We start from the raw sequence: 144,179 nt of genomic DNA on the forward strand, positions 1-144,179 counted from the left end.
TTCATGTAGACCGCACTACGTCAAAAATGTTTGGTTTTATTAAATCCGCTGTTGCCAGCCAGTCATCATACTCGCCCTGAAGTACGACAGTTGATTGACATGCAGAACTGCCAATTGAACATCCTCTTATGTGTACAACCCTGCATATGCATGTTCCAGCTAAACTGAGCGCTCCGCTAGCAAATATAGCATTTTTCTTCCCCCTAAACTTCAGAAAGGTGTGAGCGTTCAGTGTCAGATTTCTAACCAGGAATATTTGTTAAAATGCCTTGTTTTGTTTTTTTCTCAACTGGCCCTAGGTCAGTCACTTAAAGTCCCCCTCCAATCATCTTGTGATCTTTTGTAAAAGAGATCCCAGTGCTCTTAATTTTGATTATACCGTTTTAGCCAAAAATTATTTTAAAAAAAAAGGTGGTTTCTTAGACATAGTTTCTGCAGAGCAGCAGGAGTTCATCAGAAACTCAACCACTGCAGTTGTAGGTTCTACGCCACACCTACAAACTTTTTCTGACGATACTTTTGCACCTGCTCCTCAGTCGTGGTTGTGCAGTTAGTCATGAGTTTAAGTTCTGTTTTGTTTGTTAAGATTTTTCACCAAACGTTTTTGCACGGAGCTTTAAACTAGCCTGATTTGTTCCTTATAATGTATTAACAATGTGTTTGTTTTTAATTTTTTAATGGGGTGATCTCATAATAGTAAAATAGAATAGTTTTTAACCAGTCCTGATATGCCACTAAATTAAGAGTTCTTGTGTTATAAAGTTTAAAACATAGCCTTATATTCTGCTGCACAGCAGTAGTTTCTGTTCAGAAGCAAAGTTCTTCAATGCCAGAATTGCATAATTAGAATTGCATTAACTGCTTTTGGAGGATCATTTTTGACACTGAATTTTATTTTGAAAGGAACTTGAATGTGCTGCTGTCAGAGTAAAATAAATCAATATTTTTATATAGCCTATTGAAAAATCTAACACTGTATAGTTGCAGTATTGTGAATATTCTTAAGTTACATGTTGTAACCACATGGCCTAATGGCTGCAAAAAAAGTGTATTAGCTATAAACGGAGTAGTGAGATTTTGTCATTAAGAAACTGAACCAAATTGTTCTTTTAGAGGTTGCAGACCCCTGGTTTAGCTGTTGTATTAACTTAATTCAAAGTACATATACACACTCTTTATTAGGCCTGCACAATATATCACAAATCTAACGTTATAGCGAGATCAAGCTGTGCAATGAAAAATAAAAGGCGAAAATTGCAATAAATGGTAACCAATGTCCTAAAACGATCTTATAGCAACTTGAAGTATTTAACGAATCAAAGAAATTCATTTATGCATTTGACCAATCAAACGCACCCATTCACGTTGTTGACCAATGGGATGGAGCCCCTTTATGTTAGATGTTCGCCTCCTATGTAGACGAAGGTCATTTGGAGTCGCGGTGAAATGGAATAATGTCTTTGTTTTTTTGTTCATAGACTGTAAGTTATGTCTTCATGGCAGTATTGATCAATAAGATCACATATCGCGAGTTTCCTCATATTGTGCAGCCCTACTGCTTCTACATTCACTGTATATGCTGGCAGTAGAATATTTTACAATTAATTCAAATCAGACTCTTGTTTAAATGTCAGAAACTATCATTTATATTTCAAAAATAATTTAAACTGCTCCCCAGAACAAGTCATGAATCTTATCACTAGTTGTTTTTTTTTTGATCAGTGGATTTCCCCTCTTTGTCACATCATGACCGTCTTTCTGTTCCTCTCCCTCCCTCCCCAGCTCCTGTGCTTAGTTGGCGAAGCGTTCGATGACTACAGCGACGATGTTTGTGGAGCCGTGGTCAACGTTCGCAACAAAGGAGATAAAATAGCTGTCTGGACATCAAACTACGAGAACAGGGAGGCTGTAACTCATATAGGGTGAGTCTGAACTCTGTTGATCTCAACATCTGATGATCTTTTCTTGCTTTACTTATGCTCGTACATTTCCTCAACAGGAGGGTTTACAAGGAGCGCCTGGGACTTCCCATGAACATGACGATCGGCTACCAGTCTCACGCAGACACCGCCACCAAAAGCGGCTCAACCACAAAGAACAAATTTGTTGTTTGAGACATGCTCTTTGTGCCTCGTTTCATTTTCTTGTCTTATTTGTTGTTGGCGCATACATTTCCTTTGCTGCAGAGTTGGCTGGATGCAATCTGGAGGAAAGAGAATAGATAAAAGATTAAATGTCACTATTTCCTACACCAAACCTGTATAAACAAATGGGAAGAATACACAAGAAATAGATCAAATAAATTTTTCATGACACTAACAGTAACAACTTTTGATTTTTGGATTACATTTAGCGCTGAAAAGTCAAATTTATGTTGTTTTATTTTTTTTAATGGGAGAAAAACTCTTAATGCAAAGCCTTTATTTGTACGGGACTTTTTGCTGTACTTTTTTTTTTTTTTCATAACCGGACACATTTAATTTATTATAATTTCCCACCATTATTTCACATTTGCAACTTTGGTATATGCCTTTTTTTTGCCTTGAACTGTTACGTGTAATCCTTCTTTGTAAAGTATTTTATGACTTTTATTCATTTGGGTGTTAATATAATTAAAACACAGGTTTTGCAATTGTTAGCTACAGTTGTTTGGCTTTTCTTTCCCCCAACTTTTGTATCCTGGGCATTTTTAGTGTGGAAAAACCCAAAGTAAATTATTATTCTTTTATTTTTAAATAAGAGGAACTTGATGTAGTCCACATTTAGGCACATCCCGTCAGGTGGCCACAGCGCACAGTGCAAGCGGCCTCTATCACTGTTAGATGTCCATATATATTTCTATGACCGTTTGCAGGCTCTACTGGACGTACGTTTAAATTTAAACCAAGTCAAACGTTTAGTAGTGAGGTATGGATGGTATCGCTTTCTTGGAAGTACAAACTTTTCCAACTTCCCTTGGCAACGGCGTTCTGGCGGCTTCTTAAATTAAAAAGTCTACGCAAACGCACGTCCCCATTTAAGTCTGGCATAGCTACGCAGGTTTCTATGACCTTTTTCCGGCTCTACTTACAGACTCGTTCAATGGCTCGAGTTACAATTTGAACCATTCAGGGACTTGGATTTGGTAATGACGGGTGGATGAGGTTTCTTTTAATTCACACAATTGGCATCAAAATGGATAATAGAGGACAAACGGGTTTGTGCCCAGCCAAAATTATGTGACCAATTACTGGATTAGAGCTGTAAAAGAAAAGTCGGGAGCAAGATTCATGAGATTTACACCACTTTGACATTTCACACCAAGCCTTTTCCAACGGAACGGGGTGGACATGCGCTAGTAAGCAGTAACAAGAAAAAGAACCCCCTCCCCGATTGTTTAGTGTGAACACCATGGGCTAAATGCGCATTCAAGACCTGCGTTTAGTGCTTTGTTAAACACGTGTCACAACACAAGCCCATTGTGTCTGTAGCCTTATGCAAAAATAGGTTGTCTTGTAGGAGTGAAAAAACAACAAAGTATAAATACAAGTTTGAAACTGCCCTAAGAAGAGAATAAACTCAAATTTCTCTCTCCAAACTGAGAACAACAAAAAGACAATCATTTTGAGAAAAAATAATGAAATAGCGAAACAGAAACACACTTAAGTCTTAGCCAGCATCCTATCACCTTCAAGATTCTTCCAAAAGACTGTTGTGAGTTTCCAAAGTAGAGCTTATACTGAGTATCTCAGTCCACTGGAACAGAATGGCAGAACAGTGTGACAAATGTCACCGTGTTCTCAGGGTTTGCCAATGTCAGACCTCAGTTGACAGCATATAGTCAACCAGGTCCTCCTTAATGCACTGGAGCATTAACCGCATGTCATTGGTGGTCGTTGTATGACATTATCTTTATTATACTTAAAAATAACAGCAGATGTGTCTTGTTAGACACTTAATTGAAAGTGTCATTTGGGTTCTGCCCCAAGTTATGTTGAAATTAATTTAAAGAAATGACAATTAAAACTATACTTTTAAAGTGAAGCTTTTATTGTTTCAAAAATTCAACTTTATCAATCGCCGAAGGGAAATTTGGTTGTAGTAGCAACACCACGTAAATGAGATAAGAGATAAAAAATAAACACAAGGCAGAAAAAATACAGGGAAGAAAACTTTAGAACTCTCAAAAACCTTATGTACATCCAAGTCTTTCAGATGAATTGTGAAGTCTAATGGCTGATGCCAGGAATGACTTCCTGTGTCGTTCTCTAGCACAGCGGGGGTGTATAAGTCTGCCGCTAAAGCTGCTTCTCAGTTTGTCCACCTCTTCGAAGACGATGGTTCCCAGTTTAGCCAGCAGTCTGTGCCCCCCCCCCCCCCCCCCCCCCAGAATGGCAAGCTTGGAGCCAATAACAGACCCAGCTTTTTTGATGAGTTCATTCCGTCTGTTGGCGTCCTTTGCTTTGATGCCAGCACCCCAGCACAGTGCAGCACAGAAGATGACAGACTGGTAAAACATGTGGAGCATCCTTCTGCAGACACATGAAGGACCTGAGTCTCCTCAAGAAGTAAAGTCTGCTCATGTAGACCTTCTTGTAGACCGCCTCAGTGTTTGTGGACCACTCTAGTTTATTGTCCAAATGGACGCCCAGGAACTTGTAGGGCGAGATAATTTCTACACCCGTCCCACCGATACAGACTAGGAAGGGTGGAAACTTTCTCTTACTAAAGTCAATCACCATCTCTTCTGTCTTGGCCACGTTCAGCTGCAGGTAATTTTCCCAGACCCCTGACGAAACGCTCCACGAGGCTCCTGTACTCCTCTTCCTGTCCTTTTTGCACACACCCAACTGTAGCTGTGTCGTCAGAGTACTTCTGGAGGTGACAAAGCTCAGAGTGGTACTGGAAGTCACCTGTGTCGGTGGTGAATAGGAAGGGGGACAGCACGGTTCCCTGAGGGGCTCCTGTGTTGCTTATCAGGGTGTCAGACACACAGCTCTGCGGTCTCACAAACTATGGTCGACCTGTCAGGTAGTCCTCAATCCACGAGACCAGGGGGGCATCCACCTGCATCTTCTCATCAGTCTCGGCTGGATGGTGTTGAAGGCTGAAGAGAAGTCAAAGAACATGATCCTCACTGTGGTGTTCGGCTTTTTCAGGGAGGGGTATGCCCTCTGCGGCAAGTATCAGCAAGTATCAGTGCATCATCGACTCCAGCCTTGGGTTTGCAAACTGCAAAGGGTCTTGGAAGGGGCTCACCAGGGGTCTGAGGTGCGACAGCACCAGCCGCTCCATGGCCTTCATAACATGGGAGGTCAGTGCTATAGGCCTGTAATCACTAGGGGCCTCAGGGTGGTTCTTCTTTGGCACTGGGACGAGGCAGGAAGTCTTCCATAGCACTGGGATCCTCTGAAGGTGAAGGCTCAGGTTGTACAGGTGCTGGAGTATACCACATAGCTGGCTAGAACAGTTTCGTTGAATTTGATTGAACATGTTACTGTACTGTAAGAAAAATAAAAAGTTGAGTTAAACTTAAATTACAGTTTTAAAATGATTAAAAGCTGAATTTCCAACCAGGAATCTCCAATTTTACGGATAGTTTTTAGTCTTCAAAGAAAAGAAAGCCAAGGTTGCCACACAAGTCAGCTCACCTTACTCTGAAGGGGAGCCACGCTTTTCTGATGATGGTTCATTTCAGAAACTCAGGTCACATGGTCATCTAAAGACACAGCAAAAAGAGTTCAAGAAAACAAATTAAATCACATTGAATTAAATTAAATTTCTAATAAATGAAATTCTGGTTTTACAAATCATGGTTTATGAGTGGGACTGACGGATTAGATTGAATATTTTTGCTTGGATCCCCTGTACTGAGCAAGCATTTAGATAACCATTTATCATCTCTGGACTCCATGCTACAGCGACAAAGAGAACAATCAAACACAAAAAACAAGAATATTGGTTTTGGTTTGTTAATGATGTGCCTTTGATGTGCTGTCACGGCAACCGTATCTCACCCACAAAAGGAAGCCGAGCGGTCATGAACACGGTGTCCTCTCAACTCCAGTCAGTTCAAATTGTGTTATTGCAAGTAATTACAGAACAAAATATAATTACTAATTGTTTCTTAATTGAATTCCTTTTGCACATCATTTAAAAATAGTTTATGCTCACTTCTTTGTGATTACTGGAGCTGTGTGGGTCCACTTCACCAGTCAACCATGAGGCTCCCATTCACTCCTGAGGGCTATATACAGTTCTGCACAGTTTTGGAAGCTAGAAGCTAGGAAAATTTCAGATCCATGGTTAGAAGTTACGATCCAGTTGTCCTAGCTTCCCTGAATACATCATGATTAATGGTCTGGCTCTGCTCACCTGTGGTCTGTGCTATTTATACTTCCCTGTTTCCTCAGTTCTCTGCCAGATTGTCTGTTGTCATCTTGTCACAGCAGTCCAGCCTTTGTAACGCATTCTCAGTTTGGACTTTTGGACCAGTTTTTTTTTTTTTTCAGGATTTATTCTGCCTTCTTCCTGGTTCTGTCTGCCGAGTTATCCCCTGTCTGAGCCTCTGTCAATTACCGGCCCTGATTTGTTGTTTGGGTCTGCTCCTCAACCTGCTTTTTCTGCAGTTTCTCTGCAATTTTGTGGCTCCTCGTTGCCAGAACTTCCACACTATGGAATACAGAAAATGAAATCCTTAGTGAGCGTTGAATGTACATTCAGATTTTCTGACACATGGTGGGTCTGTACATAATCACAGTGCAATTTGTTGGATCAACAAACTTTCGATGATTAATTATGCTGTCATTTAATGATGACACACTTGTGCTTTTATAGTCACGTTTTGCAGACTCATTTAGTACCAAATAGAAATTGTAAGTCAGAGCTACAGCTGACAGCGTGATGCCTCGCATAGACGTCGTCGCTGTGCTTGTGATTAAGCAGCAGGGATGGTGCAAAAGCTGATGCAAGCAGGTTTATTTTTAGATGGTACATATTTTCTATGTCATGCACAGAGGAAGTGGATGAGAATTTTATTTATCGCATAAAATAGAATGTTTTTTTATGTATGTGTGTGTGTTTTAGTAAAATAACATTTCAAAGTCAGTTGGCAGGCACTTTTTTAAAGTGGTTTTCAACCAAAAGTTGGGTGATTGGTTACAAATTTGCAGGTATAATAGAATTGAAAAACGTGGTTGCCTGCAGATCGAGGCCTACAAAGTAACTTCGACAGCAAAGAACACGGTCAAAGTGGAGAATTAAATTGGACAGTTCTTTGCAGGTTTTTTTTCCCATGTCTCCGATCCCAGACATTTATCGAAATCCCAGGATGCTCAATGAGAAACAGCCTGTCGCACCAGTCAGAAGGACGCATCCAGCTGGGGAAATTCTGGAAATAAAAACCGGGAGGCATCGCCTCTGTCTGACCTGCTTATTTACTGCTTATCCCAAAGCAACAAAAGATGGGAAGACTGAGTCTATTCCCAGAACACAACAGTTAATGAAACTCTAATAACAGTTTTCATTTCATTTTTTTTTCTTTTTTAACAAATCCAGTTCATTTATGTCAGCAAAGTGCGCTAAGAGTATTCAGAAGGGGGAAAAAAATCTGTTGAATTAGTTGTAATCCAGCCACTAGCGGAGTTAGAACGTTTTATATGAGGGAGTAAAAGGGGGGCAGAAGACTTTGGAAGGGGTGAAAAATGACAACAGGAGAGCGAAGGGCCATTACAAGTTCTTATGGATGAAAATAAGTATTTCTTTTTGCCATAGCAAGGAAAGAGCGTTGATTTTGGCTAAGCCGTGGTGCTGACGGCCCAGATGGGGCCGACATGCACAATACCGGGGTGAAGCAAATAATATAAGGGAGGGTGGGGTCAAGATTTTATGTTCGATAACATTTCTTGCTACTTAACATTTTTTTTAAATGAAATTTCATCATAAATTACAGTTTTTGTTATCCGGACCAAACTTAACAGCCATCTTAACTATTTAGTTAGTCTTTGTGATTTATGTTGATTTGATTAATGTGGGGATTCACCAGCAGCCAAAAACTCGCTTAAGACAGCAATTTTTTTTCAACTTTTGTTCAATTACTTGTTTAATTTATGGCATAGCAAGCACTGCACCATTTCTAATTTGATTCTTAGGTAGTCCTAAATAGGATTCTGTAGTTAAAAAAACGTTATTTCTTATAATTATTATGTGTCTGTCTTTTCCACCTCTGATCCATCTTCGTTGTGCCCCTCTATAATGAAAGTCTGATTCCACAACTGCATAATGTGTCGTTCGGTTTTTTACGCGCCTCCAGAGTGGGTCTCAAAGGTGGAGTAACAATGGCTGCACCATGGAAGAGGAAAGATCATAACGCCACCCTGCAGAGAAAGATATTTCTGCAACCAGTTTTTGTTAGAAAATGCTGTGTGTTTAAATGTAATTGACTTTATTTTCTGCTTGGTTTCCTTCTATGCTGTGATTTCTGTGTTATTTATTCTTTCACAACGAAAAACGATTTGAACCAAAAATACTGTTTATGTAGCATTAATTATGAGTTAATAAACTAAACTAAAGCTATAAACACCTTAATAACTCCTAATGCACTCATGTGAACACTTTGATGTGCCGACTTTGCTGTTTTAGTGTCATGGTCCCTCCAGGAGTCCTCCCCCCTCCCGTCGCTGCTGTGCTTCTCAGATTGGATCCAGCTGTTGGCACTCACCTCATCATCCAGCCTGCTACTTAAGAGAAACCTCTACCAGCATTCTTTGCCAGTTCGTTGCCCCTCTATGGTGCTTTACCTGGTCACTAAGTAACGCTATCTAGTTTACGCAATCCTTGCTATCTCGCAAATTCCAGTTTTGTACCTCGTCTACAGGACAGATTCCACGTGTGCCAACCTGGGTCCTACCTCCACACGAGCCTGCTGAAAATCCTCAGAGATCCAAAACTTCCAGCCAAGGCACGACTCCGAGCCACGGCAAGACTCCACACCACGCAACTTCTCTCAACCTCTCCTCAAGAGTTGCTATGCCGTTGGATATACATCATCCATACCTACCCAATGGTCTTCATCCGATTACCATCTACAGACTGGGACAATATGTCATTAAATCCAGTTCGATCTCCTGTTGTCCTGTTGACATTTAGACTTTTAAAACAAATTGACGCACACACAAAAAAGAAACAAAATCAGTTTCCTGCTTGGCAAGTTTCAGTTTGTTTCCAATTTTTCTTCATAATAATCTTAGTTCCAGAAATGTGCGCTCAGTTTTGAAATTGTCTTGAAATAATCCAGACTGATCACAGGTATTAATATGGTTCAATTTTGTGTTTGCAGTGATGAGAAAATTATAAATATAAGTTTTGAAATCATTGTTGCGCAAAGCATCTGACTGATCACGTGATATGGATTGAACAGCTGAGCGTGCTGCGTCATTTATTTAATGGCGACGCACGCACTTCATTCAGGAAAAGCATCGGCGAGACACAAGCCTTGTCAGTCCGTGCATAAAGCTTGTTTCGTACCTGTGTGCAATTGAGTGGTCCATATTAATTTGTTGAAGAGGCAGCCGGTAAGAAAAGACTTTATCCAAGCGCTAAGATTGCGCGATCACTTGTTTCCTTGTTTGTTTGGTGTGTTGTGGGACCGGAGTGTGCGCTCCGCAAATGTTTGTGTGTACTTCAGGTACCAGTGGGAATTTTCTGCATTAAGGATTAGATGTTTATTTCGTCGGTGTGCTTTGTAACTTTTGTAAATTTACACTGGGAAGTTCTTTATGAATGTGAATTTTTGCTAAATAATGAGATTTTAAAGTAATTCTTGAATAAATTTGGAATTAATACATGAACTTAAATAAGAATGTTATTAAAGTAAATGAGTAATGTTGCTAATTAACTGAGGCACTTTAAATTGCATAAATGTTTGTTGTTAATGTGTATGTTGAATTTTGTAATATTTATTACTGTTATTGTGTGTGTTTAAGGTTTTTACCTATTGATTGCTGCCAGATCAAATGGAAATAAATTAAAGTTTGGAAATTGATCTCAAGTGGCAGTCTGAGTAAATCGATCTTCAACGTTGGACACTCAGCCCTTTTCAAGTGTGGGAAAAGTACACAAAAAAGTATAAACACTTGACAATCATTATGGGATGGCAACGCGACCTGCGGTTTGGCGGCCATTTTGTGCCAAAATGTGAGCCAATTTTAAACTCCTCCAATTTTTCACCTATTTTAACCATTCTACTATTACAATGTTCAGTCTTACAGCTTATTCCAGCTATAACTTTTGTCCTTGAACTTTTTGAGATATTCCAGGATTTACCATGATTTTTGCTCCATTGGGCACACCTTTTCTGTGTGGACAGGGCTCGACATAGCCATTTGTCCGCTGGCCCGGTCCTGTTTTTCGAGCAGTGCGGACCACAAGACTTTACTTTTCACTTGTCCGCTCGGGCCACTAAAATATCTAACGGTTTATACATTCTTCACCTTTTTCAATAAAGTAAATTTTGCGAAAACGTGTAGATTTACCTCGTCTTCATAATTTAGTTTTTCTGCTAGTCCTGTGTTCAGACTTCAAGGGTTTCTATGGGAAACCTTTGATCACTTCTCCTTCTCTCCCGCCTGCGCGCGCGCGGCTTTCACTTCCGAGCACCACGCGGCACGCGCTAAACTACTTTTTTTTTTCAAACTTTATTGAATGTAACAATTCAATACAAAACAATGTTAAACAGCAACAACGAAGGAACAAGCCAGTGGGTTATTATTACATTTGATTATAAATCCGACACCGTCACTGAAGAGAGACTGAAGCATGTCAGAGATGTGGAAGACATGGCAGGAATAGAAAGGAATATGTTAGATGGAGTAGTGGGTATAATTAGTTGTATGGACAGCAAGATATTTAATGAATGCATTGAAGATGAAACTGTATCCACTAAGCTTTAAGCTGAATGTCAAAGAATTAAAGGCAACTCCAAATACCTGAATCTCAGACTCAAATGCAGTAGAATGTTAAACTACTTAATTTTGTTTTTCTTTACAACACTGTAAGCAGTAAGTATTTCTAGTTAGCTGAATGATCTCAGTTAGACCTGCACAATATGAGGAAAACTCGCGATATGCGATATCAGAGATTAAAATTGCGATAACGATATAATTTGCGGTATATAAACAAACAGCAAAATAACCAAATAACCATTCCCAGTTTAAAAATTATACTCCAAATGACCCACGTTGACATAGGTTACAAACATCTAACATAACAGGGCTCCATCTGATTGGTCAACAATGTGAAGGCGTCCATCCGATTGGTCAAATGCATTAAAGGATTTATTTGATTCGTTAAATGGTTCAAGCTGCCATTAGATTGTTTTAACACATTTAAGGTTTATGATTTATTGCGATATTTGCCGTTAGAAGCACCATGAAAACTTCTGAACTAGTGTTACCTACTACACTGCAGTGCTCTCTTCAAAACATCTGAAACAGACTAGAGCAGATTTAAGTTTAATATGGTCTATTTTCAGTCATTGAAAAGTGTAGAAATAAGTGATGTCACCAGAATGCACCAAATTGCACCATATTAAAAGTTTCCGGGGGGGCATGCCCCCGGACCCCCCTAAAGTTGCAAGCACCTGCGGAGCGGCGGGTCCCGCTATGCGCGGTGTCGGGCCAGTAACTTTCAGGCAGGGCCAGTAAGTTTCAAAAACTACTGGCCCTGTGGGCCAGTGCAAATTTCTGGGCTATGTCAACCCCTGGTGGAGTTTGCATGTTCTCCCCGTGCATGCGTGGATTTTCTCCGGGATCTCCGGCTTCCTCCCACCGTCCAAAAACGCGCTTCATAGGTTAATTGGCAACTCTAAATTGTCCATAGGTGTGAGTGTGAGAGTGAATGGGTGTGTGATTGCGGACATTCTACCCTTCGCCAGACTGGCAACCTTTCCCCTGCCTTCGCCCACAAGTGGCCGGGATAGGCTCCGGCAGCCCAGTGACCCCGAAAGGGACAAAACGGAATAAAAAAAGAAAGAAAAATGGAGGATGAATGGTTGAATGGGCACACCTTTAAAACCTTTGTTTCTTTCAACCATTATAACTTCAACATACTTTTAGCCAGAAACACCATTCAAACATTTTAATGCTTACAAGGCTTTGGACCAGGGGTCGGGAACCTATGGCTCACGAACCATTTATAGCTCTTTTGATGGTCACATGTGGCTCGAAGACAAATCTTTAATTATACTTTTTTTTTTAATTACACCAGTCCTTCTCGGACTCCGCATATGTGAGCAGTCTTTCTCACATCTACAGAACATTCAGACCAACCTACGATCACGTTTAAAGTCTCAACGTCTGCATGAAGCTTAAACTAACCACGTATCAACCAGACTAGACCATCAGCAAAACCATGCAGCACCAGAAGTCGTAATAATGGTAAGAAATCCTCATCATTTATTAGCAACAGCAGAGCAACGTTATTAAAAAAGAATCCACAGACTTATTGTACTTTAAAAGTGTTGAAATTACATAAAATGCACACATTCACTTGTATATTTAGTTTTAAACATGTTTTTGCGGACTGAATTGGATGGGTTGGCTGTTGTTGGGTCGCGTTCTAAATTCTGGAGTTCATTGAACGCATCAAGCAGAGATGCTGATTGGCTCTCAGTTCTGTCACTCAGCCTGTTGTTAGGTAGTTATGACCAAAGGGGTTGAGCCATGGGCCGAATAAGGGAAATGGGAGGGCTGCTGCGCAGGGAGCGAATAAAAAGTTGGGAGAAGCGCTCTCGTCTCGGTGGAGAGATTGAGGAGTTGCTGAATTAATTGTACGGCGTTGGTTACGGCCTGCAGTAACCGGAATCAAGAACCTTAAAAGAGGTTAACTCACCGTGCCTCAGTGTTGGAAAGGGACACTTCAATATTGTATGGCTCTTTCGAAATTACATTTAAAAATATGTGGCGTTTATGGCTCTCACGGCCAAAAAGGTTCCCGACCCCTGCTTTGGACTATAACATGAGTTTTGATATCATTATGGGATGGCAACATCACTTACAGTTTGGCGACCATTTTGTGCCAAAATGTGAAGCAATTTTAAACTTCTTCAATTTTTCACCTATTTTAACCATTCTACTATTACAGTGTTCAGCTCTTTCAGTTTATTCCTTTCAGCTATGACTTTTGGTCCTTCTAATCCTTGACCCTTCAAGATATTCCAGGATATTCCAGGATTTTTGCTCCATTTGAATACATGGAGAATCCTTGAAAACCTTTGTTTCTTTCAACCATTATAACTTCAACATACTTTTAGCTAGGGACACATTGAAATGCTCAAAGGCTTTTGACGACAACATACGTTTTGGGATGGCAACACCACCTACGGTTTGCGGCCATTTTATGACAAACCCGAGGTGAATATTGCGTTTAACTGCATACGTGGCTGGAACTGAACATATTGAAATACATGGGATATGGACATATGAGGAATGTGGTCGTGGTTAACAAACAACCTCCGTTGCTAAGGATGTCCAAAAGTTATTTTTTTCAGATTCATCTGAAACTGATGTTGATTTGTTTATTATCCCTAGGCGACCCAAACATAAACTGGTTGCTATGGAGATAAAATCACTAGAAAAGCCGCCATTTTAAAAGAAAAGTGGATTTTCTCTCAACTTTTCACATGTAGCTCATACCATTGTGATACTTTTAAGCAATGTGTTTTTCCGATTGCGTTGATGATGCTGATCGCAATGCTAGCGCTTTTAACACATTAACATAACTAGCATAGTTAGCATATTTAGCATCTTAAGCTACGTTTTGAAAATTCTAACACTTTTAGCCATTTTAGCAACATTTTCACATTTTCTGCGCTACTGCCATTTCTTCTGCAAATTAGGCTTTCATTCAGCTTATTCCAGCTATGACATTTTGTTTTTTAAATCCTTGAACTTTTCAAGATATTCCAGGATTTGCAAGACTTTTTGCTCCATTGAAATACATGGGGAAACCTTGCGCTGAACTCCTTCTACAATTTTTCAAGCAACGTTTTTTTCTAAGTCATTATAGTATGCTGATCACAATGCTAGCACTTTTAGCCACTTTAGCAACATCTTCAAATTTTTAACATTTCAGCCATTTCTTCAGCAAATGCAGCTTTCATTCAGTAATACAGCATTCAATCCTGGATTTTCTTCTGGAAATGCAGCTCCTTCTAGGTAGTATTTACTATTGTGTGCCTTTCCCTTAATACAGAGTAAAAAAAAACAATAATAAAATTACTAAACCCAGTTTCTTTTCATGCGAGGTACTAGTTTAGCTCCTTCCCAAACTGGGCTTTGAATCCCAGGCAAGCCCAGAATTTTTCATGACTGCCAGACAAAGAAAGGAGCAAATGCAAAAACAAAAGCATCAAACTCACTTTTACCTGAACCCTTTTGAAGTTATAAAAATGTAATGAATTATTTAATAGTAGACATTTTTATAATTTGATATCTTGCAAAGTTGTCAGTTTAAAAATTGTTATTCTTTTTTTTTAAAGCTCCATGAGTTAAATGACAAATGCTGAATTTAAAATATCTATTCATCATACTGTAGTTTAAGGGATGCAGAGGCTAAGGTCTGTGATGCTTACAGTGTAAGTCAGTGTTAATATAATTATTTTCACATGACCTCTCACTGGAGGGAGCTGCAATCCCATTTAACTTTAAACGTGTCTGTTCAGAGACAGTAGGCAGCACAAGGATGGATTTGTTTACAGCTTTGAATTTGCATCCTGCCAGCGTTCATCATAAAAGGTAGTGATTTAAGAGCTCAGTGCTGGGTGTATCGCACACATCTCGCTGCTGTCTGTCTGGATTATTTCCCAACTCGAGCTTTGATGGTGGCAGCTCCCAATTCACAGGAAAAAGGAAATGAAGTTAGGCAGGCTGAAAGTTTATTGTGTTTGTGCAGAGGCAAAGAGGGAAATTCAAGGACTCAGCAAAAGAATTAAAGACAACAAAAACAAAGACGACCGTTTTTATGTTTTGGTATTGAAGTAAAAGCTTCTGCAATAAAGTTTTTCTTTGTGTGGGCGAGAAGCGACAGTGCAGCAGGTGGAAAGATCAGATTCAAAGCAACAACATGCTGTGTATACACTGCCATTAACTAGGTAATGAAACTATAATCTCCTTTGGGGTTTGGATCTAAGCTTCAGCCATTTGTAAAATTAAATGGTTCATGACTTTCATCATGTTGATGTCTAATCAGTTCAGGTGCTAGTAAGTGACATAATCAATGTAAAACAAACATGTTATGTCAAAATACATGAATAATATACACAGAGGCAGTTGTGTTTGCTGATGTGGAATACCCAGAATTCCTGCTCAATGGTTTGTAATTGTGTTATCGTTTGCTTTAATTATGGACTGTATGGAGGAAATGTTTGCTGGCAGAGTTCTCTCTCGACCCATTACTTCAGTACTTAGTTTCATTAATGGAATAACAGAGTCTAATGCACCTAAATGCCTAAGTGAAATGTTCATTCTCTGCTCATGAAAAAACAGCTGTATTATCTTAAAAAGAAAATGTATTTGTATTTTCCTTCACTGTATTTTAAGTTCCACTCTGATCATCTTTTGATCTTTTGTAAAAGTGTTCTCAGTGGGCTTTTGATTATGAATATGCCCTTTTTAGGCAAAATCCCATATCCTGTGTTGTTTTTTAGGACAATAATTTCTGCAGGGCTGCAGGAATTCATTGGAATTTTGCCTCTGAGTTGGAGGCGGTACGTTGGCATGGAGTGAGCCTTTCTTCATTTTTCCATTGTCCATCTGTATGGACGCTCTCCTGCTAGCTTACTGCCCCTCACACTGCCAACCAAATATTACCAGTGCGACAAAATTGGTGATTAGTTCAGGAGCAATCCAGTTTTGAGCCAGATGCCAGGTCTGATGAGAAAAATGAAGGCGTACATGGATCTAGTCATCTATAGGTGGATGCATCAGAATGGAACAAAGCACGGAGATTGCCCCGCCTATTGCATTTTCTATGCAACAAATACGATCTTTTTAAACGAAATTCTAATTTGCCACAATTTAAATAAAGAAATATTCAGAATTGCCGTTTTAATCTTACGTTTTTTTTATATGTTTTCCATTATAAGAAAAACGCTACAAGAACAAGTTCAAAACACGAAAAACACAGTGAGTCATTTGTCTAAGAGTTTTTCTTTGACAAGCTGGACTGCTACCTTAAAACGGCCTAAAACATACTGTACTTGTGTTTCTCCTGGTAAGTTTTGGTCAAGAGTTATCCTGGGTTTTTGTTTCTCCCATAGTCACACTGATCCTTGCATTTATCATCAAGAGGATCCTCTTTTCTTGCAACTCTTTTTCCCTTTGTAACCCACTTAGAAAAAGCATTTAATTTTCCTACTGGCAATTAAAGGGTTAATTTTTCATTTGCGGTAGAGATGGTTTGGCCCTCCAGGCATACCATGCAGGGCTCTGTGGAGGGTGCCATCTTGTGTCTGCGTGTTTTTTTTTCTTGCAAGCACGAGGCAGAGAAGGAGCTGCGTGACCAGCAGAGAAAGATCGGCAGTGTTATAGACGGAAGCAGAAAAATAATTTAAAGAGTTAAAATAAGCTACTTTTTGTTTTTTGAGATCGGTTACGTTGTGTGCCGAAAGAACATTTTCAGAGCGGCTACGTTGTGAACGCGTGTCGTGTATAAGAATTCTTGGAAACTCCGGTGAGTAGGAAAGAGTTGTATGTGGAGTTGACGGTTATGTTTTAAATTAAATTTTGTTAAAAAGGGGAACAAAACAATTCGGAGTATGTAGAAAATGTTAAGTTGTGTATTAACTGTGTTATAAATGTTTACTTTATTTGATCTCTTTCTGGTATACATATGCGTGAATATGTACTTTTGAAAAGTTAATTGAAAAGGTGGTTGAAGTATTAATTGTTTAAAAAGAATTGTATTATACCATGGTTATAATAATTTTATTTGTTAAAACTTTATTCATACAGTTATTTTTTTCAGATTTGTGGAAAGGGAAATTCCTTTTACTAATAGTAAATACTTGTTAAAAGGATTACTGAATTTTCTGTTCGTAAATTGGTTTTGGTGAACTACTAAAAAAAGAAAACCATAAAAACAATTTCCAAATTACAGGGAAAAGATATTGAGTCTATTGGAAGATGAGATCTCACTTGAAATATAGATTATAATGTGTCTGATTTATTCTGTACTATGTGCAGAATTGTTTTTGATGACCCTCAATTGTAGCTCGGACTACAATTCTTCGTTGGAAGTGGATGGCGAGCCAGGCGTAGAACGAGAGTATCCTGTTGAAGATTGACGTACAGTGTGGCCAGCTGTTACTGATTCCCATCAACAGGATTGAACCCAATCTGACAGGACAAGAGATAAGGAACATTCCCATACACATTAATTTATCCTACCCGGGTAGAGAACAAATTGAGTGCACAAACGAGACAAAGGACAATTTATTTTATACTATTTTTTTATAAAGCTGATTTATTTTGTAAAAGAATTCAGTTTTAGGAACAAATTATTGTTTATGTTGTTTTTCTATTTTGTGTTGTGAAAGGTAATGTAATAAACCTGCCCTCTGTTATTTAAACACATTGTTGTTTTTTCTTCTCTTCGTAAATAGAACCTAGTAACTTTGTGTAGCTTTTGCTGGTTAAGTTTGACACAAGTGCTACACCTTCAAGTTGGTTTTCTTTCTTGAATGTATTGCAGGACTCATACATTCGTTTTTCACATATACTTTGCACTACTTTGCAGGGTTTTTCTAAAACAAATAAAAAAAAAAGTATTACCTTGTTTTTCCAACAAAGAAAAAAAAGATTTCAAATACCAACTGGCCAGGGTAAAGGGAGGACTGGGGGCCTCATTTATAAAACTTTGCGTAGGATTTGCGTCAGAAATGGCGTACGGATGAAACATAGGACGTGCGTACGCAAAGAAATATTTGGATTTAGAAAACCGTGCGCACGCACATCCTGCGCATCTTTCCCTTAATAAATCACAACCGATTCTAAATGCAGCGCAGTTTTTTGCGGCTTCATGACACGCCCATATTTGTCCATAAATAGTCTGTGAAACGCCCACAAATGAATATTCATTGATTGCGGAACCATGGCAAACACACGACGCTGAAGTTGGCTTCCGATTCACAGCTTCCGATTCGCGAAGGCACAAAATAAACATTCCGCTGCATTTTTCGCATTAAGATCACCCAAAACCGGGTCCTGTTCAAAAACCGCTGGACCTGGACTGCTCAAACCTGGATAAATTATACATTAGATACTAAAGAACACATTAAATATAGTTTCTGATTTGTGAAACCTTCCTCTGATTTGTGAAAATCTGAAATAGGTTGATTTTTATCCCATTTTACACACTTAGTCCACTTCAGACCAGGTCCTGTTCAAAAACCGCAGGACCTGGACTGCTCAAACCTGGATTAAATTATAATTAAGATAGTAAAGAACACTTAAACACAGTTTCTGATTTGTGAAACCTTCCTCTGATTTGTGAAAATGTGAAATAGGTTGATTTTTTATCCCATTTTACGCACTGAGTCCACCTTAGACCAGGTCCTGTTCAAAAACCGCAGGACCTGGACTGCTCAAACCTGGATTAAATTATACATTAGATACTAAAGAACACATTAAATATAGTTTCTGATTTGTGAAACCTTCCTCTGATTTGTGAAAATCTGAAATAGATTGATTTTTATCGCATTTTACGCACTGAGTCCACCTTAGACCAGGTCCTGTTCAAAAACCGCAGGACCTGGACTGCTCAAACCTGGATTAAATAATAATTTAGATAGTAAAGAACACGTTAAACCCAGTTTCTGATTTGTGAAACCTTCCTCTGATTTGTGAAAATGTGAAATAGGTTGATTTTTATCCCATTTTACGCACTGAGTCCACCTTAGACCAGGTCCTGTTCAAAAACCGCAGGACCTGGACTGCTCAAACCTGGATTAAATTATACATTAGATACTAAAGAACACATTAAATATAGTTTCTGATTTGTGAAACCTTCCTCTGATTTGTGAAAATGTGAAATAGGTTGATTTTTATCCCATTTTACGCACTGAGTCCACCTTAGACCAGGTCCTGTTCAAAAACCGCAGGACCTGGACTGCTCAAACCTGGATTAAATTATGCATTAGATACTAAAGAATACATTAAATATAGTTTTTGATTTGTGAAACCTTCCTCTGATTTGTGAAAATGTCAAATAGGTTGATTTTTATCCCATTTTACGCACTGAGTCCACTTCAGACCGGGTCCTGTTCAAAAACCGCTGGACCTGGACTGCTCAAACCTGGATTAAATTATGCATTAGATACTAAAGAACACATTAAATACAGTTTCTGATTTGTGAAACCTTTCTCTGATTTGTGAAAATGTGAAATAGATTGATTTTTATCGCATTTTACGCCCAGAGTCCACCTTAGACCAGGTCCTGTTCAAAAACCGCAGGACCTGGACTGCTCAAACCTGGATTAAATTATAATTAAGATAGTAAAGAACACAATAAACCCAGTTTCTGATTTGTGAAACCTTCCTCTGATTTGTAAAAAATCTAAAATAGATTGATGTTTATCGCATTTTACGCACTGAGTCCACCTTAGACTAGGTCCTGTCCAAAACCGCAGGACCTGGACTGCTCAAACCTGGATTAAATAATAATTTAGATACTAAAGAACACAATAAATGCTGTTTCTGATTTGTGAAACCTTCCTCTGATTTGTGAAAATGTGAAATAAGTTGATTTTTAATCACATTTTACGCACTAAGTCCACTTCAGACCGGGTCCTGTTCAAACACCACTGTGGGAAAAAGTATCATTTCATCGAATTTTATGCAATTTAAGGATAATGGGGACAAGGGAAGGACAACTTTAAGGAAAACACCATAACAGGGACTTTAAAGTAAATCAGAAAACAAACCAAGAAATATTGAACAGAAAAACAAAACTTAAGTCAGTGGTACATGCTAACCATGACCATAACTATTTGTCCAATCTGACATCTGTTTCCCAGTTTCTTTTGTATGTTGAGATTTTGAGACTCAGTGCGTAAAATGCTATAAAAATCAACCTATTTCACATTTTCACAAATCAGAGGAAGGTTTCACGAATCAGAAACAGTGTTTAATGTGTTCTTTACTATCTTAATTATAATTTAATCCAGGTTTGAGCAGTCCAGGTCCAGCGGTTTTTGAACAGGACCCGGTCTGAAGTGGACTCAGTGCGTAAAATGGGATAAAAATCAACCTATTTGACATTTTCACAAATCAGAGGAAGGTTTCACAAATCAGAAACTGTGTTTATTGTGTTCTTTACTATTTTAATTATAATTTAATCCAGGTTTGAGCAGTCCAGGTCCAGCGGTTTTCAAACAGGACCTAGTCTAAGGTGGACTCTGGGCGTAAAATGCTGTAAAAATCAATCTATTTCAGATTTTCACAAATCAGAGGAAGGTTTCACAAATCAAAAACTATATTTAATGTATTCTTTAGTATCTAATGCATAATTTAATCCAGGTTTGAGCAGTCCAGGTCCTGCGGTTTTGGAACAGGACCTGGTCTAAGGTGGACTCAGTGCGTAAAATGCGATAAAAATCAATCTATTTCAGATTTTCACAAATCAGAGGAAGGTTTCACAAATCAGAAACTGTGTGTAAGTGTTCTTTACCATCTTAATTATAATTTAATCCAGGTTTGAGCAGTCCAGGTCCTGCGGTTTTTGAACAGGACCTGGTCTGAAGTGGACTAAGTGTGTAAAATGGGATAAAAAATCAACCTATTTCACATTTTCACAAATCAGAGGAAGGTTTCACAAATCAGAAACTGGGTTTAACGTGTTCTTTACTATCTAAATTATTATTTAATCCAGGTTTGAGCAGTCCAGGTCCTGCGGTTTTTGAACAGGACCTGGTCTAAGGTGGACTCAGTGCGTAAAATGCGATAAACATCAATCTATTTCAGATTTTCACAAATCAGAGGAAGGTTTCACAAATCAGAAACTATATTTAATGTGTTCTTTAGTATCTAATGTATAATTTAATCCAGGTTTGAGCAGTCCAGGTCCTGCGGTTTTTGAACAGGACCTGGTCTAAGGTGGACTCAGTGCGTAAAATGGGATAAAAAATCAACCTATTTCACATTTTCACAAATCAGAGGAAGGTTTCACAAATCAGAAACTGGGTTTAACGTGTTCTTTACTATCTAAATTATTATTTAATCCAGGTTTGAGCAGTCCAGGTCCTGCGGTTTTTGAACAGGACCTGGTCTAAGGTGGACTCAGTGCGTAAAATGCGATAAACATCAATCTATTTCAGATTTTCACAAATCAGAGGAAGGTTTCACAAATCAGAAACTATATTTAATGTGTTCTTTAGTATCTAATGTATAATTTAATCCAGGTTTGAGCAGTCCAGGTCCTGCGGTTTTTGAACAGGACCTGGTCTAAGGTGGACTCAGTGCGTAAAATGGGATAAAAAATCAACCTATTTCACATTTTCACAAATCAGAGGAAGGTTTCACAAATCAGAAACTGGGTTTAACGTGTTCTTTACTATCTAAATTATTATTTAATCCAGGTTTGAGCAGTCCAGGTCCTGCGGTTTTTGAACAGGACCTGGTCTAAGGTGGACTCAGTGCGTAAAATGCGATAAACATCAATCTATTTCAGATTTTCACAAATCAGAGGAAGGTTTCACAAATCAGAAACTATATTTAATGTGTTCTTTAGTATCTAATGTATAATTTAATCCAGGTTTGAGCAGTCCAGGTCCTGCGGTTTTTGAACAGGACCCGGTTTTGGGTGATCTTAATGCGAAAAATGCAGCGGAATGTTTATTTTGTGCCTTCGCGAATCGGAAGCTGTGAATCGGAAGCCAACTTCAGCGTCGTGGCAAACACCGAGAGGAAATCAAAAAAACGTAACTTCACTCAATGTGAAGTAGAAGTTATCGTTGGCGAGGTGGAAAAGAGGAGAAAAGTGTTGTTTGGAGGGCACAGTGTGGGCATTACTAATGCCAAAAAGGCACGTGAGCGGCAGACGCCGTAAATGCTGTAGCCTCACAACCATTCGAGGTTGTGAGGCTACAGCGGGGGGGGGGGGGGGACACCGGAGCGCCAGATGCATGCGCCGGGGGGGACCGGAGGGCCAGATGCACCGGGTGACACGCGTGGTTCCTCCGAGTGCTCCTCTGTAACGCCGGGCCCAAAAGCCCGCAGAGGTCCAACAGGACGGCTCGAGGAAGTGGGAACCGGCTCATAAGCCACTCGTCCTCGTTTGCCAACAAGTCTTCTTGCTGTCTACAGATGCGTTCACTCTGAATTCTTCCATTTGCCACATCTTCTTAGAGCGCAAGATCAGCCATTGTGCGTCATTACGCATTGTGATGGGGCATTTATTTCCCTCCATTTAATTACATCTGACAAGCTACAGATGTCTGTAATAATCGACGTGGAAATGGGAAATTGTTCCGCGCAAATGTAATTTCTTGTTGCTTTCTGAATGGTTGAGACATACGCCATACATTGTTTTATCAAAAATAAAACAAACTAAAGGCATATGCATGAATATCATAATTCTGTAGCTTATGAAGAAATGTTTTACTATGAAAACAACTTTCCCTAGTGGACAATTAGTACGTCTGTCCGTCCGTCCGCACGCCCGCACTGATATCTGCTCCGCCAGACAGACACACTGACGAGAATATCAGTTTTGTACATTATTTCGTTCTGTTAACTAAATTATTTATGAGGATGAATTGCACTACATGCCAATATTGCAGAACATATTTCACCTTACTTTTTCCAAATAAGTGTTCATTTGAATTTCTGTTGTAATTTTCGTTTGATTTTTTTTGTTTGTTTCACTGCTGATCGATCAAACGGGTGTTCGTGTAGGCTGTTAATTGTAAGACTTGCTTTGTGAAGTCTTCATGTTATTTATGAGAGGCAGTATTGTCATTTTCACTTTCACGTGTTTCTTCCATCTGCCGACGGCGTCGCCGTTTCTCATTTCACCCGTTTTTGTGCGTACGCCTGGGTCAGAGCTTGCGTGAAGGACCGCGCATTTTCCCGTCAAGTTTGCTTTTTATAAATCTCAGCTATTGCGTAGAGAGTGGCGTACGCCTTCTTTTGTGCGTACGCAACGTTTATAAATGAGGCCCTGGGTGTCCATACTGCGCCATGACCCAAACCTGGATGGATTGGTTAATATGGGTAATTTTAATTTATTATCATTTTCTTAATTGACTGATATACAGTACAGACCAAAATTTAGGACACACCTTCTTATTCAAAGAGTTTTCTTTATTTTCATGACTAAGAAAATTGTACATTCACACTAAAGGCATCAATACTATGACTTAACACATGTGGAATTATATACATACCAAAAAGTGTGAAACAACTGAAAACATTTCATATTCTAGGTTCTTCATAGTAGCCACCTTTTGCTTTGATTCCTGCTTTGCACTGTACCTACTTACTCTTTTTATATTTAAGCAACTGGGTGCATGAAACTGTAATTGTTAAATGATGTAGTTTTTGCAGAATTTTTTTTATATTCCTTTTGCATCTTGTGTAGGACTTGTGTGAATATTTAATTACTTAAGGAGCCTCTGCGGTGAAATAGCGAGCCCATATCATTACCCTCCATCCCCATGCTAGAGAGTTTGAAGATATTCATGTTATGGATCATCAACAAGATTGTTTTAAAACTTACTAAGTTCTTTTTAGGGAGGAGAGGGTCTTCTGACCAGCCAATTCAACAATCCATTAACTTGCTGCTAACATGCTAACTGAACATTTTTGGACATTTAGACCTAAAGCTAAAGATTTTTTTTTTAGTGTAAAGTCCACTACAACAAAAAAAAGAAAAGGCTAAATGTTATTTTCCATTAACTGTATGAATACTAGTGAGAAGATGCCTTTCATGGCTCTAATGTTTTACATAACACTGGAAACAAAGCAGCTTTTTCCAGTAATTTCTTGTAATCAGGCTCTTTCCTGCCATATTACAATATCTTTTAAAATCACATTTAACAAGAACATCAACTTTCCCATCAAAGAACACAACCAAGCTGGAAAAACGTCTTTGAGGTTTTTCTGTATTGATCAAAATTCCCCGAATAGCTTTTCAAGTTCGCCTCTTTGGAGTTAGAATAGGCCAGCTCCAAACATATAGGACTAGATATGACTTAAAGACATATTGATCTCTTTGAAGCCAAAGTCAAAGAACCGGGGTTTTACTTTCCACTGTATGAGAGAACTTGTGGATTTGAAGCGCTGTGATCCCATCCGAGTGATGCTTCTTTAACTTGGGTTAAAGGAAAAATACCATGTGTATGTACCAAAAAAACCCCAAAACAAATCAACAAGCTAATAGTGTCCTGACCTCCTCTGCCTCCATTTAATTCATTTCCTCTTTTCTTTGCTAATTAAGAACCTGACATTTAGTTTGTGTCACCTTAATTGACAATGACCCCTGGCTCTCAACAGTGGTTCTATAACCTGTCCTCGGGACCCACATGCTGCTAGTCATCTATCTCACTGGGGTCTTAATGGCAGGTAATTACATTCACCTGGTATCGCAGGTGTCAATTAGTCCCAACTGATACAACCTGAGTAAAGAGCAGCAGGCTTTTGAAGCCACAGCCAGTGAGGCGCTTGTTATAGGAAAAATAAAAACAGATCAAGTTATTTCCCAATTAGGAAGTCAGTGAGTGAACACTTTTCAAACTCTTTCAAAATGCCCAATCAATAGCTTCTCATTAATTTGAGCCTTGCGTTCATCCAACTTTTCAAAGGCGAGGTCACAACTGGCAGCGTTCACATAAACCAGAGGTAATTAGTGCCGCCTTTGGTGAAGTTTCCTGGTGCTTGCTCCAGCAGCTATGCATTCAATTGGTTGGTAACAACGTCCCAATACGCGCCCCTCCATTATTCATCAGGCGGCTTTATACATTGTGTATTTTTCCCAATTAGGGTTGATTTGTTAACATTTTGTTGTATCTCAACAAAGCTGTATTACATTCTCATGTAAAGGGGTTTTTGCGTGCTCTAGAATGAGTTCAAATAAAGCCAACAAGTCTGTTTGGTGACATAAAAATGCACACAATTGCTCATAAAGACTGCCATCAAATTTTTTAGGCTTCGAGTTCATCAAAATCTAAGAGATTAAAGGAAAGCAAATAAATTACAAGCAGCAAAGCCAAACAAAGAGTCGAAAGATGCTGACATGCTTCATAGAATCGCAAACAAATGATTGTGTACAAAGTTAAATGGGATATTTCAGCTAAAAATTCAAGATTCAACTATCTGGTAGAAATGTAACTATGGTTTGTTTGGTTTTTAAGCCAAGGAATCTTTGTGCGTATGGAACCATTACACATACGGACAATTGTTGTTTGCCTTCTAGCATATCCCTTCAGGGGTCGCCACAGCAAATCAGCTTTTACTGATTTGCACTGGTGGTTTGGCAGAGAATTTTTTACACCGGATGCCCGTCCTGACACAATCCTGTATTTTATCCGTGCTGGGGGCCGGCACAGGGGGACCCAGACTTAGGCCTCCTTGTAGAGTCTTGCCCAAAGACCCACACTCAATTAAGCTCATCGAGCCCCCTGGGAATATAACCCTGATTTCCTGTGTGTTGTTGGGCCTTGTTACTTTTGTCTATTTCTAAATCTATTAAATTAGTGATGTGCTCCTTTAATCAGGGTGGATTCTTATTTTCTTTGTTTATTTCAGGGGAAACAGGCCAGCCTTCATTTTCCACATTAGTCCACACCAAGTGTGCAGATGTGAATCAGTCTCACTCTGCTTCCAAACAGACTGCTGTGGTTTTCAGAAATATGCACCTGTTGCAAAAAGATAGTCTCGTACCAAGAAGTGCAGCCCACAAGATTGTTTACAGATTTTTGTCTACTTGTAAAGGGAGCACAAAACGAACAAAACAAATTTAAAAAACAATGTCTGCGCATGCACCAAAGAAGCGGACCAACTGACTTTCCTGGTGTGAATAAGCCCTCAGATTTAGAGCCAGCAAAAAGATGATGATAGAGGAATTAGATAAAGTTTCTAAATAAAAAGCTACATCTATTAGCCCACATCACCTTCAGGTGGTTCTTTTGCTTCTGTCCTCAGCAATTTTCAGGTGCTGCACTTCCAAAACACACTCAGTGAAAGTCCAGGTTGAAAAAAGCCACCCAGTGTCTGCTAAGCAACGGCAGAGCAATGAGGGAGGGGAGGGGTCGCGATGGGACACTTGTCTCTCCAATAAAAAGCCCCCCCCCCCATTTTTGAGTCAATATTAGTTTTACTATTGACAAAAATCATACAATAATCCCTTTTCAAAAAAACTGTCGTTTTCTATATAGTTTCCTGTGGCGGTGGGAGTTCATCATAAATTTGCCTCTGAGTTGTGAGTGCAGAGCGCAAAAATTCATCTCTCTTTCATGATGATGTCAAAGGTGGACCGGAATGTGTGTAATATTTGTGCTGATCCTTAGTATTTTTTTTGGTGTTGGGTGGTTTTGTATGTTGAGCTGTTTTTTTTTTTTTTTTAACTCTTGCATGCATTTTAAATTGTGTTGGATAATGGACCTGATTACACACACTTGGACCTCATTGGGCAGAACTCCTCACCGCCGCTTAAATGGAACTCTGAGCAGTTGCCCGGGGGGGAAATGAACAAGCACCTGAGGCAGACGCACAAAGTGCAGCGCAAGCAAGCAAGCAAGCAAGCAGGCACAGCTGATCGCCAGTTCGACGCCGACATTGAAGACGCAGCGGGAGCCTTGTGAGACGGGGGGCGTCGACTGTGCGGAGGAACACCGAGGCTGACCGGGAAGTTGCGCGTGGGACCTGAAGGCCTGACAATCGGTGCATAAAGGAAAGTCTGCCCTCGGCCGGTTGGCCTCCTCGGTCCCGTCAAGGCCTGACCAGAGCTCCTCTAGGGCCGGCGTCTGGGGGTGGGGGCCTGGGCTTGCTCCGGGGGGGGTGACGCTTTCTGGCTCCTCTCTCTCTGTGTGGGGCGGGTGGTGCCGGGCCTGGGGTGTCAGCGCCTCCGGGGGTGGGCCCCCTGGGCTGGGTGGCCCTGGCCCCTTTGCTGGGCGTGGGGGCTGGGGGACAGCTGTTTGACCACCAGGGGACAGTCTACCAGCTGTCCCCAACTTACCCCCTTCCTCATATAACCTCATATTAGGGTGAGGGGGTGGGGGGTCTAGCCTGCGATGCGCCTTGGGGGGGAGCTACTTGGCAGTGGCCCCCCTCCTATGGTTGCCATATGGAGTGGGCCCCCCCTCTATCGGCTTTATTTGCACCTTAGACATGTAGGGTCCTTGGTAGGGGGGTGCTTGGACATCACTGCAAGCAAGCAGCAGATGTCCTCCTGGGACCCTACCCGCCAATTTTAACCGCACCTTAGACATTTAGGGCCCCTTGGTGGGGAGGGTGAGGGGACATCACTGTGAGTAATCAGGAGATGTCCCCTTAGTGCCCTACTCTCCAATTTTAACTGCACCCCCCTTAGTACACACACCCCTCCCCCTTCAATATATACATTCCAACATAAACACACACACATGCACACACACACACCCTCAAACACACATACACACACACACATTTTGCAAGGAAGGTGGGACCTGGGTCCATCTGTCCCCTACCCCTTCCCTGGTGGGGGGTGCGGGCCCCTTGGCGACGGCGGCCGTGTCCCCTGGGTGCCGGCTCCCTGGGCCCGGCGGTGCTCTCTCCGCACGGTGGGGGGGTTCACATTACACCTGAGCCGGGGGTGTTCGTGTCCCTGGGTGGTGGGTCCTGGTCCTTGCCCCTGAGCGCTGGGCCCCGCCAAACTTCCAACAGTGGCCGAGCCTGGTCGGGCCATATTTACAACACCCCTTGTGGGCCACCCTTTTTTTCCCCGGGGTTCCCCCCTCCTGGGCGGGGGCGGCGGGCCCCTGCCTTGCTCCTCCCTGGACCAACCGTGGGCCGGGTGGGTGGCTGCCTGGGGTGCGGAGCGGGTCTCCCTTGGGGGGTCCTGGCTCGTACCTGGGGTTGGGGCGGGGGGATGCCCGGAACTCCTGGGTGGTGGTGGCGTGCTCGTCTGGGGCTGTGGGCGTCCTTCTCCGGTGGGGCCTTGCGTTGGGCTCTTCCGGCGCGGCGGGGGGGCTGCTTTCCTGGCTGGGCTGGGGCGGCGCTCTCTTTCCCTTCGCGCCTCCCTGCTCTCTGGCTCTGGGGGCCTCGCGGCGGTCCTGCTGGCCCTGGCCTGGGTGGCAGTCTTGGTCGCCCGGGGGGCGGTTGTGCCCTGCCTGTTCCCGTGTGGCGTTGGGGGAATTCCGGCTGCCGCTGCTGCTGCGGCGGGGGTCTGGGTGTGGGGGTGGCTGGGCGCTCCTCCTCCTTCTTTTCACATTCCACCATCCATTTTAGAAGAACATAAACACTCACCTGAGCACAGGTGTTAGCTCACCTTTGTACTAATAGTTTGCATGATTGAATGAATGAAAGATTTCACACTAGTTGGTTTAAAGGCGTAGGTATGCGTTCGTGAACACTATCTGTTTTGTGTACATGTTGACATGTGGACATTTTTTGCAGCTAGCAGGTGTGTTGATAACATTTGAGTGTGTGCGGACAGGCCCCGCCCTTTTTGTACTACATTTGAACCGTACCGTAATGATAAACAACCAGTAAACCTTTCTGCTCAATGCTGCTTCATGGTCTTACCCCTCCCTCTCACTATCACCCCCCCCCCCCTCTCTAACATCTCTCTCTCTTCTTCCCTTCTTTCCTTGTCCGTCCGGTCCAACACCAAAGATTTTCAAACATGGTTGAAATTAATAAAGTTTGGCCTCAATTACAAAAGGGGTTTATTCAGTCATGCCTTTGGTTTGTCTGAAGATTAATAACCCTTCTTGTTAAAGTAAAATATGTCCAACACAAGAGGCCCTCAGCTCTCATCTGCCTGCCTAGCTGTTGGACAGGACAAGTTAAAAAAATAAATAAAAAAAAAGGAAAGTCTGCTCTCCTTACCTGCCTTGATGCGTGTGGCTGACGTTAGTGTAACACCCTGAAGTTTCCCCGTTTTGTCTGTGTTCGTTTCAGCCGCACAGACGCTGGTTTTTCCCCCTTCACGGCCGGTTCCAACGGTGGACTTTCGGGGGGGCGGCTTTGGGACTGGACTTTTTATTAGCTGGGACTTTTAATCAAATTTTTATGTCTTTTATTTTTTTACCTGTTGCAACTGTTTTTAGATCACTATTTATTAAATTCTTTGTACATTTTTAATTGTTTTTAGTCATTTTTGTACAGTATTTTATTGAGCTGATTCAATCACCAGTGTGACAATGCCTTTTCAACATGGTTGGCTCTTCCATAGTTTGAAGAGGTCACTACTCATACATCAGTACCAAATCTTACTCCCTGAATGTTTAAAGTTCAGCTGTTTGGCATTCAAGCAGTCGAAAGTTCAACTGATTGAGGTTTCAGCGCACATTCAATGATTGCCCGGTTTTTTATTACATACAGCCCGAAAACTGGCTTGAAAATTGCACATTGACACATGGTTGAGAAAATTTTGAATACGGTAGCCTGAAACCTGGGTTCACAGGCGTTTAAACAGACTTTCACTGAAAATGGTCGCTCCATTGCCAGTTGCCGATGTCTGTGTGAATGTAGCTTTAATGACTGTGTGTTATTGAGATGTTGGTGACGTCTTGGGTGTTAAGGAGTTACAAACTTTGCTTCTTTTTTTTTACTTGAAATTATTCACATTTTTTTTCTAAATACTTGGTTTGATTGGTAGGTATACCAGACCTTTTTGGATTATGAAATCTGACATTTTAAACCACTTGCTTAAAAAAAAAAAAAAAGTTTTTGTTTAGAACTTTAAGTTAACCTGCAGCTTTGTCATGCATAATGAGAAGTAGCATAGAAATCCGCTTAAAGAAGTATTTCTTCTTCATTGCATCTGTATCACACCGCAGCTTTAGCTCAAGCTTTTACAATCTTTTGACCATCTCAACTCTGTAATCGTGTACCCAATTAACGACATTCCAACGGATTCTGAAGCGTAGAAAAGCAACCTTGTGCTGAAAACATTTTACAATAGTAAAGTTTTACACTATCCACTAAAATCAGCTGATTTACGGCATCTTTATGCTGTTATGCAACACATTACCAACATTAAGTGTTGCATTACGAAGCAAAGCTGCTTTTCTCTGCGTCAGAATCAGGTGATTCACATTGGATGCATGAACAGTCGACGAGCTACAGTATCCCAAAAGAGCATGTGTTATTTTAGTGTGGCTGGTGACATTTCTGCTGTTAACCCTTGTGCTATCCTGTGATCCCACTCTTACATTGACCTGTTATCCCTACCATGACAAAGGTGGATAACGGTGAAGAGGATTTCATGTAATCCATGGACACCAATGAAGATCACAAACCATTGAAGTAAAAAAGGTTCAGAGCACTGTCTAGTGGGGTCCAGATGACACCACTCCCAATGTTAAAGTGCCTAGGATAGCACAAGGGTTACAGGTTTAGCATACACATTTGCTGTAAACAAAAAGTTACTTTAGAATTTGGTGTTATTTTTTTTTTTTTTAGGCACTGAGTTTGACCGGCATGAAGGAAAGGAGTAGAAAATATAAGTGGCCATGAAGAGGCAGCTTTGGGAGTTGATACAGCCTACAAGTGAATACTGCCCTTACATCATGTGACAAGCATTATTACTGTCCAGGAAGGGAAGGAAGCAAACACCTTCAATGCATTGGCACCTGTCAAAAAGATTAGGATACACTTTGCAGAAATGTAACTGAAATGTGACTGATGAAGCAGGAAAATTAGTATGATGATGATTTTCAAAGCAATTCGTGCAGTTGGTTTTAGCAAGATGTTCTCTGTCAACCAAGCTATGAGAAATGTTACTATAGATTATGATAAAAAAGAAGACATAACAGAACTGCAGAAGCATAAACCAGTCGAGGATTCAAAGTAGGGAATAAAAAATGGCTTTGCGTGATTGATCAGATTATTTTTATCCTGTACAGCAGGTGAAAGCCTGGCAGATGAATATGTTATGGTAAAAAGTCAGCAGGACGTCTATTTATTTCAACATTATTCTGGGAAACTTCGGTCCTGGCAGTCATGGAGATGTAACAATGACAAGAAACGCCCACATACTTCATGTTTCAGAACACAAACACCTCACTGTATATCTGGATTATTTGGGCTTTTTCAGCATGATCATGTCGAGGAACACAAGAAAGAAGTAATTTAGCTTCTAGGCTTTCTTGATTTTAGTTTGATGGAACAGACACGTTTTGCTAGCAGACAAACCCATAGCTGGACTAGTCAGGATTGATCTTTTGGTGTAAAAAAGGTTTTGAGAATATCCAAAAGGTGTTTGCACTGTAGATTTGATATCTGCAACATCTTCTCATAGCCTGCTGCAGTTTCATGCCCTGGCATGACTTGGAGCTCCACTGAATGAAAAAGCACCCCATACCATGATGGTTCCCCCTCCAGGGTGGCATCTCTTTGACATGCCAGTACCATTATAAGCCATCAGGACCATCAAGGTTACATATTTTTCTCATCACAAAAGAGAACTTTCTGTCACTTTTGAATGTCCCATGCTGGGTGTTCCCTTGCAAAGTCCTAACTAAACAATGTGAAGATGTGGCTTTTAAAGATGCTTTTTGACGCCCTTCTCTTGCAGGCAGGTTGGCTGGAAAACATGAAAACCAGCCCTCGTGGCCTTGATTCTGACACCCCTGCTTCAGACCCCCTGACTATTTGCCGCTGAATTTTTTTTGGGTCTGTCCCTTTGCATTTTTGTTCCATAACCCTTTGAATCTATAAAAAAAAAATTCTAAACTAGCGTCTTACTGTGTCCAGCCTCAGCAGCAATGGCATAATGTGAGAGCCCTTGTTTGTGCAGCTTAAAAATCCTACCACAAATTGATGATTATTTGCCTTTGCCTTCTAGAGGCATTGACAGGACAATTAAAATTGAATGCAATTTCTGGTGCCAACTTTAGCTTAAAAGGTTGTGGTCTTAAACTTTTATCAGCTAATTATTCATTTAATTGTTATTTTCAATAAAATAGCAACTAAAGATATTTTTCATCTTGCCACTCTTTCTTCTTTTTTGCATTTTGAAGCTTTATTTAGAACCTTATCAAGGTCCAGCTGTGACAAATTCTTGCAATTTCTTAACTGGTCTGGAGATGTGTGTACTAGCTGAAATTTTTAAATGTATATATTCCTTGTTTTTTTGTAGACATATCTGCTCATTTTAATGGCTACACACTGCATATTTATGCATTAGGAGGTGCATTAACAACACTATTTCATCACAAAAAAAGGAAGGAAACAAAAAGGGAAAAAAATCAAGTTGTAGTCAGTCACTGGCTCAGTGTGCTTGGCTCGCTGATGCAGCCTTCAGCTCTTCAACACCCACCTTCGCACCACTTGTCACTTTTTCATGGTTATTATCTCTCCACATTACCCAAACGAGAGATTTCGTGGAACACTGAGCAACAGATCAGACTGTGTGAATTGGAAACGCACAATAAAAAGAGCTTTGTGTTTTGTTTAATTGCTCCTGTGAGGTGTTCAAAGCACACAATAGTCGTCGAGTTGCCCCCCCTGGCTTCTAAAGTTATAAACAATTTGAGGGATAATTCAGAATAGTCAATGCAGGTCATAATTAGAAACACTGAAATGACTTTGTGTAATTAGACTTTTTACAGAGCAGGCAGTTTTCCTCATGCGTTAATCAAAGAATTAGCTTGTTACTTTGTGTCAGCTCCCATATGTTAGATTTAACTGCCTGTTTATCGCTGTGTTAGAAAGTGGATTCTGTGTTGCCAGATTCAAACCAAAGACAAAATAAGTTTTAAATTGAAGCAAACCTTTATTTTTTAATCAACAGAAACGTCTTCAAACAGCATAAATATAAAACAATAAATTCACCAATTTTGGTAATAAAAAATGAAGATGGTTATAAACACAGAGATACCTAAAACTGCCAAATGCTTTTTGTGTGTAGTAGAAGGGTTTTCAACCGTTTCATCATCTGAAAGGTGTTGCTAATGAGGCAGTGTTTGCACTCTAGCTTTTTAGGTGACAGCGGGTGACCATTTTCTTGGTTTTGTGCAAATTAAAGAAATTTATTCAGGCAGTCTGTTTACCAAGTGAAGTAGAGATTTAGTTTGGATTTGTTTTTTACTCTATAGTTGACTCCATACCAGTGACTTTTAGCAGTCCTAAACTGATTTTTCTTCCTTCGCATTTAAGCTAAAATTTCACCACCGCCACATACTCAGAAACTCGCCAATATATTTCCACCTCTAGTACCTGTTAAAAAGGAATTTTTGGGGGCCTGGCCAAAAGGGCGGGGCCTGAACAGGCCCCGCCCTTTTTGTACTACAGTTGAACCGTACCGTAACGATAAACAACCAGTAAGTCTGTCTGCTCTATGCTGCTTCATGGTCTTACCCCCTTTCCCCTCCGATTATCACCCTCCTACCCCCCCCTCTCTCTAACGTCCCTCTCTCTTCTTCCCCTCTTTCCTTTTCCGTCCGGTCCAACACCAAAGATTTTCAAACCTGATTGAAATTAATAAAGTTTGGCCTCAATTACAAAAGGGGTTTATTCAGACATACCTTTGGTTTGTCTGAAGATGAATAACCCCTCTTGTTAAAATATATGTCCAACACAAGAGGCCCTCAGCTCTCATCTGTTTGCCTAGCTGTTGGACAGGACAAGTTAAAAAAAAAAAAAAAAAAAAAAAAAAAGGAATTTTTGGAGGTTTGTACAACTCCCCCCAAAAATGATGTCATCATAGCTGGACATGACTCAAAAAAAATAAATTGTCATGGTTTGGGTTTCTTTTTATTGGTTTTTGCTTTCCATCTTGTTTCTGTCATGTTTGAGTTATGTTTCCTGTTTTATTTTGAAAGGTTTATGTTATGTCATGGTTTTGAGTTTTACTTCCCTAGTCCCAATCTCTCCTGATAATGTTCACCTGTGTCTTGTCAGTGCTTTTTGTATTTAAGTCTTGTCTTTGCCTTTCTCTTGTGCTGGTCCATTAATGTCTTTTCAATGTCCGTCTTCCCACAGTAAGCCCCCAGTTAGTTTTGGTTTTGTTACCCTGCTTGGCAAACTTTTTGTTATTATAGTAAGGGGGTATTTAGCAGCCCCTTAGCTAGTGGGAGGAGGTAAAAAGGGGGCAACCGGGGACGGTATAGACTGCGGCCCATACAATACTGTTTGCGGCTTTAATTTATCTTTTGGTTGCAACTAAACATCAGTGATCACAGCAGATGATCTATGACAGATTCAAAAGAGAACAGAAAAAATAAATTTGTGCATTTTTAAATACAACCTTCTCAGCTGCAGAAGGTTACCCACACATTAGATACATTGTCAATCCAAGTGGATGACAAATGAGTGAAGCTAGACAACAAATAGTGAACGTGCATCATTGTCATGCAAAACGTGAAAACAACAAGAAACTCTCATCTTGTTTCAAAAAAAGGCTCAAAATAGGAGTTCTTCAGGCAGATCAGTGAGTTTAGATCTGCTGAGAGATTTTATTGCATGAAAGCAACATACAAGCTTTGATGCTTCTTTGCTTCTCGACTTTAATCGTAGAAAACATTCGTTGCTTTGTTTTCAGTGTTGTGACAGCAATGAATTGTGGGATTGGATCATCCTCTGTCCTTTCACAACGGAATGGTTTGGTGGATCTTTTTGCTAAAGGAAAAAAGTTAGGACGCACCAAAGCTTCTTCCATTTTAAAATAGTAGAATTTGAACGTCCTTTACAAAAGAGACAGAATTTTGGGACAGTTGACTCAGTTAGAAGCTCATACTTTTTGCAGTCACATCAGCTCTCCTGCATATTTTGTTTCTGGTATGTTTAAGGTTTTTCATGCTAAGTTTCCCATGCGTTAGTCCCATTCTTTGTCATGATTTCCAGTTTGTGTAATAATTGAATATGTTTTTCCCATCTCACCTTACATCTCCTGCACTTGAGTCCACTACAAATCTCTAATCATGATCATAATGTCTAGTACGGTTTTGTGTTGAGTTCTAAAACATTACAGGACTGAGCCACTATCTTCTGCTTCTGAATTTGACACTAACCTAGAAAAACCGAACATTGTGTTTCAACATAAGAACACATGTATTAGCCTGATTTTACAGCAAAAAAGGTGTATAAAGTCTATTTTTAAGCATCCTTCCAATGTCTCCTTTTCATGACAGCTGTGGCAGAAGGGGACTTTTTGTTTTGTTTTGTTTTTTTTGGTTAAGATTCTTTACTAAGCACTCACACCTATGCATGCTTAAGACTTTTTTTTTAAATGGCTGGTGGGTGGAACAATTGGAGAACCCAGCAGCACTTCAAACTTTTACTTTGTTAGTTCCAAATGTGGAATCGTGTGTAGTTGAGGGGCAGCAAACCCTGGTCAATGTGGTTGTCCCATTTTATTCAACAGCATAAACATACTTATTAACCCTTTAAAACCAAAGATGCCATTGGTGACCCCTAAATAACACCCGCTCTTTGACGTACTGTAACTCCTTGACTGTTCACACGATCATCATGAATCAGCTGATTCTGACTCGGAGAAAAAAAAGCGGCTTTTCATTTTGGCTTTGCTAGGACATGCAAAACACAACTAACGTAAAGTGTTGCACAACAACGCAAAGCCGCATTTCCTTAAAGCAGAATCAGCGGAATTACGTTGACTGTGTAAATACTTCATTACTGTAAAATATTGCATATCAGCGCAAGACTGCTTTTCTCCAAATCAGAATAGGCTAGAATTACACGAATTGCCTACATGGCTGAAGAGTTGACAGAATGTAAACACTGAACCTAAAGCCCTGTTGTTTATGGGGTTAAAACGTCTGGCTAAAAGCTCAACCTGAACCTTGATTATTTGTCTGCCATTATGTACAAAAGAAGAAATACCAATATTTTTCCTTGAGGGACCATCTTTTATCTGTCTGTATAGTTCTGGAGTAAACTAGAAAGCCTCTTTATTCAGAAAATGGTTATGTTCCACTTATCATTTTAGGAGCTCTTTCTACAATTCTTTCTTTCTATAATGATGTTGATTATTTAATACAAACGATGTTATGGAGGTCAGCATCAGTATCTTCTGTTTTGTGCATTGTTTTATCATGTTTGTCGTCTGTAGGGTATAGTGGTTTCTCCCTACCTATCAATTGGCCAACCTACCCATGTTGATTAGTTTTTATTTTCTGCATACTTTTTTTTGATTGTTTAGAGCTTTAAACTTTGACATTTCTTAATAAAAAGATGCCTGAAGATGATGCCATGGCAACAATTAAATTTGCAAATTTATATTGAGAGGCTCCTAAAGCACTTTGTATTTTTATAATTATCATTATAATTATCACTTTTAGGCAGAGGTAGAATTGCTTCCACTACAAAATCTTTTTTTTCTATCATTGAACTTTATTCAAATTAATATAATGAGGTTTAAAAGTGAACACAATCTTTTTACCAAGTCACTACTTCAAATGTTTTCTTTTGTCTTCTTGAAGGAAAATGCTTGATTACTTTTGTGCTGTTGTAATACATTTACACTGATCTGTGAGGGATCAGATAATTCAAATAGTATGAAATGACTGATCATTTCAGCAGCATGGAAAGACCTAAAGGCCCACACCGATCACCTTTTGAGCTATTGTAAAGCGTTTCCACTGGTCTTTTATTATTATGTCGTTTTAACCAAAATCAAAAAACCTGTGTCATTTTCTAGGACATAGTTTTTGCCAAGTGGCAGGAGTTCATTAGAATTTGACCTATGAGTTGTGGACAAGACCATTGGCAGGGACCATTCCCTGTTCTCTTCCCCGTTGCTGTTTACGTGGCCTCCCGCTATCTTACAGCCCCTCATACTTCCAACCTAAGATTAGCGGTGCAACAAAAAAGGCGAGCAGTATTGAAGCTATCCAGCTGTACAGTTTTGATCCAAAACTAACACGGATCTATTTATCTGAAAGTGGATGGAGTAGAATGACGCTTCTTTTTCCTACGTCACAAATTGTTTTTTTTAGGTGGGAGTTTTTTCATCTGCTGCTGAGTCACAACAATTTAAAAACAGAAATACTCAAAAATGCTATTTTCTTCACTAGAAAAATGCCACGAAAACATGTTTTAAACACAATTGTCATCGTAGTGGAGTGCAGTAGTGTAGTACATAGATCAATGGACGTATGAAGTTGTCTGCATTTTGACCCTCTCCCAATAACTTAAAGACAGTGGATGTGTATCAAACAGACCTTTGTAAAAATGAATAAAACACTTAACTGGGTGGCCATCGGTGCATTTTACATTTTTGTAATTAGAGCAAATGCTGGGGAAGTTCTTGTATAAAAGTAGTCAAAAGATCTTCAGCAGACGTATCAGTATGAGTTTTGAAAGGATCAATGATAACAGTTATGAACGTAAAAGAATTTGCGTATAAGAGTTCTGAGAAATCAAAGAAAACTCAATCTGGAGGTTAGGAATCTTAGATGTTAAGAAGAATCTTTTTATCTTTCCATATTTGTGTTGAGAAGCTGACCAATTTGGGTTTTTTTTAGAAAAAACACCTGTTTCAGCCTCATGGAATTGTTTGTTCTTATTTCAAATAATTTCTTCATGTTATAGCTTAAATTAATTTTTTTTCTTATACCAATCACTGTTTTACACTTTATTTTATTCTCAAAGTAGTTCATTGTTTCAGTATCATTAAGTAGCTGGGAGACGTTTTTAAGGGGAAATCCTTCTGTTGTATCCAAAGTGTTTTCGTTGAAGTTGACAGTTTCTGTTATCCCCCTTATGTCTTTTACTCTTATTTTAACCTGAAAAAAGGGAGGAATGCTGCTCTTTTATTATATTGCTGGTTTATCACACATATCTTTCTGCCAAATGTGACTAATGTTTGGTTATCTAGATTAAAAACTCCCATGAAGAGGTTAAAAAGAAAATGTAATTTTTTCCAACTACTGTTTCCAGTTTTAGCTACAAAACAAGACAAAAAAAGTGAAAAGACGGAAACTGTTCACAGAGGGAGCCACTAATCCAGTTAGTTTTCCGCCAAATGGAAGTGTCGACTTACTGAAGCTGACAGAGGGGAAAGTAACACTTTGGTGGCTCAGGCATGAAACAGCAGGTCAATTTAACGGTCTCAGTCTGTCTTTAACACCTGCTGAGGTCCTGTAAACATACATGTATGCAAACAACTGTTGGTTTAGGAACTTTGATTTATTAGTTTCCCAACTGCAGCCCAAGTTTTGATTTGAATTACGCAGAGATGGCCTCAGTTCCTCGCAGACAAACAAGGGGAAGAAATGTTATCTCAAAGCTTTGTGTACTCGTATGTTTCATTCCACTTTAAACAAAGTTATCTTCATAAAGCCTAGGAAATCTTCCAGATGGTTTTTCCTAATAAGTCGCTCTTTAAAAACCCAAATGTTGGCCGGTTCTTTAGGTGCATCTGCAGAGCAGGAAAAAACAATCTCTACATGGACAGCATGAAACAAATGGGCTTCAGCAGTAAAAGCACAGCAGCTGCCATGCCTGGAGGCTGCTCCAGCATCAACATTGCACAACAGAAAATCAAAAAACACAACCGTTTCCTAGTCTAAAGAGCCTCAATTAAAACAACTTGGGAATTTAGTTGTTCAAATCAGACTATAATGAAAATAAAAGCATGGATCCCTAATGCACCATGTCACAAAGCAGAATTAACAGACTTCGGTTCATTAGAGCAGTGCTCCACAACCTTTTTCAGGCCACGGATCGGTTCAATGTCGGACAATATTTTCACGGACCAGCCTGGTTAAAGTGGGTGATTTTTTTTTTAAATTTCATTTTGGCTTCTACTTTTCCTTAACTTAACTTAACTTTTGAGGGTAACGTTTATCTTCATCCCCTATAAATATCTGCAGCACTCCAACTGTAAGATGTGACAAATAAATACAAGAAAACAAGAAACTGTCACTAAAACTGTTTTTTTTTAAATACCACTGTTTGAGCAACTTTATTAGTAGCCTCCTTGTAACATTTGACAATTGGTTGCTGAATATTATGCAGTATTAACCCTTGTGCTATCCTAGGCACTTTAATGTTGGGAGTTGGGTCATCTAGACCCACTAGACAGTACTCTGAACCTTTTTTCTTCAATGATTTGTGATCTTCACTGGTGTCCATGGATTACATGAAATCTTTCCACCTTTATCCACCTTTGTCATGGTAGGGAGAACACATCAATGGAAGGGTGGGGTCATAGGATAGCACAAGGGTTATTATGGTGAGTGGGAAAAACTGTTGCATCAAAACTAAATTCATATCCTGGTTTTTGTCTGTTTAATGTAGCTTTCTTTTATTTTGAATTCAGAAGCTCTTCTTCTGTTTCCTTTTCTGCAAAAAGAAACTTTCCAAATACCCACAGCCGCTTTAGGAAGGAGGATTTTTGACACGTGACTGAGTAACTTGACATACCTCAAGAAAGAGTCAGATGTGGTTGAGAGAATCCAGTAGTTTTTCAAATTAAAACTCCTTCAGAATCAGATTAACCTTTGTGCTATCCTATGACCCCCCCTTCCATTGATGTGTTCTCCCTACCATGACAAAGGTGGACAAAGGTGAAAAGATTTCATGTAATCCATGGACACCAGTGAAGATCACAAATCATTGAAGAAAAAAGGTTCAGCGCGCTGTCTAGTGGGTCTAGATGACCCAATCCCAACGTTATAGTGCCTAGGATAGCAAAAGGGTTAAATATAAAACAGAAAAACTGTATTTCTTGTTTATTTTGTCTGCGGCCCAGTACTGACAGACCCGTACCAGTCCACAGCCTGGGGGGTGGGGAGCACTGCCTTAGAGCACCGCTGACAAGTGCTTTAATGAAATATTCCCATCATAGATGTGAAGCTGACCAATCTGTAAAGACACATGCAACTCATCAATAATATGTATCAGATAAATTGGTCAGTGCATATATAGCCAACTTCATGCATTATTTGGTCACACTAGCAGTACATTTTCTCTCATAAGGCTCTGGCATGTATTTTACTTCTAAAAAAATATGCATTTCTTAGTATCTGGATCCTTTTGCATGGTAAAACAAAATACTTGGTTTTTCACATGTAAAGAAGAAAAGTAAAGAGCACAGGCTGATTGTATTGCAAAAGCTTTTCATGCTGCAAACACAATAATAACTACAGGTGTGCATTATCAGACAACAACAGACTTACACAGACACAACCATTTGACACGAAAATGAGATTAACGCAATAAAAAAACAAGCTAGAAGGTCTGTAATTAATTAATCGCGATCATTGAGATAATTTGACACCCCCTAATTTTGTATTCCATTTTTTTTGTTATTTTTGGGCTGTTTTTGATCCTACAAAGCAGTTCAGTTGCTTTTCAGGTTTATATATGTTCATGTTAAGAAGATATTTGTCAGAATGACCATTGTTGCTCATCAGGGATCTGGTCTGAGCCCCTTCCTGTTTGCTATGGAAAAGGACAGTCTGACAGATGAGGTTAGACAAGCATCACCGTAGACAATGATGTTTGCAGGCGATATCCTGATTTGTAGTGAGAGCAGGGAACAGGTGGAGGAGAAGCTAAAGAAGTGGAGGTTTACTCTGGAAAGGAAAGAAATGAAGGTTAGTCGCAGCAAGACGAAGTACATGTGTGTGAATGAGAGGGACCCAAGTGGAAGAGCGAGGTTACGGGGAGACGAGATAAAAGAGGTGGAGGACTTGAAGTATATAGGGTCAACAGCCCAGAGTAATAAAGAGCGTGCAAAAGAAGTGAAGAAGTGAGTGCAGGCAGGTTGGAATGGGTGTAGAAAAGTGTCAGGTCTGATGTGTGATAGATGAGTTTCAGCTCCACTGAAAAGAAAGGAAACTGTGGTAAGTCCAGCAATTATTTTTTTAACGATATTTTTTTCTGTATCGCAAGTTATTCAAGTCATAAACAGACCAATCAGTGGAAAGGGTTGTCAACTTTGAACAAACTTACTGATTGGTGACAGTAGTTGCCATAGAAACTAAAACCAGCTCGGGATTAATCACGGCTTACTGACCTTGTCTGGCTCCAAAAGGCAGCGTCCTAATCGCTGAAAAATTGGCTTCATTTTGCTGGAGCAGGAAGCGACTCATTTTCAATGGGTAAAGTCACACACGATCAGTCCAGTACTCATATAATGTCAACGAATACTTTACAACATACTGTACTTACAACACCAACAGCAATGCTATGTTCCATTTTTAGTACGCGCCTCAAGAAATGTGTATGGATGTTCCAAGATACCTGTGATCACCTTAAGATGCAGCCACTCCTCTCTGTGACCCTCCATGGACCTGGACAGCCCAAAAACCCCTACAGGTCAACCCCAGTACGAGTGCAGAGGCTTAAGTTTCATCCTGTAAAAGTACAATTTGGAGAACTACAGTGTACTCATGAGCAGGAAAGTTTGCTCGCCACACTCTTCTTTGATAGGACAAAAATCCCACCTAATGCACTGCTCTTCCATCTAAATAAAACCAAAATAAAATTAAAATCCATCGACTATAAAAGAGATGCAGTTTCGCAATAGAAGTTGGGTCACAGTGCTGGAAAATAAAAAAATAAAAGAGGCCTTCACCTTTCTAATTCACTGGAGAGGTGAAATAAATGTCAAACGGAAAGACCACAAGCATGAAGTCATATCCTGGGCCATTAAAAGATTTTCATGCAAACACCCACAATGGCGAGCTGCAACCTAAATGTCAATAACATTTGGCTTTTAACCAGCAAAGCCATATGAAGACCCAAAGTGTTCTTGTGTTGTGTATTAAGTTTGGAGCATGACCTTTCAGCTGTGGCGGTACAAGCTGACTAAACCCCTGGAAAGCAGCAGTGACAAACCTCATCAGCTGGAGAAGAGGCTGTTCTCCTAAATCGGACCTGTCACTCCAGCTAACATCCAAGTCCTTATGCAACCCCTCCGTGTTTCATGAGATCAGTAGGAATCTGAGCGGGCGGCAGCGATCTCAGCGGAGGGCAAATGGATTCGCGAAAAAAAAACACGAAGGTTTACATAACTGACCCACTTTGATACTCCTGCATGAGGCTTGTGATGTGGGCAGACAGCTTCAACAAGTCCACTACACAGGGAATTCATTTCTCAACCATTTCCTGCAGTTGGTGTGAATTTTGCCCTGAGAGAGTTGGTATTCTCAAACTGTTAATACCAGAGGACACCCATGTTCTGAATGCTCTGCCATGACACCAACTTGCTTTGGCCTGGAGAGGGCTGCCTCTGTAATTCACCACATTTAGGCCTGATGGAGTTAGTGACGGAAGACAGAAACCTTTTGTCACCACTGTTACAACCTTTTTGCACAATCAGGGTGAGTGGTGGAAACATTTATGGAGTAAAGCCAGATGTTTGTGACCTTTTCAACCTTGTCACACCTCCCTTCACTGAGTTTTTCGGTTCTTTAAAGGCTTTGATTTTCAGTTTAAACTGCTTCACTGCTGTTATCCATTTTCTTTTTGAATAGCTTTTCTTTTAGAAAATTCCATCTCAGATGAAAAAAAAAAGAAGAAGCTTTTTACATGTTCTAATAGCATTTTTCTCACGACGGATGACGTTTTAAGCAAATTAGGTCTAAAATAGCATTTTTGAGTATTTCTTTATTTAAATTGTAATGAACCAGTAGGAGACTAAAAAAAAACTATGAAACTACGTCCTAGAAGATATCACAATTCTTTGGAGATTGGGACCACTGTCCAACAACCTTTTGGTTTTACTTAGAAAGAAAAGATTAAGAACTGACAGAAACAATGGTTAGCAGCAGCGAATGGCTTAACAAACTTCACAGAAATAGTTTCAATAGAGCTATACAAATGTTTGTACCATGAGATCAGGTTATGTCGAGAAAAAATCACTTGCCTTATCAGATAACCCTTCATTCTCCTGTCCAACATACTGCGGCTCCAGTTTTTTCCTCCATGCTTGTCACATTTAAACTGGTCAATTATGGTAAATTTGTTATGGTAAACGGGCTTACAGCTCATTTTAGAATTCTCTCACAGCAGTGAGCTGCAGTGACAGACCTGCCTTCATAGATTCAGAAGGGAGAACTTCCTCACTCAGGGCATGAAGATGAACCAGTAAAGATAAGAGTCAATCTGGTAATTTTGGTAATTTGGTATTTATAAACATTATTTTTGCTCCTAGGTGGCGCATCGCACTTTTATTTTGCTTTGCAGTTCACATCATTTTCATCATCCTGGCTGTGTAACATTTTCTTTGTTTTGTATTCAGCTCTTTTTAATTGCTGTGTTATTTTAAGCTGCCAATGAACAATTAGCACCATGTTTTAGCACCGACTTGCTTCAGAAACAGTTTTAACTGGATGTGATTTTACCAGAGGCCTTTTTTACTAAATTAGACCAAACAGAAGCCTCTGTGCAGGTCACAGTGAGACTTTGCTCCATAAAGTGACATCTTAAAAAAGACCGGTGACTGTTGCTGTCTCTTTTTGCTCATCATTATATATAACAGCTTCATCCTGGTTGAACTTACAGGTGAATAAGAAATATTTGAAAGTGAAACACGGAACCAACAGCACATAAGTCAAAAAGGCAGAGATGTTGTCATGGTTTGTTCATCTTTATTTTCTATTTTTTTACTTCCACTGGTGGATGTAACAAAAGCCATCTTTAAAACCTGCGGAATTCCTTTTGGGGTCACAGGCTGCTGGAGTCAACCAAGATGCTGTTAGGTAAAGGCAGGGTACACCCTGAACAGGTCACCAGTCTGTCACAGGGCCACACACACACAAACACACACTCACCTACAGGCAATTTAGTAGGGGCATAGCAAATACATTACTTTGAAATAACACAATATTTCATTTGCTAATACTTGAATCATTTTAAAACGCTGTCAAGACAATATTTATTTAAATATTTATGAGCCTCCTTCAGTGTCTGTCTCTTGTTTTCCACTTAAACCCCCAACCGCTAGTTGGCAGTCCAGCACACTGAGCTTCTTTGAGCACCTCTACACCGCACCACAACAACAAGATCTCGTGACAATAATCAGCTTGTGTAAATGCTAAATGTTCAGTCAGTTTTTATTGCTATGAGAAATGTACTGCTTAGTTTTTGCTTGGGATGGGTACTGAACCGAAACTCGTTGCTGCCAATATAAAAATGTGGATTGTGGAGCTTTGTATTGGGCTCCAGATGAAAACAAGTGACACTTGAGATGTAAAGCGATACATATCGTGTCGCCAGACCCCTGCCAATACACACCCCTACCATTAAGAGTCATCAATTACTGTAACCTATGAAGCAGGATTTTGGAATGTGGGAGAGAACTGGAGTGCCCAGAGAAAAAACCCAAACATACACAAGGAGAACATGCAAACTCCACACACAGAGGAACTATTGACGGGATTTGAACCAGGGCCTTCTCACTTTGAGGCGAAAGCGCTGACATCTAAGCCGCTGTGCAACCCAGATGTAACAAAAGTCTCGCCAAATTTCTCACTGTTGTTTCATTGATGGTAATACAACAACAACAAAAAACAGTACATTCTTGTCATTGTGCTCCCCTCTGCTCTTTCTACAGGACTGAAATATAGTTATTTTTTAACTAGATGGATAGATAGATAGATAGATAGATAGATAGATAGATAGATAGATAGATAGATAGATAGATAGATAGATAATTTTTTTATTTTTTATATTCGTGATTCAACTTGTCAGGAACCAACAGAAAAAAAGGAAAATAAAAACTGCACATTTAGCTGATTCAAGTAAACATTCCAACAATATTTCTAAATGCTTTGACTATAATTTCCAAAACAACAATTTCTCGTGTTAATATTTTGATTTTGATTCAGCAGTGAGGGCTTTGTGCTTTGTGCCGTACTTCAGTGTTCCAGCCAACAGCAGCTTTTGAGCTGGAAGGGCTGGGGGAGAGTGTGCCTCATGTGTGTCTGCAAAATAAAGGTGATAATCTTAATTCCTGTTGTGATTCTTGAGCCTGTAAGCACATTTTTTGCAGCTGCTGCACACACTGATCAAGGCAATATATAGGCACAAAAGAACACATTATTGGAGGAAGTCTGAGAACCATAAAAAAACCCTCACAAATACGGTAAGAACAGAAAAGCAACTGAAAACCTTTGTGTAGTCAGCTATGAAAGATCATATGAAATGGAAACTCCGTCCTTTTAAATGTATTAAAATATCTGAATTGTTGCTATTGTAGATCAACAAACACTTGAGCCCAGTTTAGTCTTGAGGCATTGAATTTATGTCCAGCTGTGTACAGACCAGATAAGTAGCAGCTCCTTGTACCCGATCAGTTTTCTTCAGAAGTAAAATAATCCAAACCTCTTTTCATTTTAAAATGTGTTTCCACACTTAGAATTGCTTTGTTGCTTCATTTTTCAAGAATTCCCATAATGCTTGTGCCTCTCTTACAATATGACCTTTGTGGCTAGCTAACTTCTCAGGAGACTGTTTGCTTGTATGAATGATGGGATTTGTGGATGAACAACCCAGAAAAGAACCAATTCGTGGAGAAGTTTAATGCCTAACGAGGTGTCCATTATCCGAAATTAATGGACGACACAAAGCAAAGGATGGTTGCTTCTGGACACCTCAAAGGGGATAATTGGTCTTATTTCTGGTCACTTCCAAAATAAACATATATTATTAATCAATCATTAGTACTTAAGTCATATTATTTTTAACATTTAATTTGTTTTTCACAAGAAGCAGGTTATTTGATGCACGGTATAAGCTATATTTTATGATTTTGAAATTACACAGGTATTGTTTTTTTATGTTAATTTCTATTCCGGATAACTCTATCAGATTTGTTTTGGAAACACATTGAACGTTTGAACAGTTGTTTAGATTAATTCCTATGCAATGTATAAGTGCAGACCCACTGTTTCATGCTGTTGTAATCTTTACAAGAAAATGTTATGTTGTTCTTGACTTTGTCAATAAAGATGGACGGAGTAGCAACACAGTTGTCATGTTGCCTCTGGCAGTTCTCCTCCCCTTTCTGCTCTGCTTCCTGATTTGGACCCGCTGTGAACACTCACCTCATCACCTGCCAGCCTTCACAAGGAGATCCAGTTCCACCATCCATTGCCATTTCATTGCCCCTGATGATGCTCAGCCTGGTCATTAGTGTTTACTCTTTCCTCATGTGTTATTGCTCTTCACTAATCTTGTTGCTATGCCTCGCTGACAGGACTTCAAGCCACGAGTGTTCACCTGATCAACACTTATCCAAGAGCAGCCTTATCCTCAGTGAAAATCCTGAGAACTCCAAGCCACACCAAGACCTCCAGCCACGCCACGAGTCCTAGCCACGCCAAAAACCTCCAGCCACATCCCAAATTCCAGCCAAGGCCTCCTTTCATCACGCCGTAAATCTCCACGCCTCCAACATCCTCGGATCCTCATTCTGGAGAAAATAAAACTCTATTACTTACCATCTTACTAACCTGTGTATTCTTTCCGGGTTCCAGTGCCTGGGTCTGTCCCGCCTAGCTAGTCATGACAACAGTTACTTTATTGTGTGTGGCGACTTTGCTAGTTGTCCATACGTGTCAAAATTTGTGTCATCCACCCTTTCCTCCACACACGGTGTGACGAGTAGTATCCTATATCACTTTTATTGCAAGGAATATCCACCAATCCAATCATCAAATACACCACTTCCTACAATAATGAATAATACTATTTATAAACACTTACCAAGTGTCGTACCAAGCAAACAAAGCAAGACAAGCACCATTACCGTTAATGGTAAAAGTTGATGGAGATCCTGGCATGTTCCTCATAGAGTCATTTGAAGGTCATAGATCTTTTCTAGTGTCTTTTTGTTGCTCAAAGTTCCATTGTTAAAATTCATTAAGAGTTCAAATATAATTTTAAGTTGCTTAAATATTTAAAAAAAAATCATAAAACATGACAAGTCTCCAAAGTATTGAAAAAACATGTCAACTCGTATATATAGATGTTTAAACTGTAGATTGGGATATTTTTGTAGACCTCTACTCTAGACTTTTTTTCAAATCTGTTTTTTAGAATGGTAGCCATAGACATCAGATTTGTCTGTGTCCCTCTTTTGTCTGCATCTCCGTCTTTGGCGCTTCTATTTTGGTCTGCCTCTCAGTCCAACATGTCATTCTGCACAGGAGGGGGCTGGCAAATCCAGTCTTTCACCACAGGGAGGAAAGCGAAGGGCTGGCTCATCTAGCCAGAACCCCACAGAGACGTTAGCCCCACAGGTACATGCTAATGAAGGTAGAGGAATCAATATTCTTGACATCTCCTCCTCAGGGACACACACATCTGCATCTGTTTCTTGTTAGAATCATCTCTTCGCATTCTTTACTCTTGAGATGCAGCTTCAGCTCCGCTGTTAATTACAATAAATTACTCATGCTGAGACTTTATTTTGTCAGTTTTACTTCTGCCATTATTATTTTTTTTAGCTGTTGACTCACCAGGTTTTCCAGAATGAAACCACAGCTTCATGGATTTTTAAAGAAAGAGGCCAAGATTTGTAGAAAAAAAAATACTTGTTAAATTTTTCATGGTCAGTCCAAGGTGTAAGGAGCAAAGTTAGGGAGAAAAAAAACTGCAGTAAAACAAAAAATTGGCTAAAAACAGAAATATTGGTCCAAAATGTTTACCTTATTCATGATTTGAACCAAATAACCCTCCATTGCAGGGCGCTGTCCAGGGTGCTAAAACCTAAAGAGTAGAAGTTACTGAGCAAGGTTATGATTAAAATGTGCCGCGCTCCAGATTATAAACTGATTTGAACAAAACATTAGGTGAATTAGTTTGTTGTATCATATAAACGACTGCAGCTGTCTTCAGAAATCCCCAAAGCTGCTAATCCTTCCACGAACTGTTGATTCCACCTGTCCTTTGTTACGTGAAAACCGACTATTTGTTATGTAATTAATCAAGCTGCCTTTGTTTTTTGAAAACCTGTTGGACAAATTCCTGCTTCCAAATCTGTATTCCAGTTCTGCCTTAATTCTTTTTAAAGAACAAATTCACAACCAAGGTCATCTCAAGGCAGTAAACCAGAGCTCTGATTCTGAATCAGCAATAATAAACTGTCACAGTCGAATTTCTTTCAGTCCAGTTCAATGAGGCTAAATAATCTAAGCTGTCTTTTTATGCATGTAACGGTTTAAAGACAGATGAAAATTGCATTTTTGGTGTTTTTAATATGACATACTTTAAGAATATTAAGATCAAAATTGTATTTCTGATTATTTCTTAATTCATATCATTGTGAATCAGGGGGCAGACAAAAGCTGCAGTTTGAAAAAGATCATATTTGTGTGAAAAATATACTGATTGGGTTACAAGCTCCCTGCTCCCCTCCATTCTGATGCATCCACTTGCAGATAAATGAATCCATGTACGTCTCATCTGAGCTGGCATGTGGCTTAAAACTGGATGACTGGATAGCTCCAATATTGTTAACCATTTTTTGTTGCTCCGATAAGGTTAGGTTGGGGTTGTGAGGGGCTGTTAGCTGGTGGGAGGGTGAGGGGGAAGTGGTGGCAGGGTTGCTCTAAGCCAACGGTCCCGCCCACAACTCAGAGATGGATTTCGAATGAACTCCTGCCACTCTGCAGAAACTATGTCCTAGAAAACAACACAGGTTTTTGGATTTTGACTGTAAACAGCATCATGATCATAAAAAAGACCACTGGGAATAATTTTACAATAAATCAACAAGGGGGGGGGGTATTTTTAAAAGTGACAATACATATGAATTTGAATTTTGCTTTCAGTGAACTTCAACTATAAGCAGGTGTTGGAATCAAGTCTAAATTATGAGACTTGTGAACTTTGGTTTGGACTTTGTCAGTTGTTTTCTGGTTTGAATGATCCCTCAGTCACACCAGTTTCAGGTTTGTCATGATCAACAGCTGTCTTCATTTCAGTTAATTGCCTTCAGTCTATTTAAGTGTCTGGTTTTTCAGTTCTTCCTGGTCATCTGTCGTTCTCTGTTCTGTTGTGACCTTTTTGGTTCACCATTGGTTTTTGTCTTCAAAGTTTATTAAATGTTTTAGTATCTACCTCCAAGCCTGGTCTCCTGCATTTTGGGTCCTACACCACCAGCCCCTGACATAAATAATTGCAAATGTATCCGTTTTTAAAATGTAAACATTTAAAGACAGTAAAGTCAAGTTTTCCTCAAGTAGAAAATTGTATTCTGAAGCAAATTATGCCTAATGCCTACTTACTATTAAAAAGACCAGCAAGTGAATCAGGACTGCAGAAGACTTCATGTCATGTTTCAAATATCAGTCCTTCAGCTGCCTGTTATTTTCGGGGAGACTTTCAGCAAACTATTAGAAAAATGTCTCATGTCGGTAGGTTTACACAGTCTTCAGTAAAGACACCATAAAGTTCAGGTGATTTGGGGGAAAAACCTAAACAGGACTGCAGGTGATGCATGCTGGGAACACTTTAATTTAAACAACCTCAAACATCAAAATCTAATTGGAATGAGCATAAGTAACCGGGATTGGGGAATATGCTGATAACTCATTGTATATTTACATCACCTTCATCCAACTCAAGACTTTAGGATAATAAAAGGGGTTTGAATGAACAATGAACACATTAACATGAAGAGGAGGAAAAAGTACAGCAAAAGGGAAGCAGATATTAAATTACTTAATTGTTCTAAAGTATACGTAACTAGGTTTGAAAAAAAGGTAAATTATGAAAAAGAAAATATACCAAATAACCAAACCAAAAAATAAACCCCAGTGTCACTGACCTTGACAAAGACACACAGCTGTAATCAGATTATGAAACAGATGAAACATTTAATCTGTTTGTGTCAGGTAAAATGCTTTTCACTTTAAGCTGTTCAGACATTCAGAGCTTATTATGATGTTTTCATCAACCAATCCTCTGCAGATGATGCAACCTCTCACCTTACATGTTATGAACATATTTTTATTCCATTTGGATTTATAGAAATACCCTCGCGCATATTTAGAAATGTATTTTATCTCATAAAAATACTTTTTTTTTACATAGATTGCTTTTATTAAAGAAGAAACTGATGTAAACAAGGGATAAAAATGGATTTTTGAAATTTTATCATCTTTTAGGCAAACTTTTAAAGGTACTTCTTTTTGAAAATTCTGACATCTTTTTCCTGTTTTCAAATTTAAACAAAAACCTAATCTAGACCCAAAACTTTCCTAACTAAACGCCTTCCTCCTCTACCTTTTCCCTTGCACCTGCCTGTCTCTCAGAACATTTTGTTCCTATACGTGTCAAAGTGTAGGAAAACGTTGTCATATATCTCATCCCATCATTATTCTGCATGAGAGTGGAGGCTCCCTTGCGACTTAGTTACAGGGAAGAGAATGCCACAGAAGATTAGAACATGAGGAAGCGAGTGGGTATCAGTAACGGGGGCAAAGGGTGCGATGGATAAAAGAGGAATACAGATTAAGAGTGGCAAAATGCAGAGCCAAACAGAAGGAAGATATGAGGGGGGTTGGAAATGAGAGGTGGAGGCAGATTGATGCTTCAGCTGCTGGTATCTGACAAAATCGGGCTGATCATCAGGAAATTTGAATAATTCCCCCTTTATTTCATCTCCACAGATGCAGGAATTATGACTTTTCCATGATAACACTTAGGAGGAAGCGTTAAAAAAGGCGAACCTATAAGCATATTTCTTATTGTTCACTCTGTCAGTGTGCAACGCTTAAGTGACAGGGTTATTGCTCTTTGAGTTGTTGGATCAAATCCTCCTCCGAGCAGGAAAGATTGGATACGAGGGACAAAAGAGCCCGATATTGATCTCGTTTTAAAACCCGAGCTTATCTGGGACTTTCAGCGTTGTCCACCTCTCATTGAAAGATTCATTTGTTTCCAGCCAAATTGATCAGTGAATTGATTTAATTTGGGATGTCTTTTTAAATTTCTCGCTGATCTGACATTTTGTTGCACAAAGTAGACGCCTTCAATGGGATTCTTGGTTTTAAAGCAGATTTTAAAAAAAAAAAAATCAAGCAATGTTGTTTCCGTACGCCTGGATGAGGAAAAATCTTGTAATTAACCATTTGAGCAAAAACAGAGAGGCAGATAGGAATCACAGCGTTTTTCAGTGAAGGAACAGGTGGAGATGTAGCCGAGTTGAGCCTGGAGACGAGCTGCAAGACAAGGACAGGTCCAGAGGGGCGGCGAGACAGGAGAAGGCGGGCAGCAGGAGATCAGGACTGGAGGAGCAGATAACAAGGCTGCCGGTGTGACACAACAGGTCGAGCTCAGAGTCAGACAACAAACAGAATGCTGAGAAGAGCTGCTTGTAAATGAAGCAGCTCGCAGCACTGCACCTCTCCTTAGTCTGCCTGGCTGATGGTTGCAGAGCTAGAAACAGAAATTTTAGGTTTTGACAGTGAAAAAACACTTTAAAAATACCGTCTTGATTGACAACCATCATGTGTGAAGCTACGTTTACACCATCCACGGTAACATGCGTTCAAACGGGCGCTTCCAATGAAAAGTCCATGTAAACACACGTTTCGGGCTTCTGCGTTCAAAACTCTCATGCATAGCTACACAAGTTTTCAACAACCGTTTTCTGGCTTCACGTACAAAACACACATCTATAGGACCCACGCTGAGAGTTAAACCAGGTTGAAATTGGAGCAATATGGGACTCGGATTTAGTAGTCCCGTCCCCTTTTAATTCACAGAAGTTCCAACTATTTCAAAATTAATCATGGAGGAGAAATTAATAATTATGTTTTGTGCCCAGTTGTAATTCTATGACACCAAGTCTTTCATATATTAGAATAGAGCTGTGAAAAAAAAGCCTGAAGGAAGATTCACGAGATTTGCACTTCAAACCAAGCCTCTTCCAACTGTAGGGGGGGGACGTGTGCTAGTAAACAACAGAAAAAAGAAAGAGAAAAGTACGTCCCTCCCTGCTTGTATAGTGTGAACACCAAGGGCTAAATATGCTTATGTAACTTAGGTGTACGGAACTTCACTCTATAAGCTATGGTGGCCCTGAAGTGCAAATCACATCAACAAATCACGCAGTGCAAAGTCATGTTAAGCTGTGTTTCAATTACAAAAATGCGCAAACCTTTATAGAAATTCTAGAAATGTGATAAGTGATTCAAAAACATGGTGACGGATGTGAGCAATAATTTTATTTACAGAAGATACATTCAAATGTCTGCCTCAGCACTAGCGCTCATCATCACCTCTCAAAGGAGACATCAGTGTGTTATTAAGGCCATGGATCTGCAAGCTCCTTACACGTCAGAACGGCTATGGATGAAGCCATTTTGGGAAATCGTGGTTTATGATTTTACAAAGGAGCTGTGGATCCAACAATTCAGCATGCTCTGGGACCTCCTGTGATGCAGTGCCTGCTCATGTGCAGTGCCCTAGTCCGCCATTGGTGTCCGGTTATTGGTCACGAGACACATTTAATGCGGAAAAAAAGTGTTTCCATTGCAGTTTTGTGAAATATGTCAATTTGGATACGACTCAAAGTGCAAAAACTATGACCAAGGGGGTGGCAGCCACAAGAAGCGGAAGGCGGTGCTTCCAAGATTGAGTCATCTTACTTACGGATAGGAAATGAGCTGCAAAAATGTCATTACAAAAAAAATCTTTCTTTAGTGTGCCAAAGGTAATTTATTATCATACAAATGGGTAGAATTTAAGGCTTAAGAAAGGCACGACATAGGCCCTTAAAATTGTTTTTGCGTTGAGTGATTTGTTGCTGTGATTTGCACTTCAGGGCTACCGTAATAAGGAATCTGCACTTTGTTCAATCAAAAAATAGGAAAAATCAAAGTTTCCATGGTGATCCAGAAAGAGGTTGGTTCACACAAACACAGTCATCTCATGCAGTTATAATAGGCAATGGAGTGTGTGATGAAGATTAGACTTTAACTCAGTGAAATGTTGTAAAAAGCCCCAAATGCTTCCTGAAGTTTAAAATAAGCTAAAAACCTTTGTTCCATCATGAAAAAAAAAAAAAAAAAACTGCTTGGATTTGGTTCCGTATTAGTTTCTGAGTATTTTAGGATCCGTCCTCTCAGGCTCCCTCCTCCCTGTCAGCTGATTGAGTTTAATTGGATTCACCTGTCTCCCTGCAGGAGCAGCCAGTTCACCTCTGCTGGTTAGGTGCCAGGTATCCTGTGACCTTTGAACTCTCCCTAACCCAGTGCCTGACCTCTACAGGAGCACGCCCATTAATCCCTTTGGTAAATTCAGTCACTCTGCCTGCCTGCTGCTTGTGCTTCCCTCCCATCTCTGGTGAGAATATGATTTGTTTTATTGTTTTCATTTGTTGATAGAAATTAGTGGAGGGTGGATTGATCTGAGAATTATTGATACAAAGGTGAAGTATCGATACTAGAAGAGCTTGAATTTACTTACAGAGTTCATGCAAGCGCAGCATCCATTTGTTGCAGTGTTGCCAGATTGGCAAACAAAAAAACAGCCCAATTTGTGCTGTAAACTGCCCAATCTGGCAACATTGTCGTTCTATGTAAACAGTGCACCTCCTCCTCTCTCGCTGCCGTTCACATCGTGCCCCTCCCCTCCCTTATGATGGTAAAAATATGTCAATATGGACGAGCTTGTAGATTTGATGTGAACTTGTAAAATAGACTTTAAGAACTTGCGCACAAAAAATCTGCATCTGTGTCTGCTGTAAAGTTGCATGTGTTCATTTAGAGTTACAACCTCAAATCGGAATCGAAATTGTATTATTACAATAAAAATTACAACAATGTTTAGAAAGAGGACATTTTTGCGTCACTTCCGGTATTAAGGGTAAGCAGTCGGCCGGCAAGTGCAAAACAGGACAGCAGAAGATGGAGAAAAAAAAATTCAGGAAAGCGAGCCGCTGCTATTACATCCCTTTCTGTTAGAAGCTGTGTCTCCGCTTTCGTTGTTGTGTTTCTGGATTTGGTCATTTAGAACAGGGTTCTTTTTTGTGATTCGGTATTTGGTCATTTGCACCCGGATTCTTAGTCCTACACTCTGAACGGTTGCTCGCCCCTCCTCTGACCCCCCTCGCCCCTTGTTCCATTATTGGACACAGATCAGTTTTGACACAAACATTTCGCAAGAAATGTGTCAAAAGTTCGAGTGCAGTTATAGCAAGCTGTGATTGGAGGCAGCAGATTGAAACAGCTGTCATCGCCGATTTGAGTTTGTAACTCTAAATCAGTGTTTTTCAACCACTGTGCCGCGGCACACTAGTGTGCCGTGGGAGACGGTCAAGTGTGCCGTGGAAAATTGCCCTCATTAACTGATCTAAAAACATTAACCATCTCCAGGAAATCAGCTCTTTGTTCATCCAAACAGGTCCTGATAAAACACTGAGTAGTTAGGAATATAAACGATCATAAAATACTTTTTTCTTTGTGTTTATTTGATTCTATTAAAGACATTTTGATAAGAATGACGGTAACGCGAAATAGCTGCAGCTATAACTGTGTAAGGAAAAGTCCCGCAGCTTTTACTGTCTCCACGACTCCACCAATCATTCTTGAAGGCTTAATCACATGTCATCAGTCTGACCAATCAGAAGTGGTTAAAGTCTCCACTTCCTTGTTCCAATTTAGCTCATAACTCAGTCAGTTCCGACAAAAACACCAGCTAAAGCTCGTCTTTAGCGGTGTAACTTTCCACAGAATCCGGTATCAGACCGTGGAACAAGTGAACAAAACCATGAAGCTCAGAGACGCGAGTCTTTCTGCCGTTTTCTCGCAGTTTTCACACTACATCTCCCATGATGCATTGGCTTAAAGGGACAGCGTCTTGAAAACACAACGAACATACAGTTTGTATGTAACTTAACTTTTATTACATCTTTTAGAAAAACATCTGCAACTTCCTGCTTTTTCTGCCACAATTATCACAAAAATGCACGTCAGATTGCCGGGGGGGGGGGGGGGGGCTGTAGATCAAAACAGACTATGAGTTTCTGCTTTTTTTTTTTTTTTTGGGATGCTGGTGTGCCGCGGGATTTTTGTCAAGGTTAAAGTGTGCCGTGGCTCAAAAAAGGTTGAAAAACACTGCTCTAAATGAACACATGCAACTTTACAGCAGACACAGATGCAGACTTTTGGTGCGCACGTTCTCAAATTCTATTTTACAAGTTCTCACATCAAATCTACAAGCTCGTCCACATTGACACATTTTCACCTTTATACTCCCTGCTTCATCGAGACGAGGAGTCGTTAAAGAGCCGCATATTAGCACCAAAGACAGGATTTTTTTTTGTTTTGTTGTTTATGTTTTTATATTTCTTACAGCGTTTCTTCACTAGTGACTTGAATAGTGACGTATAAATGCAGGAGTTTTGTTCGCAGAAGCCTGAAAAATACATTTACGGGTGTTTACATGAACCTTTCATTGAAAGCGGTCACTTGAACACGCATTGCTGAGGGCGGTGAATCTTCAGTGCTGCTTTGAATTTAACCCTTTAAAATTGGAGACACCTAAATGATGCTCTTTGACAAACATAACTCTTCGACCTTGGTCCATAGTTCATTTTAGTCAGCCATTTCCTCTGAAACATTGTCAGGTTTACAAACATATTTTCTTATCAGAAGAAACTGAACAATGGACAGACATTTCAATAGTGTTTACAATAAATACATTTCTAAGATTTTTGTTTTTCTCTTGCTGGGCTGAACTTCACTTAGTTGTGAAAAACATCCCTAAAGTATTTCTAAAAAAAAAAAGGTTGTTGTTGGAGAAACAGAAGAGGTTAATCTCCACAGTTTACATGGTGCTTCTTTAACTCCTCCACCCTTCTGTCCATGACCTAGAAACTAAGCTCAGCTAAATATTTTGACTGATGTTTCAATTCCAAAAAATGCACCCTAAGGAGAGAGGAGGCATGTCGGAGCTGTGAGCCAGAATATACAGCAGCAGATGCTTTTGCAAAACAGGCTCATCTGTAAAGACTTGGTACATACTACCGATGACACAAGGGTTTTTGCAAAAATGTCTACTCAACTTGCAAAACAGTGATCTTTATGTCAAACGTTTCACACGGCACAAACGGCTTGGCAAGTTCCTCATGCTGAAATAAAATTTAAAAAATCTACTTTTTATGCATTTTTTTCAAAGGCACATTAGTAGATGGACTCTTTGGATTCTTCAGTCCAGCGGCCCCTAAAGATCTGAAGGATTTCAGGGGGTTCACAACTTAAAGCATGTCAGGCCTAAAATCATTGCAAACAGTTATAAACCAATAAAACAATCAGCACGGGATGAGGAGGATTTTTGAGAAAGCCAAAAGCAGAATGAAGGTGAAGGAAAAATCTCAAAATGTGGTTAAGTCGTGTAAAAAATCTCAAAATTCACACACAATAAGCCCAAATAAACACACACACACACACACATATATTACCATTCATTAATTTAAACACAAAGATACACTTTTATGCAAATAAAACTGCAAACAAGTTACTTGCATGCATGTATCCCCCTTACAGAAAAAAAGTAAAAAATAGCTAAATTAAATAGCACTAACCACCAGGGGGCACTGTAGGTGTGAGTATCAGTATTTCCTACTGACGACAAGGTAGAAGTAAAAGTGCCGCTCAGTCTTACGCTGTGCTTGGTGGAATTTTTCCTAAAGCGACAAACAGGATAAAGAATGTAATGCATTTAGTGATTTAAAGAGTTTAGTTGGCTTTTTAGGATGTTCTTTATACTACGTTATCTGAATAAATGTTCATATATTGCGCTAATGTACTAGATTTCTCCTATGTTTCAGGAAGCTGAATAAGTATCAATGTGTCACGGTAATGGAGACATTCTTGCTCATTTATTTTGTTAAATAAATTTCTCCTTACAAGTGTATATGATTATCATTTTGGGCTGCCGGAGCCTAATCCAGCCAGTTGCGGGCGAAGGCAGGGTGCACCATGGATAGATCACCAGTCTGTCACAGGGCCACAAATCACACCCATGTACACTCACATTCACACCTAGGGACAATTTAGAGTAAGCTATTAACCTATGAAGCATGTTTTTTCTTTGGACGGTGGGAGGAAGCCAGAGTCCCCAGAGAAACCTATGCATGCATGGTAGGAAGATGCAAACTCCACACAGAGAGGGTCCTCCATTGGTGTTCTGTTTCAAGTTCCCCTGCCGGGACTTGAACCGGGACCTTCTAACCACTGCACCCCTGTGCAACCCGTAAATGTTTATATCTGATTTTTTTCCTTCTCATTGTTATGTTTTGTTGCTGCGACTCATATTGTCTAAAACACATGGTGATCCAGTAGTATGGTTTAGAAATGCTGGTAGTCAGGAGGACATGTTCACACACAGCTACATTATGATGTATATTTCATACATCAAACATACCTGCACACGTTCATGTAGGTAATGTTCAGACGTGTTTACTTGGATTATACAGAAGAGCAGGGAAGAGCATTGATCAAAGACGGAAAAGTAAGCACATGCAGCAGAACCCTATCCCTATGTGTCTGTGTTCCTAGCAACAAAGACACATCTCTTTCAGACTAGAAAAACAAGCTTTGTCTCTACAAGAGAAGAAAGAAGACAAAGACATTGTGGTCACATGAGACCTTCATGCCCAGAAGGGTCTGGAGAAACTCAGACCTGTAAAGAATCTCGGTTTTCTTCCAGTTAGATATGCAGAATATTAGATAATCATTTTACTTGTTATTTACACGTGGATGGATGTCTGTTGAGATGTGACAGAGGCTGCAACAGCTGCCTTCGGTTAAGTTAAAGGCTACTCACCTTATCTGCTCTCTGCCTATGGCTAAACATGTCAAATAAACAAGTTTCAGAGTTAAAAGTTGCACAACAGTATGGGGAAAAACTGTGTAAATGCTGTCAAAAAGTAAATCCAGAAACAATCGGCATCATTTTTTCTAAAAATGAAAACAAGAAAGTGTGTGCACTAAATTATTTCAGTAAATTTAAAAAAACACAAAAACACATGAAGAGAAAAAAAATCAAAAACTGTCAATGAAAACATAAGAAAGATGGAACTAAATTGAGCAAAATCTTTATTTTTACTGAGGCTTCAGTTATAACCCCTTGATGTCGGAATTTGTAAGAGAAAAAAAAATCACAGACAGAAAACGTTTTTTTTTTTTTTTTTTTAAATGGGGCCTCTTTTTTTCCACATCTTACATTTGCAACTTTATTTGAGCAGTGGTGGAAAAAGTAACATTTACTTCAGCAACCTCTTTCTGTCTAGTAGGCCTGTATTTTGTTTTCGTCAGCACCAAACAAAAACTTTAGATTTCTAAATCTAAAGCTAAATTTACATCATCCTCGTGTTCAAGCAAACCAAGAATCATGAGATCTGCACCACTTTAGTTCTTTTCAGCAAGACTCTTGCAACTGTAGAGGGTGGACATGACCTAATAAACGAGCAAAAGAAGAAAAGAAACGTAGTTCACACCAAGTCACGCCTTAAAGAACACATCAGGTCTGGCGGGAACTTCGTTCTTCTTCACCTTGTTCTACTGTTTACTAGCGAATGTGCGCCCCCTAAAGTTGGGAGAGGCTTGGTGCAAAATGTTAAAGTGGTGGAAAGACTTGGTGTCATAAAATTCCAGCAGGGCACAATTATTAATTTCTCCTACATGATTAACTATCCAGTGACGGTGACGGTGAGTTTCGTGGCTGGGGAGACCCTGACATCATCAGTCAGATTTGCAGAGTAACTCATTCACCATTTGATTGGCAACAGTAACAGTTTATTGTTTAATTTGTTGTTCTATTCTGTTGGATAACCAGCGCCCTCTGCCTACAGACACGTGTACTGCGTGCCTCACCTTGTGTATTTTCTAATGCGAATTTTTAGCAGATGAAAAAGACTAAATGAGTCGCAAACAGGCACCGATGTAAATAATACAGTTGGCAAGAAATAAGAAAATTAATTGATTAAAAATGAGTTGTCTTTTATGACGATAGACCGAAACAAAGCACAGGCGTCAGCTGCAGCTCAGTCAGTGTGTGCAGTGGAGTCTGGGTTTAGGGGGGCCACAGGCTGCCGGTGCCTCACCTGCCACTTTCTCATGCATTTGAACAGGAAATTCGTAAATTAGATACTTTTTTTTACCAATCAAATGTTGTAACCCACACAGAAAAAAGTCATCATAGAGCAGACATGTCTAAAATAGAACAATTGATTTATATTTTTATTTTTAAAAAGCATATTCATGCACGTCACTGACGGCATCCATAATTCCAAAGTCGGATTAGTCAAAGTGCAACCTTTTTTAACTTCTGATGTGCGTTCAATTTCTGCATGTTTTGTACATAGAGCTCGAAAACAGTCATGGAAACTTAAAAAAGGTTTAAAAAAAATGTGCAGAGGCGTGAATGCGAGTTTTAAACGTGGCGGCCTGAAACGGGCAAATGCAGACTGTTGCTACTTGATCTAATTGGTGCCCGCATTATGCGAACATGACAGTGCTTACTCTTTGTCGCCAACATTATGAGTTAAGCCATTTTATTTAGATTTTCTCCCATAATTCATATAGTTTTTTGTATGTTTGTTGTTCCAAGATTTTAAACCTTGTATTTTATTGTTAAATAAAATAAAAAAATAAAATGTAAAAATAAAAACTATCGAAAAAAGATCAGCCCTCGGTGCGGTTACAGATAGCGACACGTACGTTTACAAAGACTTATCATTGAAAGTTGTGGCTTGAATACACATTGCTGAAGGCAGTGTATGAATGGGTTTTACAAATCTATAGGAGCAGGAGCGATGAGATAAAGCAACATTTATTTAACCCAAAAAGTTTTTTTTTTTACCAGCTTGAAATTACTTGATATTTAATCCAATAAAGGAAAACAACGTTTTAAATTATAGGTTCTTACCAACAAATTAAAATTAAAAAATCCATCCTGCACATGAACACATTATTCTACACTGATTATTGGCCAGAAAAGCTTATTAATATTACAGGGTCTTTTTATTTTATTTTATTATTATCTAAAAATTCCAAAATTCACTTTTTACTCCTCAGTTCCAGCGGGTTAAATCTCACATGAACAAGGTGTGACTCTGTTTTTAGACCTCAACAGTTGTGTCAGGCTCTTACTCTGAAGGCAGACTCCCAGCCTATGAAGCCGCAGCTCAGGGTTTGACGCATCTCTGTCCATATCTCCCTCCTCTTCCTCGCCTCTCGCTGTCATCCAGCGCGGTGCCCACACCTTGTTCAACTCGGCGCATGAGCTGCCTGCAAACCGGTGGGGAGGATCAGGAATTCAAAAGACAGAAGACACTGTTAGGAAAACTGCGCTCTTTTCTGTTTTTTTTACCTACTTAGTTTATTCTTCCTTTTTTTTTCTTTTCCTTTTTACCACAAGAAGCAGACAAACTCCGAGGATTGCATTGACAGTCTGAGCAAGTGCGTCGCCAGGGTGCGCGCCGCGGACTCCTACAGGGATGAAGAGCGTGAAGGTGGATTTTGGCATGTAGATGCGCAGGTGAAAGGTAAGATTTTAACATGCTGTAATAGCAAATAATTATTTTATTTGTTATTTTAATTATGTTTGAACTCCAAAATGTGTCCCCTGGAAATGTAAAACCATTAAAAAACCTGTTCACTCAGTGATATATAATCATGTTTTAGTCATTTGAATATAAGGGAAAGTCCCTCATATAATAGGAGACTTAGGGGAGATGATTTCTAAGGAAAAATTGTAAGATTTCTTTAAAACAATTTGGGATTTTCTTGAAGAAAATAAATATTTTGGAGAAAGAAGCTGTGCCTCCCTCTGAGATGGAGGAAAAAACAGTCTGCTTTAGTTTCCATGATTTTCACATCATTTCATGAGGATAAAAAAAATAGTAGATTAATTTCTGTTGTTTGGTTTATGAAGAAGTCTTAAACCGAATCCGGCCTGTTGATGCTGTTTCCACACCGCACTGTTGCCACCAACAGATTCCATCTGGATGACAGGAACACACTTCACAGGGTGGATAGATAAAGCGCTCCCTGAGCCTCACAGCAGGGATGACACATGCTCTTTGTGAAGTTGGCAGCTGGAGCTCTGCTGTGGGTCAAAGTGGCCCTGCAGCTAAGGGACAAAGTGAGTTTTCCATTTTTTAACCCCCCCCCCCCCCCCATCACCACTCTCCACCACTGGATCTCTAAAAGCCTGCAGGAGGGCGGTAATAGCATGGAAGTTTGCTTTTATGTGTGTAAAAAATAAAACTTTGGGCTCTGCTGCCCCGACCTTAAGTATGAGAAATGGGGCTGAATTCTAAACGAGTTATTCTTCAGCAGAGGGTCTATCTGGCTCCAGTCTGTTCTGCCTCTGACTTCCATGTGCATTAATTGAGTATGGCACGGCTATGGTAATTGTGTGCAAATTTAATCTGGCCCTTCTTATCTTTATAATGAGGAGCAAAGTTCAGGAGGAAAGTGGAGGAAATGTATTTGTGGGCTGCTGCGAACAATAAAGATTGAAGCTCTGGCGAACAGTAAAAAAAAGGCGTTTTTTTTTTTTAAACATTTTCCAGAACTTCTCTCGTGACAAATACATTCAGGTGGAGGGAGGGGTCACTGTTACCTTTGGGGTTTGGTCTCCTTGCTGTCTCCAAGCAAGAGGGATGCTAATGGAGGAGAGGAGAGGATGCTGGCTCTGCCGCTGCAAGATCAAGAGACAGTGTGAGCGTGTGTCTGCCAGTGAAAGTGTATGTGTGTGTGTGAGGCGTTTCCATGGCAACCTGTCAAGGGTGTGTTTGTTCCCTCGAGATGTTGAGGAACGCAGGGTAGAGAGGAGAGAGATGAGAGGCGAGGAGAAAACTATCCCTCATTAAGAGTGTGTGCGGAGGAAGGGGTGGGGGTGGGGGGTTGGGAAAGCAGATAATGGAAAGGTGAAATTGCCTCCGCCCCTCCCTCTTTACACGCACCTCCAACCGTTCAACCTTCTATTGTTTGTTTTGTCTGACGTTGACAGGCCTGCTGCTTTTGGACGTGAACATCGAGACACTTTTCATAGTCATCTTACCAGAGCCGCTCTCAACCTTTGGGAGTCGCAGACTTTACTGCATCCATGCTGTGGAATCCACAAACCTCCTACACCAATTTTATCATTTGGTACCAGCTGACGTAATTCATTATCCATCGTCTAGACTAGATATTTTAATCCTTCCAACACAACAATACAGCAACCCACACAAATTGTCTGGGAGGTCCTGACCCCCTGTTGTAGATTAGCATACTGCACAGTTTGCATGCTGATTATGACATGAGCGTAGCTAAATAGGTTGAGAAGTAGCACATCACGGTTTGTTTGGGATCTCTGGAGTCAAAAAAAGCAAAAAAAAACAAAAAACAGAAGCCAAACACTTTTTTTCATGCACTAACACTTCCCTGTGGATCAAAGTTTGTGCAGGCTAAGTAGTGATGTATGTGGTGCATAGTGTGAGGGCCACTTCTGCAAGTTTCTGTGAATCAATGGACAAGATTCTGACTGTGGACTTTGGGGTTTTCCTCTAGTCTAGACAAACCCCTTCAAGTAAAACCACAGTAGGTGGATGTCGGGCTTTCACACTATGGTAATCAATCAACCAGTCGATCGATCAATCACTTTATTTGTGGAGCATCTTTCAATAACATGCTGTACAACACAAGGTGCTTGACATAAAAGACATGAGTGCAAGAACAATAAAAGATGAACATTAAACGCAAGAAAATTCCCAAAGGTTGTGATCAAACCATAGAGGTATCATATTTTTCATTTATTAGTTGTGTTTTTTAGGCTCAGTTGCGAATTATGTGTGGGTTTTTTATACAGCCACTAGAGGGCACTGTAGGAAGGTTTATCAGTATTTGCTACTGACAGCAACACGGAAGAAGCGGCGTCGGGCTCAGCGGAGTTGTTCATAAGAATCACAGAGGACAAAGAATTTAATAGACTAAATGGTTTGTAGTAATATCATGAGTTTATACCATGGTCCGGTGAATACTCGATTCTGATTGGCTGCTGGGTGTGCATTAAAAAATGATATACTACAGGATAACCGCACGGTGAAAAAAGAAGTTCCGGTCACCTAGCTTAAATGTTTTGTATCACTGCATCGGCTTCTTTAAAACAACCTTTTTCCTCATTATTTTATATAACCCTATATGCTTTATATCGCAGAGTCTTGACCGCAGAGATGGTGCGGTGCGACGGGGAATATTTGTCACATACAAATACGTAACAAATTGTCTGCAGAAAAGTGATCCAAATTGCAAAAAAACAATTAAGGACTAAAAACGGTTTACTATTTATTTATTTTGTAAGTAACAATGGTATAGGCGGGTTAATGGCCTTCGAAGTATGAATTATCACTTTTTAACGCACTCCGTTTTGCGTCGGACGGTTCAGGCTTCCACGGCGTGCGTTAAAAAGTAATAATCCCTATTTATTAAACAAAAGCATTTTTAAACACAATCCCTTCATTTCATGGGATCATAAGTAATTGGACAGTTTACTTCCATGCTATTGAATGGGCAGGTGTGGGCAATTGCCTTGTTATGTCATTATGAGTGAAGCAGATAAAAGGCCTGGAGTTGATTAGAGGACTCGTGCTTGCATTTTGAAGATTTTGCTGTGAACAGACAACATGCGGTCAAAGCAGCTCTCCATGCAGGTGAAAGGAGCCATCATTAAGCTGAGAAAACATTAAAAAAAAACATGTGAGAAATTGCCACAGTATTAGGAGTGGCAAAATCAACAGTGTGGTACATCCAGAGAAAGAAAGAAAGCACTGGTGAACTCAGCAACACAAGAAGACCTGGACATCCATGGAAGATAACAGTGGTGGATGATGGCAGAATCATTTCCATGGTGAAGAGGAACCCGTTCACAACAGCCAACCAAGTGAACAACACTCTCAAGGAGGTAGGCGTATCAATATCCAAGTCTACCATAAAAAGAAGACTGCATGAAAGTAGATACAGAGGGTACACTGCAAGATGCAAGCCACTCATAAGCCTCAAGAATAGGAAGGCTAGATTGGACTTTGCTAAAAAGCGTCTAAAAAAGCCAGCACAGTTCTGGAAAAACATTCTTTGGACAGATGAAACCAAAATCAACCTCTACCAGAATGATGGCAAGAGAAAAGTATGGAGAAGGCGTGGAGAAGCTCCTGATCCAAAGCACACTACATCATCAGTAAAACACGGTGGAGGCAGTGTGATGGCCTGGGCGTGCATGGCTGCTAGTGGCACTGGGACACTAGTGTTTATTGATGACGTGACACAGGACAGAAGCAGCCCAATGAATTCTGAGGTGTTCAGAGACAGACTGTCTGCACAGATCCAGGTGAATCCAAACTGATTGGGGGGGGGGGGGGGGGGGGGGGCGTTTCATAATCCAGATGGACAACGACCCAAAACATACAGCCAAAGCAACTCAGGAGTTTATTAAAGCAAAGAAGTGGAAGATTCTTGAATGGCCAAGTCAATCACCTGATCTTAACTCAATTGAGCATGCATTTCACTTGTTAAAGACTAAACTATAGATAGAAAGGCCCACAAACAACAACTGAAAGCTGCTGCAGTGAAGGCCTGGCATTGCATTCAGAAGGAGAAAACTCAGCATCTGGTGATGTCCATGAGTTCAAGACTTCAGGCTGTCATTGCCAACAAAGGGTTTTCAACCAAATATTAGTAATAACCATTTTGTTTTATGTTATTTCATTCGTCCAATTACTTACAAGCCCATGAAATGAAGGGATTGTGTTTAAAAAATGCTTTAGTTTTTCACATTTGTATGCAATCTTTTTGTTCAACCCATGGAATAAAAGCTGAAAGTCTGCACTTCAATGGCATCTGAGTTGTTTCATTTATGGTCCTGACCGTAGACCAACAGGAAAGTTTTTGTGAGGTATTGGGCGAGGGCAGTTTTAGTTCTGCTTTTATTTTGGTTAATTTTGTTACTTCCTGTTGTCCTCTCGTTTCAGATGTCTTGACTTCTTCTTCACAGTGTAAATTCTCCCTCAGTGTTATCACTTACCCTCCCTGATGTGTGCACTTGTGTGTAATTGTCTAATCATTCCTCCTGTTTAGTCTACCTCTCCCTTGCATTTGTTGCCAGATTGTTTTGTGTCGTTATAAGAGCTACGAACCGTCTTACTTGTGTATCAAATCTTTTCCTAACAAATAGGAATTTTTCTGCATATTGTGTCCACAGTCATAAAGACAGTTTTACAGGGAATGACCTGAATAGCATGTTTGTGTTAGTACAAGACCTTTTAATATGCTTTTTACATGATGTCCACGTCATAAAGGGAGCCAGAATCTGCATCTACAGCTAAAATCAAACTCCTCATTGTAGTGTTAGTTCTTTTTTATGTCTATAAAAATAGTTTGGTTGAAGATGCTGATTCATTCTTTACATTTTTGATATTATTTTATTTGCCATTTTGAAGTAAACTTGATTTTGCACAAAAACAAATCTGGGTTTTATCACAGTAGTAGTGGCACATTGAAGAAGTTTGACCTGAGGGGTGACAGGTGGTTCTGGCAGAGTGGCATGGGATGGGGCCTCAGATTTAAAGATTAAACAAATACTCATCAAAATGTATATTTTAGAAAAAAAATTTTAATGTTACCCATAGAAACACATTGTACAGTTAATTGAGAGGCGAAATGCCTTTTAGATTAACCTTAAAAGTCCAGTTTCCCTAAAGACCTCTTTTAAATCAAAAATAATTTAATAAAATTAAAGGTTATTTAAAGTGTTCAAGTTAACCTGTTACAGACTTGTTTCTACAAGGTATCATGGTCACTTCCTAAGCCTAAAATCTCTATTTAAAAAACATCTTCTATTTTCTTCTGCTTTGAATTTTTATGGCTACTTTGGGAAATATTCTGAGTGCCTCTCAAAAACAAAATGCCCCCCAACGTCTTAGAGTGATTGGAATATGAATTCCTTGTGTGACAGATTTATTTTCTGTGGCTGTTTTTTGGCCCACAGCGTTGTAGTTTTCACAATAGTGTGTAGTTTGACACAAACACTGAAACCCACCATCTCTGGCATCTTCCTCCTGTGGTGAACACACTGGTTTTATAATAATGTTTTAAAATATCTGCATGGAAAGGAGAACGCTTTATCTGTAGACAGTAACTATTTAAGATCAAGAACTCTTCCACCATTTTGCCGCTTTATTTGATGGGAACAGTTTCATATGAGGCTGCACTGCTGCATTCTACATTCTGATATGCCTATAATAAAATTAAAAAGTGTCAATTTTTCTGTTTTTAATAAAATGTTGTGACCTTAAAGACGCATTTGTACGCATGCAGTGGTGGAGCTAGAACATTTAATATGGGAGAACAGGAGGGGGTCAGACGACTTCAAACGAACGGATCAAATTATTTCAAAGGGTTGTTTAATGCGTCTTTCAAAATGTCCAAATTTATCTAATGAGCCTCCGACTCAACATATGATCCAGTAAGCTGCTACGTTAGAATTGTATGGAAAAAAATGCTGCTCACACTGTGGTCCAGCAAGACCTTCTGTCTTCCTCACTTTTGTCTCTGCTTGTGATTCAAATCCTAATGTTCATGTCCTCTTCCTAATCCTCTTCATCCTTTCAAAAAAGTAACTTTATTGATTATTGAATGCTAACTTTCAGCCAATCCACTTAAGCTTCACTATTAGTGTAATAAATGTGAACAGTCTCTTTGTTTCAGCCTCACACATTCTGTGCTGTAAATTAATCCGCTGCCAAAACTGAGATAAATTTAGTCCGTAAAGATTTTTCAATGGATTAGAGCTGCTTAAAACGCGCAGCAGTTATTCAGCTTTCAAACTGGTTATATTCTTAAAAGCTTGAGCTTCACAAAGACATCCATCAGAACACAATGTGTCCAACATTTAGTAGATGATGGTTTGAATCCAATAATGACAGTTGCAGTTGGATATGAGCTTTAACAAGTGCAATTAATCATTTTTGGGACAACTATGAGCTCCAAAAAGAGCTGCCAGAAGAACACTACAGGACACGTGATGCAGCGTGGAAGCTGTTTGTAAATGGTTGGATACAATTTTAAAAATGAACTTCTCGTCAAATTAGTATATATATTCTATTACTTCGAGAAGCATCCGTCCACCTTGAAAACCCACTGAATGGCTTTTGGGGTCATGGGGCCGCTGGTGCTAACCCAGCTACAGTTGGGTCAAGGCAGAGTACCCTAACCAGGTCAATATAGTGCGTTTCAAGACCACACACTCACATGCAGACTTAGGGGTAATATGGAGATACCAATTTACCTATAAAGCATGTTTTTGGACTGTGGGAGCAAACTGGAGTACCCAGAAAAAGATGCATAAGGAGAACATGCAAACTCCACACAGAAAGGACCCAGCCGAGATTCGAACCAGGGCTTTCCTGAGGTGAGAGAACGAACCACTGCACCACGGCAGCCCTTGAAAAAGTTTAACCTGGACAGCGCTCCATTGTTTGAAAGATAAACGTTTTGAGCAGGTGGGGTTAGATATACCCCAGAAAAATCTTTTACAATTTCCATTGAATGGAAATGGTTCTATTGAATAATACTTTTTTAAACACCAAAAAATTGGAACATGAATCCATTGTTGACCTGAGCATTCAAAAAAATATGTATGTTTAAAATCATAGGCAATCCGCGTTTGTTCTATAATTTAATGTATAGCCACATGTTGCCAACATTTGTAATGCTTATTTCCTTATTTTCTGTTTATCACAAATGTGGTTTTTTGGGTGTAGGGGTTAAATCAACTATCCTTACTATTTTGGTACATTTTAAATCAGCAGCAGGGTGGACACATCATAATAAAATTATTGTTTATGGTCCCACCCAATCAGTATTCTTTGGGTGACATCAGTTTATTTGTCTGGAAATAAATGGATAAGGCTAAATCTCACTTAAAATGGCTAAATACAGACCGGCGCTGCTGCTGCTGCTTTTTAATAATTATTTTTTCTCCTTTCTGTGCTTCCATTTCATCAAAGTACAACAGCGTTTGATATTGGAAAACACAACTGAAGAAATGAATAATTCCAGTTGTAATTAAAAATAAAAAGGGAGACAAAAATGACTGAAGCAGAATCTCATGAATCACAAATGTTTCCTGTGAGCGGCAACCTCCACCCACCCACCCACCAACACAGGGCTAATCAGCTGGATTGAACGTATGAGAGATAATAAAACAGCAGAGGAGCAATGGCTATAAAACACTGCCTCACTGGTTCCACTTACACATGTCTGACTAATAAAGTCTTGCATATTGTCTAGTTAAATACAGATGGAGTAAAGAAAACAACAGTGTGTAATCTTCATGTCACAAAGCAGACTTCCTGTCATTTAAACATTTTCCTTTACTGACCATTTTTCGTCATTGAGCAAAATATGCAGCACAAAATTCATTTGATTATTTAAAAGGTAAATAACACTGAAGGGTCAATCCTGGTAAATAGGTTTTCTTTTTTTTGTTAAGGAACCTGCAATTTATTTCAAAACCAGCCCACTTTAGAACACGCAAGAGAATCTACATCTCTTTGCTCTGGCAGCAAAAAAAGGGAAGAAATCCATCCGTCCTCCTTTGTAGGGAGGTTGCTGCAACCTATCCCCACTTCTTTTAGTTATATGTTTTATTCATTTAGTTTAAATTGTGGTAATAATCAAAATACAATCTATATGAGGCAAACCAGATACTAATAACAGCTCCAATAACACTAATGTAATAAATAAACAATACAAACGTGTTTGAAAAGGAGCAGAGAGAAGCTAAATTTAGCTTTTTGTAGCCTGCCCCTGAAAACAAACAAAAAATACTAAGAATAAAACTAATGTTAATGAAAAAAGAAAATAATAATGACATTGATGTTAATGACAAATAGTATCAATTCCGAAAGAAAAACAAAAGACAAAAAAAACTTGTGGGCACAGACCCTGGAGAATTGACCAATGGATCAGGATGAAATCCAAAACGGTAATTATTAAATTACAAAAAAACCTTAGATTAGATTAGATGTGCTTGTTGAAATTGCCTGTTTCACTTTGTATCTCCAATGACAGGTAAAAATAAAAAAAAAACATTGATGTCATCTGGATTTTACCTCACTTTTAGGGTCTTTTTTTATTTGGACCTCATTCTCCTTCTTTAAACTTTGACTCAGACTTCATTCTTCAAAAGAAAATGCCAAAAATATTTTACTCCTGTCAAAGCCTGTGTCAGAAAATTGTGTTTTTTGTTTTCTTGTGGCATTTGCTGATGATGGTGACCATATATAAATAAACATAAGCTTAAATTAATGTTTTTGAGTATTTCTTTCAAAAAGTTTTAGTTTTAATGTTGTTATTTCTTGCCAAATTCATTTACAGAAACTGTATTTTCCTACAAATGGCCATGTCATGTAACCCTTGTGCTATTTTAGATGACCCCACCCTTCCATTGACGTGTTCTTCCTGCCATGACAAAGGTGGATAAAGGTGGAAAGATTTCATGTAATCCATGGACACCAGTGAAGATCAGAAATCATTGAAGAAAAAAGGTTCAGAGCACTGTCTAGTGGGTCTAGATGACCCAACTCCCAATGTTAAAGTGCTTAGGATCGCACAAGGGTTAAACTTTTAAAAATAAAAAGGTTTAGTGTCTGCTTGGCTGCTTTACAAAATCATCACTCTAAAGAGAAAGAATGTAAAACACAACAGTGGCCTGTAAAAGACATGTCTCTATGTTCATGTAACGGAAAAGAATAATCTAGAGCAGGGGTGTCAAAAAAACGGCCCGCGGGCCGGATACGGTCCCCAGGTGGTTTAATCCGGCCCACATATGAAGAGTAAAAACCATAAGGATGATTAAAAAAGAAAGCAAGTTTCTAGTCCATTCCTGTGGCGAGTTATGATTTTTTAAAGAAATTACCGAAATGCGCAATGCCGCCACTAGGGGGAGCAAAGGAAAATCAAAGCAGGTGAAACAGCATATCTCTGCACGTGCCATAGGTGAAACCTAACAGCTATGTGTCTGGGTAAGATGCAGTTTGGTTCCCCATGAGCCTCACCACTGTTAACCTGCTATGAGGATGATCAGTAGTGACACCCTTATGACCAAAATGTTGTCAAAAAGTGAAGTGGAGTGAGGAGCTTTCCAGGAAAATGGACAGTTTTTTTTTCTTTCACAAAGCTGAATACCAACCCGAATGCTTTTTGTATGTCATCAACAGATTGCAGTGCTCAAGGAATACAGTGATCCATCGCTAAAACACGGTTTACTTTTCACGGTTTCGCTACTTCACAGATCTGCATCGTGCATTGTGTTCTGCATTCTGATTGGCTGAAAAGTCACTCCGCTTCTTCTCTACCTGTGCGTCAATAACGTTGCAGTTTAATATGTACCCGTACGTAAAACAGCTCGCCAAATTTATAATACGTATGTGTAAACTCTCTTGCAATTTCGAGTTTCTCTAAAACCCAAAGAAATAGAGCAACAGCAACTGCCTATCACTATATTCTTCTCCCAAACAAACACACCTGCACCGCGGGCTTCAACAGGAGAAAACACTGCAGAGCGGAGTCAGGATGCAGCGGCTCAGTCTGTAGAGCAGTGAAATACACCTGAGTCACTTTTTGTCCGACTGTACTTTGTATTTTTTTCATAATCATTTTAAATTTTCTCCCGTTTAATCCAATTACTCGGGTCGCGGTGGGCGGGGCTAATCTCTGTGATTTGAAGCCTTCTGTTCACATTGATGATTAAAATTATTATTTGACAGTAAAGTACAGAAGTTATTTGTTGATTTGTGAAACAAATCTATTTTTATTTGTGAAACAAATGCTTGAGCCTGTGAAATGGTTGCAGTTGAGTATTTAATTGTATAATAATTGTTAAAAAAAAAGGTTTCTACTTCATGGATTTTGCCTATCACGGGTTCTTTTTGGAACGTAACCCCCGCGAAAAACAAGGGTTTACTGTATAACATTCAGCCCCACCAGGAGATATAAAGAAAAGTTTATTGCTTTAATGTCAGATGTAAAATATTCCGTCTGTATAAAAATGAATACCCCACTCTTTTTTTTATTTATTTAATATTATTTGAGATCCATTGGTCCCAAGTGATTAGGGTACTATGTTGGTTGAGGCATTTTTTCAAATTGAGTAAAAAAAACTAAAACAAAGCCGTTATTTTGCTTTTACGTTACCGGTCCGGCCCACTTGAGATCAGACGGACTGAATTCAGCCCCCGAACCAAAATGAGTTGGACACCCCTGATCTAGAGGGATCAGTGTTTACAACAAAGCTCTCAAATTGACATAGTTTCAAATTGCTTAATTAATGAACCAAAAAAGCCTTTTTAATTGGAGTCACGCTTTACACCCCACAAGCCAGAACCTCACATTTATTTACTTTTTTTTTCCATGTATGCTGTAAAAAAAGAATACATATACATGAGTCTGCAAGTGAAGCTTAGCATGTGAAACATTTCTGGGCCTCCTTCACATTATTCTACAGCAGGCTTGGTTTGTTTGGAACATGCAGAAATACCAGTTTAGCAAATGTTTGACAAAAATGTTTCCTGAAACGTTTCCTTGTGATGCACCCTGCACTCGCATTCACATCATTTCTTGAGAGTATCATCTTTAATTCATGCTCTTTCCAGCAGGTTTCTGTGTAGATTGCGGTAATTGGCCTTCAGACCATCAGGGTTTTAAATGGCTCAAGACGTCCATGTTCACTTTGTGCATTAGGAAGAAAAGGAAAGCCCTCTTCTCACTTTATTTGGTTGGAAAGCAGGGCTGAAACAATGAATAATCGCAATAAATATGCATTTCAAGCAGAAAAGATACTAAAATGACAAATGTGGGGAAAAGAATGGCAACTTAAGAAGCATTGATGGGTTTTTTAAACACACAATGAATTATTTATTTTAATTCTATGAAAGAGAAAAAGGCAACACAGAGAAAAAAACAGAAGAGACCCTGTAACGCTTGATAACGGTGATGCAATAATGTGCTCCGCAGATGACACCGCATTTAAAATAGCTGCAAAGATGCGGTGCATCCCAGGATTTTAAAAGAGTGTGCTTTGTAGAAAAAGAAAAGAAGAGAGACCGTGGCTTTAAAAGTGCATCAAAGATGAAGCGCCTGCACTTGAATGAATTACAAAGTCTAAAACCCTTTAATACTCAACTCCTGGGGAAAGTTCTTACAAAAATAAAGAGATTCAAAGATAAATAGTGATAAAAGTCATGGCAGAGAAGAATCGCCAAACGTTAAGGTGAAATGATTTCGCAGCGTCTGTGCAGCAGTGAGGAGGGTGACTCACTTTCTCTCCACAGCCTGACTGTGAATACAGATTTGTCCAAAAAAGCAGGACGGTGAAGACCTTCATAACGAAGCTCAAATTCAGCGGTCGGCTACAGGCCACTCCGCTGTTCCTGGAGACCAAATTTTAGCTTGACGGGGAAGACGAGTTCAAACAACCTTTTTTGTTGGAGCGTGATTAGAATTGCAGATGCTCGGAGTTCGCAGGCGTCAGTTTTAACAAACTCAAGTTGTTCCCTCTTCTCCGTTGGGTGATTGAACTGTAACTGTGGACCATAGGAAATTCACAAGCAAAGGCCTATTTTTGTTTTTTGCTCAGGTGTGCCTCCTCCTCCTCCTCCTCCTCCATGTGCTCCCTTGCTCTTTCTCGTGCACATTAATACACAAAAGGGCTCGACCCACTTGGGCTTTTTCAGTGCCAGAGCCAAAATCGCTCGAATGCTGCCAGTAGCTATTATTTTCGGCAGGATATTTGTCATCAAAGATTAATAGACCTTTTTCACACTTCCGCATTTTTCGACCGGAAATACGTCAATGACGTGTAAAACAACTTCCTGTTAGCGTAGCAGCAGATATGAAGAATGGCAGAGTCGAAGAGTTGCAGTCTCTGTTGCGTTCCAGGCTGTTCGTCTTCCAACCAAAAACAGCCTTACCTTTCATTTCATTATTTTCCTGTGGATCCAAACCTGAAACCCAAATGGATATAGGCGATCCGAAGAGATGAAGGGCATAGTTTTAATGTAAACACAGGTAGCACCCTCTGCTGCCGGCACTTCGCTCCGGATTGTGGTGCGGCTGCGTCGTTCGTCGCCTGAAGAGTGGTGTTGCCCCGAGTATTTTCCCTTGGAACAACTTTACTGATCCTTTGAGAAGGGAGTCAGAATATGACAGAACCTCAAACGTCAGGCTATGCAGCTAAGCTGTGAAGATACTAGCGACATGGTGGCTAAGCTAAGACAGTAAAGATGGATCACGACTACGTGACACACCCACCTGCAGGTAAGGTTGTTCATAATGTGTTTGGTTAACGTTAGTCAACTATGTGTACCGTTATTGGATACATGCATTTCTACCTGAACAAATTAATATTTATAATAAAAGATGTTCATGCTCTCACCTATTTTAATTACATGTATTTAATCACTTTTGAGCATTTTGTCATTTTGTAATTTCCTTAACAAAAATAAATGAAATGTATTTGTAATTAAATACTTAACATACTTTTCAAAACATGATTACTGTGTTGTGTTGAAAGGTAGCATTAATATATTAAGACTGATTTTTAATTTCTTTATCTTCACAGGTGCTCTGGATGAGGCTTTGGATTACATCCATGACTTAGAAGCCAAGTTCCTTTGCTGGACCCAGGAGACGATGTCATGGCGGACAAAAGTTCCTCGTTCAAGACCTCCTAACTGACATTGGATCTAAGATCATCATTCCACCTTTTAAGCTTTCAACTCAATTCAGCAAGGAGGAAACAGAACAAACCGCAGCCATGGCCCGCCTCAGAATTATGGTGGAAAGAGTGATCAGTAGGATAAAGTCCTTTCACATCAGGAACTCTCTGTGCCGCTCACACTGATGGGCAGTGTGAATCAGATCTGGCTTAACCGCCGTGTTTTGGCAAATTATCATGGACTTTTTTGTTTTGAAGAGTGAATTAATGTTTGGTATGTAAATAATGTATAATGTGCAAATAGTATGGAAAAATTTAGTGTTTCCACATATTCTTAAAATCTAATTAAATATAATTGTTATATTCGTAATGTTTTTCTGTTGAAATGTGACTGACTACACAAAAAAATTAGATGAACAAATAAAACAATTTTGGTCAAAATTGTGCCTCGTTTAATTTTTTGGTATGCAAATAACATCAAACATTTACAATAAAAAATAACATTACAGATCAACAGTAAGACAGAAGGCTGAACTGATTGTTAAAGACAAGATAAGTGTAATTTAAGGTATGCATTCATGCATTTGCCACAATATATATCCAAGTTCTATTTCATTCCATCTCAGAAACCCATCCAACACAACCATGAGAGGTTGGGGCTGCACCTGGCATAATCTGCTTCCAGATGCCATCATATATGGATCTGGCTGTGGTCCTACACAAGAGAAACACAACACACAAAAGTTAGACATAAGTGCATAACTACATTTCAATTTAATTCATTATATCTGCTGTAACCATAATTTGGTTAGTCATAAGATTAAAAAAAAAAAAAACTTAACTTGCTCACAAAGCAACAAAAAGTTAATCACCTGTATGCCTTTTACAGTGTGGACCTCTGACCGTCCCTGCCAACTGTTTTGGGTTTTTGCACCACCAGCTCACTAACCGGTTCAGGATGGATTCCCTTATAAGTAAAAGGCAGAAAGCAATTAAAGTCTGTAGTAACTACTTGGGGTGTTTTTATAATAATTTAGAGTTGTTATGGATACACATACGTTCTTAAAAAATAATGACAATATGATCACAAACCCACCTGTGCCATCTTTGCAAGCCACTCGTGCAGGCCAGGGGGGTGGAGCAGCCTGCAGACCCAGCTGTGAATAATGTGCGGTCTGGAACAGGATGGCAACTATGTGATTGCAAAATCCTTTAGCAGCCACACAACTGCAGACGAAAGCTTTCAGGTTGGCACTTTCTGCGTCCAGTGATATCTAGACACAATAAATTATATAGGTTAAAATTAGGACATACTTATGTTGCTACATCAATGTTCAGAATGACATGAAACTATAACTGTCAATAGGGTGACCAGATTTGAGTTTGTAAAAAAGAGGAGTGAAGTGAGTTTGTGAGATATTTCATCGAGAGTAATTGGTGTTCAGAGCTGCATACATGAAGCAAATATAATTACATTTCATCTATGTTCAATGTTATTTTATTATATAAGTATCAAAAGAGAGGACATGTCCAGGAAAAGAGGACTTCTGCTCACCATACTTTCAGAAAAATAATACTAGTAAGTGAAGAAAGTGCCGCAACCGCAGCAAAATGAACACGCATACGGGCAACTTAACATTTCTTATTTACAGCTTCACCAAATTTTTGGGTGTTATGTTAATCTCATGCCTTTTCACTTAAACATACACACAACATATTCACTGCGATGCCTTATATTACAAATTAATAACACCAGGATTTACAGTTGACGTAAACACACAGAGTTACCGGTGATGCGGCTATGGCTAAAGCTAGCTGAAGCTTACCTTGGTAATGGTGGATAAACTCTTCGTGGACGAATTTATATCCCATGTCCAATTTGTTTCCTTTAGTGGACGATTGCATCTTCACACTCTTCATCACATCGGTGCTGGTGAACTTCGGAACACAACTCAGGCTCTTCGAAAACACTCTAGGCTCTGCCATTCCTCCGCCAGCGAAGCACAAACCGGAACTAGGTTTACACGTTGATGACGTACTTCCGGTTTTTGCGAAAAAGGTCTATTGGGGAGTGTAAAAGTAAAGGAGGGGATTGCTGGGCGTAAGATGAGTGGCATTCCTTGAGGGACAAAGGAATAAAAACAAATAGAAAAATGCTCCTGCAGCCCTCTAGTAAGTACCAAACTAGCCCAAATGCTATTGACCTACTCAATTAATTATAGACATATTTAGTTTGTAGAAAACAATATTACTATTAAATAATAGAGGCCCATCCACCTCCCAGCCCTCCTAACCTGTTCATTTTAAACAAAAATTGTAAGTTTGTTACCATTTAGAACCATGTGTTCCTCTGAACAAGCACAATATAATAAGGTCATAATCTTTATTTAAAAAATTCAAAACCAATTATCTTTTTTTTTTTTATCTTTAAAAATCGGTGTCCTTTAATCGAAAACTTGAAGAGTTTCCATGAGTAAATGACAAACTAGTTCATGTGCTGAACAGCTACTGTGTTCTTATCAAAAGAAGAGTTTATAACACTTTTTTCAGTTTACTTACATTTTATTTAAAATTTTTACAGTTCATTTCAATTCGCCTCCGTCTTCCTCAGAAACATACCATGTTGTAGTCTGGAACCTTTAGACCAGTGATGTTCTGAACCCCGGGTCATGGCCTGGTTCTGGTTTGTAGGACAGTTGGTACTGAGCCACAGAGAAGAAAAACACAGCCTACTTTTTCTTTTCTTTTCTTTGTAATCTGATTATGAAGGACGTTTTATTTTGAAAAACCTCTTCACGACATCTGACTCATTCTTGTCGCAATTTATCGGCTGCCCAGGCCGACAAATTGAAACCCCCAGGCTAGCATAGTTAGCAAAATGCAAACATATTTGGAAAGTTTTATTTTTCAGAAAAGAGTCAGTGAGAAAACAGTAGAAGAGATTCAACTTTAAGGAAAAAAGAAATCTGCATTTAACAGACAAAAACCAGAAGTCTTTACTCTAAATATGGATTTATTGCAACAGTTTTTCCCACAGACTTCATAATAATGCCTAAAATTCAGTGTTACGAGGATGCTGTTCATAAAGTTTCTCAAACGGTGAATTCACCTTTATTATTTTTTAGAAATAACATTCTTTTTGAGGGCTCTTTTTCTTTTCTCATCTACCTGTCGGACCTTTAAAAATCGGGCAAGGCAGATGTCGGTTCCGACACAAACACACACACAAACTCAATTAAGACTGCCATTGAAAAGTCATTGGAAATATTATTCTAAATCTGATTGCATTCATTATTCCAAATTATTCCTGTGATAGAGTTAACCGTTGGAAAGGAGGTAATAACTCTTTCTTTAACTGAAGGAGCAGACTTGGCGTTTGCAGGTTTCTGGGAGTCATCTAACTGAGCTGTGATCATCCTTTTCATGCTTCCTGAACCATGAGGGGAGATTGTGTACTTAATTGTACCTTAGATTGAAAGACTAATTCTGACACTGGCAATCCTGTAGTCTTTGGGGTTTATATATATATTAAAAAAAAGACGTGAGAGATACAATCTCACCAGAGCTTCTGTTTCTGTTTGTTGTTTTAAAGAAGTTCCACTCCAAGCTTTTTGGCAGCTGTAGTCTTAGGCTTTGCATGTTTCTGTTATTTGTTCTGTGTTAGCAGATCAGCTCATAGCTTTGATACAGATTTTGCCAAAGTCTTTTGGAATTGAAGGGCTTCTCTTTTGCTGCTTTGAGGCGGCTTGGATCAAAGTCATCTGGGAGTTTATTTGTGTAGGCATGTGGTTATCCTGAACGATCAGGTGGACATAAAGACAGGTGGAAACCTGTCTTTATGTAAGGATATGAACTCAATGGTAAGTCATGCCATATGGAATTGTTGGAAGAATCATCTTGCAACAATATCCTGTCGTCTTAATAATGTAACAAACCCAAAAAAAGCTGAACCAGGAAAAAGAAGTGAGAGCGCCAAAACCTAACCAGCAGCCTTCTGGGATCCCACAGTTATTCGGTTCAGTTTTAAACCCAGTTATGGCCACTTTGGGGAAAAGCTTGATGATCATCGAAGGGTTGTTGTTGTATTTTTGTTACTTCTTGAGGAGGAACTCAGCCCAGGCAAGTGTTGGTGGACAGAGGCTGTGCTGGCAGGTGGTGCGCGGTGGCGGAGCGCTGTGCGTGGTCTGCAGACAAAAGCTGTTACTGACGAGAGCAAGCAGCAGTTTCTGAACTGAAAAATGTGAACATTTGGGGCCAATTTCACTAAGACTCCTAATAAAGAGAACAATATTGCATGCACTTACAAATAGTTTGCGAGCAATGTCTGCTTAGGATTTGCTGGTGATTAAATGAGATTGCTTGCACAGTTGATAACAAAGTAGTGGGTTCTTAACTCTGCCAGAAAATACAAGAGAAAAGGGAAAGGAAAATGGAAATGAATGGACTTTGCTTGGATGAATTGAATCCCGCTGCTCAGTGTAAAAACTGTTTATTAACCCACTTATATTGAGCTGCATTGTGATGCCCTGCCAAATCAGACCTCTCCTTGTTTGGCTCATTTATGTATGCACATAGAAAAGAAACTTCTGTCTCTGTTTAAAAAAAATAGTTAAACTTATAGCTCATCTTAAAAGTCATTTTTGACTTTAAATGGGAATATAAGGAGTAAATCTTACAGTTAAGAGTGCAGTGTATAATGATGGTATCCCTTCCATTCCAGTGATAAGACTATTGCAAAATACCCCTTAACAAGTTAAAGATTTACTCTTAACAGTTTGGGAAATATTATTATTTATACAACTATTGCAACCAAAAGTATATTGTTTAGTTTTTCAGTTTTGAAATCTCATAACATTCCTTCTGTGCAGGTTTACTAAAAGCTCTAATTTGATAGTTGAGAGGTATGCAAAAAAAAAAAAAGTTCTTTGAAAAAGGAAGTCAAGGAGGACAAAACATGCTGTTTTGAGGCAACATATTTTACTACGCAATAAGCCATGAATCTCAGGTACAAACACAGTACCAACATATGCAGAGCCAGTGACCTGGTCAGTGCAAACACTTCTTGGTTTAGAATAAAGCTTTGGGACAAATTAATCTTAAATCTGAGCTTTATGCACAAATTAGCGTGCACAAAAATAAACTTCAAAGCCATGCTTCTGTCTACAAAAAATAAACTGAATCCACTGCTGAATAGTGGCTTCTGCCATTCCTTATGGCTAGATGGATGTCAGCAAATTCGAGAAAGTCTGCTTTTGTTGTTTAAAATGCAAAACAACGATGACTGAACTTAATTTGCTGGGTGTCAATTCAAATGAGCCACTGATATTAATTATGTTTTTTTTTAATTATTTGAATGCCATGAGAGTTCAGGGAATCTCTGGCAGGTAGAAGCTTTCCTTACTTACCAGTGAAGCTATCGTCTCTTTTTTGTGGCCTGGCACTCAAGTTCTCTTTAACTTGTTATAAACACATACCAATAAAGTTTCTTATAACATGTGCTTGATGAGTATTAAAATAGTCTAAAAGCAACCATATAAATATATTCATTCACTCTTAGGAAACTGGACCTTTGAAAAATCAAAACAGCTGATTTACACAAACACCTCTCATCCCCCACAAACACACATAGTTATTAAGAAAAAATACAAAAATAAACATTATAAAGGATTTTTGAAGTCTACGTTAAGCAAGAGTTCATTTCTGGTGTGGGTTTGTCTCAACATGGAACTCACTGCCACCTTCTAACACCTGACTCCAGTGGTCATTTGAGGAACTGCAACTACTACAACAACTAGAATTTTACTAGGTCCTTTACCAACTCTTCATACCCTTGACCTTTACTTCTGCCAGTATGTATGTTACCTAGCGTTTTCCATCTTTTCTGATTCAATGATCATGTCAGGTACTGATTAGCTGAGGACAGATAATTCTGGTTTTACTGTTGCCATAAAGAAGGCTAAAGCCTCTTATTCAAGTACTTGATATTTGTCTGATAAAAGGAAGTTAAAATTGTTCCAAACGTCTGTGAGGACAGACAAAAATCCAGGTTTGCCAAAACGTCTTCAGTGCATGTCACTCTGTGTTATATATAAAAGCGCTTAGCCCTCAGCAATGTCAACAGCACATAATGGCACGCATCTCTCCAATTGGGAGTCAAGGAAACACAGCAACAGGCAGGTCTCTGGAGGACCCCCCCCTGTAAAAGACGCCATGCAAAATGGAGGGGAAGGGCTTTCAGCACAATGGAGCTCTCTTTGTGAGGGAAGGGGGGGGGGGGGGTTGATTTATCAGACTTTTACCCAAACCCAAGAAGAAAAAAGTAGAACATTTTTATGACAATTTATTAGTGGAAGAGCGACGCGCAGAAAACCTAAACTCTTTAAAGCTTTACTTTTATTAACACATGGACTAAAATGGAAAATATTTTTAAAGCACTTAGAGATTCATCTGAAATGAGAAGCACTTCATAGTAATGTTCATTGTGTGAGGCAGTGAAGGGAAACTATAAGAGCTGCTGCACGGACATACATGTTAGAGCAGCTCAATGATTTTGTGTTTATTGTTGCACATTAGAATGTATTGCCCTTTTTCTCTGCTATCCACAAGTCATTCCTCAGCACATTCTCTATTTTTCCCTCCTGCGCACACATGCAGAAGTGCAAGTGAGTTACCATGGCAACACCATATTTTGTCTCTGCTGACAAGCTCAACTTTTCTCAGTTTTTCTGTTCATTTTAGCAACTTTGTGGTTCTGAGTTGTTAGACTTAAAGATACCTTATAAGGAGACTAGCACTTTAATACAACAAAGTCTTTGAAGGTTTATATTTCTGAATCAGTTGGGTTTTGGTTTTATGTTTGAGGTTACAGCACTATTAGAAATGTATGGGCTGTAATTAACCCCACGGCCTAAACTTAAATAAAGTAATTTTGGGATGATTTTTCCAAATAAATTAGGATATTTCATAAATTAATTCAAACAGTTCAGATGAAATCCAAACAGTAGAAATTATGCCTAATTAGCATTTTTTCCTCACAGCTATATTTCTGTTGAGTTTATTCTTCTAAAAACACAGTACTAGACACTAGGAAGAAGATACATTTTTGGGTGTAAACAAAAAATCACAAAAATTTTTTTTGTTGAGACCAGGCTGCACTTAATGCATTAAGAAAATGTCTAAAAATGTTTAGTGACTCGTTTTAAACATTTCTGTTCTTCATACCAGCTGATAGTTTTGTGTCCAGTAGATTTTACTACTAAAGTAAATGAAGCTTCAAGAAGCATGGCACCGGAGTCAACCAATTGGATGAAACACTTCAATGCTTCATGAAGCTTCATCTGCCCATCACTTGTTGCTGGGGACATCGACATAACACATGCTATTTGACATACAGGAAGTCCTAACCCCTTTATGCTATTAACGTGAATCAGCTGATTTTGATGCAGGGGGAAGGGTCTTTTCATAACCCCTTTGCCTCACAAAGCCACTTTTCTGTGCAACAGTATCAGCTGATTTACCGTACATAGATTGTATAAGCACTTTACTGCTGTAAAGTCTTACATATCAGTATATTTTCCCCCCTTCAGGAATTATATTAACTGCATAAACAGTTAAAGAGCTACGTAGTCAAAAGAATGTCAACACTGGAGCTAAAGTTCTGGTAACCAAGTGTTAAAAAACAGCTCCATCGTCTCTCTTCTTGTCTATCCAGTCCAAAAAGATGATAAAAAGTATACAGACATAATCAATATAAATAAAGTCTGGCCTCAAATACAAAAAGGAGTTTATGCAGATATAGTCCTTGTGTGTCAAAAGATTATAACCCCCTATTGTAACGGTAAAATTTGTCCAAGACAGACTGTCTGTTTGCTCAGCTGTTGGACAGGACAAGTAAAAAAGAAAAAACAGCTATATGTTTAATTTAATATTACATTGTAGTTAATCTTTTTATTCGGCTCATTTAAAGGGAGAAGGTTGCATTAGTGCTTTTCGCAACCGAATAAAGCTTTTTTTTTTTACAGAAACTATTGCTTTGACTCAAATTTGATTCAAAATTCGTGTTCTAAAAAAGTTCAGCAGCTCTTATTAATTGTGCACAAACTTAAAAATGATGCCATTCATGGGCCCTTTTGGATAGTTGGAACCCTAAATGTGTGTTGCTGCAGGAAAAATGAAAGCAGTGATAAGCCTTCTGTAGATTTTGCAGCAGACAAACAGGAGAGGTCAGGAATTAAATGTGACATAAGCCAAGAGCCAGATTTGATACAAGCTTTTCACCTGCTCGCCCTGCCGCCCTCACTCTCATCTTTTTCTATTCTCATATTTATTTCAACATTGAGGTCTGTAACCCTCCATCTCAAGGAGGTGCGCCTGCATCTGGCCCACATTCTATCATTAGCTCCTCCGACCTCTCCCTTGCCGCCTTCCTTCTTCTCTGCCATTGCAAATTTACTTTTGTCACATATACAGGGAATCTGATAGGAAGACTGACAGGCAAACGGTTTGCTCAGCATGCAGGTGGTAAAAAAAAGAAAAGGAACAGATGGGTGCTTAAAAGTAAGATGATATGGGGGAAATGTTAAAAAAGATTTATCAAATTGAGTGACAGAAAAGAAACAATGCCAAAAGCCAACAGGGGAGCATTTTGTTATGTCATTGTAGGTTTGCAAACAATGTCAAATAAAGCCAAACTGACACAAGAAGAAATGGAAGAAGTAGAGTTTTACCATAACAGGATTTTTGACTGAAATGCATAATGGGATTAAAAGATTCCTCTTCAGATATTTTGGATTGTGGCTTTTGACTTTTTGACTCAAAGCCTTGGAAAACTAACAAAAGTGCGGCGACTACATGACGGATTAAGAAAGTTAAAAAATTCTTGTATGTGTTTCATGGTTAAGTAACGTAGTTTTCTAAATATAATGCTACGTTCACACCAAGCTCGACAAAGCATGTTCAGCCGACCACTTCCAATGAAAAGTTTATGTAAACACTCACATATACACGTTTCAGGATTCTGTGTTCAAAACTCGCGCATTCACGAGCCACTACTTTAGTTTTAAAGTCAGTTTTTGGGCTCCACATACAAAACATACAGCCACTGAATGCACAATGAAAGTTAAACCAGTTGAACTCTGACCAATCAGGGACTTGGATTTGCTAGTGACGTATAGTCGGCGTCCTTTTTAATTCATGGACGTGCCAACTGTTTTATCACGGAGAAATTATAATTGCGGTTTGGCCGGGGGTTGACTTATGCTCGGGTGCGACTTATATGTGATTTTTTAAAAAGTTAGAAGGCGTTTAGCTCGTGCTGGTTTGCGGCGCCTTCTGTCCGTGAAACCAGGGTTCGACTCCGGGCTGCTCCCTGTTCCCTTCTCTACCTCTGTGCCGGTTCCAAGCCCGGTTTGAGAAGGTTGCGTCAGGAAGGGCATCCGGCGTAAAACATTGCCAAATTTACCATGCGACTAGTTCGCTGTGGCGACCCCTGATGGGAGAAGCCGAAAGTGGAGGAAGGGAAGAAGGCTCATATAGTTGTTTTCCCACTAACAACCGCTAGAGGGCCACATCAGAGTTTTTCAGAAGCAATGCAAATATAGTAATGTTGCATCCCAATTTGCTAAGCAATAAGCAATAGAACACAAATGAAACTCACTTACTGACACTAAACACATTACTAAACAACAAATAATTGCTGATTGCTTTGATTTATGGAAGAAAAAGCATGGGCGCCTGCTGTAACACTTTTCCAAACAAATATGATTCCAGTTGATGAAAAATGTTCAGCCGGCTGAAGATTTTTCTAATGGTAACGGCACAAATGAAAACCAGTGCAGAAACGATGGTTTGCTTTAGCGATGTGAAAGACCTGCTGCAGTGTGATGATGAACTCTTCAGTGCGAGTGGTTAGAAGAACTCCTACTTAGATGCATTTGCACCTTGGTTAGAAAGCGCTTCAAAGAACATTATTCACACAGAGCAGGCCAGACAACTCATGGTTCGGCGTTGTGAAGCCTGCAGCATCTCAGCTGTCCTGTTGCGAGGATGCCAACGCTCCGGTTGATCCCCCATCTGAGAGTACACTCTTTGCTGTGAGGGACGTTTGGCTGGTCGACAGCCAAAGTTGCAGCTTCAGCTGCTTTCACTGTGGTACTACAACACAAGCTCCAAAAGCTATGCCGTAGCTAATCTTTTTTTTTTTTTTTTTTGAGACCCTGAAGTAGAATTCCTCAATTGTACCTTTTGGTTGATCATTTTTACTCTTAGAGGAAGATGTGCCTCAGTAGATCAAAAGAGCCAAGTACAAAGCTGGAATGACTTTGTGAACAAGTATGAATTTTATTCAGTTAAAGAATTTGGTTTTTATTCAAATTCCACACACTTTTTGAACTAAGAAATCAAAATCTCAGAGACAGATAAAAACGTATTCAAGTAACGACTTGAAAGTGTGAGCTGATGGAGATCAAATGTGTTACAGTTGTAAGCCTGCCCAGCAGTGATGTCACACTGCAGAGACATCTTGACAGCACTCAGCATCACTCCAGCTAGGTAAAAATTTCAGAGGTGTGAAGGTAATCCATCAAGTTCCCATGAAGTAGCCAGGGAAGAGGTGTTAGCTTCAGAATATTAACAGGGATTCTGCACAACCTGAAGCTTCACTAGTGAGCAGCTTCTGGGGGAAAAAAAAAGGCTCTGGTTGGCTCTGATTGGTCAGCTGGACTGGTTCGATGAAGCCAGCCACCGGATTGATTGAACACGAGAAACGTGTCTTTTATTTCTTCTTTAAAAAATCTTTCAAAGCAACATTTTTAGGTAAACTGAAACTGGCATTTATAAAAACAAAGTTTGTAGTTATTGTTATACATTTGGCTTTTTGGGACAATGAATTATACAAAATAAAACAGAAAAAACGAGAGGATCAATGATTGTTTTTCTTATTCTTTTAAATTAAATAAAACAAAAAGTTAAAAAAGAATGATCGTATGTTCCGCACTTTAGAGGGGGGGCTTCAAAAAGCCTCTTTTTTTATAAAAAGACAACGGTGCACCTTACAACTCGGACTGCCTTATAGGAACTAAATCCAGTAGTGTTTACTAATGTCAAAGGGATTTAGAAAGGTACATGTCACTAACAAGGTTGGAAGTTAGAGCCTTACTGCTAAAGGGCAGGGATGCCCAGTTTAGTTTAGTCTGTTTAGTTAAAGTTGAGTATTCTCCTATTGAATTCTATGCGTTTATGATCCTTTTGATTGTATTTTCACTTTACAATTACCGGTACGAAGTCTGTTAAGACGACTGTTGTTGTGAATTTGGGCAAAACAAATAAAATGGAATTAAAAAATTGAATTGAATTAGATTAGTCACAGTATCTGGTTTTAACAGTATCAGTCTGTTTTTTTACGGGTTGCAAACAGGGTTTGGAGTTGCAGGCATTGTAAATATGCTAACATGTAGCGGTGTCGGACTGTATTTTTTTACGTGTTACTAACAAGTTCAAGAGTTAGCGTAGACAAAGCACGATTTGTTTTACCTTTATCAGTCTGTTTATGTGCTGCATACAAGGTTGGGAGTTACATGTGTTGGGAATAAGCTAATGTGGTTAACATGTAGCGTGTTACAAAGAAGTTCTAGAGTTACTGTGAACACAGTTAATAAAGTCTGACTGACAGACTTGTCTCTGACTCTTTGGTCTCCTGTCTGTTTGACATAGGTTCAAAAATAGACCATTCAGTGACGGCGCTCCTTATATTTCCGTGGGGCCTGAAATGAAATTAATAATAATAATAATGGATTATATTTTGGACCACATGTAAAAGTAATTGGATTATTTTTCTGTGCTTTTCCTGACGCTCAAAGCACTTACATTGTGTATTCATTCAATCGTCATTCATTCTTGGTGATGGTAAACTACAGATGTGGACTCAGCTGCCCTGGGGCAGACTGGCAGGGGCGTGGCTGCCAGTACGCGCCCACGGCCCCTCTGACCATCACCAGTACATTCACACACCAGTGGAGCCATGCTGGAGGCAGGGAGGTGGAAATGTCCAAGGACACAGCAACAGTTGACCAGGGGGGAGTGGGATTTAAACCCCCGAAACTTCAAACATTGGTCAACCTGCTTAATGGTTGAAGCAGGTCAGCCACTGTTTTTTTTTTTCATTATTATTTAATGATGCATAAAGTACTGTAGTCACCCTGGATTTTGATTTGCTAATGTAATTTAAAAGGAAGAATTTATGACAATGATTTGAATTTTTAGTAGCCGTTTCAAGCAAACAACATTCTGTGAGGCAGTGATAACATATTTAAGCTTTGCAAACCCATATTGAGGTGCAAAGTCTGGATTCGGTCATACTGCAAATAACTTTGAGCTCTTTCGGAAGCTCTGCAAATTTTGTAATCTGTTGTCTGTCTCCTCTGTAAAAGAAGTGTATGTGCTGTAATGCTGTCCAAACACACTAGAGCAAATCAAAGCCTTTCGTGTTGTAATTCTGGAGAAACACGGCGTGTTTGCTTAAAGACATTTTTTAGCACAACAAATGTCTCAGCGCCGTGCGAATGTCACACTTTGGAGCAGGCGGGTGAACGCGGAGCGGCTGTTGGGATAAGGGACGATTGGCTGAGAGAACATCCTGAATCTGTTGCAATTTCCTAATCTTCCAAACTGAAAGAGCACCCTTTCCCTGCATGTCCGTCAGCCGCTTCAGGGATTAATGAGCGGAGCCATGGTGGAAATGGATCCACAGCAGGCAGGGAGAAGAGTTTTTCTTATTTCACACGCTGTTAGTGTGTGAAATAAGAAAAACTCCATGTGTTTCTTAACAGGAAGATGTTCCTTTAATCTACATTTAACACTTTAAAAAATGGAATTTCAGCTGTCTATAGGGTGAAATAAAGTTTAAAAAGCCTAGTTTAGTCACAAATTCTCATGTTTCCTTAAGACGTTCTTTACTGAAGTGTAAACATTTTGAAGACAAACGTGATTTAACTGTATTAATACATTGTTCTTACACTTTCTGACACACCATCCATGACTTTTAACCAGCAATGCTTACACATGACTTTAGGACACTTTAGTTTTGTTTATCCTGCATGTGTTCAGGCCTGAAGAGGCCTTGGTTGCTGCCAAAATTCCCATTTGCATCCAATTTTTAGACATAAATGTTGTGTATATGTCTTTACAGACTTAGTTGAGTGATTTGCAGTGAATGAATGAACCATCAAAGTTCTCCCAAAGGGCTTTAAAGATGGATTAAAGTGTACTTTATAAGTATGAACCATTGACTGTTTTTCCTACTTTCAGGTGTGCAATAAAAATTCCTTGAGTGCTGTTCTTAAGGGCCCACTTATCAGGTAAAAGGTTGGGGATTTTCTAATGCTGTTCCATGAGGACTAAAGGGATTCATAGCTGTGAGGTCTCTGCAGCCACTCTTTTAAAGTTTAAGCTCAGTTTTCTTCATCGTTCTTTAGTAAGTCTATGGCCTTTTATCAATGTTGAAGGTGCTGCAATTTTGTTAGATGTCGTGTGTTTTAAAAGCAGGTGTGGGGACACAGCCTCTACCGCCCAAACACGGCCAGTCTGCAGTGCGCTTATCCAAAAAGCGACTAATAAAATCTCATTACTTTATAGATCCCATGTGCTAACTTTGGCACTTTAACATTGGGAGTGGGGTCATCTAGACCCCACAAGACAGTGCGCTGAACCTTTTTATCTTCACTGGTGTCCATGGATTACATGAAATCCTCTTCACCTTTGTCCACCTTTGTCATGCTAGGGAGAACACGTCAATGTAAGGATCGGGTCATCTGGACCCCAGAGGATAGCACAAGGGTTAGACAAGCCAATGTAATGTTTGAAATTGCACATAAATTAATCATTTTAAAAGGATTGAACTAGTATAATTTTTTTTTTCATCTTAGGTCAAATAAAAGCTGAAAATAGTTTTTAGCAACATTTTTGTGTTTTTATAGCTTTACAATGGCAGATTAATAAGACTCGTTCGCTGTGGCGACCCCTGATGGGAAAACCCCAAAGGGAAACAACAACATCATATGATACACTACTCACAAAAAGTACGGGTTAAACTGAAAAACTCCGTGGATGTTGCTTACACACTGTTTGTCTCACTTCACAGATTTTTGGGATAGGGAGGTAGAGTGATCGTATTGGGCTGATAGACACACCTCACATAGTAGTCTCATTGTGTACACCTTGTGTCTTACTTATTGGGGCCACAACCCCAAAATTTCAAAAGAAAATTATTTTCAACACTCTGTGGGTAATAAAAGCTGATTTTTGCTAGTAAGTCAAGTTCATCATTCAAACAGCTCTGAACACCGGCACCTGGTCATAGCGCGCCTTCGGGTTGGTAAGCATCACCGGGCTATTGAACTAAAGGGTTAGTAAGCAGTCATATGTTGAACTTTTGAACAATTGGCAGAGCTTGTGACAGACCCCAATAATGACCAGTACCTACAGAACTCTGCACTCAGACGTGGTTCAGCAATGTCAGAAGACTGTTTGTCTTGTGTCCACTGGAAAATGCAGCAATGGTCTACTGTCCTTTTCCCTGATGAGTTTTGAGTCTCCTTGCATGGAAATGATGGGCGTTAGCGTTGCTGGAGAAGGCGACGTGAGCAACACGTCCCAGTCAACATGGTCCCCAGTGTTGGCTTTGGTGGAGGAGACGCAAAAGTCTGGGTAGGCATCACCGGTCAGCACAAAACCAATTTGGTTATTGTAGATGGTCCAGTCACTGCACGTTCTTACTTCAGAGACATCATAGAACCCTTCATCCTTTACCAGTTTCACCGGAACACCCCCAGCTTTCCATTCATGGATGACAATGCTCCACCACACGGTGCCAGAATTGTTATAGCTGGACGTCAGGAAGTGGGAGTGCCTAATATGGTTTGTCCAGGAATGACTCCTGACCTGGACCCCTCAGAGCATGTCTGGGACCAGCTGAAGCAAAGACTGAATGATCGTACCCCACCCCGAGTGACCTGGCAGAACTGCATGTAGCACTTGTGGAAGAGTGGAACGCATTTCCTCAGAACAACATCATGACGCTGGTGAACAAGAGATTTCGGCTTGTTGTTAAGTAGCGTCAGAGTGATCACTGGACCACCTCACTTGTGAAGAATTTAGCTTTTTCATTCACATTCTCACAAGAGAACCATCAGAATTCAGGCAGACATTCACAGAGACGTACAGGATAACATTCATCCCTTTTTGAGTATATTGAGAGACATTTATTGTGACAGAGCGGTTCAATTTCCTTGTTTGTGTATATTTTATTACTGCCTCCTCTGTTATTCATTTCACACAGTAAGTAAATGTTGCTTTTATTTCCCAGAATGCCTTTATCTATAGATGGAGAAAGGCACCACATCATTTACACGCAACTGCAAATCAAAAATAATCTTAGTTATCTTACATTTTAAAAAAGCCTTTTCTTCCACTTTCTGCCAAGCTCTCTTTTTCCTGTGGTTGCTCCAATTATGTTGAACTCTGGGAGACAAGCAGAACACATTAACGGACTAATTCCATTAGGATTTTTTTGCTGACTGTGCTAATGCACCGTGTAAACATGGCTTTTTGAGTGACAAAAGGTTAAAGGAAATTAAACAGTCAATTACCCACTGATCGCTAAGTGAAAAGTAAGAATACTGCTTGTATAATCTACTAATGTTACTGGCCACTTGTCAATGTTAATGGATCTGTAATGTGGTGACACTAGCAGGGTGCACTCTAGCTGCCCAGACGTGTGCCGAAACATTCTTGCCTCTCTGCACTGACTTTGAAACTTGGCTTTACTTTGATTGTGAGGAAATTTCTGCCATTTCTTTGAGCATTTAAATAAGGAAATCTGTATTTGTTACTGTTGTATGGCAATAATATTCAGGGGGGTTTGTTAGGGTTAATCAGGCCCCTTCTTTTTGGTGTTTTGTTTTTTGGTGAACAGACACACATGTTGAGCATGTTGGGTTAGGGATTAACCAGCTGATGCATAAATATTAAATGTAGAAGTTGCTCAAATGACTACTGGAATCTGGTGTCAGAAGGCAGTTATTTTCCAATTTATGCCCATGTTAAAAATTCTAAATTTCACACCAGTCTACAACCTGGTATCATTTGTGAAAAAAAGTTTACATTTTTCCAGGTATGTTAACTGTGTGCTTACAGTGGGAAAAGTATAGTTTTGAAAATATGTTTCCAATAATTTTAATTGGGGGCTCAAATTTAAGAGTATTTAGGTTTTTTTTTTTTTATTGGCAGCTGGATGTAACCATGGCTAGATTAAACAAAACCTGCTTGACCCTGTCACGCCTTGTCAGATATTTTTGGCACGTTGTTGAGTTGGGCAAAGTCAAACCTAGTCAACATGTCCATCCCACGTCAGGCGTACGTTTCCCTGATCAGAATCCTAAAGCTGACATCAAAGGTCATCTGTCCAGCATATATACATCTATGGATCAAAATCCGGGTTCGGAAGCAACCCAGACACAGCACTGCCTGTTGATGCCCTGAAGATAGACATGACGAAGATTGAGCAAACAAAATATTTCTGGAGCACAAGGGGTGTTACGTTTTATGTTTAATAAAACATGAAAACTACATGTCAACTTACATTTGAATTGTTGATTACTTTTAAAAGATTGAGGTTCCATCTGCGAAATAAATTATTGACCACATGACATCATATCTCAACTGTTCTTCCCAGTTAAATAAAGCTTTGTTACATAAATATCATGATTTGCATGTTCCATTTGTTTACTAGTATACTGCAGACAGTGGGAATAAAATATAGCAAAGACTACATAAAATGTTTTTTGTTATTGTATTTCACATTCATTTGTTTTTTGTCACATTAAGCTTATATTTGGTTTTCTTTTTATGCACACTCTTTATGGTATTCATTTCGTTGGTCTTCTTGGTTGTTAATTTCATTCATTTGAATTCTGTTGTATAATCATTATGTCGGTATAGGAAAAACAAACACATTGGATTTTAACATTTACTATATTTTCCTACACTACAAGGCGCACCGCACCGTCAATGAATGATCTACTTTTAAACTTATGTCATATATAAACAACACTCAACTATATGGCGCAAGAAGCGAGACAATAGTCAGAGACAAGTCTATCAGTTAGACTTTATTAACTGCGTTTACAGTAACTGTAGAACTTCTTCGTAACACGCTACACATTAGTCATGTCAGAAGCATTAGCTGGTTTAGCGTATTCCTCAAACCGGCAACTCCCAACCTAGTTTGTAGAAAAAAAAAGAGACTGACACTGCCCAAACAAACATTATTGTGACTACAATAAATCCTAACTTTGTTAGTAGCACATAAAAAACACAGTCCGACACTGCTACACGTAAGCTGCGTATTTACAAAAACACCCAGCCTTGTTTGCAACACGTAAAACAACAGCCTGATCCCGCTAAAATGGACGTTACTGTGACTATGCTAACTCCCAACCTTGTCAGTAACACGTAAAAAAAAATGGTTTGTTACCACTACATGTTAGCTGCGTTAGCGTATTTACAAAACAATCAACCTTGTTTGCAACTTGTAAAATAACAGAGCACCGAGCAGCTCTCAAAATTGCTTCAACATCACTAAACACAACCAGAATTAAACCATTTATAAGACGATATGGATTACAAGGTGCACTGTTTTTAAGTATGCCTTGCACTGTGGAAAATACAGTACCAATTGTTTAAATAGGAATTAGGATTCTGCGGTCCGTGGTCTTTTTGTTGTATAGTCAAAACTTTTGACACGTGTGAAGCTGCGATGAGAGGACTACCTTAAATAAGCTCGTGTCCATGATGGATAATCTTGAGCATTCTCTCTATCCTTGTCATGGTGCAGGGTGGCTTGAGAGCCGGTTGGACCCAGACGCAGAGGCGGAGGCATGAGGATCAGGGGCAAAGGGGTTTAATGCGAAACACAAACGAAAAGCGCTGCAGAGCAGGATCTCAGAACTGAAACATAACTCACTGTGACGTGGCAAGAGAACAAGGAACTTGGCATGACAAGACGAGAACACCAGAACAGGAACACTAATGGACCAACACAGGAGGAAGGCAGAGACAAGACTTAAATACAGACAGGGCAGACAAGACACAGGTGGACACGATCAGGGCTGATGGGGACCAAAGGAAGTAAAACTCAAGAAAACAGACAAGACAGGAGACTTTCAAAATAAAACAGGAAACAGAAACAAGACAGAACAAGGACCAAAAACAAGACAAGTTCAAATCATGACAGTACCCCCCCCTCAAGGAACCGCTCCGAGGTTCCAAAAGTCACATGAGGGGGGGGCCCCGGAGGATAAACCTCGACGGGCACAAGAGTCCAGAGGACGGCCGGGGGTCCGTGCCGTCCGGCGAGGCAGGTCCGGAGGACGGCCGGGGGGCCCAGAGGTCCGGCGAGGCAGGTCCGGAGGACGGCCGGGGGGCCCAGCGGTCCGGCGAGGCAGGTCCGGAGGACGGCCGGGGGGCCCAGCGGTCCGGCGAGGCAGGTCCGGAGGACGGCCGGGGGGCCGAGCGGTCCGGCGAGGCAGGTCCGGAGGACGGCCGGGGGGCCGAGCGGTCCGGCGAGGCAGGTCCGGCATGAGATGCGTGGAGGCGTCGTCAGGCTTGGAGGCGTCGTCAGGCTTGGAGGCGTCGTCAGGCTTGGAGGCGTCGTCAGGCTTGGAGGCGTCGTCAGGCTTGGAGGCGTCGTCAGGCTTGGAGGCGTCGTCAGGCTTGGAGGCGTCGTCAGGCTTGGAGGCGTCGTCAGGCTTGGAGGCGTCGTCAGGCTTGGAGGCGTCGTCAGGCTTGGAGGCGTCGTCAGGCTTGGAGGCGTCGTCAGGCTTGGAGGCGTCGTCAGGCTTGGAGGCGTCGTCAGGCTTGGAGGCGTCGTCAGGCGTGGAGGCGTCGTCAGGCGTGGAGGCGTCGTCAGGCGTGGAGGCGTCGTCAGGCGTGGAGGCGTCGTCAGGCGTGGAGGCGTCGTCAGGCGTGGAGGCGTCGTCAGGCGTGGAGGCGTCGTCAGGCGTGGAGGCGTCGTCAGGCGTGGAGGCGTCGTCAGGCGTGGAGGCGTCGTCAGGCGTGGAGGCGTCGTCAGGCGTGGAGGCGTCGTCAGGCGTGGAGGCGTCGTCAGGCGTGGAGGCGTCGTCAGGCGTGGAGGCGTCGTCAGGCGTGGAGGCGTCGTCAGGCGTGGAGGCGTCGTCAGGCGTGGAGGCGTCGTCAGGCGTGGAGTCGTCAGGCGTGGAGTCGTCAGGCGTGGAGTCGTCAGGCGTGGAGTCGTCAGGCGTGGAGTCGTCAGGCGTGGAGTCGTCAGGCGTGGAGTCGTCAGGCGTGGAGTCGTCAGGCGTGGAGTCGTCAGGCGTGGAGTCGTCTGGCGTGGAGTCGTCTGGCGTGGAGTCGTCTGGCGTGGAGTCGTCTGGCGTGGAGTCGTCTGGCGTGGAGTCGTCTGGCGTGGAGTCGTCTGGCGTGGAGTCGTCTGGCGTGGAGTCGTCTGGCGTGGAGTCGTCTGGCGTGGAGTCGTCTGGCGTGGAGTCGTCTGGCGTGGAGTCGTCTGGCGTGGAGTCTGGCATGGGCTCTGGCGGGTCGGGCCAGCAGTCAGGCTCTGGCGGGTCGGGCCAGCAGTCAGGCTCTGGCGGGTCGGGCCAGCAGTCAGGCTCTGGCGGGTCGGGCCAGCAGTCAGGCTCTGGCGGGTCGGGCCAGCAGTCAGGCTCTGGCGGGTCGGGCCAGCAGTCAGGCTCTGGCGGGTCGGGCCAGCAGTCAGGCTCTGGCGGGTCGGGCCAGCAGTCAGGCTCTGGCGGGTCGGGCCAGCAGTCAGGCTCTGGCGGGTCGGGCCAGCAGTCAGGCTCTGGCGGGTCGGGCCAGCAGTCAGGCTCTGGCGGGTCGGGCCAGCAGTCAGGCTCTGGCGGGTCGGGCCAGCAGTCAGGCTCTGGCGGGTCGGGCCAGCAGTCAGGCTCTGGCGGGTCGGGCCAGCAGTCAGGCTCTGGCGGGTCGGGCCAGCAGTCAGGCTCTGGCGGGTCGGGCCAGCAGTCAGGCTCTGGCGGGTCGGGCCAGCAGTCAGGCTCTGGCGGGTCGGGCCAGCAGTCAGGCTCTGGCGGGTCGGGCCAGCAGTCAGGCTCTGGCGGGTCGGGCCAGCAGTCAGGCTCTGGCGGGTCGGGCCAGCAGTCAGGCTCTGGCGGGTCGGGCCAGCAGTCAGGCTCTGGCGGGTCGGGCCAGCAGTCAGGCTCTGGCGGGTCGGGCCAGCAGTCAGGCTCTGGCGGGTCGGGCCAGCAGTCAGGCTCTGGCGGGTCGGGCCAGCAGTCAGGCTCTGGCGGGTCGGGCCAGCAGTCAGGCTCTGGCGGGTCGGGCCAGCAGTCAGGCTCTGGCGGGTCGGGCCAGCAGTCAGGCTCTGGCGGGTCGGGCCAGCAGTCAGGCTCTGGCGGGTCGGGCCAGCAGTCAGGCTCTGGCGGGTCGGGCCAGCAGTCAGGCTCTGGCGGGTCGGGCCAGCAGTCAGGCTCTGGCGGGTCGGGCCAGCAGTCAGGCTCTGGCGGGTCGGGCCAGCAGTCAGGCTCTGGCGGGTCGGGCCAGCAGTCAGGCTCTGGCGGGTCGGGCCAGCAGTCAGGCTCTGGCGGGTCAGGCGTGGAGCCGAGCTCAGGCGGGTCAGGCGTGGAGCCGAGCTCAGGCGGGTCAGGCGTGGAGCCGGAAGTGGGGACCGGTCGGGGTTCCGGCGGAACCCCCCTGGAAGCCGGGACGGGTCGGGGTGCAGGCGGCAACCCCCTGGGAGCCGGGACGGGTCGGGGTGCAGGCGGCAACCCCCTGGGAGCCGGGACGGGTCGGGGTGCAGGCGGCAACCCCCTGGGAGCTGGGATGGGTCGGGGTGCGTCCGGGACCACCACTGAACGTGGTTGTGGTGCATCCGGGACCACCACCGGAACATGACGGGGATGGGGTGCATCTGGCACCACCACTGGAAAGCGATGTGGTGCGTGCCGGACCACCTCTGGAACAGGAAGGGGACGGCGGGGACGACGGCGACGACCCCCCCTCAGGGCAAGACGGCTCCCTGTGAAGTCCAGGTGGCTCCCACTCCAGGCATACGAGGCAAACTGGGCCTGATCGAAAACCCAGTAAGACCTCGTGCGCTCGGCTTCCTGACAATAAGCCTCTAGGAGCTGCATGTCCCGCTCTGCTGGGTCCAAAAAATATGGTTGGTCCATTCTGTCATGGTGCAGGGTGGCTTGAGAGCCGGTTGGACCCAGACGCAGAGGCGGAGGCATGAGGATCAGGGGCAAAGGGGTTTAATGCGAAACACAAACGAAAAGCGCTGCAGAGCAGGATCTCAGAACTGAAACATAACTCACTGTGACGTGGCAAGAGAACAAGGAACTTGGCATGACAAGACGAGAACACCAGAACAGGAACACTAATGGACCAACACAGGAGGAAGGCAGAGACAAGACTTAAATACAGACAGGGCAGACAAGACACAGGTGGACACGATCAGGGCTGATGGGGACCAAAGGAAGTAAAACTCAAGAAAACAGACAAGACAGGAGACTTTCAAAATAAAACAGGAAACAGAAACAAGACAGAACAAGGACCAAAAACAAGACAAGTTCAAATCATGACAATCCTGTTCTTGACGGTCAGCGGAGCACCTTCTCAAAGAGGCTTAGGCAGCTTCGCTGTCACACCAACCGCTACAGGAGATCATTCCTACCTCACTCCATTGGACTCTATAACATGTCATCCATTTGCAATACATAAACTCATTTGAGGTCTGTCTGTTTTTCTCCAGAGCTGTCATGCAAACCAATTGAATCGGTTAGTCCAAAAGGGGCCCAAGTCAACAATCTTTCAAAATAGAGACATTATTTGTTCTATGGTATTCAAGGGAAAAGCTGATTATGTGCAAAAAACTCCCAAGTCTGTTGTAATGTATTGACTATGCTCAACATTTAAAATGCATTAATTGCAAAATTCCTGGACTTGGACCTCTCTTGCATGGGTTTTGCTTTATCCCATAGATGGCAGCACTAGTTATCCAATATGGCAGCCCCCCTGTTTAACTCAAGAAGGGCCCAAGTCCAAAGACTTTAGTTTGCTAGTCCTCTGAAATTATAAAAGTGAGATGCCTCACATTATAGCATTTGTAAGCTATGAACTGGTGCTAAATCTGTATAAAGTCTTAATCATTTGGTGTTGCCTCCCTTTAAGCTATGCAATTAAAATCACTTCCTGGAAAAACAAACCTCTTGGACTTGGGCCCCTTTTGAACTAACCGATTCAATTGTTTTTCACTGATGGTTCTTTTTCTGATTGTTGTGTTTTCTATTGTCACCCATTGTTTGTGTGTTTGTATCATTGAGCCTAACACGGACGCTGCAACAATCCAATTTCCCAAGCTGGGATCAAAAGAGTATTTTTATAATAATAATAATAATCCATTTTATTTAAAGTGCCTTTCATGAAACCCAAGGACACTTTACAAAACAAAGATTAAAAATAGACATTATCTTATCTTATCTTAAAACAATAATGTTCTGAATGACGTGAAGCAGCAAACATGACTATTGTAGCTTTGACTGCAGCTACAGGTCCCTACGGGTGCGTATTCAAAGAATCTATGCAGGGGTGGGTGAGCGAATTGGTTTAGAAGCAGTGTTTCGAGAGAGGTCTTTGGCTCAAAGTGATTTGAGACAGACGAGTCAACTGAACCTGGCTTCTGCTGCTCAGGAGTAAAAACAATACCTGCCTGCAGGTCGGAGTTGCCAACAGTAACCATGGAAAATTACTGCATTTCTTCTTTGAAAGTAGACACAAGAGGGATCTAAATATAGGGATAACCTCTTCAGGCTGGTGATGTTGCTAAAATATGCTGTGTGGTACAACTGCTTTTCCACTCTTCATCCTCTTCTTCATCATTTCATTAATACTGATCTTTGCTACGTCCTGATCCATAGCAGCCTCCTCTTCTACTGTGTGCTCTCTCTCTGCCTCAATCATCAGTTTTTCAAAGTTTTCCTTCCATCTTTCCATTCCCATTGTGGAACCTGTCAACACATTTTCATCCCTGTCCTTTATCTTCCTAACCTGCAGCACATCCTTCCATCTGTGTTTCTCTGGCTTTCCAACAGATCCACCACCTCTCCCTCCTTTGTGTCCAACGTGTCCTTCAAGTGCCAATTTGCCCTTTGTTTGTCTTTGCCACCTCCACCTTCATCTTGTGCTGCATCTCTCTCCTGTCTGATCTCTTCAATCTTCTCAGTTTTCCCCTTTTTCTTAGCCAACCTTTTTCCTCGTAACACACTCCAGAACGTATTCATTCCACCGCCAAGTATCTCCTTTTTCACATCAGATGACACACCAAGTACCTTCCTCTTAGTCTCCCTCATCACCGCAGCAGTGCAGCAGGATAATTATCCCTTGTGCTATCTTGTGGGCTCCAGATAACCCCACTCCCAACGTGCCTCCAAGGCATGTTAATGTTGGAAGTGGGGTCATCTGGACCCCAAAAGACTGTGTGCCGAACCTTTTTTCTTCAATGAGTTTTGATCTTCACTGGTGTCCATGGATTACATAAAATCTTCTCCACCTTTATCCAACTTTGTCATGGTAGGGATAACACATCAATGCGAGGGTGGGGTCATCTGGACCCCACAAGATAGCACAAGGTTTAAAGCAACAACACATCACGTGTTGATAAAGCTGACCTATCCTATGGCAATCTAGATCCAGCTCATGTTTCCTATTTATCAATCTAACATTTGGGCATTACCACTGACAACACTCACAATGACACCTTCAGCTTCAGACTCATCACCCTATCCAACACTATCTTCACCTTCAGAACATTTTTTTAGCCGGTCCCTGTTTCTATCCCCTCCATGACCCAAACAGCTTTTAACACGCAGGCCATCTACTTTTCTTAGACATCATGTCGACCAACTGTACTTTTCCCTGCCAGTCCCTATGCAGTAAAAGTTCCTACTCTAAGTTCTACACTTCTTACTTTCCTTTTCTTTTTTTGCCTGCAAACATGCCTTCCTCCTCTACTTTTCCACCAACAGCAGTCTAATTTGCACCGCCAACCCTGCTCACTGTTAATTTGAATTTCAACCAATCCAGTATGAAAGATCAGTTATAGTCAGATGCCTCACCTCATCCGTCTGCTTTTATCTGGACTTGAGACTAGCTCATGAAAGCACTAAATTGCGCCCCCTTGTGGTTGCATTTCTCTTGTTTCAAGTTAATGTACTTTAATTTTCAATTCAATTTTATTTTACTTGTATAGCCTAAATTCACAACAAAAGTCATCTCGATGGGCTTCGTATCGGTAATTGAAAAAGTAAAACAGGAAATCAAAAGGATCATGAATACATAGAATTCAATGGGAAAATTTTGTTAGGATACGTGTTTTTTTGTTTTTCAACTGAGGTCTGGACTTTACAGGAAGGAAGTTATTCAGAAAAATACAGTGTACAAGATTAGATTAAAAAAGAAAGTAATGATTTGAAGTGAATATTGTGGATAACAGTTTTGTGTGAAAATCAAAGTGTTGGTTAGTATTTTATGTGTGAAATAAATAATAGTGATAACTAAATTACTAACAAAAATTCAGTTTTCAAAGATCTCTGGGTGTAAAGAAACCAAATGTAGAACATTTGTCATTAATAAACTTTTTCTTTCAGTGTTTTATTGACCAAAAATTGACAGAGAAGCTAATGACTGTGTTCCACCTGTCAAACACATCTGTGAAACACATGGACTCTGCCACTTAGACCCCATCCCAGAGTATCTTTTTATTGATTTCCTGCTATAAGTTATTTTTTTCTTTTATTAGAATTATTATATTTGGAAGCTGCATAATGCAGCACCACTATACATGAATTTGTTCATATTCTGCTGGATGTCAGCATTGTTCTTTATGAAGGAGCTAAAGAAGCTGAAATAAATTGGCTTTGCACATTTTTCTGACTTCCTAGTTTTAGCATAAAAATGGAAAATATAGCTTTACCTGCAATTTTGTATTGACTCACTGCGGTTTTACATCTACAAGTTATTCTACACGGCAATATCTTAAATGGAATTCAGTGTTTTCTACATGCATGCATTACAAAGAAAACCATATTTTAGAAAATAAAATTTTGAATCTTAATAGATGAAGTAGCAGGTGCACAAATCAGGTTCAGTTGGGTTTTCAGTAAGCCCAATTACAAACATCATACTCCGACATTAATTGTTCCAGTTCCTCTGCAAATAAATCACAGGAGAGGAGCTTTGGCTTAAGAAGCTGAACTCCACGCGTCTGTCATTATGGAGGTTAGAAACACATAAACGGTGGACAGCAGCTTACAAAGGGAATGGCCACTCTGAAAAAGAACGAGCATCAGGGAAATTTTCCAGACTTCGGTTCTTCATACTTAAAAAGATTAACTGCAGCTGCGTTTCAAAAAATCTAATCTCATGAGAAATGTTTGTCTTTTAAAAATACTACCAGCAATTAAGAAGATTTGTCAACATGTTTTCCCTGCAAAGCATTTTTTAGGTCATCTTCCAAGAAAAAATACATTATTTTTGGCTCTAAGCCTTCACAGTTGGTGAACTAATACAATAAAAAGCATTGTCCAATATCTTCAAAATGTCTTGTGTATCCTTCAAACAAACAGGTACTGTATATTATTGCATCACCTCATAAAAAGTTTACTTTAATGTATTGACTCTCATGTAACGTTATACCTAACTCCATAAGACCAGTCTCAATAATGTATTCTCAAGTTAAGTTTTTATCCACATACAAGTAAGAGGAAAACAACCAAATTCTGCACATTTTCCATAGGAGCCTCAGTGGTGCATAATCAAAGGAAAAGTTGCTGCTATTTTAGACGCATGTATACAGCTCTACATGACGGAGTTAGGAATGTTTGGGGCCCCAAAGAATTTAGCGCCTCAGGGCAGTTTCCCCACTTCACCCAGCAGGTGATCATGTAGACTGTGTGAGAACACAGACAAAAGCAGAATTATAGATGGAAGGAGGATAGTGTTGAAACCTCACAGTGAACCCTGTCTTCCTTATACTGCAATTCTTCCAAAATATTCTCCCAGTCCTGTCCCCATTTGTTTGATGGGATATGATATACTTGATGTTGACACTGATGTAGAAAAGGACAAAGGTCTGTTGTGACAACAATGGATTTTGTACAAAATTAATTGGCAAACAGAACAATTTCAAACAGAACAATCATTTTAATTATGACACCGATGGACATTTATAGGAACAGACTGGTGAAGACAAACAGGCTGGAGAAAGATTTGCATCACTTTGACTTTTCACATCAAGCCTCGTCCCACTGTAGGTGGTGGACAAGCACCAGTAAACAGTAAAAAAAACAAAAAAGAAGAAGAAGCCCCTCCCTCCCAGTGTGAACACCACCAGCTGAATGAGTGTTCGTGAAACTGCATATGGCGCATTCTTGAATGCCCCACATGTGGCCAGAATGCAGCTTGACAGGGAAGGGAAGAGGGGTGGGGTTGCTCCAGGCCAACAGTCCTGCCCACAAATCAAAGGAGAATTTCTAATAAACTGCTGCTGCTCTGGAGAAGCAGGTTTTTTTTATTTTGACTAAAAACGGCATGATAATAATTAAAATACCACTGGAAACCCTTTAACAATAGATCAAATTGCACCCTGACCTGAAGATTTTAGACACTAATCGCAAAAATGTCTTAACCCTTTAACACAGAAGCTGTACATTTTTTCGCCAACAATGACTCTTCATCCTTTGACGCAGTTGACGAAATTCCAGTGGATTCTGAAGCAGAGAATAGCAGCTTTGCACTGATATTCAACACTTTACAATAGCAAAGTGTTTACGTAATAAATGTAAATTAACAGATTCTGTCGCAAAGCAAAGCGGTTACACTTTGCATTAATAATGTGCTGATATTGATGCAAAGCTGATATGAAAAGTCTCTTTTCTCGTATCAGAATCAGCTGATCCAAGTAAAAGGTCATAGACTTACGATATTTCAAAGAGTTTGTGTTATTCAGGGGTCACCGGTGACATCTCTGGTGTTAAAGGGTTAAAATATTGAAACATTGTTTTGTCTGTTATCGGCCAATTAAAGAAAGTATGTTGCAAAAACTGAACTTTTCTTAAACACCCATCACTGAAATCACAGTGCTTATGCTCACCTGGCTGCTGCCCCTAATGGGTCTGTCACATTGTTCCAACACTGTTCATGCACAGCTTGGTGCCAGACTCTGCCAGAAGGTTTTGACACACACAAAAAGAGATTCTTCCTGTTTTCAGTCCAAAGTCACCTTGGCCGTCACACTGACTTGAATTCCTTTGGAGCTAAAGGGAAATTTCCAGAGTGACAGTGGGGACTGCTAATCCGTCAGACTGATTTGGTGACAGGAAAAAGTACTAATCCTCCCACATTATTCAGTGCCAGTGAGGACTGCCTAATCCTTCACTGAGGGTCTGATGAATGAGATGACGCTAACTAAAAGTCTATCCAGGAAAATGATCAGAAAGGCTCAGCAATAAGTCCATTCTTCTGATTTAAAGTTTATATTATGTTATGTGCTTAAAATGACAAAATTCAAAACCTTTAAGAATATTATGAGCAAAGCACCACGTATGAACCCCAATTTCAAAAAAATGTTTTGCTAAGGAAGCAAAATAGGTTTCGGGTTTAATATACAATGTGTGAACACAAAGATCCAGGGATCATGAACACAATAATGTATTTTCTGCACTATAAGGTGCCAGTTAGTTTTTTGTTGTTGTTGTTGTTTTCAATATCCCCCCCATAAGCACCTTTTGTTGTAAGAGCATTTTGAATAAAAGCTGTCAAAAGGAGAGAATTTTCCAAGGCAGATATTAGATGATAAACTTTAAATTAAGCCTGTCATTCATGCTAAAGGCCAATGGTTTGTCTTTATCTGGTTTAGTTAACTAATGCAATAGCAAGTAACAGATCATTTCAGTTGCTTTCATTTCTTAAATAGAAAAGTGTTTTTGCAGACACTCTGAGACATTGTTCTTGAACCCTCAAATCCGTTGGGAAGGCGTTTTCAACATGCACTAATTAATCACTTAATTTTTAGCACTGTGATGTAACTAAGGCATTGTAAACAGTGAGCCTTCCTTTCACACAGATGACTCATCTTTTCTGACTTAATGAGAAGACTGGATGTGGGAAATGAACAGGCTCAGGAGATCTGACATTAAAAAACTGTCTAAAAAATATATGCAAGTGTATAGCATACAAGCAGCACCACAGTGAAAAGTCAAAATAATGCATTGACATTTGGGGAAACTTAAGGGAACCACTTATGTAAAATCTATTAGGGGTATAGCTCAACATAAACAGCAAGCTTGGCTCCATCCAAACCCAAATGGCACATGTGCTCCTAACAAATAAGCAATTTATATTCTGTTTGTTGAAACTGAAGCCTGCAAATGTCCATCTGTGGGTTTCCAAGAATTTAACAGGGGGACTAAATTATTCGACTTTCATCTCCATTGCATACAATCTGTATTTAGCTATTTCTATTTTTTTTACCCCATAAAATAAAAAAAAATCACTGCAGTAAAAGGTTTGAATGTCGGTGGATATGATATGACCACTTAGTTGTATATTGTAAAAAAAATGTCCATTTAGCTAATGTATTTTTAAAAAATGCTGATATTTCCCCGTCCATGACAGTTTGAAGATTACAAGTAACAAATTTAATAAATCAATCAGAATTTTTTGTTACTAAGACATGTTGAGGACATCTGCTTAAACTATGTGTGCTGCTTAAAAATTACCCTGCAATGAAGGCTTTAAAGACATGTTTGCACCCACAGCCCTGGTCTTGTCAAATGCTAAAGTGCCTAAAAACTTTGTGGTTTTAAATAAAAACCATTCCACTTAACCGGAGTGGTCCCACTGGCCCTGTCACAGGCAATGTAAATGCAAGTAATACTCCACTTGATGGCGCAAGCCCTTTTTTAAAGAACTATATCTTAAAAAGTATGTGAAGGATCAGATGATAATCAGCTTTTTCCTGTTAAGCTAAAAAATATATACAGCCAATATTTACAGCCAGTTTATGAACTGTGCTTGATTCTCCAAACAAAGAAAAATTATAAGAATTCAACAAATGTTAAAAATTCCATTTTAAAATATTGTCATATTATAAATAGGGATTGTTAATCCACTGTAGAGATCAAAATAGGTTACAAAAGTTATTTTTGAAATTTTTAAATATACATTTATTTCTTTTACACTTTGTCCAAGGAGTTTGGTTGCTTTAAAAAACATCTAAAAAGTATTGTTGTTCAAGTTGTGCAGAACGCCACCCCTACTAATTAAGTATATGTTTCCTCTCTTAGATTGTTTTGCTTTTATTATTGAATGTAAATTTGGCATTCAAAAATATATATTTTTGATTTTGAAATTTTAAAGGGTCTATATTTACAAAAGCAACTTTTTGAGCTTTTAAGCATATCACATAGTTCTTTCCTCACAAAAACATTGTGATCCATTCACGCATCTCTTAGTATTCTTCTTCAAACCTTCTCTCTGAGCACCAGCCCCTCCCAATCCACAAAAAGAGTAGATTCTCACCTTCATACGTATGAACGTGAGGGGTCAGCCCCTTCCAGGAAGAGTCTGCTGCCAGCAGCACGCGCCACACAGGCTAACACAAACTCCCACTTTCTCCCTGGAGCTAGCGATGATCAGCAAAACTCTCTCCTTTTATATGTACAAACATACTGCCGGCATAGGCCAGCTCTAGGTTGACGTCATGGCCCACAAGGAGCGAAAACCAGTGCCTCATAGATCGAGCTGTCTTACTTCTGGGTTGGAAAATTGGCTGCAAAAATAATTCATATTTCATAAAAGACATTGTTCTTTAGTGTGCCAAAGGTAAATATTATATCTGTATAAATATAGTTTACTCTGAAAGTCTTGAGAAAAGCATAATATAGGCACTTTAACAACCATGTTACCAGTAACCCCCCACCCCCCCTTATTTTTCAACTAATATATATTTTTTTGCATTAGTTTCCATCTAAGTTTTCTGGATATAATATAATTCAAGTTGGAGAATTCCCAAACAAGCACAGTTGCAGAATCCCACCTCTTCACCTGAAACAAAAAAGCATTAGAGGAGATGCAGTTATTTAATCTATGCTGACATTTTGTGGCTTTTAAGAGAGTGTTATGATATATTCTCCAGCATGTGTCTCTGATCTTTATACTACACCACTTAAGTGCTTCATCTTTCATTTTCACTACAGATTAGGCCATGTTTGATTACTTGCCTAGAAGTTTGGAGGTTTGTTGAAGTAGTTCCTTTCTTTCTCGAGTCACATGTTGAAGATTTTCTCCAGTTGAGTAGAACCTCTGCACTATGCGCTGCTGTCTGGATTGATTTTAATATGGTTGTTGAGCTTTCATACAAGCTTAGCAGAAGATAATCCTGACCCTTGCCATAGCTGCTCTAAGCCCTGCATGGATATAATGCAACCTGCTAAAACTTGGGACTAATAAAGTCATTTTCATTCATATAATTTAGGACCTGCAGCAAATCAAATTACACATTACCTTAAGGGTTTGGGATAAACTGCCCTGAAACAAAAATATTAAAATTGCCTTTGGAGAAAGGCCTATCAGTGATGGTTTACATGCTTCATGAAAAATGGATGAGTTCCACCTCCAGATACTAAAATTAGACAGAAACTGAATATAGTGCTTGTCCTTCAAGTAACACTGATCTATAAGCAACAACTGGCAGGAGAGATAGAGTAAAAGATCAGGCACCATAGACTTTAGGCACAAACAGCAGAAAATCTGAGCATTCCTGTATGATTTGACTGTTGTCCCTTCATCAGGGAGATCTATGACATGTCAAAGATTAAAAGACCATTAAAATATGGAAACATTTTTATTTTTATATTAAAAAAGTCAAAGACAAATATTTGCTCAAATTACTGCACTGAGTTCAGGTGAAAAAAAGAATTTAGGGAGACCAGATTCGACTGAAATGGGCACAATTTATTTTGTTGGGAAATTTGATTTGGAATTTTTTTTCTTTTACCTGTTTGACCCTATACAACCATTTGTTTTATATTCTATGCATGCGTTTCTGAGACCCATATCGCATTAGTATGATCCAAAATTTTCCCACTGAATATAACTTCCATCCTTTCTGCTTTGTAATGCATCATCATTCCACTAGGGGCAGTAGTGCTCATTTTCAAATGTCTGCTTCCACCCAACATGCAACACCCAATATTATCTTTATCCCATTAAAATAAAAACATATTACAACTTTTTTGTATGAATTTAATATAATGGTTTAAAAAACATATTTATTCCAAACAAATTGAGTGGGCTTTACTGGGTTAAAACACCTTTTTTTTTTACTAGTTTGAATATTGCTTCTTAAAAATGAATTATTCCATGTCAGTAACAAATCCAATGTTTGAGGGAGGACAGACATGGACAGATTGAAGATTCTCCTCAGGTCTTCTTAAAGCCAAACCAAAACAGTTGGTAAGGCATGAAATTTGTTATTTTGGGGGCCACGAGTTTGTTGGTTTCTGGGATGTTCCTTACTATGAGCTGCATGTCTTTTAAAGAAGATCTCACTAATCCTTTTTGGTGTTTTTCGTGACGGTTGAGATGTGTGTTTAGATGTGTGACAATACTATACCAAACCATACCATACCATACTAAACAAAACCTCCTTTGCCAGTGTAAAATCTGTAGATGGTATGTACTCAAGCCTGCTGAAACAACTAAATGAAAAGTTTTAAAATAACAAAAAAAAGTGTTTCGTTGTCACATAAAATATATATTCATATTTCCAATTTTTTAAATAAATACTGTAGGTGGAGGAAAATGTAGTATCATCACAAATAAATTAAGTCATAAAAAACTTGCCAAGTCGTTCATGTATTTGTTTATTTTGCACATTGTACACATTTTCACTACCTCTGATTGAACTCTGACAGTTCTAGAGTGTATAAAACACTTTTTTTTTTCCAAAACACATTACTAAAAGGTTTTATGCAAGTTTATCATCTGAGTCACATTTTTGTAGACTTTTCCTTTTGTTTAATGTTGTAATTTAATGTCGCGTTCTCATTTAGACACAGCAAACACAGGTGACAGAGCCTCTCTGTTCTCCTAAAGCCGTTTTAACTCATTTCTCAAGAACAACCACCATCCATGTCTGCTAAGAATTCTAGAGGAGAGCTCTAAACACACAGACCCTGAAACAATTCATTACATAACTACCTAAACAATACCGATGCTTTGAAACGGATTGAGTCCAACAATGTGATCTTCTTTTCCACTGGGAGAGATGCTTAGTCCAGCAGAAAAACTGTAAAGACTACTGGTTGTGTAGTCATGCAGTTGCTTTGTTTCTTTGTGGAAAAATGAGTCTGGTTTGAAGGAAGCTTCCGCTGTCACTCATGAATAATACCACTCACGCCTCAGTCTGCTCTTTCCTTTTGCGACCAGATCTCCCTTTTTTGTGCTCTTGGCCAGTGTTTTCTTTGCATGGTGCTACTGCACATCATTTAGCCGTAAAAAGAAAAAAAATAGAAAAGTTTGGATCGCTCAGTAGCTTTGAAACACAGTGAATTGAGTTTATCAACCAGACTGGAGGTGTTTGGACTAATCTGGCTGACTTTTGCAGACATGCTTTGCAGCATTTGCATCGTTTACAGTTTAGCTGACTTTTTAGCAGCTCGATGCTTTCCAGACTCCTACGATGACATGTTGGTGAGAAAATCCATTTGGTCAGTCAACATTACGTTTAAGCCGTTTAAGTCAAATAAGGATTGCAACTGTCAGCTGTAGAGAGCTCAGTCGACCACGGCTGCTCATGAAACATCAGGTCAGCCCACCCCTGAATGTTAACAAACCATGTCTGTGTTAACATTCAGGGGTGGGCTGGCCTGATGTTTGGAATGGTTGTGGTTTGACTGACGCAAAATCAATTTGGAGATCAGTCACATGAGTTGATTGGCTGTAAGGAATGGTACAGAGCGCTCTGTAGCGCATCCTGCTGGTTGGGGAAGGCAACATTTTTGGAAAACTTAGTTTAACCCTTGTGCTATCCTAGGCACTTTACTATCTGGAGTTGGGTCATCTAGACCCACTAGACAGTGCGGTGAACCTTTTTTTCTTTTTCTTGTGATCTTCACTGGTGTCCATGGATTACATGAAATCTTTCCACCTTTATCCACCTTTGTCATGGTAGGGAGAACACGTCAATGGAAGGGTGGGGTCATCTAAGATAGCACAAGGGTTAAAAGAAGTTATTACAACTCTATGAATATGTATAACCATTAAATATCTAAAGACTGAACAACATTAAAAATTAGTGTAAAACATTAAAAAAATAACAGATTAAATGATGAAAAGAATCCATTTTGTAGTCTCACAAACATTACAAGGCAGCCTTTAAAGTCTCTGCTCTTCATTGTGGTCAAATCCTTTTTCTATACAGCCAGAAAACAACTATCATTTGTCATGTGATTCACACAAGCTGGCGTTTCAAAAATGCATCTATGTATTTAGTTTAAAGTTAGCGTTCATTTAACAGAGGAAATATGTCCAACTATTTACACACATTTGTGTGCTCTTTTTTTGCTCTTATAAGCAAAATCAAACCCAGGAGTTTTTTGCTTATCCAATATCTTGGGGTTATCTGAACCATTCTGCTACTAATGTTACCCTTGTGAAAGCAAAATAAAGATAAACCACTAAAGTCTTAGTCACAACTGCACTTACAGCTGGATATAGGCTGTCTGGGGGCAAAAGCATGGACAAATGTGTACAGGACACATAAGATGCCCGTACTACATTTTATGGCCGTAGACCCCCGGCATTTATTTCAACGGGCATGCTGCAAACTCCAGGTCGTAGCGAACACTTCTACCTGAGACGTGGGCATGTCGTATGGATTTTACATTTTTTTCACACACCCTCCTTCGCAATGCACAAGAGGCCTGTTAGTGCGTTTTACATGATACTCCTTGCGTACTCTTTGCATGCCCCTGGCATTCAAGCTGCAACTTCCAATGAAAAGCCAATGGAAACATTAGTTTTCTTGCATTCACACGTAGCTAGCTTTAACAACCGTTTTCAGGCTCTATCGACAAAATGCACGACCATTAAACAAATGTTGAAAGTTTCCCGCTGGAATTCTATGACATCAAGTCTTTCATATATCGGAATAGAGCTGTAAAAGAAAAAAGCCTGGAGTAAGGTTTGCACCGCTTCAACATTTCGCATAAAGCCTCTTCCCGTAGGGGTGCCTGTAACTAAGGCCTAAGGACAAATACAAAATTGTGTTGGACTGTCACTCTGTTATTTCCACAACAGCAAATGGGATATGTATATTACAAAGAGATAAAAATGTAAACATTTTTTGGGCGTAAATCTTTGATTAAATTTCAATGTGTGAGCGGCTTTCATTGCCACTAGAAGGGTTAAAACTACCCACTCTGTTCTTGGAGCTCCAAAATTATTAGTCCATATGGTGACTCAGAGCTACCAGTTGTTTCACCTGAGCTGCTTAGGATTTATGTCAAAATTACCAGTAATAACACCTAGAAAATGTATTTTTTGTTTAGCCTCTCAATGATAAATATCATCAAAATCTGCTTTATTTATGTAGTCTGCTGTTTTTCTTGCAGTTGCCTCATTCCTTAAAGTGCAGAAAAGCTTACTGTATAATCAGGCAGTTTGTTGCTTCTCACAGATTTAAATTAACAAAAGGCTTTCAAGAAGTAAGGGGTCGACTCACTTTTCAAAAACATGCACGATGGGCTCTTCAAAATAAGAGTATTTGATGAGTTCTCTTTTTTTCTGGGGGGAGATGGCAAGCTACAGTATGTTTTTGTGCAACTACATGTGAAATATGTTTTTTGTTTTCGGCTGATTTCTGATGAATGAATCTGGCTAACTTGTCTTATTGGTTGCAGTTTATCTGTGATTGATGGCACGCACCAGCCCATCGACCCAATCATTTTCCCCATCATTGTTTTAAAGCGTCTGTCTGTGGCCAGGCACTTTGCAACAATAACTTCCCAGATGGTTCATCAGCTTGTGGCGTCTGTTCCCTGAAAGGACTAGCAGGGAAGGTTTCAAATTTGGTTCTGCTGCAGAGACTTACATTCATTAAATGTCTTTGGTCCTTTTCTTTTAGATGAATTCTAACAAGTGAACAACACTGCAGTGTGAAATGACTGAAAGACAATATTCATTGGTTTTTTTTTCATTAAATAAAAGATAGTTCTATACTTTTATTAACTTCTTATTTGTCTTGTTAGGGGTATGAGTAATTATTACATTAGTGGCTTACATGTCTATGAAGGTATCACTGATGCACAATTGTAATTCAAAGTGGGTCTTGCTACTAGCAAGACCTGTTTTTGCCTGGGAGGTCTGTGCTCATCTCAGGAGCACAATTCCAAGCCTCATTCTGCACGACTTACAGCAGCAGTGCTTGATAGACGTTGGAAGCACCGGCTTCACTGGCCTCCCTGCAGAGCTCGTGTGTCTAATATTGAAAAAGGTGGATCAACTATGAATCATGCTTATCGCTCAAGATTCTCTATGTGCAGCCTACTTTATATTTAACATTTACTTGCATTTTTAAAATCCTAAAAGTCCTTTCTATATGCTAAATTAAGGTGGTCCTGAACTGCTGATCACATCAACAATCGCTCAACACAAAAACATATTAAAAATGAAAATTAATTAACATTTAAAAAGCACTTTAAAGGCACTTTATTGTGGCAAAATTGCAGCAACTGAAACACAATTCCAAAAAAACGAAACGTTTTGGAAAACAAAAGTAATTTCCACAAATCAAAATAAAAGATTTAAAAATGAAACTCAATAACCAATTTCTTCTTTTGTTTTGTTTTTCTACATATTATTTTGATATCTGGAAATTATTTTTGTCTTCCCATTTCTTTTTTCTTTTTTACTGAAACCTAGACATCACTGATTGATGATTCATAAAACCTTTATTAGGTTGTGGACATTAATGATTCACACTGCAAATAAAACTTTGTTTTGATTTCTAAAATGTTTTTGTGTTGAGTGATTTGTTGTTGTGATTTGCACTTCAGGGCCACCGTACTAAACACACTTTTGAATCTCCTTAAAATGTTTAGGTACACTGTTTCAAGAGCTGAGGCTCTTTTCTCTTAGAAAGGTGCTCATCGTACTGGTGGTGCTAGTTTTCCAGCAAAATGTCTAAATTCTAGATTTATGGAGGTCAGAAAATTTGCTTATTCTGTTTAAAAGTCTTTCCTTTGAATTACTAAATTACAAATAATTTTAATTTGTCCTTCTGATATTTAATGCTTTATGATTCCACGTTGAAAGAATGGAAAGGGAGCGATTGGTGAAAAAGGTATACGAATCTGATGTGAGTGGAGTGAGAATGAGAGGAAGACCGTGAATGGGATGGACAGAGGGGGTAAAAAGAGTGCTAAATGCAAGAGGGATGACTGTGGTGCAGGGGAGAGAGGCTGCTCAGGACAGAGATGGGTGGAGAGAGTTTGTGTATGAATGAATGGATGGGTGTGGTAGAGGTCTGAGGTCAGCCCTGGCTGAGGCCCTGCTGTGGAGGTACCCACACCGGGCTGTGCAGCTGACCCTGGTGCAGTGTGGTGTGGCTCAGACCAGGCCTTAGACCAGTCACACACACACGCACACTGAAGGAGGAGGGTTTGGGGAAGAGAAGGAGGGAGTTAAGAATGTGTGCCCTGTCTAGGCTACCCCCACTTTGGTGGGACACAGCCTGGGTATATAGATAGATATAGATGATTCCATAGAATCTTGTCTGAAACATTTTATTAACAGAACATTTTAGGTTCTAACTTCAAGTTTTTGCTATTCTCCTTTTAAATGTACCAAAAATGTTGTTCTGCTGCAGTTATATACAGACAAACTTCTACATCACTTTACCTGGAGGGAGTCCAACATGGGGTGTTGATACTGCCACCATGTGGTCAAACAGAGTGATTGCGTTCGTAGTAACGTTAACGAGCGACAAAAAAATGATGAGAATGGCAAAGCGGCTCAAGGTGTTCAAACTGCACCATGGCACTGAGACTGTCACACACCAACATCAGTGAGGCTGCGCCACACTCCCATTACCCCCCCCCCCCCACCCCCACCCCCCCACACACACACACACACACACACACACACACACACCACCTCCCCACACACACACACAAAAAAACTTTTTTTTTTGTAGGGTGAAGCCACATCACGTGTGCACGGCATAGAATTCAGACAGACACCATGCTAAAAGATGGCAGAGGACCGGATAGGCTGGTGACGGCTCAACGGGCCACCGCTTCAGAGGAAACGTGACCGGTGAAGCAGAGAGAAGCTGCTTAATTGGTGGAGTTTGAATGCAAAAGCTGTAATTAGCCCAGAAGAACTCATCCCCACTTCCAAATCCCAACAGCAAACTCTGCTGACATTTTATTCTCTGCAGAATGGAGAGTGCAAAAAGATACTATTCCCAGCATAGAACATGCATTTGATTTGTCAGTATTTGTGGTGAGCAAATTATCATTACAGAGCTCTGGCTATCATAAAAGGAGACCTTTTTAGAAGTGGTCCTCTTTGTTTTGCACATTTCACATCCCAGACGTCTCAGGAGTTAGAAATCTTTTTTCACTACCTTATTACACATATTTGTACATATTGGTTTCCTAAAGTCCCTCTCGATCATCTTTTGATCGATTTTAAAAGTGTTCTTAGTGATGTTTTAATTATGATTATGCTATTTTTTGCTAAAACCAAAAAAAAAAAAATCATTTCGTTTTTAGGTCCTAGTTTCTGCAGAGCAGCAGTAGTTCCTTAAAAATTCGCCTCTGAAATGGGGGCAGGACTGTTGGCGCAGAGCAACCCTGCCTGCCCTTCCCTTTCACATTTCTGAGAGCAGCCCAGCATATTTTCTATGTCACAAATACAATCGCTTTCATCTGCCCCTGATTGACAGCCATTTAAACAAAGAAATACTCAAAATTGCAATTTTAAGCTGAATTTTCTCTATGTATGTCCTCCATTATCAGAAAAATGTCACAAGAACATGTAAATAAAATTAAAAAAAAGCAATTTTGATTTGAGTTGGTCTTTAAACAGTATATAACAATTCAAATAGTGTTTCATATTTGTTGTACTAACAGAGTTTAGAACTAAATGAAAAAATGGTTGCTTTATTAACGTGCACGTTTGTATATTCTTGCACTGCTTTTAGACAGATTTTCATGCAATGTGTTTTGTGTTTACCATTTCAGAATAATCTGAGCACAAGAACTCTGGGATATGAAATAACAGCATTATTAAAATATGTAAAAAACAAAAGCAGAGCAACAGAGGAAACAAGGAGACAAATAAAAAAATGTGCTCTGCCTGATGCTTCCAGTGATTTTAAGTGACAAATGCAAGCCTATACAACCTTTATATCTCCCCTGTATAACAGAAAAAACACATGTAAAGTATGCAATAAAGCCATTCTCGGAGTAGTGAGATGCAAAACAATTACTGTTCTATAAATGAATCCAGAGCTCATATTGAAGTCTGACAGGAAGCAAATAGATTTATGGAGAAATTGCTCTGCACCACAATCATATGAATTTAATTGTTGCACACCTATCCGTCCATTACTACATAAACTTGTTATGGAGCAAAAAAAAATGCTTGATTTACTTTCCACATTAGAGCAAAAAACTAGGTGTCCTGCATGCTTTCTGTCAATGACGTTTATTACCAATTTGAAGTTGCTTTCTTGGTCGTCGATAATGTAACTCAATTTTACAGCGGCTTTAAAAATCTAGTGACACGGTCCAATCAAGCTTTTCTCAGCCTCCAGTATTCACTTTGTGTCTAACAATGACCATAAATTTGGTTTGTAGTGTGAAAATGAAAAGTTTTAATGGTAATCTTCGCAGATTTAAATCACAGATAATTGCTGAAGCATTACCGAGAAGAGCTTTAATCAGTTTTTTAAGCTTGACTCTGTTAAAAACATTTTAGAAATCACTGTCAGATTATGGAAAGAGGGGGCTTTATCTAATCTTCTCAGTGCTGCTTTCGTCATTTTACCATCCACATCCTCCTCATCCCTTGCTTATCTGTGTTTTGTGTTGTATTTTTTTTTCTCATGGACTCTCACTCTACCCTCCAGATACTTTTTACTGTTTTTGCAGTGGTTTAAGCTAATTCCGAACCAAATTTAAAACTCTCAAGCTGATGAGTTTTTTGAGAAACCTATACTTGGATTCTATGAGCTTTTGAATATTTTCCGTGTAAGTGTTTCTGAAGGACATTTAAGCTCTCAGATAGAGTGAAGAGCCGTCTCTACAGACATGAAAATGCTCCACAGGAGTCAAACCGGGGTACGGCTGTGGGCACCACAGCTCTAAAGTGGCCACTTTTAGTGCAGAGTCAAACTGAAATTAGAAAAGGTCTCTTAATGATTTCAAGATGATAGCCCAATAAAAGTTTAATCTCAGCTATTTCTATCATTGAGGATTTTTTTTTCAACGTTTAACCACTCTGTTTTAAAGGTTTGAGTAGAGAAATATGCAGAAATGCAATTTTAATCTTAATTTTTTTAATATGTCCATCATGACAAAGATGCTACAAGAACATATTCAAAACTCAGTTTTCATCGGAGTCAGTCGGTTTCAAAGAACTTTGATTGAAACATTTTCTTGAGTTTTTTAAATACATTTTGTACAAAATTAAAGGTTGCACACCTTTCTCCGAAAGAAAGAGCTCCAAAATATTTTTCTCTAGGATATAAGCTAGCAGACTAATCATGTTGCCCATGTGACTAGCATTTCTAAATTCACATCACTAATTTATAAATATAAGGTCAAGTTTCTTAAAGGCCTAGCACTAAAAATCCATTAAGTTGAACTTGCTGTCCATTTTTCAGAAAACGTTTTTTGTTAGAGCGACATATAAAAAAAAAGAAACCTGCTGAAGCTTCCTTCAAGTGACACGGCCATTTTGACTGGAGCAATAAATATATATATCTATATTTATGTACATATACATATATATATATACCTATTTTTTGTGTAAACTTTTAATATAGGAGTTCTAAAGCCAGACTTTAGGTGGTCATTTAAGGGATTTGTAACGTTTAGTTTCTCCAGATTGGTTTTAAATATGCAAATCTGTTAGCCTGTTAGCTAAACTCGCTAAGATGTTTGTTTGAGAACATATAGGCTGTATCAGAATTCCCACCCTACTCCTTAACTACTAAAAAAACTATATAGTGCTACTAAAAAAACTATGAAGTGCCCTGGATTTTAAAAGCAATTTGGATGCCCACTACTTCTTTTTTTTTTTTTTTTTTAAATGCAAGCATGATGTCATCAATTTCACTAACTGAAAATCTCACTGATATGACCGTTTTTCAACAAACATTTATGAATCCAGTGTCTTATGAAGGTGAAAAGGTTGATGTTTAGTAAAAAAAAAATACATTTTCTTTGCAAAAATTGTTCAAACACAATGCATTGTGGTCTGTATTCGCCAATGTAGTGAGAATCGACACACACTGGTTTTTCTCTGATACTTCAGGGAAATTTCTAGAGCACTCAATTTTGAAATTGTAGATTCGGACAGCACGAATAAATGGCGAACACACTACATAGTGCACTACATATAGTGCAGGCCCACTCTGTGGGCTCATCAAAACACTATATATAGTGCACTATATATAGTGCAGGCCCACTCTGTGGGCTCATCAAAACACTATATATAGTGCACTATATATAGTGCAGGCCCACTCTCTGGGCTCATCAAAACACTATATATAGTGCACTATGTAGTGAGTAGGGAAGGAATTCAGACATAACCAAAGTCTATGTTCCAACTGCATTACTGCTTGTAAATTTACGTTAATTTCTCTTTGTTTTTTATTACGATTATTTGGTGCTAATTCCTAAATATGTAAATTATAAGTGTTTATCTAAAGTAAGCCGTCAGGAAGAATTAGCTGTTGGTAAAATTAGAAGCAAGTTTAGTCCTCCAATTGGTAAGATGATTTCTTTTTTGCCCTTCTTCGTGTTGTCTTCTGATTTTAAAAGTGGGGAAAAAACTGGTTTGAAAGCTTGTTAAATAAATATTGTTGTTCAGCATAATCAGAAAGCCTCTGTTTTTCTGAAGTCCTGTTCTCTTATTATTACAGAGAAAGCTGAGAAACTGCCAAAAGGCTTTATCTAAAATGAGCTTGAATGACACACAAGGTGGTGATAGTGGTTTTACGATGATGTAAACTGCCTCGGCGTGGCTTCCTGGCTGAGACACAACTCTCTAACACATCGCCAGTCCTGCTGTCCACTGCAGCAGCAGACAACTGGAGTGTAATTATTGAACAGAGAGGCAGCGAGGAAGAGGGGCTGACAGGTGAAGGCAGACTGATAAATACCCAAAGACAGAAGTGGCAAAGTGGATGGATAATAAGGTAGAGAGACAGAAATAGTTACCAGAGAATGGGACGGATGGGTGACGAGACAGGTCAACAAATAGCATGGCTATCTCTGCTTGACGGCACCTAAAAGTAGGTGCTCCTTATCAATGGGGTGAAATTCGCCGAATAAAATAAAAGGCAACCACGAAAACTTGAAAATACAAATTAGTTATTTTTCTTCCTCTGTTCCTTTTTTTTTTTTTTGCCATTGATTTGATTGGCACACTAAACAGAGCGGATGGGAGTCAGGGTTTGTAGTTGCTGTGGCAACGGCCTGCTCTTTGTTAAAGGCTACATTGCTGGCATCTGATGTGTCTGCGCTGCGATCGATAAAAAAAACCCCAGTCTGCAGGGACTGATGAACGGACTGGATCTTTCGCCTGGCCAGGCAAGAGGATCGTGGAGGGAGAAGGAGTTAGGGGGAAGATGTTCGCACGGAAAGACTGCAAGATAAAAGAGCGTTAGAAAGACTAGACGGAGACAAGGAGCGATGTGGAGGTGCATGCGCTGCAGCTGATGAGCCGGGTAGATGGGTAAGTGCTGTGGGAATGAGAAAGCGTGAGCGCACGCTGCTCCTTCCGCCTCATCTCAGCTTAGTTTCTGAATGTCACTCACTTTTGCTATCAAAGCCAGATGTGCGCATCTGCGTGCTCGTCATCTGCAAGGTTTTGCTTTTTTGAGCTCTGTGCGGTGGCAAAGCTTTGTAAAGGTGCCTTTCTCAATATCTGGCATTTTTCTTTTCCGTAGCGCATTAACATTTCCACTGATCCCACATGTGTCTTCTGCTTTGCACTCCTAATCGGCAAAGGTAGCCATGAGCAGAATGCAGATTTTTCGGGTAATGAGGCAATTATGGTGCGGCTCTCCGTCTACACATCCAATCTGTCAATTCAACAACCTGTAGCTGCTGGAAGGTGTTTTCGTGTTAAGGGCTGTGTCTTTCTCTGTGGTGGAGATGCTCAGCTCTGTGAGACCATAAGGTTTTACAATTAAACTCCACAGCTGTCTCATTACCCTGCAGTTATTGCTTCTTCTCCTCAATAAACCCCCTGTTCACTGGCTGAGAGCTAAAGTTCTGCCTCAGTGTAAACGAGGAGAATCCACAAGAAATTATGGAGAAAACAACTGCTAAGTATGTACAGATTGTAGACATTAATACCCTTATGTTCACACATAAAGTGAATCATTTCTTAATATAATGTAATTATTGGACCGATCAAAACAAAATATTGAGAAAATGCAAGGCTGAAGCAAAAGGTCTTTTTTTTTGTTATATCAGAAAAAATATAAATAGATGAAAATGTATACTTAGAATATGCTGAGATACATTAGTGACTGAATGAGATGAGTCATTATGTTAATTACTTGTTGATATATGTTTGATTCAATATATCTTGAAGGGGTTATGTCTGTTGGCAAACATGCCGTAAACTCTGTGGGCTCAATTATGGCAGGGAGCTCAAGCTGTCGCATCATTTCCTATTTAGTTTGGGTTTTACTTGTAACACTTTTTTTCCCAGTCCCTACCACACCCCCTTGGCAACACACAAACACGCACCCTTATTTATCCGTGATGCAGAACTGTCACACACTCTCTGCACCGACAAATCCACTCGGGCATTTCGCCTCACAGCAATATCCCGAGGGTCATTTCTCGCCATCAGCCTGAAACATCCTCCATCCTCGTAAAACATCCCCACTTAGCCTGCAACCTTTTGTTCCAATGCTGTGATGAACGACCACATTTTTCTGCAGCTGATATTTCTATTTCTTGCTTTGTGTCACCTTGCTGCGACTTAAATTCCATTACATCCACTTTGCTAGGAAAAGCTACAGCTCATTAAAATAGAAGAAAAGACTTGGCAGTTTAAGTTGACACAAAGTGTAAGAGGTTCAGAATGTACCAAGGTTAAGGGGGAGGTGCAGACAACCTAACTAAAAGGCTGAACTAATTTCTTGTTCATGTTTTGTGTCTTGTAGGGCTTGTTCGTAATGGTGCGGCATATAGGAGAGAAGTTGTGCCATGACAGAGGGCAACGTGGGTAAAAGAGACATGAGACATCCGACCCCGCACCACCGCCACCTCTTCCTGGGTGGGGCTTTGCTACTTCTCCTTCTGGTGAACTCGGCCCTGAGCTGCCCAGCTCGGTGTGAGTGTTCTCCCCAGACCAAGTCGGTCAGTTGCCACCGCAAACGCCTGCCCAGCATCCCTGAAGGCATACCCATCGAGACACGAATGCTGGACCTCAGCAAGAACAAGCTGCGCATAATCACGCCAGACAACTTCTCTTCATTCCTCCAGTTGGAGGACCTGGATTTAAGCGACAACCTCATCAGCGCAGTCGAACCTGGCTCATTTCGTTTTCAACTTGCTCTACGCTCCCTTAGTTTCCGCAGTAACGTGCTTCAGATGGTTCCTCCTGGCGTGCTGTCTGGGCTGACCAACCTCACCTATCTTGACCTCAGCCACAATCGACTTGTGGTTCTTCTGGATCATGCTTTCCAAGATCTCCGCAGGCTGACATCTCTGGAGGTTGGTGATAATGAATTGGTTTTTATCTCTCAGCGCGCCTTCACAGGATTACTTGGACTTCAGAGTTTGACTCTGGAGCGCTCCAATCTCACCGTTGTCCCCACTGATGCTTTGGCACACCTTCATAATCTTGTCGAACTACGCATGCGCTACCTAAGCATTAGTTTGCTCAAGCCTTTCTCTTTTAAAAGGTTACCTCGCCTTCGCCATCTGGAAATCGATTACTGGATATGGCTGGACTCACTGCCACCCCGCTCACTGCATGGCCTCAATCTCACATCATTGTTCATAACCAACACTAACCTGTCTGCCTTCCCCGGTGCTGCACTGTCCAATCTGCCCTACCTCACACACCTTAATCTGTCCCACTGCCGCATCCAGCATATTCACCAAGGAGTACTGGGCCAGCTTCCATACCTAATGGAGCTCCGCCTCCAGGGAGCTCAGCTGGTTTCAATAGAGCCCTTTGCTTTTGTGGGCCTTAAATCTCTGCAACTACTGGATGTATCACAAAACCGCCTAGACTCTCTAGAGAGGGCAGTGTTTGCCTCACCAGACACCTTGCAGAGGCTTTGTTTGGGTGGAAACCCATTAGTGTGCGACTGTAGATTGCTTTGGCTGCTCAGTAGCCACAAGCCTCCTTCTCTGCAGATTCTGGATATGCAGCCTGAGTGCAGCGCACCCAAGCATCTAATGGGGAAAATTCTCCGCGAACTTAAGGAACCTTTAGTCTCCAGGTACATGACCTGCACCAAGCCACGGATTAGGTCCAACATGACACAGCTGATGGTGGCTGACGAGGGTCAGCCGGCTCGTCTGAGCTGCACTGCAGAGGGTGCACCTCGACCCTCTGTGGTTTGGATTACACCCCACAGACGTTACATCTCGACAAAAAGCATTGGCAGGGTAGAAGTCCAGCCAGACGGCACTCTGGAGATCAAGGCAGCAGAGCTTCATGACACTGGACAGTATTTGTGTATCGCCAGCAACCCTGCTGGCAACGCCAGCCTGTCTGCTTCCTTAAATGTGAAGAGTATGGGCCTGATGGACAGGTTTCACTATAACAACCGGAGCTCAAACTATCTGGCAGACTCCAACAGCACGTGGGGAAATGGAACAGTACTGTACAACATGACAGTCCCCATAGACATAAAGACTATCATCATATCAACAGCTATGGGTTGCCTGTCCTTCTTAGGCGTGGTTGTCTTCTGCTTCCTGTTGCTCTTTGCCTGGAGCCGCGGGAAAGGACGCCACAGGAACAACTTTGACATCGAGTATGTACCCCGTAAATCCAATGGGGCAGCTGCAGATGTGGCCGAGACGAGCGGCCCACGGCGAGTCAACATGAAAATGATTTAAAATGGGAGCAGGCCGATGCACACATCACGGTGCAGATGTATCGGCTGAAAAAAACAAGTATTTTTCTTTCACGACAAAGTGGATTTGTGAAAAACGAAAGTGATGTTTTATTATAGTGGGTGTCAATATGACGGTGATCTAGTGATAAAGTGGACATGTGACTATAAAAGTGATATATGAAACCGTGGACGTGTTGATATGAAATAATGTTCTCATACAGTACACTGAGTATCATACTATATTCAACATATCAATATGGGAGTGATATGGTGTTGCACTTGGCATGAGGTTCAGTGGTGATGTGATGACTAATGATATCTTCAACCTTACCATGACATCAAGGTGAAGGAGGGAGCCACTGGAAGTGACAGGGGGCATCTTGAGTGGCAGTGCAGCAGTCGTCACTGCAACATGTCCGCACTTAATTGTGTCACACCCGTCATAGCTGCAGTGTGAAAGGTGTGTGTCCGTGGGAGTGTGTGAGCGTGCACCACTGTGCATTTGTGTGTCTCGTTGTGCATGTGCACGCATTGCCTTTCTCGTGGGATGGGACAGTCAAAACAAACGGTTGGGGTCCTAAGCATTTTTTTTTTCCAAGATTGTTCAAACTTTATTTTTTTGGAGTATTGTAACAACATTTGATGAAAACTGAGAATTATCTATGTTTGTATGCAAAATCATACTTGCTCCATTCTAATGAAATGCTGCATAACCTTAAATGTAGGGTGTTGTCCCCCAGGAATGACTTCTACATTAGGGGGTGGGGGTTGGGGGATTTTTTTTTTATTTTTAATAAATTTAAGGGGATGCAAACCTGGAACTTTATTCCGTTTTAGGCAAAACAACACTTTTTTTTTTTGTTCTTCTGTTGATTTTTCTCTGACAAACAACAGTGGCCACAATTTTTTATTCTGAAAACGGCTTCCAGCCACAGACGGAGCAAGTTAAACCCATCTTATAAGACAATAAATCACGGCTAGATTTTACTGCCAGACAAATCCCTCGATATGATATAAAAAAGATTGTGGCTAGACACAATGGCTTAGATTTACTGGCCGACGTCTTCTTTGGGCACGATCAAGTAGAGCTCCTCAGATTTATGTGTTTCCCCCTCCTCTCTCATTTCCCTTTGATCGCACCACTTAACGTCAGTGTGTCCAGATTCTTCCTGGGGGGTGTTCTAGGTATTTAATTGGTGGTTGTTTTGAAAGTTGTAGTGGTTTCCTGTATTGTTATTTTTTGGTTTGTTTTGAATTGACATTGTTTTTAAATGTTTAGAAAAAGCAGTACACTTATTAAGGGCAATTCTTTATAATGCAGGGAAATGGGGGTAAATTTGTGTGATCCTGTTGTGATAAATTGTTTAAGGTTGTATAGTTGTTTTCATATGACAAATTTATGGGTATATTTTCAAAAGGAAATAAATCTTAATCATACCCCTGACACCAGTTTCCTGCTTTACTTATTTTTTAACAATTCGGTTCCATGTACATGTATATATATCAGTGCCATGATATCCCATTGGTTAACCAATGCATCAACAATAAGATCTGTAAAATATAAAGGGAAAGCATTTCAGGATTCATCTGACACATAATATGAGGCAAATCTCATAAGAAAACAGACAATTTGAGAGAAAGCCCTGGGCTGTGTTTTACAAAAAGAAATGATTGACAGAAATTTAAGTTTGGATAGATCCCTGATGGCCAAAACCAAGCTATAATTCAGATGTGTTGGCAACATATAGTGTTATTTGAGAAGTTTTGGCTTTTTCTAATTAACTGACACAATCTACTTATAGTCTCATATCTTGAAAGAGGGTTTTTGGATTTTAAGTGGTACTGGACTTTTGGGAGAAGTTTATTTAACAAAATGTGGAAACAAAATAAGAATCCAATAAGAAATAAGAAACAATAATAAGAAACAATATGAATAGCCTGAATATCTCCACACTTTACTGCCATAACATATTGATGCTTAAGTAGTTTTATGAAACACGGAAGGAATCTAGTAAATTAGTACATGAACAATTATTCCAATAACCATATAGCATTAGGGAAATGCTAACAAGTCAACTAAACTCTTTATATCACTTTAAATGACTAAACCCATTGAATTCTTTGTCCTCTTTGTCGTCCGCTTTGGAACAAATCCAGCAAGCCCAGCATAGGACTGAGTGGCACTTCTTCTTCAGCGTTGCTGTCTGTAGCAAATACTGGCAGACACACCCACAGTGCCCAATAGTGGTTATTGCTGTATATTTTGAAAAATCACATATAAGTGGCACCTGAATATCCGTTGTGCTATCTTATGGAGTCCAGATGACCCCACCTTTGACTTGACATGTTATCCCTACCTTGACAAAGGTGGATAAAGGTGAAGAGGATTTCATGCAATCCATGGACACCAGTGAAGATCACAAATCATTGAAGAGAAAAGGTTCAGCGCACTGTCTAGTGGGTCTAGATGACCCAACTCCCAATGTTAAAGTGCCTTGGAAAGCACAAGGGGTATAAGTCAACCCCCAGCCAAATTATGCTTGAAAACTACAACTTATACTCCAAAAAGACTGTAATAAGAAAAAGTGTTTTTATCCGAAGAATGCATGTCATTGTGTTTTAGAGTTATCTATTTGTGTTCATAGAGATCAGCATTTGTTTTGGGCTTGGTTTGAACTAGTTGTAATAAAAACAAATCAATCCCTCAACCCTATTACTTTTTTCTCCCTGTCCATTTTATGCCATCCCTAATTTGCCAGGGTATGACATGGTGGCTATCTTCAAAATGGCTTTCTGGTTACTGAGACATCACCTGGATTGCATAGAAACGCAAACATTAGACAGATTTGTGAACATGTGACATAGACTTTAGCCTTGATCTGCGTAAAACTGCTTCCCGTATCAGTAACTCGATAGGTTTACATAAAAGCTGCTGTTTTCTGTGGAGCAGCACTCCAACCTGAACAGATCTCTGGGTTCTTTTTTTCTTTTTTGATGTACAGTGGTCCCTAGTTTATTGTGGGAGTTACATTCTAAAAATCCAACAATAGGGGAAATCTGCAACGTAATCATCTTAATCATTTTTATGGATGTTTTAAGGCTGTAGAACCCCTCACTACATCTTTTATAAACGTTTCTCAGACAGATATCAACATTTTCACACCTTCATTAAGAAAAACTTCAACACTGAAATTCTACTTTCAGCCATTTTAGCTCTTTATAAACAATAACAATTTTATACATTTTGTCTTAGGGAAATATGGCACTTTTTTTCCAACCCAGAATGTACTTTTGTTAGTTTAATGTAAAACTGAGCTTTATTTTAGTTTTCTGAAAGAAGTTGTTCAAAATACAAAACCTTAAGAACGTTTTTTTTTCTGTATGGGGAAAATAAACTGCATCCACTGCTGTATGATATAAGCAAACCTTTATGAGCAGGCCTAAAGCTTTTAGTCAAAAACCTCGTTGTTGTGGAGAGGCTTTTAAGGAGCACTAAAAACTTCACCCAAAAACCTTCCAGACACAAAACCCTGATGTTTATGCTGTTTTAACAATCCCAGTGGTCTGCTTGGCTTGTTACCCTAAAATTCCTTGACATGACAGTCTTTGAACATTCTTCAGAAAAATCTGTCCCAACCTAAATTGGGCGTGACATGTCAAACAAGAGAAGCTGTTATAAATTCAGAAACACGTTAAAGTGGATTTTTAACCTTTATAACACATGAATTATAAACATTTTGCATCACAGACAGGTATATAGCCTAAAACATCAAAATTATGATTAATTGTGATTCAATCATTATTATTAAGGCTCTCTGTCCTTTTCTGTTTTCCATCTTAACAGAGCCTTTGACTGTTTCCATAGATTCTGTTGGTAACAAAGCATTTTAACGTCTTTTTTTTCTTTTTTCTTCATTTCAGACAACAGATTGCATTGTATGTTGAGTTTACCAAAAGAGAAAGAGGTAGATTTGGCAGCCTTTTGCAAAAAGTTTGTTGGATTTTTTGTTCAGTTGCATTAAAGTGAATTTAGGCCTGTTGACTTTATAAACTGAAAGCAAGCCTGAGTGGAAAAACCGTAACTAAGATAAATGAGTTTTATGTACAAACTTAATGACTACAAATGATTATTTATGGATATGAAAAAAAGAAAACATGTTTACTTCATAAACATTCAGACTGTATTATTCATAAATCATTAAATATGAAATTATCTGTCTTGTAAAATGACAATCATGATTATTCAGCTTTAAAACTACTTATATAATCAATCCTGACTCTAATTTCTTCACCTACAGTACAGCAGTGTGCCTTTGTAATTTTGTCATCCTGCAGCTTCTTTATTGTTGATTGTATTTTTTTATTGGACCCATTGTGCACTCCTGAAGTGCAGAGTGTGAGAACATCCTTTATTTACACTTGTGTTCAAAGCAGCTTAAGCTTCCATCTTATACTCTCAAAAAGTTTTGTATTTTTGCATTTTTATATTTGAACTGCCTTCTATTTGATCGTTAGACTTGTGCTGATGTCCCTTTGTAGCATTATTTTCAACTTAGTAACAGAAAGTACAAAAAAAGACTAATTTAATGATTCTTCTTGTCAATACATTCTATTGTTTTTTGCACAGCATCACATTCAATGGGGTTCGCTATGGACGCCAGAAATCTACAGATCAAGTCAGGTAACCAGTTTATGTAGTTCAAATTGAGTAGACAATTTGAAGAGACACATTGCCATCTTAACAGATGTTCATTCATGGAAAGGTTGAGCCTGAGTTCAGAACTGCTGGCAGGCTTTTCCGTCTTCTCTGTTCCCAAATTGTAAGGATGTCTGATAAACTTTGCTCTGTAAGGGCAAATGTTGTCACTTTGAAGGATGGAGGTCAGAACTATGATGTATATGGATGCCCACCGGTCCATCTCCATACTTCTGTGCTGAGCTTCTCTCCAGCAACAACAAAAACAATATTTTTTCTATTGCTTTCAGATGAATTTTAGAATTTCATCAAACTTTCAGCCTGAAGTGTGGGCCACATGATGATATTTAGGGGGATGGTCCAATTCCACCATAACTGTCATGATATTACGTAAGTTCAGAGTGACCCAAATGCTGGAAACCAGAAGGAGACTCGGAGAGCGAGGCAAGTTTAGATGGTTTAATATACAGAAGCTGAGTAATGGTTTCTTCCAGGAGGAGGCGCGGCGGCTGGCTGGAGGAGGACGGCAGAGGAAATCCAGGAGCGAGACTCGGGAGACAAAGGATAGCGACCAGGTGAGCACCAGAGGAGATTCTTCCTGTGACAGAGCGAGAAGCACAACAAGTAAAACGAAGCTTGGCAACACACAGGAACATGAGCAGGCCAGACTATGCATCGTGGGAGGAACAACGAACTGGCGTTGAATGATGATCCATGCGCTCCTTAAGAAGGCGGCGGCGATGATGAAGTAAGTGAGGCCAGCTGGTCGCGTCCAAAACTGAGCAGGCGGGGGAGGGGGAGAGTAACGGACAGAGGCACCATGACAGGCAGAGAAGTTCATATCTCCAAGATTACATGGGACATCCAGATTCCAGATCCAGAAACTCGCAAAACAAACAAAGAGAATCATGTTTTATCAAAAGCAACATTCACACCGTCCTCTGCAGCACATGTTCAAGAGACCACTTAAATGAAAATTCTACGTAAACGCGCTTCCGCATGGTTTTTGAGGCGTTTAAAAATGGACATATTTGGCAAAACTGCAATCGAAACACTTTTTTCCTAAAAAAAGAGTCACGTGAGACCAACCAAATGAGACCAACAGCTCTGCACAAGTGGACAGTTTGCATCCATTTTCTTAACCTGCTGGGGTAGCAGAGTTGCCGGAGCCTGTCCCGTTGGACAGGTCGCCAGCCTGCGGTCACTCTGCAGGATCCCGGCATTGCAGCTAGATATGCAAGCCGACGGAGCACGTTTTCTTGCTATACCGGCACACGGGCAGCTGGCTGGCTGCTGCAGTGGGATGGAAAGGCTGCCAGCTCAGGCCTCCTAAATCTTTTGACATTGTTCTTATTTTCATCAAGACAATTAAAAAAAGATCCTCTAGTTTGATTCTTGTTTTGTTTTAGTTTTTCCTTCTTGAACTAATGTGGGTCACAGAGACACGGAAGTAGCGGCAGAGAGATGCTTTTGCAGCAGGTTACTGAATGATTTCATGAACCCAGACATGATTACCGATGCTTTTGTAGAACGTTTTAAAATAAATAAAATCCGATCTCTAAACATCTTTCCTGTCTTCCATGCATGGTAATGAAACATGCACAGAGAGAAATTTGAATGTATCTGCTGTAAATCAAGGTGTTGTTCACATCCGTGTTTTTAAATGAGTTGGTTTGTGTTTATTCGCACATTTATGATTTCATGGAAAAAATGTATTTTCGAAATAATTTTTTTTTGACATTTCTAGAATTTTGATAAAGTTTTGCGCATTTGAGTAATGGAAACACAGACTGTATTCAGCTTTCCTTTTGTACAGTCAATAACACGGGCTCGGCAGAATTGTACAAGCCTTTGAGAGGGAACCATTCAAACGTTTGAATCTCTGAGCTGTAATTTTGCATTTGTTAACCTTTATTCCTTTTTTTTAAACAGTTTTTCACTTCTGGTTCATCCGCCATGAGCCCGAGAGACACAGGAACATCTTTGTTGTTTTAACACTTTAAAAAGAATTTCAAAATAAAAAGGGAAAAGCCTTCATAGACGGCATGGAGGAAGTCTACCGCCATTGGCTACTCAAAATCTGCCAATCAAATGCCTCAGATGTTTGACGTCAGACACACATGCTTTTACTGAGGTATTTAATTGGTCAGTTAAAAACTTGAATAACTTGCAAAAAAGAAAAATGCTCTTTAAAAAAAAGTATTAGAAAGAAGATCTTAACAAGAAGGTATCAGTGCAAGAATGGTCATTCTGACAAATAAAATGACTGCGTAATAACAGTCTATTTCTCTTGATCGTCTTGACACCAGTGGGTACTTCCTGTTTGGGAACACGAGAAGGCAGAGGTTTAGCGTTACATTGTTTTTGCAGGCTATGGACAGATTTGGAAAAACTTCCTTCTTTATCTTCAGCAAAAGCAGATGCCAAAAAGTGTTCCTGACTGGAAAGTCATCTGTGGAGAATGCTCTGAATGGCCTTCCCTTTCTCTTTTCCTCTATGCTGCTTTCTCAGCCTGTAATCTAGTTTGATTTCATAAGTTCATCTAAACTCTTTATTGGGTCTCTAGTTACCCATTTATCCTTAAACAGAGAAGGCAGGAATTGGAAGGAGGCTCAAAAGAGCATAGTCATCCCCATAGCTCTGGGCTTTTGGGGGAAAAAGATCAATGGTATTTCATGCAGATGTACATCCTCCACCATCTAGATAAATAAAATGCCACTTGCTTTGTACAATAACAAAAATAAGGTTATCATTATAAGTTTTGTCTGAAGTATAGACAAAGAAGAAGACTCTGTTTTTGGGAAACAATCTGGGCAGCAAAAAATTATGAATAGTAAATTGTACTGCTAAAATATTTTTTTTTACTTGATACTTCCTGAATTTTCTGTTTTTCTGTCAGAATCTGTTTGATCAATTTGTCAAAAATAGGTTAAGAATTGAGATAATGCATGATGAGATGTAGATGTGCAGAGGCTCAGGCAGTCAGAAAGAGCCATGGAAAAACAGTGGGAAAAAAACACACATAACCATCATTCCATGCATTGATTTTCTATTCCCACTTTGTCCCGATCCGGGTCACAGAGGTCAATGGAGTCTGTTTTTGCCGTCTTTGGGGATGGCATGACCACACACAAGAACAATCACACTCACACAAGGAGCAGTTAAAAATCCAATGAATCTATGAGACGTGTTTTTTTTTTCAACTGTGAAGAGAAAACAGCAGAGAAACATTCAGGCACGGGGGGGGGGGGGGGGGGGGGGGGCTGCAAATGGACACAAATCAATTCTGGGTCTTTTTACAGATAGTAGTCACTATAAAACCATGCAGCCCACAAAACAACCACATGAGTTAAAAACCTTCTGTCCCTGGATGTGATTCAAATGAATCACATCGAAATGTTGCAGACAAAGTAGTTCACCATCAGTATCACAGTATTGATGAGTGCTTCCTGCACTAAATAAGACATAAAACAAGGTTTTTCTTTTTTTTTTTATTGATTTGTAATGTCTGTCCTTCCTGGTGCCCAAATGGCAAACGGTGGCCAAGGCATTTACTTCCTGTTTGTGAGGGTTGGCCATAAAGAAGTAGAAGGGAATGGGTTGGGATTTGTTTGGTTACCTTTTGGTTTGTAATGATCTGAGTTGTTTCCTATGTCACATCTTTGTTTTGTTTAAAAGTATAGTTCCAAGAAACCTGTAGGTCATCTGTTGTTTGTTTTTTATTCTTTGACCAAAGTGGCCTTCTTCCTGGGCGTGGCCAGCCAAATAACTTGGAGCTAATAAAAGGTGGAAGATCTCAGTGTGAAGGGAAGCTGAAGGAGGAAGGAGCAAAATCTAGAGTCACCAATTACCTATGAAGCATGTTTTTAGACTGCGGGAGGAAGACAGATTGCCTGGAAAAAACCCACAGATGCATGCACGAGGAGAACATGCATGCGTGATCACAGAAAGGTTCCAGTTCCAGAGTGCTAGCCATGAGCGGGTCAATTTTAATATTGAGTTTTCCTTCTTTTTTTAACTTGTTCTGTCCAACAACTGAGCAAACAGATGAGCGCTGAAGGCCTTCTGTGTTGAACAGGTTTTACTATTACAAATAGAGGTTATGAATTTTAATATTTTAATACATTTAATACATTTTGACAATTGATGTTGCTGGAGAGACATTGACATAACTGAACCAATTTCGTTTTGTCTTTGATAGTGTCTTTTGGAGCAACTTTTACATTTCCTATGCAGGGTCATGGGGGTTGCTGGAGCCTATCCCAGTTACTTCAGGGTGAAGCCGGGGTACAACTTGGACTGTTAAGTTGTCTATCACAGTGCCACATGGAGGCAAAGATACACACCCGAGGGCCAATTTAAGGCACCAATCAACCTAAAATGTTTTTGGACTGTGCGAGGAAGCCGGAGTGGCTGAATAAAAGAACATGCAAACTCCACACACAAAGAACAAACTAGGATTCAAACCATAGTCCCACTTTAATAGGCAACAGTGCACCATACCATCTAACCTTGAGCCTTCAATTAAAGTCTGTTAATATTATCCAGCCTTTCATAAAACAGCACCATTGTATGCGATTTTCTATATCAGCCGTACTGTGCATTTAAAAACAACGTTTCATCCTGTTGCAAAATCAGTTGTGTACCAAGTACCCCACGGTGTGTAATGTAATATTCCGAGAAGGCACACAACCCGACTCCCTGTCTTGTGTCTTTATCAAAGCTGAGAGTTGACAGCTTACTTTTACTGGCTGTTCCAACTCGGCAACGGGGGACAAAGAGAAAACCTAATCTTGTTATGTCAACCTTGTTTTTATTCACACTGCTGACACTGAACAGCTTGTACAAAAACAGTTATCCTGAGACATGAATCCAATTCATCTTCTTTTAAAGCAAACAGCCTCCAAAAAACCTGTAGCTTACAATCCCTTAAAAAAAAATTAACCCTTATGTTTGTGTAAGCAACTAAATCCCTAAAACTTAAATGATCATTCTTCATCAATCATTCTTCCTAAAATAATTTTTTGATTTATGTAAAGCTCAGTGATAACAGTTTTATATTCAATTTATAAATTCAACTAATCTTTAAGACCTAATGTTGTTGCAGCTTGCATGCAACCTGATACAACACTTCCTGGCATTTATTTTGTGGCATCTAATGCACAGCCACTCATGCATTCAAAAACTAATTGGCTCTTTCCAGCTTTCTACTATCAATCTTCATCAAGAGAAAGTCAAGATGGAAATAGTCTTATGCTAAAGTAAAAAGCTGGAGATACTTGGTATGGACTGAAGGCAGCATGCTTTCAAGCTCCTTTACTATCAAATGTCTAAAATGCACATTAAACTAAACTTAACCATGAAATCAGGTTTAAAAAAAGGCTATAGATATAAAGAAACTTGAAAAATCCAATATAACATAGTCAAAATAATAAAAAATATAAATGCAAGAAATTACAGTAAAACAAAATTGTAACACATTTAAAAAACGTATTTATACATATATTGTATTCATCCAATAAAAATGCATTAATAAAATCTTACTGAGTGAATAAGTAAAGCTGGAAAAGAGCAGGGGGGGACTCACAATTTGGCAAAGGTAGGCAATCACCTGGGTTTTTCCAAACTTTTGGGGGGCTTCGAGCTGAACACTTAATAAAACTGTCTAAAATGAATTTTACATCTTTCATTATTTAACTGTCATGAAAAAAACACCCCAAATCACTGAACTGGTTTAAGATTGATCATGTAAAAGTGTTTGGTCCTCCCCCGTCCTTCTGCAGCAATGGTATATTCCAGTGAACACTAAGTCTAGAGACTTAGCGTTAGGGAGCAGAGGCAGCATTACCTGACTGGGCTGTTTCCAGCTTTGAAGGGCGGGTTTTAGTCAGACTTTGCAGTCAAAAATAGCTATAGGTGGATGGACATAATTTGGGCGGGTTTGGGAATTTTTAGATCCTTGTTTAAATATGTTATAAGCAGGGAAGTGCGGTCTGGGAAAAGGCAGGTGACAGGCAGTGCTTCACCTGTCGTCTTCCTCACCTGCCATCATATGTAAAGTCTACTGATGATCAAATAAATGTGTTCACATTGATCTGTTCCGCAAATGATAGGTTTGATTCTACGTAATCATTTTTATAATTTTAATCCTCAAATTTGCTATTGTGACTTCCTGTTTAATTTCAGCGCGAGGCTGCGACGAGAAAACAACTGAGTTGTTTTTTATATTATTACAAACAATAGATCATTTGTTTTATGAATGCATATATACTTTTTTAGGATTTTTACTGTTTGTGTTGGAAAAACAAGAAATAGCCTACCTTTTGGAGTCATGTCAAGTGATAATTGATATTGTCAGGAACTGGTGGTGGAATACCCAAAACGCAGGAAACTAAGCATGGTGACAAAGAAAAATTAAACAATAAACAAAGTAAAACATGACAAAATCATGTGAGCAACAAAAAGGTAAAAAAGAGCAGATGAAAACCAGACACTTACACTACAAGAACAATTTCCAATTTAGTTCATGATTGGCTATTAAGTTAAAGCACAACTCCTAGTCTTTAATGTTTTTTTTCACTATACTTTTTGATTGTTCTAAATATTTGAGCAAAACATCATTGGTTTTTAGTCCATTTCAATAGGAGTCCATTATGTTTTATGTTTTGCTAATAAAATAGATAAAGAAATAAGAAAAACCCTTTTCAACCAGCTTTGTTAGCAGGCCACCACAATTCTCACTTCTATCCCACACAGTTCTCCCTACTGTGTCTGTTTTGTTCCATGAGATTTTATTTATAAATCTCCCCTCACCGAGGCATGACAACAGAAGCATGTTTGTATATTCATTATGAAAGATGCAAGAAGTCATCTTTCAACAGACTGCAGTGCAGTCCAGACGGAATCCAAAACCTCGGCTTTCTGGTGCTTTTTCTTGTTTCACGTCAAAACGGAGCCAAGAATATCAGAAATGGAGTCCTTTGAACTCCAGTGTCCTTGTTCCTTAAATGACCAGTGAGTGATATTTTTCCACCTTAAAACGGTCACAGAGTTAAAATTGTATGAGCTTCCTGCCTACAAGGCTGTGTGATTCTGTCTTTTTAAAAGCTTTCTGGTCCTCTGCCTCACCTGAAGATGAGATAAAAGCAAATGCTAATTTGACAGAAAGCTTTCTTTTTAGAAACATCCAGTGCTATCTTTTGTAAATGTGAGGAGCTGCTGCGGTGCATGTGAACTAACAGGGGAATATTCAGGCTGCTGTGTCGTTATGAAGACAAGATCAAAGTGACTCCAGTGGGGTTTTATTATTTGCACTTTCCCTTCACTAAAAGAATAATGTAAATAGCACAGGAAGCTTGCACTCACAAGTCTCCTCATGTCTTTCTGTATTGGAGAATTTACAAAGCCCCTTTGTTTCCTATATTTCCAATATAATTAAGATATTTTAATATTGTCTTTATTAAGAAATCTATCAGTAGTTGGCTTTCATGACTCCTAATAGAAAAAATGTGTTTTTTAAATCTACTTTGAATGAAAAAACACTTAAAGTAGTCACTGTATGCTGGGTAAAGGATCAATAACGGATTTTTTTCTGTCATCCCCTCACAGCTGCATCAAAAAGCATGAATTAAGGAGGAACCTGATGCGTTAACCCATTTTATTTTCCAGGGCTAATGAGGCACCTCACAGTATAGGACCTTTGAGGTGACGCAGAACAATTTGTTCAGTCTTTATCTCTTGAGCCCCATAAAGTGAATTTAATAGAAAATATTTCTCAAAAATAATCCAAAAAGTTTTTTTTTTTTTTTTTTAAGTTAGGCTACTTGTTTTTGCACAATTATTATTTGCTCAACCCAACCAGGTGGGTGCATTTTTAAGACCCCTATCTTATTGGCATAAACCAACTCTTCAGTAAATATTGTATATATAACTTTTCCACTGGGGGCAGTAAAAGGGCTTTGTCTGCTCATTTCAAGATGGCTGATTCCATGAAATCTTAAAAACACTTGGAGTTTTGCTAATTTTCAAAACTTTATGGTGAGAATAACCAGGGCTGCAAGTAAGCCGATACGTTCCGGTACTGCGGAATCAGATCTGGTGGAGTTACGTCGTACCGGCTGGAAGATCAGTTGTGTGGTCGCTTTTTGCTGCTATAACACACATACAAAAGCTGTGGGCGGATGCCGTTAAAACTGTGAAGCAGGCAGCACTTTATCTCATCATTTTCAGAGTTTCTGTGGATTTTAGTGTCTTATCATCTCTACAAAATATGATCTACGTCTCTCTCCTTTCACGTTATCTGCTTATTCTCTCACTTCCCTAAAAAAAAACCATTGAGCATGTGCAAATCACAGGGTATCTTTTGATTTGTTGTCCGGGACACTCAATTCATTTACAGTCAAAGAGGCATGTTTATGTAGAGGCTGGAGGTTGGTTAGTCTGCGGCGGGACAAGAAAAACAACAAATGATTCCTACACTTTTCTGAACACTATTGTGATTGATAGTTTAAGATAAAACCTTATGCAATGGTAGAAGTGAAACATGCAGCAAAGAAAATAACTTCTGTTGATAAAGTCGTTGAAAAAAGAACAAAGCCGGGAAGATTGTTGAGGAGGAAGATTGCAAGTGAGGATGAAGATGTACAAGCTTAGTAGAGGAGAAGAAGATGATGAGAAAGGAGGAGGTGCATTTCCTGCATTTGTCAAGATCTTTAGTACAACAATCAATTCAAATCTTTTTTCCACAAAGCCCTGTCTACATGTTTCTTTACAGTCAAGATTCAATGTCAAATTCATTTATCCACATAAATAATAATTTATTGTAACCGATCTGATTCATACTCCAGATTTGTTCATTCTGAACAATCCGATTCACTGTGATGCACTTGGTCGTTTTTACATTATAGTCAAATAAAACAGTGCCTCAATCAAACTGGTATTTTCCAATGTCGACTGTAATTGATTTATTTCATTTTGAAATTAGTGGCAGACTTAGCTGTTTGGGGCCCCAGGCAAACAATAATACGGGGCCCTCTGCAGCAGGTGTATTCATTTTTCTTCTAAAAATCCATACCTATAGGGTAAAACGTCAAATAACTTCCTTACTGGTCCACTTTTAGACAACATTCCAAATGTTTTGATAAAAATTTAAAAGCTAAAATCGCATTTCAATGTTAAAGATATGTATTTTAGATTATATACATCATTTATTTACATTCCGTTTATTAAATGCACTAATGTGTGCTTCCTAGAAGGAACAAATAAGAATTTCAGTTTTTTCTTTAATTTGTCATTTTTAACTAAAACAGACTAGAGAAATAGAGTTTTATTTATTTTTATTTTTTAATTCTGTTCTTGTTTTTCCTATTTTATTTCTGTCTTCCTGTCATGGCTAACGGAACGAAACAGACCCAGATGCTGGAACCCAGAAGAAGACGCAGGTGAGTTCTGTAATGGTTTGAAAGGGGTTTAATATTCAGATCTTGGTTTAGAGGGTTGTTGGTGAAGCGGCAGACTCCGGGGAGGACCCACGACGAAGATGGAGGGTTTACGTCGGCTCGTGACGTCACTGGTGGTTGTGACCGCAGCTCGTGAAGGGCTGAAGGCTCGGCAGAGGCTCGTGGTGGATTGAGGGAACGGCAGAGGCTCGTGGCTTGACAGGAGGCAATGACGAGGCTGTGTTCCGGAAAGGCTGCAGACTCAGGCGACCACTCGTGGCAATGAATTCCTGGAGACAGGTAAGAGCAAGATTTTAGGCACAGGCTTGAAACAAGGACAAAGAACGTGACGATCATGTTAACCACCATCAGGGGCAACGGACTGGCGAGGAATGCTGATCTTGGAGCTCCTTAAGTGGGCAGGCAGGTGATGAGGTAAGTGGTCGCAGCTGAGTCGCATCAGGATCCAAGCAGAGAGGGGAGGGGGAGGAGTCTGACAGAGGCACCATGACAGTACCCCCCCCCCCCTCAACGACCGCCTCCAAGCGGTCAAGGGCGGCGATCTGGGTGGGCCCGGTAGAAATCCTCAATGAGCGAGGGGTCCAAAATAAACGAGCGGGGAATCCAGGAGCGCTCCTCCGGACCGTAGCCCACCCAGTCGACCTGGAACTGAAATCCACGACCCCTACGACGGACATCCAGAACCCGGCTGACGTCATAGGCCGGAGCGCCGTCGATGACCCGGGGGAAGCGGACGGCGGGCACAGAGGACTGTCCTGAACTGGCTTGACCTGTGAGACATGGAATGACGGATGCACCTTGAGAGCCTTGGGCAGACGGAGACGAACACAGGAGGGGTTGATGACTTTCTCAATGACGTAAGGTCCAATGAATCGAGGAGCCAGTTTCTTGGAGGATGCTTGGATGGGGATGTTACGAGTAGAGAGCCAGACCCTTTGACCAGGTTGATAATCGGGTCCCACCCCCCTGCGGCAATTGGCGAGGCAACAGTTGCTCTCCTTGGTGCGGAGGAGAGCAGCCTTAGTCTGATTCCACACGCGTTGACAACGCTGGAGATGATGTTGGACTGAAGGCACTGCCAAATCCAATTCCTGCGACGGAAACAGAGGTGGTGAGTACCCGAGCGCGGCTTCAAAAGGAGAGATCCCGGTAGCTGAGGAGGGATGAGTATTATGGGCATACTCGATCCAGACTAGGAAGAGGGACCAGTCCTGTTGGTTCTGTGCCGCCAGACAGCGAAGAGCTTCCTCCAGTTCCTGGTTCGCTCTCTCTGCTTGGCCGTTGGACTGTGGATGATAACCGGAGGAGAGGCTGACCGTGGCCCCCAAGGCTGTGCAAAACGCCTTCCAGACCTAGGAAATGAACTGGGGGCCACGGTCAGAAACAATGTCAGCAGGGATACCATGGTGACGGAAAACATGGTCAACCATGATGCTAGCAGTCTCAGTGGCTGTGGGTAGTTGAGGTAGTGGAATGAAGTGAGCCATCTTAGAGAAACAGTCGATAACGGTGAGAATAACGGTATTACCTCTGGAGGGAGGTAAACCCGTGACGAAGTCTATGGCCAGGTGGGACCAAGGGCGATTGGGGGTAGAGAGCGGATGGAGTAAACCAGCAGGAGCGGAAGACGAAGTCTTGGAGCGGGCACAGGTAGTGCAGGCCGAGATGTATTCTCGGACATCTTTGTCCATGGATGGCCAGAAAAACCTCCTCCGGATGAGACTAAGGGTCCGGTGCACTCCACCATGGCATGGCACACGGGAGGAGTGTCCCCAGGAGATAACGTCGGAATGGAGGGAAGATGGGACGAACAGAGTACCCCTGGGAACTGGGGGATGGTCAGGCTCCTCACCTTGAGCTTGAAGAACTTTGGTTTCCACATCCCAAGTGAGGTTCCCTATGATGCAGGTAGACGGCAGAATGGTGGAGGCGGTTTGTTCTGTGGGGCTGTATTTCCGAGAGAGAGCGTCTGGCTTGACATTACGAGAACCGGGTCTGTAGGTGATAGTGAACTGAAATCGATCAAAAAAGAAACACCAACGAGCTTGCCTGAAATTGAGTCTCTTGGCGGATCTGAGGTATGCCAGGTTTTTATAATAATAATAATAATAATAATGGATTGGATTTCTCTGTGCTTTTCAAGACACCCAAAGCGCTTACATTATGTCCATTATTCATTCACTCCTCATTCATACTTGGTGATGGTAAGCTACTTTTGTAGCCACAGCTGCCCTGGGGCAGACTGACAGAGGCGTGGCTGCCATTTCGCGCCTACGGCCCCTCTGACCATCACCGGGATCATTCATACACATTCACACACCAGTGGAGCCACACTGGAGGCAAGGAGGGTGAAGTGTCTTGCCCAAGGACACAACGACATTTTGGCTGATGGGAGCGGGGATCGAACCGCCAATCCTTCGATCATTGGACGACCCGCTCAACCACCTGAGCCACTGTCGCCCCCTATTATGGTCGGTCCAAACGATGAACGGCAGTTCGGCTCCCTCCAACCAGTGAAGCCACTCCTCCAGAGCTAGTTTGATGGCAAGGAGCTCACGGTTGCCGACATCATAATTCTGTTCTGCGGGTGAGAGCTTGCGGGAAAAGAAGGCACAGGGTTTTAATTTGCCAGTAGCTGAGTCGCATCAGGAGCCAAGCAGAGAGGGGAGGGGGAGGACTCTGACAGAGGCACCATGACACTTCCAGCACTTATGGAAGTTTTATAACAAATGCCTTGCTTTCTCTTTGCCTTTTCCTCTTTTCACTTTCTTTCCCTCAAATCACTGATTCCTGCCTGTCACCTGCCTCTCCCCAGACCGCACAACAGGACAAATACCAAATATATCCACCATGATCTTGGAAACGCATTGTTTCTTCCAGTTAATCTAGAAGGGGTGATGCTACGTTCCAAAAACGTGGTGGTGGGGGGGGGGGGGGGGTATCTTACTAGTTTTTTATTTTTTAGATATTATTTTTGCAACTGGGAGATCACAGCTGGTGTCTCATCCAGATCTCAGAATAGCTTCAAGATGTCTGCACATTATGTAAATAGAGAAACTCCACTATTAGCACAAGTTACTTGTCCTGTCCTTAGATGTAACAAAAACATCTGAATGTCCTAATAACAACGTAAGTGTGAATGCTTTATGAAGAAAATACTGAAGTAATTTGCAAAACACTAAAATGGCTGAACAAGTTAAACTTTCCTTCAGCAAAAATGTTCAAGAAATGGCTGAAGCTGTTTAATGAAAATGCTGAAGGCACTTTCTTTTGGGAGGAATGCAGAACGATGGGAGAAAGCTCACACATGGACAAGGAGAACATGCAAACTAAGGAAGAACAAGCTGGGATTCATACTAGGGTCTTCTTGCAAGAAGGTGACAGCGCAAACCACTACACCATCGTGCAGTCCTGAAATTGCTAAAGGGATTTGCTAAAAGGCAGAACAGCTGCAAAAGCATTGAAAAAACTGAGAAGACTAAAAAAAAAGCCCATCATTATAAATTTTGTTTGTCTGGAGGAAGAAGTTTCATGCAACATTAATCAGAAGTGTGAAGATAAAACTCCCATGCAAACCAATGGCAGATTAGATTGAATGTTCATATGTTCAAAACTGTTTCACCTATCAAAAAAAAGTGATCCTTGTAAAAATCCTAACCTTGTGGGACATAATGTGTACTAGTTTCACGTGTCTCAGTTCATCCCTTGTGCTATCCTAGGCACTTTACCCTTGGGAGTTGGGTCATATAGACCCACTAAACAGTGCTCTGAACCTTTTTTCTTCAAGGATTTGTGATCTTCACTGGTGTCCATGGATTACATGAAATCTTTCCACCTTTATCCACCTTTGTCATGGTAGGGAGAACACGTCAATGGAAGGGTGGGGTCATCTAAGATAGCACAAGGGTTATGTATGTTTTTGAAATTGCTAGTTAAAACGAGCTTTGGGGAGAAAAAAAGTTCATGTAAAATGGCCAGGTACAGGAGAGTTAAGGTTTTTTTTTCTCTAACTTCTTCTGTCCAAAAACTGAGCAAACAGATGAGCGCTGAAGGCCTTCTGTGTTGGACAGGTTTTGCTATACCAAAAAGGGATTATGAATCTTCGGATACCCAGGATGTAAATTTGTATGAACCCCTTTCTGTTATTATTTTTTTAGTTGTTACATTTTGTGTTTTAAGTATATATAAATATTATTTTTATTAAAGGGGAGGGAGAGGGGGAATGTGAGGGGATACAGGTGCTGACTTGTTAATTTGAATAGGTTATGATTTTAAGCTGTGAAACATTTATGTTCGATCTGCAGAAAGGCAAATATTACATCCAAACGTGAAATTCTGACACGAAGATAAGCGGAATATATCTGTCCATCGATACACTGTGGGTTTGGAGGAGGGATAAAGCAGACAGGGAGCAGTGTGCACGTGGGGGTGGGGGTGGAGATGCATGCACGCTGCCAAAGTGAACCATGTGATCATAAGGGGAACCAGATCCTACACTACACCGTCCCGCGCGACAGGACCCACGCAGCCCGAGCGGCCAGCCAGGTGCAGAGGAGGCCCCCCTACAGGGGCCCCTTTCGGCATCGGGAGGCATAGGCGAGCCCAGCGTCAGGACTCCCAGGCCACAGGACAGGCGCACTCGTAACCCTACCTTAGATGACCCCACCCTTACATTGACGTGTTCTCCCTACCATGACAAAGGTGGACAAAGGTGGAAAGATTTCATGTAATCCATGGACACCAGTGAAGATCACAAATCATTGAAGAAAAAAGGTTCAGCACACTGTCTACTGGGTCCAGATGACCCAACTCCCAACGTTAAAGTGCCTAGGATAGCACAAGGGTTAAGGTTAGAGTTCAGGTTCTGCCTCACTTGGTGTAAATAATATATCACTTTTTATAAAAAGTTATATTTTTTCCACACTTGTTTTTAGTTAAACATATTTGCAAGCTATAATGTGGTATGTATTAAGTTAGATAAATTGGAAGAAAACCCTTATCTACTATAATGTTGCATATTAAGCAAAACTCCTCTCAGCCCCAGAGACCAGATCAAGGTAATCAAAACAGACTACAAGGTTAATTTTGTTTTCACTCGGATCAAAATACCGTACAAGTAATGCACACAACGTAGCTTCAGAGTGAAGATCAGTGCCCTTTCATTCAGTTGACTTTGTTTTCTTCTCATGATGCTTTTAGTTGTTAGATTGCATAGATGTGCCTTTTTTTCCATTTTAGATCATGCTTCAGCTGCTTAGTTTTTTGGTTTTTCAGTCACATATTGGAGTTGATTCTTTACATTTTTGAAGTTTTTGTCATGATGTTTCTGATTTCCCCATCTTCTTGACCACATTTCTTTAGGAGTGTGGGTAATGTGTGAGTACAAACACAAAGAAATTAGGCAAAGGACCATCAGATCATCCAACAGTTTTGTGGAGAAAAGCCCTGAAGCCATTTTTGATTGGATTCTGCAATGCGACCTTTGTTAAAATCTGATTTAGTATTTGTTATAAAACCAAACAATGGTCCAACGGAATTCCGACTAAAGGTTGCATTTCACAGGTCCTCAAGGACTGATGGCAAACAGCACTTAAAGGAATTTCTAAAATGTTTTGAAGCGTCTTGGAATTTCAACAGTCACAGTATTAACCTCTTAAGTTTTAAGCTAAAATTGGTCAATTTAACTACACACCAGATGACCTTTTTATATCAGCAGGCTAAATCTGAGTTTTTATGTTGGCAAGGTTTTATAATTTCTTGTTTATTTTATCGTCCTTTTTTTTGGTTTCTTGTTTATTCTGTTTTTATTTTGTAGCTGAGATTTGTGATTTTTCTTTTCTTAAGTAAAGTGATGTGTGGATAAAATGTATTTACTAACCTATTTACAAATTGATTTCGTGACAGTGGTTTCATTTTTTGTGCAACATTTATGCACAACTGGTTTACAAGTGAAAATTGTTGCTGATCTACAAAGTTTCTCTCAGTAGTTGCAGTTATGCTCCTGCTCCACCAGTTCTACCAGCCTGAGTTGAAAGGAGCAGAAAAAGCATCTTTTACTTTGATGAAATGAGTAAACTGGAATAACCTCAGCTCTATTTACAAAAAGCTTGTGTGTCTATTCACAAAGTGCTAAAATGGAACCACTTTAAATAAACAGGCAGGTTGAGAGTAAGCATTACTGCTTTCAATGCCTCAGAACATGGAATTTGTTTTTGTTTTTTCAGGGTAGTGCATTTCTAAGAGGTATTAATAGATTTTTTTCCCAATCTTTTACACATCAGAAGACATTCAATAGCTCTTGAATTACTGCGCATTTCTGCTGGTATTTCATTGTTCAGGAAAGAAAACCAGCAAGAGACAAACAACGGATGAACAAATGACGAGAAGTCCAAAATGCTGCATGTAGGTTCTGTTTTAGGCTTGTGGTCACATACTTCTGCTAAATATTTCTAAGTTTGTCTTAATTACTATCTTTTTTTTTGTTTTCTCTTGGTTATTTTTCACCTTAAAGATCCACTCCGATGAAAATTGGGTTTTTGGTGGCTTTAACATGTTCTTGTTTCATTTGTCTCATGATGAATGACATGCAAAAAAACAAAAGCTTAAAATTTAGTATTTCTTAATTCAAATTGTGGTGAATCAGGAGCAGACATGAAAAGTCTTTTTTTCTTTTTTAGATTTAGGTTAAAAAAACGGCATAATTATGATTAAAAGACCAATGGCAATGCCTGCGATAAATCAAAATATGAGTGAAGTGGGACTTAGTTCTTCTATGTTTGGCCTCTGTGTTATTTATTTTATTTATTTTTTTGACAACTAGCTTAGATAAGAGTTGATCCTCCAATTTCACTTAATAAATAGTGTCAAACCATAAGCTTTGACAATCATTTTTAATTTTTATTGCATATAGCTCTATGTATTATGACATGGGCTACCACAGATTCTGATTATATTCACTCTTCATCTATTCTAAGCAGGTTTAGATTGTTTGTGATTGTGCCTGTCATTTTTTTATTTGATCATTATTAGTTTTGCTTCCCATGACCAAATTAAAAGTCATTTGTTAGCTGCCTGGATAGCTTGGTATCTAATATGTTACAGAGTCAGACCCTTTACTTCAAATGTAAAATGCAATGCAGTAAATGAAATATACTCATTTAGCGCTTTTTTATCCTGCTCACACTGGTGCCAACCTATGCTATATTATCAAAGTATTGGCTCACACTAGGGATGGCCCGTTTGACACGGGGCTTCGGCGCGCGGTTCAGCTTCATGAAACAGAGTGTTTCGGCACAATGTTTCGAAGCGTGTGTCAACCAGCGCAGATCACGTGATTGATGACGTGTGACGCGCCAAATGCATCACTCACCTGAACCAGGTTTCAGATCTCAGGTGTGTTTGATCAGAAGGGCGCGCTGTTGTCTATAAATACAGATGAATCCCAAACAACGTTTCCCGACCAGTTCTGTTGTTTCCCGTGTATCGTAAGAATCTACGTCATGGCACCCGGTAAAAAACGTTCTGTGGCTTGGGATCATTTCAACTTGATTTCTCCAAATAAGGTAATACACTATTAACGTTATTTTATTAGTAGCCATTGCTGATTATGTCAGTTTTATAGGTATGTCTGTCAGTTGAAAGGAATCATTTTTATTCTTTCAATTTCTTTTTTAGGTGCAATGTTTGATTTGCAAACATGAATTTGCATTTAATGATAGTACATCCTCCATGATGCGACATCTCCGCTCCGTTCATTATGTTGAAACTCCGCAGTCGGCAAATCAAGCCTTCAATCCACCTTGTATTGGTAATAAGAATATATCCAACTAATGGCACACTAAGAACTGAAACAGATAGCTCAGTGGAAAAATCAGTGACATGTGAATGCTGAGGTTCTGGGTTTGAGGCTCAGCTTCTACAATTAATTTTTTTTTTTTTCTTCATATGTATATTTTGCAGTGTCAAAAAAGCAAGAACTTGATTCTGCATTGGTGGATATGATTGTAATGGATGCACAACCATTTTCAATTGTTGAAGACAAAGGCTTCAAGGTAAGGTGGCTAATATTATATAGCATTTACATTATTTATGTTTTTGTGTACATAATAAGCTGTATTTTATTTGTCACTATTAGGCTTTTGTCAACCTTTTGGACCCATCCTACATAATTCCTAATAGGAAGGCCTTGAGGACAATGGTGGAGGAGAAGTACAAAGCCAAAAAGGAGAAGGCTTTAGATGTGGTTAGCAGGGCCTCTGCTGTCAGCCTTACAGCAGATATGTGGACATCCATTAACATGGACGCTTACTTGGCTGTAACATGCCATTTTATCACCGAGGAGGTAGGTATCCCCTGCTTTGTGCAATGCTTTGGTTTATGTATCTCAGTTTGACTTTGTTCATTCTCGGTGGAGCTGGCCTCTGTGGTCTTGGGGGTTCTGAAGTTTCCCCAAACCCACACTGCAGCTCACTTGGCTGAGGCCAAAAATCTTCTCATGGAAGAATGGGGAATTAAAGGGAAGGTGCGAGCCAGATCAATAAAGTACAAGATCATTCATCAATATGGCCTCCCACTACCTAATATACATGATTTGTGAACATGTAATCTTTCTTCCAGGTGACAGGCCTTGTTACAGACTGTGCTCCCAACATGGTTGCATGTGCTAATACATTACTGCTTAATTTGGTGGTGAAAAAGTCCCTTGCCCAAACCCCTGAACTAGAGGATATCCGAAGTAAGGGGCGTAGGATTGTCGGTCTTTTTAAATCCAGCACCACAGCGAAGGAGAAGCTGTCAGAGATGCAGCGACAGCTGGCCAGGCCAGAGCACAAATTAATACAAGAGGTGAAACTTTTTTTTTTTTTTAAATCTAAGATTTTACATGTTTTTGCAGTTGTTTATTGTGTTACTTTCTTCTCTACTTTAAAATGTGCTTGCTGTCTTATCTTTGGTGGAAACAAGATGGAACAGCACATTTAATATGTTGGAAAGGCTGTTTAAGGAGAGAGAGCCACTGGGGGCAGCTCTGGCCACCCTCCATACAGACCTTCCTCCACTCACCTCAGAGGACTACCAGGCCATACACCACTGCTTGAGCATTCTTTCACCGTTTCAAGAGGCCACAGTTGAGCTTTCGACAGAAAAACGAGTGTCAGCATCCAAAGTCATTCCCATGGTCAAAATGCTGAAACATCTTTTCTCAAGCAGGTGTGGTCAGATCACACACCCACTTGGTGAAAAACTGGCCACTAACTTGAAGAACAATCTCCATGAGAGGTTTTCAGCTCTGGAGAAGGTCACTGCTCTGTCAATGGCAACCTTGTTGGACCCAAGGTTTAAAGAGCTGGGGTTCTGCAGCCAAGGCTCTGCCCACACGGCCATAGAGCGACTCACTAAAGAGTGTGCTGCAACAATGCAGGCGCAACTTCCAGAGGCACAGCCACAGTCGCCACCTAGAGAAGGTCCTTCAAGTCAGCAGGAAGATGGTGGTCTCTGGGCCCTGCTGGACAGGCATGTGGGGGTTCAACAACAGGTGACCAGCACAACTGCCAGTGCAACAGTGGAGGTTCAGAGGTACAGTAAAGATTAGAATCCTCATCATAACTTCTGCTCATTTTTAACTGGTGTATGACAATAGGCTATTAATTTACTTCTAGGTACTTAAAGGAACCCCACATCTCAAGGACTGAGGACCCACTGAGATACTGGGTTACCCACAAGGTTTTATACCCACATCTCTACAAGCTGGCAATGAAGTTTTTATGCACACCAGCTTCATCTGTGCCTTGTGAGAGGATCTTCTCCAAGGCTGGCGAAATCGTCAGCCAAAGACGAAACAGGCTGAAGCCCAGCACAGTGGAGAAAATTCTGTTTTTAAATAAAAATCTATAACATGTATCCCACCCAGTCATGTTAGACCCTGGTTCACAATCACTCATTCTCACTTTATACATGGCATTCACAATGTAACACAAGCACTTCTCACAAATCTTCAAACATTGTCTTTGTTTTATTTCCACACTGAAGTGTTACAAGGGCAAGGAACTTAGTGGAGTAGATGATATACGTCCTGTCTGCCACCAGATGCCGCTGTTCTGTGTGGTTTCGAAGCCCCAAATGCTTCATTCATTTTTCTGGCACATTTACACGAAGCCCCATGAGAGCTTCATGGGGCTTCGATTCCCATCCCTAGCTCACACATCCAAATAATCAGAATCAGGTGTCCTAATCACTTGGCCCGGCCACAGGTGTATAAAATAAAGGCACCCAGGGATGCAGGGATACAAACGTTTGTGAAAGAATGGACCACTCTGCTTCTGACCCACAGTAGGTTGTTGATTACATTTTTTTTACTAAAAATAATTTAAAAGTAAGACAGTATGCATGTAATGCACCGAAACTCCTGATACTCGGATAGAGAACATGAAACTGTTGTGCTCTACAGTTTAGTACCAGCTCACACAACAATAATCATAAGAACAAGCTTGACTGAAGTGAAAAATGCAAACCTGCTTTTCCAGTTTCTGCCTCATTATGGTTTTCCTCATGATTAATTCACAATGCCTGCTATATCGCATCATCTCTAGCTGCACAACAAAGATAAACAAAAAAGGCACAATTGGCTGAGTGTGAACGTTGTATAACTATTACACAACTTGTGGTAGATCTCAAAATTAATATATTTTAATATTTTACAACCTCCAATGGTGTTA

General features: G+C 40.2%; 3 protein-coding genes and 3 long non-coding RNA genes across 9 annotated transcripts in view; 4 read left to right on the forward strand and 2 right to left on the reverse strand.

Annotated features, from left to right (window-relative positions):
- The window catches only part of eif4eb (eukaryotic translation initiation factor 4eb), an 11,705-nt gene extending 9,067 nt beyond the window's left edge, over nucleotides 1-2,638 (forward strand). The window contains exons 6-7 of the mRNA XM_023951250.2: nucleotides 1,783-1,922; nucleotides 2,000-2,638. Coding sequence (XP_023807018.1) covers nucleotides 1,783-1,922; nucleotides 2,000-2,114 — 255 coding nt within the window. The 3' untranslated portion in view covers nucleotides 2,115-2,638. The remainder of the gene's footprint in view (nucleotides 1-1,782; nucleotides 1,923-1,999) is intronic.
- Nucleotides 2,639-8,860: 6,222 nt separating this feature from the next.
- Nucleotides 8,861-17,605, forward strand: LOC110017580 (uncharacterized). The gene is made up of 2 exons (XR_002293010.3): nucleotides 8,861-16,707; nucleotides 17,220-17,605. It is a non-coding gene; the product is annotated as an uncharacterized LOC110017580 (long non-coding RNA).
- A 42,578-nt stretch (nucleotides 17,606-60,183) lies between these two features.
- Nucleotides 60,184-120,757, forward strand: lingo2b (leucine rich repeat and Ig domain containing 2b). Of its 3 annotated transcripts, XM_011490613.3 has the most exons (3): nucleotides 60,363-60,657; nucleotides 61,109-61,256; nucleotides 117,400-120,757. In XM_011490613.3, the coding sequence occupies exon 3, from the start codon at nucleotides 117,443-117,445 to the stop codon at nucleotides 119,312-119,314; it is 1,872 nt and encodes a 623-aa protein (XP_011488915.1). In that variant the 5' UTR covers nucleotides 60,363-60,657; nucleotides 61,109-61,256; nucleotides 117,400-117,442; the 3' UTR covers nucleotides 119,315-120,757. The 3 variants fall into 3 exon arrangements, with proteins under 3 accessions (XP_011488913.1, XP_011488915.1, XP_004082702.1); XM_011490611.3 differs by lacking the exon at nucleotides 61,109-61,256 and having other exon boundaries at nucleotides 60,184-60,657; XM_004082654.5 differs by lacking the exons at nucleotides 60,363-60,657; nucleotides 61,109-61,256 and adding an exon at nucleotides 115,658-115,952.
- On the reverse strand, nucleotides 74,301-75,943 carry LOC111946854 (uncharacterized). Of its 2 annotated transcripts, XR_002872637.2 has the most exons (4): nucleotides 75,698-75,943; nucleotides 74,968-75,145; nucleotides 74,744-74,838; nucleotides 74,301-74,586 (listed from the first exon to the last, which is right to left on the reverse strand). It is a non-coding gene; the product is annotated as an uncharacterized LOC111946854 (long non-coding RNA). The 2 variants fall into 2 exon arrangements; XR_013653068.1 differs by having other exon boundaries at nucleotides 74,301-74,838.
- A 22,164-nt stretch (nucleotides 120,758-142,921) lies between the features above and the next one.
- LOC111946872 (uncharacterized) lies at nucleotides 142,922-143,364 on the forward strand. Its single transcript, XR_013653069.1, has 2 exons — nucleotides 142,922-143,040; nucleotides 143,124-143,364. It is a non-coding gene; the product is annotated as an uncharacterized LOC111946872 (long non-coding RNA).
- A 91-nt stretch (nucleotides 143,365-143,455) lies between these two features.
- Nucleotides 143,456-144,179, reverse strand: part of LOC110017554 (serine/threonine-protein kinase pim-2-like) — a 5,945-nt gene continuing 5,221 nt past the window's right edge. Inside the window, exon 9 of the mRNA XM_023951971.2 lies at nucleotides 143,456-144,179. This exon is cut by the window's right edge and continues 1,346 nt beyond it. The gene's annotated coding sequence lies outside the window, so the exon portion shown is untranslated.

The sequence above is a fragment of the Oryzias latipes genome, chromosome 22 (genome assembly GCF_053564925.1).
Source record: "Oryzias latipes strain Hd-rR chromosome 22, Olatipes_Hd-rR_3.1".
In the NCBI taxonomy this organism is placed as follows: domain Eukaryota; kingdom Metazoa; phylum Chordata; class Actinopteri; order Beloniformes; family Adrianichthyidae; genus Oryzias; species Oryzias latipes.

Bases quoted from the DNA above. Each gene is read 5' to 3' on its own strand.
- lingo2b (XM_011490611.3), top strand. From the start codon at position 117,443: ATGACAGAGGGCAACGTGGGTAAAAGAGACATGAGACATCCGACCCCG.